General features: G+C 53.5%; 2 protein-coding genes across 2 annotated transcripts; both read left to right on the top strand.

Moving 5' to 3' along the window:
- Positions 1–16,454: 16,454 nt before the first annotated feature.
- On the top strand, positions 16,455–49,834 carry LOC118670292 (transcription elongation regulator 1-like protein). Its single transcript, XM_036337361.1, has 6 exons — positions 16,455–16,769; positions 18,802–18,948; positions 19,762–19,942; positions 39,132–39,317; positions 48,141–48,302; positions 49,599–49,834. Exons 1-6 carry the CDS (start codon positions 16,461–16,463, stop codon positions 49,832–49,834), a joined length of 1,221 nt encoding a protein of 406 aa, XP_036193254.1. The 5' UTR covers positions 16,455–16,460.
- A 34,248-nt stretch (positions 49,835–84,082) lies between these two features.
- Positions 84,083–113,538, top strand: LOC118670253 (transcription elongation regulator 1-like protein). The gene is made up of 8 exons (XM_036337342.1): positions 84,083–84,171; positions 86,812–86,900; positions 91,554–91,708; positions 98,427–98,496; positions 100,723–100,858; positions 109,135–109,224; positions 111,537–111,655; positions 112,742–113,538. Exons 1-8 carry the CDS (start codon positions 84,124–84,126, stop codon positions 112,896–112,898), a joined length of 864 nt encoding a protein of 287 aa, XP_036193235.1. The 5' UTR covers positions 84,083–84,123; the 3' UTR covers positions 112,899–113,538.
- The last annotated feature ends 15,984 nt before the right edge of the window (positions 113,539–129,522 follow it).

Raw genomic sequence — 129,522 nt, 5'->3', positions numbered from 1 at the left:
GAGGCAGAGCTGCCTCAAACAGATTGTCAAACTGCAGCAGGAAGGCCGGGGAGGGTTGCGGGGCAGGAGGTAGGGGGGTAAGAGATCAACTAAAGGACTTGTATGCATGCATAGAAGCATAACCAGTGGACATAAGACATTGGGGGATAGGGGAGGCTAGGGGACTGTCTAGGGCGGGGGGATAAAATGGACACATATGTAATACCCTTTGTAATACTTTAAGCAATAAAAAAAAAAAAAAAAAAAAAGAATTTTGCCAGCAAAGACTGTGAGCAGAGGAATACTGGCTGTTGGGTAGACAACCAGCAAGCTCTGTACTATACTTGGAGTAAAGAAAAAAATACTCCAAAAGTTTAACAGTGATTATCTCTGGGTTATTGTTGAATTAGAGTTGAGTTTCATTTTCTTCTTTATGTGTCTGAATCCTTGCACATATTTTCCATCATGTGTGTTTACTTTAAAGTCTGTGAACCAGTACAAGATAATTTGAAACAAACATTTGCATGAAGAAGTTTGAGTAAGTGTGAGATTTGTGTTCTGTGTCTGGAGTCACTGAAAATGGAAGTTTCCGCATCTGGATGTAGATGAGCTGTGTCCTTGTTACCTACCTTAAGTAATTCGGACAATACTTTTTCTCTTTAATGATTTCCATAGAATGGCAGAATTAACAGGAAGTGGGGTGAGGCACAGATGCCATGACCAATTGCTAAAGTGAGATAAACAAGGAACAAAAGAAAAAAATTATTCACCCAACCGCAATAAAATAAAAAACATAAATACAGAAAACCAGGTTTTAGAGAAAAGTTAAAAATAAAGGCAAGAATATATAAATAAAACATACTGAGAGACAGTGTGCAAAAAACACTGGAGGGCTATGGCTTCAAAATTGAAATATATAATTAGAAAGGATAGTAGATAACTTCAAATAAAAACATTTGAATAAAAGTAGGATATGCTACAGAAAGTAGGAGATGATACAGAAAAGCATAAAATAATTTATATAATTTATATTCCACTTCCATCCCTGACAGATCAGGTGATACAGACCCATCTTTACTCCATTAAGCAGAAAACTGGATAAAATATATAAAACAGAATTTTGGAGTCTTTCATTAATTGGAATCCAAGACCGCAGTCCCTGAGAGACAGGAAACAAATTAGGTGGCCCCGTGACCAGCTCACCCATTCCTCCTGGAGGTATTACCAGACTGTGGCGCAAGGAGTGGGTCCCAGGGGTGCGTGGCAGCCTTGCTGAGCTGAGGACACAGGTCAGAGTTGAGCAAGGTGACGTGGCTGAATTTGCAGGGCAGTTCACCTTAGCAGCAGTTCTCAACCTGTGGGTCGCAACCCTTTTACAGGGGCCGCCTAAGACCATCGGAAAACACATGTATAATTACATATTGTTTTTGTGATGAATCACTATGCTTTAATGATGTTCAATTTGTCACAATGAAATTGGGGTCCCCACAACATGAGGAACTGTGTTAAAGGGTCGTGGCGTTGGGAAGGTTGAGAACCACTGCCTTAGAGGAAGAAGCGAAGCAGAGAAAGGGCTCCAGAGAGTTTCATAGGATCCTCATTGCGCATCTGGCTGAAGATGAAGCTGCACATCCACCATGGGGCACTCCATAGAGCTAGTGAGGGAGTGTTGCTGGTGGCTGTGAAATGAACAATTCCTGTTGCCCACACAGCTGGAAGATGTTTGAATGCTGAGTGGCCAAAGTGGCCTTATTTAACTCCAGACCATTCGTCAAAGTCATAAGGAAGAATAAGAACAATTGTGGAGTTTATAACTTGTAATGGAGTGAAGTGGAAACTGACGTAAACTGTTGTCTGTTTCTTACATTAAGTGTCAAGCTGTATACTATTTGAAAGCTGACTGAGACATTTTAATTATGCCTATTCCCTGTCGCCTCTCACAAAAAACAAACAAAAGAGAAGGTTTTGCTAATAAGCCAGCGGGAGAGAGAAAATGAACACTAGAATTTCTCAATCAACCCCAAGTAATGGTAAAAAACAGGAAAAGTAGAAATAAGGTAAGAAAGAACAGATGGGGAAGAAAAAGAAATGATAAAATGGTGGACTTAAACCTAACCATATCAGTGAGTACATTAAATGTAAATTATCTAAATTGCAACAAAAAGGTAGAGATTATTAGACTGGAAAAATGCAATATAACTCTATGCTGTCTTCATGGTGTATATATATATTTTTATTACTAGAGGCCCAATGCATGAAATTTTTTTTTTCATTCTTTTTTAAAAATTTTTTTTATTGCTTAAAGTATTACAAAGGGTATTACATATGTGCCCTTCCCCCCCCCCGCCCCCCCCCCTCCCCCGTCCTTGACAGTCCCCTAGCCTCCCCTGTCCCCCAGTGTCTTATGTTTATTGGTTATGCTTATACCAATGCATGAAATTTGTGCATGGGTAGAGTCCCTAGGCCTGGCCAGTAATCAGGGCCCATTAGGGCCTCCTTCCCCCAGCTGCCCGCTGCTGGCTGGGGCCTTCCTTTGTTCCGCACTGCCCCCTGGTGGTCAGCGCATGTTATAGTGAGCGATTGAACTCCTGGTCAGTCGAACTCCCAGTTGGTCGAACTCCGAGGGGACAATTTGCATATTAGCCTTTTATTACATAGGATTTTTTAAAATTAAATTTTTACTGTTGAAAGTATTACATATGTCCCCTTTTATATATTTTAAATAGAAAAAGTAGAAAGATGATGAGTTATGTCATAGAACTCTTACTGATACAAGAGCTGGAATGGCTATATAATTACTAGATAAAGATTACAGAAAGAGGAAATATCGTAAGAGATAAACTATCACAAGGATAAATGATAGAATCATTAAGAAGACACAGCAGTTTTAAGTGCATATGCACCCAATAACAAATTCCAAATACTGAAAGAGTAAATACTCAGGATTTAATGGAGAAATAAAGAAACCAACAGGTATAGTTACATATTTCTCAGCTTCTCTCTAAGTTATCCAAGAGCAGGTCGATATAAAATCAGTGAGGACACAGGAGACTTGAACAGTGCTAACAGCCCAGTTGACTTAGTTCTCATTGAATACTCCACCCAACAATAGCAAAACACACATTCTTGCCAAGTACACATAAAACTTTGCCAAAAGATACTGTATATAGGGCCAAAATGAATAAAAATAAATTTAAAAGGATTGAAGTCATACAGGTTATGAGCTCTGAACAAACTCAAATTAAATTAGAAATCAATAAAAACATGTCTAGAAAATCTCAAAATACTTGGAAATTAAAAACATTTTGTACTCAGAGCATATCAAAATTTGCGGGGTACAGATAAAGCTGACAGAGGAATTTAGGGTTTTAAATGCTTATATCAGGGAATAAGAAAGTTTTAAAATTAATCATCAAAGCTTCTACATTAAGAAATGAGAAAAGAAACAATATAAAAACAAAATATGTAAAGGAAATGAAATAATGCAGATGAGAAGAAATAAAAAATGAACAAAAACAGGAAATAAAAGTGATATTTAAAAAACCAATAACATTGATGAGCCTCTACCTAGACTTATTTTTAAGAACAGGAAAAATACAGATATCGGGAGTGAAAGAGGTGACATCACTATAGCTCTTACAGACATTAATAGGGCATTAGTAGGGACAACAGTATTCCAATAATCATAAAAATATAGATGAAACTGGCAAATTCCTTGAAAATGGTAACATACCAAAAATGATACAAAATAAATATATCTTACCTACTAATGTTTTTGGATTTATATTTAAAACCCACTCACAAAGCAGACTGCAGACACGGTGATGTTAATGGTGAATTTTATCAAAAGTTTAGGAAAGACATAATACCAACATTACATAAGCTCCCTCAGAAAATAGAAGATGGAACACTTTCCAACTCATTTATGAAAAGAAAGTTCACATGAAAGCGAGGACCAATATTCCTCATGAATATAGATGTAAAAATTTAGTTACGTATTAGCAATTCAAATCAAGCCATATATAAAAGAATAACATATTATCGAGTGGTGATTATTCTCAGAATGCAATTTAATTTGGCATGTTAAAAGAAACTTTCTTTTTTTAAAAAAGTTGACCTCAATATTATGTGAGAAATGCATTTCATAATGTCAATCAACATCCGAGACTGGAAGGGGACTCCTCGCCTACTGGCGGGCCTGATGCGGACGACTACCCATACTCGCTGACCCAGCTAAATTCATTTAAAGGTCTCAGGCCTTCTTCTTTTCTGAAATTAGTGTGGGTCCTCTAGTTATTTTGAATTTCGTACGACCATGCCATCTGATTCTAAAACTTATGATGAAGCTGCTTAAGAAACTGCAGTTTTCGGGATGGATGAATAGATAAAATAAATGAAATATAAGGTCAAGCTGATTCAGTGGAGAACAAAGACCCTTCTTGGGAGCCTCGTCCTCACTGAGGAGGCCCTCGGAGACCCAGCACTCCGCACGAGCTAGGAGCGCGCTGGGAAGGATGGTCTGCGCCTGGACTCTGTCAGTGAACCTGGGACTGTCACAACCTCAGGAGCATCTGTCCCAGGAGAATGGCCTCTCTCTCCTGGCCCCCACCACCCTCACTGAGCTAGCTTCCCCCTCCGGGCCCTGGGGGAGGCCTCAGTGTCATCCAGGGCACAAGACAAACAGCGCCAGCCGCAGGTGGCCGTGCAGCTGAGTGTGAACGCCGGCCACGTGCCAGGCCCCGCGCGCAGGGGCTGCTCCAGGTCCCAGAGCGAAGGCGAGTCCGAGTCAGGACGCAAGCGCAGGCACACAACCGAGTGCGGAGCGTGGCGTCTCCTCCGAGGGACAGTCTGCGGCCTGTGTGGTCAGACAGACGTGCGCCGTCGCTCACAGGTCCGCGCGGAGGCCATCGGCACCGCACCCTGGGAAGCTGTGCGGATGCGAAGTGTGAACTCTCAGGGGAGGGCCTTCCATGGTCCAGGTTGCTAGTTGTCGTCCAAAACCCTGTTTCTTTCCTATGAAGTAACTGAGGTGTTTTCTGTTAAATGTTTTATTGATTTTTAGAGAGAGGGAGATAGAAACATGGATGAGAGAGAAACATGGGTTGGCTGCTTTCTGCACGGCCCCCACTGGGTCAAGGGCACGTACCTGGGTTGCAGGTTCAACCCCAGGCCCAGTTCCGGGCACGTGGGGGAGGCAACCAAACTATGTGTCTCTCTCACATGGATATTTCTCCTCTCTCTCTCCCTCTCCCTCTCCTTCTCTCCCCCTCTTCCCCACTTCCCCTCTTCCTCTCTCTCTCCCTCTCTCCCTCTCTCCCTTGCTCCCTCCCTTCCACTCTTGTTGAAGGATCAATGGAAAAAATGTCCTCGGTGAGGATGAGCAAACAGAAATGGTGTGGAAAATCGGTATACATACTATTTTTCAGTGTCTTTGGATCCCACCACCGCCCCCATAAATATTCTACGTAACTTCCAGTGGCCCACGTACCAACTCCCCAGTGCTGGGCTCTGCACAGCAACCCCTTCTTGGCCATTGTGAGCAATGAAACTGTGGAGTCGAATGGTAATTAATGCCTCCGGAAAAGTCTGTCCTTGGCATGAAACACGATTCCCTCCCCATCAACACAGGGAGTGTGGGTGCTGCGGCCCTGGCTGTGGGGCTGGGGGTGGGTGGGTGGGTCTCAGGAAGGCCCTTGAACCCTCCCACTTGATGCCCAAGCAGCTGGGAGACCCTTTTTGGTTTTGAAATGGCCTAATGAACACTCTGTATTACTGTTGCAACAGAGCTGGTTTTGGCTTGCTGGGAAGGAATTGGGGTGTAGACTCAGATTAAAGGACGAACAGTGCCGTCCACACTTTGCTGAAGGTGTTTACCTTTTTGTAAAAAGAGCTTTTGCATCTTGTTTATCGATAATTTCTGGGAAGGGCAAGAGTGTGCATTTACAAGCTAGCCATGCATCACAGGAGTTACATTGACAGTATAAAATGGTTTCATTTGTTTTTTTCATTCATTCATTCACTCACTCATTCATTCATTCTCTTGTCACTCATTAATGTGCACAGTGATGGAATGTGCAACATTCCCGGGTCCTGGGGAATTGCAGGCCTTCCCACTTGGGTGGAAAGACCGAGCTGACGGTGTTCCGTGGCCCCCTGCGCCCATGCTCTGTGAAGGAGAAAGAGATGGCGACCAGCTGTCTGGAGGCACCAGGCCCACCCGAAAGCGACATGAGGTGGGCCTTGGAGAGAGGGAGGGTTGATGTGGATGAAGCAGCACGTCCAGGACAGGACCGCCAAGCCCCAGACTGAACCAAGGGCTGTGGGACAAAGAACTCGCCCTCTAGGACGTCCCCCTGTGACTGCCCAGGCGTCACCTGTTTCTCCTGCAACACTTCCCCCCCCTCCTCCCCGGACTTCTCACCCATGGGGCTGGGCCACTCTCTAAAGAGACTCGTTCTCTGCTCGCCTTTTCTGTGGGTCCTGTCTTCACTCACAAAGCTCGTGGGGAGGCGGTCTTGTCCCACGGAAGCATCCAGGAGAGGAGTGGAGGGGCAAGCACAGCGCGGGCTCAAACCCCGTCTTCTCCGGGACTCCCCGGCAGGTTCGCACCCACGTGGGCCTCTCGGGGCCTTCCTGCGGGCTTCTCTCTCCCTCAGGAGCATGTCCCCAAGAGGTGCGGGCTCAGGCCCCTGAGCTGCCCGGCCCCCACCCGATCGGGGCCAGGGTGACTCGGTCCAGGAGCAGCCCTCCTTCCACAGTGAGCTCAGGGCAGCAGGCACAGCTCTGCGGCTGTCCTTGTGCTGGCAAACGTCGTTCCCGTCATTCCCGGGGTGGGAAGGTGCTCAGGCTACCTGTGCCAGGCTCCGCCCTCCTCCCCTCCAGCCGCAGCCAAGCCCAGGGAAGCCATGGCGCTTGGCATCTTTTATTCATCGGATCTCCGTGAGGCAGGCTCCCACGGGGCCGCGGCGGCAGCATGAGTGATGGTGTTTAAAAGCGTCGTGCCACTTGATAGCAGAAGTGGAATTATTCTTGTAGAGCGACTCATCAATCTGTAAATATGGCTTTTTAATGCGTTTTCCTGTGGAAGGTCAAGTTTGAACGGAACAGCAGGAGTGGCGTCCTTGGGGGCTCGTTGCAGGTTTACTGATTGTTCTTCCTTAAGGACTCTGAATGGGACTTGTTGTTGGACGCCATCCAGGAGAGGGTCCTTCTGCCGTGACAGGGCCACCGCCCGGGGTTCCCCGAGTGGAGGAGTCATTCTGCAGGAGCCACCGGAGAGGAAGGACAGGAGCCCCGGGGCCGGGCCCTCCATCGGAGCAGGGTACAGTCGCCAGCGGGGAAGGGTCTTCCCAGGGCAGACGGGAGGCCCGAGCCCAGCCGCCCGGGTCACACCAAGCACAGAAGGTGGGCCTGGACCGGCCTGGTGTGCTACTCAAATGTAGGTCAAAATGAACCATGGACTTAATGTAAAATGTGAACCACAAATCTTTGAAAATGAAAAACAGCACAGGAGAACTTACTTGGTATCCAGGGCTTGGCAAAGAGTCGCTCTTGACCCCAACAGTGTGGCCCAAAGGAGGGGGAAGCGATGCAATGGACACATCGACAGGAAAGTGTTCCGCGCTATGAGAAACCTGTGAGGAGGATGAGAAGGCAAGGGAAACGCCGAGAGAAAATGTTTGCAAATCACCTGTTCCACAAAGAATCGTTGCCTAAATGTATACAAACAGCGCTCAAAACTAGCATTAAAAACACAAACGATCCCATTGGACAGAAGGCAAAGGTACGAAGAGGCATTTAACCAAACAGAATGTACTGACGGCAAAAAAGCTTGTGAACACAGATAGCCTCTCTAAAAACTACGCTCTCCGAGGGCCCGCATCACCACTCCAGAGGCGCCTCCTCAGCCCCAGCACTGCCTTCCGCCAGCCCCCAGGGCGGCCGTGGCTTCCTGCTGACGGCCCCTCGCGAGGCCTCCTTCAGAGCCCGTGGGACCCTCCCTACTTCCAGGAACGGGCCTTCCACCTCTGCCAATTCCGGGAGATGTTTGGCCATTGTCACCCCGAATATCGCCTCTCTCCGCCTTCTTTTCATTCTTTCTTCACTTCCTGGAACTCTCACTGGATATTCGCCTTTTCCCTTAAACCCCATGTTTCTTGGCCTCACGTCGCACCACCCGGTGCGGCCCCTCCGGTGGTGTGTTCCGGGCAGTTCCTCCATCTCTCTCCGTCCACAAAGCACCTCTTCAGCGGGGTCTCATCTGCCTTTCAGTGCACGTGTTGTGTGTTAAACCCCAAACACCGTCTTTCATAGCTAAAAGGTTTATTAAATCGGTTTTAAAAATTCACCTGTTGTTTTTTTATAATCTCTCTTCAGCTGCAACCTGAGTACATTATTTTAAAATATTTTAAAAGAGCGCGCTAAAATATTTAAATTTTATTTGACTGTATCAAGCACATATTTTATATTCCATGTGCTGTGATCCTAACACTTTCCGTCTTTGGGGGTTTGGTTTTTCTGTTATAATTTTTCCTACAAACCTCCGTCAGGATGGCCTCTTTCCTCCGGGCTCTTGGATCCGTCCCTTTGGTCTTCCTCTGTGGCATATGTCAGGGGCCTGGATCGCTGATGTCTGCCTTCAGAGGGTTCCTATTCTTACTGCCAGGGGCCTGGGGCCACCTTGCCTCCGGGACAAACTCACCCACTATTCACGTCCTACAGGGAATGCGAATTCTGACGCCTGCGCCCAGGAGGCCAGCCTGCAGCTGTAATGTTCAGAGGAGGCCTTCTCTTCCCGCCACCTGGGATCCGGTGCCCAGGGCCACAGCGGGGACTTGGGAAGGAGGTGTGTCCTTGGGCTCCCGCCCCACCATCTCTGGGTGGATTTGGGAGCCTCATGGGTGGGGTGCCCCCTCTCCCGCAAAGTCCAGGCCAAGGCAGCATCCAGAGGGCCCTGGGCCCCAGCCTGGCCTGGGTTCTGGGAGGCACGGATCTCACCTGGGCATGTGGAGGGAGCTCCCTGCGGGCAGAGCGGGCTGTGGGAGCCGAGATGCGTCACCTCTGCCCTCTCCCGGGGCTATTTTATTTATATCATTTTCTTGTTTGCCTTTTCCTCTGAATGTGCCCAGGAAGTTGTCCCTTCTGAGGCAGGGGAGGCCCCAGAGGGGTGGCGGAGGGTGGCCTGCAGGTACCTGACAGGGTACCTGCGGGGGGCGGGCCTTCCAGAGTGCCCGGACCGGGTGGGTGAAGCTCTGAGCTGGTCGCTGGCTGGTGCTCTGCCCTCACACCTCAGGGCAGGAGGCCCCTCCAGCAGTGCCGCTCCCGGGGCCCCTGTGCATTTTGTGCGATTTCGGGATGGCGCTCAGCACGCCTTGCGCATGCACGCTGTTCTGGTCTGATGTTCGCGTCTCTCCCCCCAAAGCCATATGTGGAAACCCAGCCCCCAGTGTGTGGTGTGTGGAGGCGAGGCCTTTCGGAGGGGACTAGGGCTGGATGAGGTCGTGAGGGCAGACCCCCCATGACTGGCCTGGCGTCCTTCTAAGGCAGTGGTTCTCAACCTTCCTCATGCTGCGACCCTTTAATTCAGTTCCTCATGTTGTGGTGACCCCCTAACCATAAAATTACTTTCGTTGCTACTTCATTACTGTCATTTTGCTACTGTGATGAATCGTCATGTAAATGTCTGATATGCAGGATGTATTTTCATTGTGACAAATTGAACATAATTAAAGCATAGTGATTCATCACAGAAACAATATATAATTATATATGTGTTTTCCGATGGTCTTAGGTGACCCCTGTGAAAGGGTTGTTCGACCCCCAAAGGGGTCGCGACCCACGGGTTGAGAACCGCTGTTCTAAGGGTCCTGGAGAGCTCACTCTCTCTGCTCTCTGCCATGTGAGGACGTAGCTAGAGCGGCTGACAGGGAACCAGAGAGCAGGTCCTCAGCCGGCTTTCTCTGCCAGCACCGTGGCCTTGGACTGACCGCCTCAGAGCTGTGAGAAGTGAAGGGGTGTGTGTCCCCGTCGGTATTCGTTGGAGCAGCTACAGTGGGGGCTCAGACACAGGATACTCTCTTACTGAGCTACCGTGACCCAGGCCCCGCCCTAGACAGCGGGCACACTGCCGTGACTAAGGAACAGAGAAAGAGGTGAACACGGGACAACTATAGTTCACCCACTTCCAGGACATCCCACCTCTGTGCCCACACAGCCCTGTGCTTCCTCCCTGTGCTCCCGCAGGAGCCTGCTGAGTGGCTGCGACTTACCTCTGGCTTCCTTTTGGGGAAACTGCACCCACAAAGATGACAGGACTTCTCCAAGGTCACAGGTTCCCCCAGGAAAGAGCAGGGCCCAGACTGAGGTCTTGAGGGGCTGCCTTCTGTGTGACAGCCATTGGTTGGGCCAAACCTTTCTCACGAATGGGCACTTGAGGTCCAGTGACATCAGGGACCTGGAGGGACAGCATCCCTATGACCCCCCCATAGGGCTTGGAGGCGGGGCCGTGGGGCATCTGTCCCCCCACCTCCTGTGGGCCCTAGGAAATGGCTGCGTGGAGGGAGGGTCTGCCACTTGGCTGAGTCATCGCCACCTGCCTGGTCTTGGGGCAGCTCAGATGCTCACAGGGCAGGCTTTTCAGCAGTGGGCTGGCCTGGCTGTCCCTCCACCAGTGTCCTCATGAAAAACCCCACTCTTAGGGCCCCGGTTTCATGGTTGCATGTGTGCCTGCACATTTCACCACTTAGCTCCTTAAATAATCACAACTTCCGCCCTGTCTAATTTTGAACATGGAAAAAGGGCAGAAGTCGGGTGCCCCCGAGATTGGTCCCGGAGCCAGTATATTTCCATATGTTTATTAATGAGCGGAGAGTCAGAGGGAAGGTTAAGTGGCAGAATCGCTGAGCGCACAGAATTATCTAAGCTAACAGTTCAGGGAAGAAAACACAGGCTATCTTCTAACACATTCTATTTTTTTTCTCTCACCCTAAGAATATTTTATCAAGGAGAAAAATATTAGGACAATCAATGGTGTATCGTTAGTCATTGCCTTATTTATTTATTTATTTATTTATTTATTTATTTATTTATTTTGCTGTCAAGAAATAATTTACAATCAGGAGTAGGGCATTTGGATGAAAAGGATTCTGATTGCCGAATTCAGAGTCGTCGCCTCGCAGGAGGTGGAGCTGGTCGGTAAAGTCAAAGACTCATGGCCCAGACTCTGAGGAGGAGGAAAGAGGGGGAGCCTGTACGGAGGCCAAGGCTGGACGCGCCCACCTGGCCTGAGCCTCCCTGGCCACTGGGTCTGTCAAAGGACCCACTTCTGCCCTGTGCTTGGCGCACCTGCTCTCGGGCGGGACTCAGATGTCGATGGTCACGTTGCCCAGCGAGCCTGCATGGGGACCTCCATCAGGCGGCTCACATGCTCCACCAGGGGAGGCCTTTGGTGACCGTCTCAGTTGTGGTCAGCTGGGCACAGGCAGGCAGGTGCGAACCGCCAGGATCCCCGCTTCCCAGCCGGCGTCTCCCGCAGATCTGCTCTCCTGGTGCCACTCACCAAGGCGCCTGGAGCTACATCATGAGATCAGACCTTGACCTTTGCAGTTGGTGCTAATTTGAACCTGGTTGGAATCGGGGAGGTGCAGCCAGTGCTGAGCTGCAGAGAGAAATGGATGCCTTCAGTGCTCATTGCCAGGGTCTCGCCTGCTCTGCGGCCGACTCCGCGGGGCTTCCCTCGATCTCCTGTGACATCATCACAGCGAGATGGCGTTGGAACTGCATCCATCACCCCCACCCTCCTCCACGCCAGCCCCAGCCGCCGCTCCTGAATTATTTCCAATTAGCGGATTTGTCATAACACGTGTCCAGCCGTGGCCTCGCTTACATGTCAGCATGTGGCACGGCCACGTGCAATTAGGCTGAGTGACGGCCAACGTGACTCCCCACAGGGACAGGAATGATGGCAATTCCCACCAACGGGCCTCTGCCTCGTCCTTCACTGGGAGCCCAGCCACTGCCCGTGGGGTCGGATTTGACAGCGACCTGACTCTGCTCCACACAACCTCTACACCAGTGGTTCCCAACCTTCTGGCCCTTTAAATACAGTTCCTCATGTGGTGACCCAACCATAAAATTATTTTCGTTGCTACTTCATAACTGTAATGTTGCTACTGTTATGAATCATAATGTAAATATCTGATATGCAGGATGGTCTTAGGCGACCCCTGTGAAAGGGTCGTTCTACCGCCAAAGGGGTCGCGACCCACAGGTTGAGAACCGCTGCTCTACGCATTCCAGCGCGCAGGGCGTTCTGTGTCTGTCTGAGAGAACAGACAGAAAGGTGATGGACAGACAGACACTGTAGACTGTGTGACAGGCTGTGGGGTGGGGTGTCCCCGTGGTCCGTCTGTCCACAGTGGGCTACTGAATTTCCAGTAGAAGCGCATTTGCCTGAACTCCTGCATGTCCCCAGTGAGGTATTATTCTGCCTCTGATAAGGGGGGTCCTCCTAGAAACTTTCAAAATGAGGAGATACCCTCCTGCTATGATATTGAGTGAAAAATAAGATCTAAAGGTCTGCATAGGACAAGCTGGAATTAAAACTATTCATTATAAATGCAATGTTATTAGATAACTAATAACTAATGTCTAATCTATACAACATATTTATCATCTTACATATGGAGAGAGATTAATAGAAAAAAAATACTGTGGATGGGAGGCCCCCGAAGGTCCACACCTGTTTCCCTGCCCGAGTTCGATTCACCGTGCTTCCTGCGCCTTCCAGACACGCTGCCGTAACACGCGGCCAATAAAGTGACAACGCGGCCCTTCATCAGACCAGCGCACTCCCGTCCGTCCACACTGGTGTCGTGGCCACCGCCTGCCTCGCTTTACCTTTCTATGCTCCCATTTCCGGGCCCCATGGATGGCCTCTCCTCTCCCAATCTGTGCTGGCCAGGTGATCTGTCCACACCTGGATTTCCGTGACAGGGGACAGCTGTCCCACTCAATTCTTGTGCTAATTCCAGTTCTGTACCTCCATCCAAGACTGTGCCCTGAGCCCCAGAATGAAGCTTCCACTGTGACCCAGGTGGCCCCGAGCCTTCAGAGTCACCACAACGAGCCTTCCTCTCTTTTCTGCCCCCCCCCCCCCCACCACCAAGGCTCCTCACGCGGGGAGGGGTGCTTGGCTGCGCTTACTCCAAGCTGAGCAGAGCTGTGGGATTCGCTCCCACTCATCTCCTCACTCTGATGAGTCAGGTATCCAACTGCCAACTTGCCTCCTCCCGCGGAGACGCCTCCCGCTTGCCTGCGTGGCTTCCATCCAGGGCTCCTGGTCCCACAGTTGGAGATTTTTCAGGAGTGAAGAACCCAGCAGGGTCAGCATTTGCTCCGAAAGTAGTTCTGGCGGTGTGGGCGGAGCAGGGCACTCCTGAGGTGACCTCTTGACCCCCCCCCCCCCCATTCCCCTGGGTTTATTTTAACTCCGCAGGCCTGAAAAAGCAGCACTTTTATCTCTCTCTCCTTCTGATTCTTATATTTTACTTAAAACAACAGAGTAAAATAATTTGAAAGAAAAACCTACAGGCTGCAAAATCGTGTGTCGCTGATCTCTCCCTAACACCCAACATTATTTCTTCCCCAAAGGTAACAACAATTAGCATGTGTAGCTGTTCACGCATGGATCTACGCTTGCTTAGGTGCTATTCTCACCTCGGCTGGGATTTCTGCTGGTGTCGCCTGAATAATATGGACAGACTTTAGGTTGTTTTCATTGGTTAGGAGAACTTAAGACTCGATTGTGTAGAAAGCTCTTTATAAAGAAAACTTCTCACTGTGATTTATTATCCGAGTGTATGGGGCACCAGCCCGGGCCCTGCCCAGGTCTGACCCGTGGGGGTGCTGGCAGGTCAGTAGACCTGCCAGCCAGCAGCACAGGTCTGCCTGGCACCGAACCTCTGCTCACAGATGGGCTGGCTCCCATCTCTGGTCCTCAGAGGGAGCAGTGCTTCTTGTTCCGAGTCACTAAAATCCCCGTGGGGATGCGTGTCTCCCATCCACGGGGGTGTAGGGCTGTTCCTGGGTGTGTGGTGGTGGGGGGAGGGTCCCTGAGATGAAATGAGAGCCAGAAGCAGGGGAAGAGCCCTTACCCTGGGTGCCCCATCGTCTCACTTCGTCGTGGAAACCGCCCTGCATGTGTCCCTAGAATTAGTGGCAGCAGGTATGGCCAAGAGGCCCAAAGCACTGTGTCAAGTGAATACAGTGAGGCTCGCGGCAGGAAGTGGCAGAGGAGTGTGGCCGCTTTGAGGTTCTCTGAGTGAACGAACAGTCACTCGTCACTTCCAGCTCTGCCTCGGCGCGAGTCAAGCAGCTGCCCAAGGCGCCTTGCGCCCGGGGCACACCCAGGGCAGCCAGGGAGGGAACATGGATCACCGGTTGACAAACGCGGACTTTAGCAAAACCACTCCAAGGACAGAGCTGTGTGGGGATGGGGTGAGACACCCCCGCCAGTGCCTGAGGAAGCTCCCACAGATGGCTGAACCCCGCCTTCCCGGGAGCGTGGGGTCAGTGCGTGTAGCACGCTCTGCAGAGAGCACCATGCAAGCCGGGCTTTGCCATGGTTGGTCCCCAGGCCCAGCTTCCAAACAATGGAGAAGGGTAAATAGCGCTTACTCAAACAGGGGTCCCCATTACCTGCATAAAGATGCCTCCTCAATACCTTAGTCTGGCTGTGCCCATCAAGGTTAAGACACATCACCTTTGTGGGCACTTACAAACATAGGCACATGAATTAAAAGCTTAAGTTGAATAGTAACAGGCTTCAAATCTGCTGAGCTTTCTGATTTTAGGTGAGGGGGGAAAAAAAAACACAACAAAATCTTGCCAGTACTTTTGCATCAAAGAAAGAGAGAAAGTTGCTAATTGAAAAATGGAGAAAAATATGGAGATGCCAGCTATGCAAATTAACATATGCCCAGATCTAAAAGAAATCCCGCCAGAGCAGGAGGAAATTCAGCAAATTAGGGTTATGTGGAAACATCCCTGGAAGAAAATGGAACGGACTCAGGTGGCTTAGTTTGTACCTGGGAGGGCGGTGTGGACCAGGTCAGAGGTGATTAGGAGCACGTGTTTGGAGAGTCCCAGGTGTGTCGGTGGGGGCAGGCAGGTGAATGCATGCTGTCCCGCCCAGGTCAGAGCGGGTTTTTTCTACATGCTCTTGAATGCAAGCCTCATAACACTCCTTCTTCTTGGAGCAGCAGGGAGCCCTTCACCAGGCCTCCCAAGAAGCACCGGGCTTGAGCTGCAGGTAACTGGTTGGGCTTCTCCACTTAGCGACCAGAGGACCTAATTAGCACGCGAAGTCTCCATCCTGCCCCAGCACAAGTCGTCCATGACTGGGCGAGGTTCCCAGAGCTGCTATTGCTGCGAGGATATCACAAGCAAGTGATTGGGCCTCCCAGGGACCCGGTCTGTGGCAGGAGGGAGGTCGCAGGAGCTATTGGAAAGCTCGCCGCCTGGCGGTGATGGCTCTGGATCAGCGCTGAGCCAGGCTGTGGGCCAGCCAGGGTCCGAGGAAGGGTTTGTCCTTGGCCCCAGGCAGCTCACGGTGCACTGCAGGGGCCGCGTGCGGTGGGGAGAGGAGGAGCACAGTTCTGTGCCTGCGGGAACCCACGACTAGTTTACAGTGGGCTTCTCGCGGGAACCAGGGCAAAGGCCTGTGCAAAGGCCCGGAGGCGACCTGCCTGGTGCGTTGCACAGAAGTTAGTGGAGCGTGGGGTAGAGGCCGCGTGGAAAGAGGACCGACCCGCTGGGGGCTTAGGAAAGTGTTTGGCACATTTTCCCAAGAGAAATCTGCTCATCCCCAGCGGCAATCAGCGCCGCCTAGCGTCGGGGTCTGCAAGCAGCACGCCCTCGGGCCCTGCGCCCTTGACCCAAGTAAAGTCAGGCAGAGAGGACCTTGCGCGGTCCCGGAGGCAGGACGTGCCCGGCTTGTGCGCGGCAACCTGGGCCTCGGCTCGCCACCGCGCGTGGATTCCGGCTCCGGGCTCCAGCGCTTTGCGCACCGTTGCGAGGGCCAGCGGCTTCCAGCGGCCGCCCGAGAGCCCGGGGGCGCCATCCGCGGGATCCCGGCCAGGCGCGCCCTCAGCTCCCAGCGCCCCCGCCCGCCCCCCCAGGGGTCCAGAGGCGCGGGCGCGCCGAGCCCGGGAGGGGTGCGGGCGGTCAGGCGGGGGCCGGGAGTCTGGGGGCGCGGGCGGGCGGGGCCCGGGCTGAGGTCCGGGGGGCGGTGGCTGCGCGGCGGCCGCGCTCGGAGGGGAGGACGGTGGGCGGGAGGAGGGGCTCTCCGCGCGGGGCAGGGGCGGAGCGAGCGGCGGCGCCGCGGAACCAAGTGAGTTCGCTCCGGAGCCCGTGCTGTGGCCGGCCGCACCTCCGGCGCCCGCCCGCCGCCCCCGCCGCCGCCGCCCGCGCGGGGATGTAGGATGCTGGTGGGCGCCAGGCTCCAGCGGCGGCGGCGGCAGCCTCTCCTTTGGCCGATGAATGCAGACCCGCCGCCGCCGCCGCCCTGGGTTTGGATGGTCCCCGGCTCGACCGGGCTGCTCCGGCTGGGCGCTGGGGTCGCGCCCCCGCCCGTGCTGCTCGCAGCGGCCCAGCCCCCCGCCGCTCCGCTGCTCCCGGGGCTGCCCGGCTGGCAAGCCCCCGGCGAGCCTCTGCTGCCGCTGGTGCCGCTGCCCTCTGCGCCAGACCACGCCGCCGCCGCCGCGCACTACTACCCGCTGCTCCACGGGCAGGTAACGCGCCCCCGCCCCCGGTCTCGGGTTCTGGTCTCCGAGCGCCCCTGCCCCAGGCGCGGCTCTCGCTGGCCCGGGCGGCCCCGGCCTGGGGCTCGTGCTCTTCCGCCTGGTGGTCCAGGCTCGCCAACCAACAGCACCAGCCTGGCAGCCGTGCATCGGCCACAAAGTTCATGCCTTGCCGCCCCGCTCTGCCCCCCGGCAGTCTTTCAGTCTTTCCCGCGGTCTCCCAGCCAAGCATTTTAGGGACCAGCGCCCCAAGGCCTGAGCTGGGACCGAGGTGGCCACAACTTTCGCGGGGCCGGGGTCGCTGTCCAGAGAGCGGTGCTGAAGTCGCCGCCGTGGGAGCCGGCGTGGCAGCTGCGCAGCGTGGCCGGCTTATCGCAGAGAAGTTAATACTTTTACAGTCTCTGCCAGACTTGAAAAGCAGGCTGGGAATCAATAGCTATTTCTGATGCTGATCTGGTTGGGTTTTTTTTTTCTATGTGAAAATAGACTCAGGACAATGCTGAAGAGAATTCAAACCGATGGAAGCTGCAGGGAAACCCTGCCTTTAATACCGAGAAATGTTACCGGTGATAAACCGCCGCCCCCCACCCCCAAACTAGGTCCACCCGAGCCCGCCTCATTAGCTAGCTAGTGCCATACTGCACTTTGGAATACTTTGGCATTTAAAGCCTGGAATTAAAAAGGAAAAGTGACTCTACCTTTGATTAATGGTGCAACCGAGCAAGGCAGGCTGGTTTTGGCAAGATCCATTGTTTGCTACCTAACTATGCAGATGAATTTAAATCAGGGGAAAACGCATTTTATTCCAAGGATAGTCTTCCTTAGCATATTCAAATAAGCGGTATGTTAGAATCCACCATTTAATTAATTTTATTCCTATGGTATCTTGTGAGCTTTCCTTAAAGATGTTGTTAAACTCCGCCCACACTGATCTTTAGACCTAATGATACATCACATATGCAGTCCTAGATATCTATTTTGATGTGCAATGCAGTTCATATTGGGTTTTATTGAATAAACGGTTGGTAGCTTTTTGGGGCATTTTCAGGGGATTGCTATATCAGAGTGCTACCACTAGAGGTATATAATGCCCAGGAACTACATTTTTTTCTCCCCCCCTATATAGAACACTGCATTTTTGGGGGGTGTAAATTTAAAAATATATTTTAAAAAATCGTCTTCTTCTTTTAAATATTTTTGTGCTCCATGTTTTCTGTTCAGTGACAATATTTAGAACCAGAAGGACATTTTCACATAACAGGAAAATTAAAAAATGCTTCTCTGATCTTAAAAGAAGTCAATGTGGAAGCATTCCATATCACTGAGCCACGATTCTATCAGTTCTCTGCTCGTGGAGATTCAGTTATTTTAACGAGGGAGACTGTCTCCCAGACGGCCTGCCCCTTTCGGTGTTTGCTCGTTGACCCTGTGCTTTGGGATCTTCGGTTATTGATGAGCTACCCTTACGTCTCCTTTGCCTTGGAATCTGTTTGCACTTGTGAGCCGTGGGCAACTTTCAGTCTTAACCCCTAAATGAGTTTTATTTTGAAAATATCATTTGTGTTTGTCTTTTAAAAAGGTAAGTATAATTCATACAAAATGCTATACTGAAAGGACTCTCCTGACATACAGCTCTCTGCTTGCTTATGAAAAGAATTCACGAGTCATACAGGGAATACCCAGCACCTCCCCTTTCCATTGTGGTTCCTTCTATCTCAGGCAGAAACCCACTTCTTACCGGGTTCTCGTGGTTTTGTGCGTAGAAGTTCTTTCTCAGTATTGAAGAGTGCAGTGTGGGTAATGCTTTGTGATGGTTCTGATGGGAAACCTTATGCATTTTAAAAATGTGTGGGTGTTGTTTTTTTTAAACGGGAAAGAGGAGGTTTTTCTCATAATTAAATACATATATTTTAAAATTCCCTTTAAAAAAATTAAAAAGCAGCTGCCCCAGTAGCTTATGGGACAAACTAGAGCTGATTGCTACGGGCTAACACGTATTCCCTTCTCTCTTCTTGGGTTTCAGTGGCTACTTGGTGGCCCTTCTCCGTCAATAGGACTGTCCCCCTCTTCCACTGTGGAGCTGGTGCCCATCTTCCCACATGTCTGCCCACCTGCTCTCCCCACTCCTGTTGGGAAAGGTTGGATAGACAAACAGATACCCAATTGTAAGGTAAAAATGCAAATAGTTTCATTGGATAAGTGGGATTCAGTTATGGAGTCGTTGGGTATTTCCATAACAACAGAAGGGTCTATTTGGAAGATGGGTTTTGTGTGTTTTCTCTTTGCTAATTGCACTAGACTGACCTTCTAGGTCTAAAGAGGAATCTTTTCAGAATAAGATCAGTCTGTTAAACACCAGCAGATTGGGGGGGGGGGGGGGGGGTCGGAAGGGGAATGGTATTTTGTTTTAGCTTGATATATTTGGATTCCCTAGCACAATACAGAATTTTCCATTGTGAATCAGAATCTACTCTTGACAATGTTCAGTTTTCAAATCTGTAACAATGGGTCAACAGATGGCCTCAAACATGATATAATTCAAGTATAAATTTTAAAAGCGAGCTTTTCTTGCAATGATTGCTTTAAGTATTCCTCCTTCTGGTGGTCTATTTTGGCGTTTGAATTCAAATGTACTAATTACACTTTGTTTGAAAACTAAAAAAAGAAAAGAAAAATTACGTGGTGACTTGTCTATGCCACACAACGGACCTCCTTGTGACGGTTCTTTAGTCTGTAAACGGGCTGCTGTGCTGAATTAATCAAGTCAATAGTTGAAGACCAGCGCAGATCATGGTAACTTCATGGTGATCGTTATTAGAGCCCCGTGGATCTTTAGGTTGGAGAAGGATGCTTTTATAGAGTCCTCACTTATAGACTCTCCAATATTTGATCAATGTAAGACAAGACAAATATTTTACAGTAGCCTTTAGTCTTTCTCATGTGCATGGTCTGAAATGCTACACTTGCTTTCTTTTTTGGACAGATCTTTTTAAATAATTCCTTTGCTCTGGACTCAACGTGGATATATCCCGAGGAATCAAGATTGTTCCATGGGTATGAAAAGCCTCATTTGTTGGCAAATCAAGTAGCTGTGTCTCTGTCCAGGCCAGCGCCTGCCTCCAGGCCCCTTCCCACAGTGGTGTTAGCACCTCAGCCTATACCAGGTTGGTGTCCAAATAGCCGCGCCAGTGTGCTTCCCCCCCCCCCCCCCTTTTTGTTCTAGCCGCAAGTGAGTGAGTTCTAGGTCTGAACACTGCATTTGTCATTTTAATGAAACAATTCTCTTAAATTCTTTCAGTAACATATCATTTCTTTCCATTGGCAAGATTCCTTTTGATAACGAAATGGAGTTTGGGGTAACTTCACTGTGTTTGGGGGGCATGGAATTTGACTTAAGATGAAAAGATGGCAGAAGGGATTTTCCAGGACCATATTTTTGGTGCTTTATTTTTAGAATTGGATCACAGCTTCTGCTGGTCGCTCTTCACAGGGGCACCAAATGATCAGGACACTCATTACGAAATGTTTCTTGTGTGGGGTGAGGTGCACGTGTCAAAGCTGCCTGGTCTGCAGGACATGCGAGGTTTCTGTGGCCTCCCCTTGGGGGTGATGTTGGGTATGGTCTATTTGGAAGATGGGTTTTGTTCTGTCTTTGCAGTCTTAGTGACCTGAAAGAACACTTGTCTTGGAATAAACTCCCTTGAAATAATCCCCGCATGAAAGATTGTATAATAAACCCATATAGTAACAGGAGAGTAAAATCGTCTTATGAATTTTTAAATTGATTTTTAAAATCACCTTAACATACGATCATATTATAAAAGCAAATGTTGCCCGTGCCAAAATTACCTTGCAACACCTTCCATTATGGAATATTTTATGACTTCAGAATTACATTAGCTTCCTGTAATTTCCTACCTACCACGCTTGTCTCAATGGGTGTCTCTAAAATTTAGTAATAAGGACATGCCCTGTGGCTAATGTGATGGTCGAGGAGATAGATCTGTGTGCTTCTCTGTTTGCCTACCTTACGTATTCTAATTTGCTATGGATCTTGTTTAGTAATAAGTCACAAAGAACAATTCCATTACTTGTTTTTTTTTTCATGGGTCTTAATGATTCTTGACTGAAACTTGCCTTCTCTCCTTGCCTTGTAAGTAGGCATTACCATGTTATTAAAATCCGCATGAGCAACATCCATACGTGCATTTATAAACATTTTTCACTGAGATGATTATGTTTCCTATTTCATATAATGATGATGAAAGGTGGTTAGGTTGCATGTGTTAACACAAGGATTCGTGGCTGCAGGTGGCTCTTTTGGTATAAGTAAGAAAAATATTTCTGTTTCCTAATGCATCAGCAATAGCTGTCACCCAAATAATTAGAAATTAAGTTTAAAAATAGGTAAGTTAGTTAAACTAGTTAGGCAAAATCTTTGCGGAAACTTTCCATCTCTCAGCTCATCCTGGAGTATCATAGACATTTTGCAGTGTACCTTAATCCTCTTCCTAGAACACTCATACTATGAACACACTAAATATCTCTTTAGTTGAAGAAGCTGTCGTAAGAAACGTCCAAACCTGTAGAGAATTTTTAATAAGGGTTTATTTGAGCGAAACTGATGACAGCTGCCGGGAAGCAAGATCTCAAACACTCCTGAGATAATCGTTTTGCAGCTTCTTTTATGCATTTGAAATTAAGGAGGGAACCCAGGGAAGATTAGAGAAAGCAAGGTGGGGATCGGATTACAGAATAGTTAATAAGATTATGTACTCTTTTGAGGGTGGTAATTACTTTTGTTATTTCGAAGGTGTGCTAAGGTAGGTGCACAAGAACAATGAACAGGGCTGGCTTAAAACCTTTCACTGAAGAAGAGGGCAGCGAGGGGATCAATGATGGCGGAAAGAGATTTGACTTTGGGTGATGAGTTCACAGTGCAGTGGGCAGATGATGTGTTATTGAGTTGTATACTTGAAACCTGTAGGGTTTTATTAACCACTGTCACCCCAAGACATTTAATAAAAAAGAAAAAAGAAGTTAGAGGCCTACAGTGTTACTACCCACCATGACCTACCAGTTAGGAATTTATGGTCAGATCACTGTGTGAGGATACTTTCTGTAGAACCCCTTTACCTCTCACAATTCCCCCTTTCGATTATAAATCAGTCTGAAGGATGCATTGATGACCAACCTTAAGTTGGACAAGGTGGTCTCACAGGGCTAGGAAGGCTCAGTTCTAGGAAGGCTCAGTATTAATGTTGTCTTGTTGAAATGGTGGACCATTGGGGATGGGGCAATGCTATTACCATGAGATGTGAGGCTGAACTTTTCCCCAAAAGGGAAGGGCAGGTAAACCGAAGGCTTTTGGGTCCTATGGCTTTCACTCTGAAGGCCATTGGATCATTTCTGTCTTGTGAACTGTCATGGTTTGAGTTTTGTCTTCTGTCTCATTTTTTTTTTCTGTATTTGGTACCTCGTATGACATTTATATAAGCCATGAAAGAGAGTATTAAGTTATTTTATACATGTTCAGTCATCAGGAACAGTTGAACTATAATGAAAAACCCCCAAAACAAGTATAACTATTATTAGGACTAATGTTCTTAGCAAACTGGTAAAGACAATCAATTGTTTTCTGTGCTAAACATCAATCTGTAGGTATACAGGCCTTGTCGATGTCTTGGGACAGCTGTCTAACTCTGATGTTGGCAGCTTCTCGTCCTCAAGGAGTCTCGGATGACTGTTGTAGGCGGAGGCGCATAGCAGAGACAAGGCTAGATGTTCATTCACAGTTAGGCACCTGATAAGTCCTTCCAATGAAGTTGCAGAGTGTCTTTCATATTTGTCCTTTCCAATAAACAAAATCTCCAGGTAGCAATCAGTGAACTCTAAGTCTGTGTCTCCTGGGAGTTCACTGTGAAAGGAAGTGGCTACCCATTTGACATTTTCTTGAAGTGACTTTATCAAACCTTGATAATAGCTAAGATGGCTCCTTTGAATAATGCCAACTCATAAGTTACTTCACCTAAGTCCATCTTAAAAGAAAATGGGGTTTGCCAGCGAGCCTGGGAAGGACCAAGCAGCTATTTTGGGTTTCCAGTAACCCTGACTATTCATTTAATTGACAACCATTATTCACCCATACAACATACCCTGGTAGTTTTCTATCACTTGTTGTACTATGATTTCCATGTAATTTAACATAAAAAATAAAACTTGGAGGTATTCCAGGGGCTCTTCTAGCTGCAAATTTATTCCTACATATATTGAGATTTTAACCCTAAAATCTCAATGTCCAATGAAAACTAAGAAGTAAACAACTAGCATTCTTTAGCTTGGCAAATTTGTGAAGATATTTTATAACCTCTAGAAGCATATTCCATTGACATCAGAGTCAGTTATTGACATGGACTTATTTTTATAAACTCGGGTGAAATAGAAATATTTAATTAACGATTCAAAAGACATGTCTGTTCTTGAACCAACAAATTTAAAATAGCTTTTATTTAGTAAAAAATCAGTCTAAAGTTGTGAACTTGAAAAGCATTTGAGTTAGTTTCTATATTTCTGAGAATTTTAGAATACCCAATTCTTACCAGTGCTGGCCTTCCCGTTAATTTTAACAATAGCAGCAGAAGTTGAAAATTACCTTACATTTACAACATGCATACGTAGGCACATACAGACAAACAAACAGAAACATGTCTTTTATCCATGAGAAAAACTAACATTAGTTTATGAAAGAACAGTTGGATCCACTTTTTGTATTGGAGGCATTTACAACTTATATCTTTCCTTGACAAGTCAAGTTCCAAATGATCATCCCCTTTTAACATAAGGACAGCCATTTTTAATACCTCAAAGAATTGGGTTGACACCTAACAACATCATTGGTTGATCTATTCATCTAAATCTTTCTCTTAACGCTTCGAGAGACCAATTAAATATGTTTTCCTAATTTTATAGTTTTTTATGGTGCGTACAAAAAGATTAATCTAGAAGTCACTTTAGAATTAATGGAAGGTTGACTGTCATGGGGCTTGTTGGCCTTGAAGGCATGATTTCCCATGTTAATTTTAGTGTGTGGGTTTTTTTTTTTTGAGATCCATAGAGTCTGAACAGACTTCTAGGGAAACCAGCCTTTATGTGCATGTCTCCACATGAGCCAGATGTGGTGGGTATCCCTGTAGGATTGCCTCACCCCCCAGAAGGCAACAGAGATTCTCAGATACCAGGAATACCCAGGGTGAGGGAGAGCTTCCCGGACTCCACCAGAACCATGATGTTTTCCAAGATGGAACTCTCTTTCAAGGGGAACATCCTTTCATGATTTAAAAAAACAAATTGGGTCTGAAAGAAACATACACACCTCAACATAATGAAGGCCATAGATGACAAACCCACAGATGACATCATACTCAGTGGTGAAGGGTTGAAAGCGTTTCCCCTAAAGTCAGGACAAGACACAATGCCCACGCTCAGTACTCCTAGTCAGCATAGTATTGGAAGTCCTAGGTAGCGCAGTCAGGCAAAAATGAAAGACATCCAATCGGAAAGGAAGAAGTGGAGTTGTCTTTATTTGCAGATGACATGATCTTATATACAGAAAATCCTAGAGACGACACCAAAACACAGTTGGAACTAGTCAACAAATTCAATAAAGTTGCAGGATACAGAATCAGTGTTCAGAAATCAGTTGAGTTTCTGTACAGCAACAATGAAATACCTGAAAAAGAAATAAAGAAACCACACCCATTCACAATAGCATCAAGAACAAGAAAATACTCAGGAATACATTTAACCAAGGAAGGAAAAGATCCAAGCAATGAAAACTACAAGATTTTGACAAAAGAAATGGAAGAAAACACAAACAAATGGAAAAATATCCTGTGCTCATCAGTCAGAAGAATTAATATTAAAACGTCCATTCTACCCAAAGCCATCTATAGATTCAATGCAATTCCTGTAAAAATTCCAGTGGCATTTTTCACAGAAATAGAAACAAGAATCCTAAGATATTTATGGAACCATAAATGACCCTGAGGAGCCAAAGCAATTCTGAGAAGTAACCAAGCCAGAGGCATCACACTTCCTTATTCAAACTATAATGCAAAGCTATAGTAATCAAAACAGCATGGTACTGGAATAAAAATAGACACATAGACCAATGGAAAAGAATATAGAGAGCCCAGAAGTAAATTCCTGTATACACAGTCAACTAATATTTGACAAGGGAGCCAAAAGCACTTAATGAGGAAAGGATAGTTTCTTTAATAATGATGTTGGGAAAACTGAATAACCACATGCAGAAAAATGAAATTAGACCCCTATCTTACACCGCTTATAAAAATTAACTTGAAATGAATGAAAGACTTAATCATAAGACCTGAAATCATCAAACCGCTAGAAGAAAACATAAAGAAAATCTCCTTGACACTGGTCTTGGCAACAATTCCTGGATATGGCACCAAAAACATAGGCAATAATAGCAAAAACGAACACGTGGGACTGCATCAAATTAAAAATCTGCACAGCAAAGGAGACAATCAAGAAAATGAAAAGCAACCTAGGAAATTGGAGAAAATATTTTTAAATCATATATTTGATAAGGGGCTATTATCCTATATAATAAAAGCCTAATATGCAAATCGACCGAACAGCAGAACGACCAAGTGGTGGGGGCTGGAGCTGGCGAGTGGGTGGTGCCAGGCCAGCCAAGGTGGGTGCCAGTGGGCAGAGGGAGAAGACAGTGATCGGGGGGTGGTGGCCACTGGTGGTAGTGGAGAGGTGATCAAAAGGGTTGTCCCTGGATCATCCTGCGGGTCACCTCCCACAGAGGTGCGGGCCCAAGCTGTCAGTCGGACCTCCCCCGAGGGCTCCTGGTCTGCGAGAGGGAGCAGGCTGGTCTGAGGGATCCCCTCCCCCCAAGTGCATGAATTTTTGTGCACCAGGCCTCTAGTTCAAAAATATAAAGGTCTCCTACAACTCAATAACAACCCCCTCAAACAAACAAAACAAACAATCTGATTAGAAATTGGGCAGAAAAACAAAACAGATATTTGCCCAAAGAAGACATACAGGTGGCCAACAGGTACAAGAAAAGATTCTCCATTATCACTAGTCATCAAGGCAATGCAAATCAAAGCCACAATGAGACATCACCTCACACCTGCTTGGATAACTATTATAAAAAAGATAAGTGATAACAAGAAGTTGGTGAGGATGTGGAGAAAAGGGAACCCCTGGGCATGATGGCTGGGAGGTACATTGGTTCAGTCATTATGGAAAACAGCATAGAAGTCTAAAAAATTAACAATAGAACCACCATATGATTCAGTGATACCACTTCTGGGCATGTATAGAAAGGAAATGAAAGCAGGATATTGAAGAGGTACCTGCATTTCCATGTTCATTACAGCATTGTTCACAGTAGCCAAGATGTGGGAGACAACATAAGTATCCATCTATAAATGAATGGCTAAAGAAGATATAGTATATGTAATACAGTTGGATATTATTCAGCCGTGAGATAGGAAGAAATCCTACCCTTTGGGACAACATGGATGGACCGTGAGGGCATAATACTAAATGAGAAAAGCCAGGCACAGAAAGACTAATACTGGGAGATCTCACTTATATGTGGAATCTAAAGCCAAATCTAAAAAAGCAGAGACCAGACTGGTGGTTGCCAGGGCTGGGAGAAGCAGACGTCGGTAGATGTTGGTCAAAGGTACAAACTTGCTGTTGGAAGACGAATACGTTCTGGAGCACTAACGCACAGCCCGTGATTATAGTCAACAAGACGGAATCACTTACAACAAAGCTGCCCAGAGACTAGACCTCAGACGCTCTCACAAAAACACAAAACCCCAAACACCTCCAAAAAACAAGACAATTCTCAAATCAACAAGCTAAGCTTCCATCTTTAGAAACTAGAAAAGGGAGAGCTAACCTGTGAGAAGCCGAAGGGAGGAAATAGTGAAGATAAGAGCAGGCATCAAAGAGCCTAAAACTAGAAAAATAAAAAGAAAATCAATGACACCAAAAGTTCTATTTTTTTTTTTTAAAGAATGATCAATACAGTCAACCCCCCCTGGCTACAGAGTATAAGAAAAAAGAGAGACAACACAGATTGCTAAAGTCATGATGAGCAAAAGGCATCACTATAGATTTAGTAATAGAAATTTAATAGGAAAACCATATAGAGTACTCCATAACAATGAATTTAACAGCCTGGAAGAAACAGGCGAATTCTTTGTAAGTCACCCCTACCTGTGCTTACTCAAGAAGGAACAGAAAGCATGGGTAGCACAAAAGCACTGAGCCAGTTCTGTTCTTCCAACAGCGAATACCAGGCCCTGACAGCCCCACTGCAGCCCTACCCAATGTTTAAGGAGGAAAGAAGACCAAGTTTAAATAAACGGCTTCAGAAAATAAAAGCAGGAATAACATTTCGCAAGTTATTATTTTTTTTAGGTCAGCATCCCTCTGATATGAAAACCAAATAGATATTACCAAAAAGACAATTACAGGCCAAAATGCTTCATCAACATAAGTGCAAAAAAATCCTCAACATAATATTAGTAATGTTCACAACTCACAGCGCACCGTGAGCCAGTGGGGCTTTTTCGAGGAATGCGATGCTGGCCCAGCACTAGAAAATCAATGTCATTTACTTTACAGAAACAATGAAGAAGAAAAACAGCAGGATCGTTTCAACAGATGCGGAAAATACATTTGTCAAACTCAAAATCTATTCAGATATTAAAAAAACAAAACAAACCTCTAATTCAACTCAGTATTAAAGGGGACGTCATCAGACTGACAAAGAACATCTATGAAAGACCCATAGCTGCAGTCATATTTCATACCGAATGCCTGATGTTTTCTGAGATGGAGAACAGGACGAGGATTTGTACTCTCAGCACTCCTATGCAAGCCTGTACTGGAAGGCCTGCCCAGTGCAATAAGGAACAAGAAAAAAAAAGAAGAATGAGGAGCATGCATATAGATTGGGGAGGAAGAAACGAAACTGTCTCTATGTGCAGACAAAACGAGGCATGTAGACCACCCCTAAGAGTCTACGGAGAGCGGCTAGTGCCAACAGGTTGTTTATCAAGGTTGCAGGATACAAGGTCAATGTGACTATTCAATTGCAGCCCTGTATTACTGCTGATGAACAATTAGAAATTAAAATAAAATAGCAGTACATTAAAGCACCCAAAACATGAAATGTTTACAGATAAAGCTAACAAAATAGGCACCCAGAAAACTAGAAAACATTGATTAGAGAAATCAGACATTAGTACATGGAGGGATATTTTGTGTTAATGGGCTGGAAGGCTCAATAACGTTAAGATGTCACTTCCTTCCAGGTTGACCTATACGTTCCATGTAATCCTAAATAAAGCCCCAGTTTCTTAGTGGCTTGCAAGCTAATTCTATAGTTGGTATAGGAAGCCACAGGAAGTAGAGTAGCCACAACAGTTTTGAGAAAGAAAACTAAACGTGGAGGAAGCATAAATAGGTGATTTGAATGCTTGTGATAGAGCTAGAAGAATGCGGGCCTTGTGGAATTGGCAAAAGGATAAGACCAAAGATCAATAGGAATAGTAATAGACCTTCCAGAAATAGGCACACACATACGTGGTCAATTGATTTTTGACAAAGGCATAGGGGCGATTCAATAGAGAAAAGCTTGACTTTCCATAAATGGTTTGGGGTCTGGTCTTTAAAACAAAAAACAAACCTTGACCAATACCTTGTATCATATACAAAAATTAACTCGCAGTAGATGATAGGTGTGATTATAAAACCCCAAGCCCTAGAACTTCTGGGAAAAACACCAAACAACCCACACACATAAGAGAGAAATTTGTGATCTTGAATTAGGCAAAGGTTTCTGAGATATGACACCAAAAGCATGAGCCATAAAAGAAAACGCATGGATGGACTAGATTTCATCCATATGAAGTGCTGCCGCGCTTTGAATACTCGAATCGAATGGAAAGAAAAGCCAGATACTAAGAGAAAATGCTTGCAAAGCGTATACCTAATAAATAATTGATATCCAGAATACACAAAGAACTCTCACAAGTCAAGAACAAGAAAACGAACAACCCAACAAAATGGGCAAAATGTGTTACCAGACGCGTCGCCAACAAAGGCGTGTGGACGGCAAATGAGCGCAAAGATGCTCGCTGCCCTCATCAGGGCCAGGCACACTGAGTCCGCCGTGAGGGCCCACACACCTCTCAGAGGGGCTGTAACTTCAACACGCAGGGAGCGGCCGGCCCTTCAGAACCTGCTGGTGGGAATGCAGTCACTTTGGGGTGAGTGTGGGCGTCTCTCACAGGCATACCCACATCTGATACCCAGTAATCTCATGCCTACACAGTCACCCAAGAAAAACAGATATGCCCACCCAGACACCTGTGCCCAGCGGCTTACAGAGGCTTTGTCTGTAAGCAACAAGACCCGGGAACAATGTAAATGTCCGTCACTTGGTGAGGGATGGACGACGACGGAGATACCGAGGCACGGCTTCTGGTATAAGCAGCCGGCGGTTGGACCCCGAAGCCGTGATGCTAGGTGAAACATCCAGAAGCAAACATCCGTGTCATACCTGATGCCCTTTTCATGACTTAAGACCAGACGCAGATCGGTGGTTTCCGGGGTTAGGGTTTGGAGGAAGGTATTGACGATGGGGGGCTCGCGGGGAGAGGGTTAGGGGTTGTGGACAGGTATCTGACTGTGGTGGTGGTTACATGACTGCTTGTGTTTATTGGAATTCGGAGAACTGTGCACCTGAAAAGAGTAACTAGCTGAATGCAAATTTTACGCCAGTGCACCCAGCACTTGCTTTTTTAAAGAGACTTAAGAGACATACCCAGTGCTATGTGTGAAGTTTATCTGACCCTGGTTTGAAAGAAAAAGATGGGAAGACAGCTGGGGAAATCCAGACACCGACTATGTCTTGAATAACATTAAGGAATTATGTTAATCTTACCAATCTGTAGGTGTGACAGGTGTTCTGTGCTTACGATTTTTAAAAGAACTCTTATACTTTAGAGTCGACTACTGCAACGTGAGGATAAGCTCAGTCCATGCCGCGTGTGCTTGAATCCAGGCGTGTGGCTGGGGGACACGCGTGTAATGAGGAAACATGCCCACCGCCAGCTGGTGACCGTGGACGGTGGTGACGCGATCGTGGGGCTCATGGTGCTATTCTCCACTGCATTATTGCTGGAAGTTTCCATAATAGCAAAGGAAAAAAAAAATAACGCCATGAAGCACACTTCAAAAAAATGACAGCGTGATAGTGGGGCTCTCACCTGCCTGCCACAGTGCAGTGGAAGTGAAAATTAAAGATGAACCCTAAAGAGACACCCGGCGGCCTTGAAGTTACAAGACTACCGGAAATAAAGGAACGAAAGCAGTCAAGATGAGAAAACGAGACCTTTTATGTCAGAAGCAAACATGATGTGTGCCTGCTAGGAGTGATGAGCTGTGGGCAGTGGCACTACCGAGCGAATCCAAAGCTCGAAATGATGGTGATGATGATGTGAACTATGGAAGTGTGGGCACCAGCATAAATTCACTTTCAAATCAAGGCAATAGAAGGTTGGAGAAAACTAAGGAAAACCCGAGGAAGCAAAAGATAAGAATAAAGGCAACCATTTATAGTTTTAAACACAAAAATAAATTCAATTGATGAAAAATGCTGTCCGCACTGATGGTTATAAAAGCAGAAATACGTTAACTGGAGACATCTTTTCTCAGTATTAGTCATTTTTAAATGATTAGGTTAGCTATTTCCTGGGAGGTGCTCAACTTGGATCAAGATGGACACCTGCATAAATGCCCATAGGACTCCTGCCTCCTCTGACCAGACTTCTGCTCGGACACCTCCTTCTCCCCTGCCCCTTAGCCCGAGCCCCTCTGAGCCTGACACTTCTCAAGCGTCCCCAGTAAAGTCTCCCAAACTCCAAGGAGAACCCTTTAATAACAGTAGTTTGTTCAGAACATAGAAAATGGTGACATGCTAATATAGATTATAGAAATCATTGACCCATTTTACCAATGTTTTTAGAAAATAGAAAACAAACAGAAACTAGTAAATTATATGGTCAGATTTCAGTTGTAAGGGGAGCTGTAAGAATCCTAAAAGTATTATTGAAAATGTAACAGTCTGGTAACGGTAACACCTGCCAGGACTCAGTGGAGCGTTGCAGAAATTGTATAAAAATAAGAAGAGCATGGCAATGACATCATATATGTGGGTTTAATAAGAAAAAATATGTTCTTTCATTAGGCTACTAGAGGCCCAGTGCATGAAATTCATGCACTGTGTGTGTGTGTGTGTGGGGGGGGGGGGGTGGGGGGAGGGGGTCCCTCAACCCAGCCTGTGCCCTCTCACAGTCCAGGAGCCCTTGCAGGTTGTCTGACTGACGGCTTAGGCCTGCTACTGTTAGTCAGACACCCTCCGTCAGTTGGACATCCTTAGTGCTGTCACGGAGGCGGGAGAGGCTCCCACCACCACCACTGTGCTCACCAGATGTGAGCCCGGCTTCTGGCTGAGTGGCGCTCCCCCTGTGGGAGCACATTGACCACCAGGGGGCAGCTCCTGCATTGAATGTCTGCTCCTTGGTGGTCAGTGCGCATCACAGCAACCCTCATTCTGCCGTTCAGTCAGTTTGCATATTAGCCTTTTATTATATAGGATAGGAAGATATATGACTTGATAAAATGCAATAGCCATTTAGGAAAATCAGAAAACTAAAGACCAAAGTGTAATCCCTCAACATGATACATAAAATGTATCCAAAATCTGCTACATTACATGGCAAACACCATTGGTGTTTCCATGATAATCACTCACTATTTACCTTTTACTTTGATCATTTTTGGCCCATGCAATAGGAAATGAAAGAAAAATAGGAAATGCCACTTGAAGTTTATAACTTTTATATTTTGAAAACTCATGACATTCAACTTTATAACTCTCAGAACTTACAGAACAGTTAGGCAAAATGGATGACAAAATACAAATGTACAAAAGACAGCAGATTTTCTGCATGATAACAGTTACTTAGATGTTGCAATGGGGAGGATACCGTCTTCATATGGGACGGACAATCATAAAGTACCTGGACACAACTGTCAGGGCATGTAGATAAATGGCTCATAACCTTCACTTATGTATGAACCTTAAACAAAGAAACTAAGAATTTGTGGAATTATTTTCAACTAGAGAGACTCACTGTGGACTTGGGTAGGAAAAATGGAACATTGTGAGATATCAATAATTTTCAAATTAAGTTATGGATGTAGTACAATGCTAATTATATTACTTTTTGAAAAAAATTAAAAATCTTGATCATGGAATATACACCTGAGATGAATAAATATAGGGTGCCTCCCAAAATGTATACATACACTCTGAATAATTAGAAAGGAAATATTTATTAAAACACATTTAATTTTCAAAATTGAGCTGTCAGCTGTTAAAGTGTATACATTTTTTTGGGACACCCTGTATATATATATTTTTAAAAATCTGTAAGAGGGATTTAACTTATTCTAAAGTTACATCAGTTTTTAAAATGTGGTACTGATGTACTAATCTACATATAGATTAATGTAATAAGTTTTAAAAGAATTGTTATGGAGGACAATGTTCTAATACCATAATAAAAAAATAGACACAAAGAGATGACTCACAGCATTATTATAAATTATTATTTGTAATTCTGATTATTATGCAAGATGTGGTTTACTCACAGGTAATTCAGGAAATGCAAATTTAAACCAGCAAATATAACATTCTCCTATTAAATTGGCGCAGGTTTTCAAAAACCTTGGCTCTCCTCAGTGTTTGCAGTAGAGAACAGTGTTCATTCTTCCACAACTATTAGAAGTGGTGTGTTTTGAGTCATGCGATTGGACTTTCAGATCCTTTAAGATGTTAATATCATTTCACTCCGTGAATCTATGTATATGGCCGGTTACGGAAAGAGCACGTGACAACTTATAATCCCAAGAAGAACATTAAATCTTCAGTGTCCTTGACTAGGTAATTGCCAAGCGAATTGTGAAACATTGCGATTTAAAATACCTCCAACTTTTAATAAAATCGCATTTGGAAGATAATTTAGACAAAAGCAAATGCTTTTGTCTAAATTATTTTATTTTAGTAAATATTTTATTTTATTTTAGTAAATGTTTAAAAGCAGGGGACAAACCGTTTGAACCGGATGATCCGAATTCTTGGAGCACCAGACACACGCTCGCACTCATGCATGCGCACACTGACAGCACACAGAGGAGACCCATCAAGATGTTAACCGTGGCTATTTCTGGTTGCTGTTTGCCGGGGTGAGGGGTACTTTTATTTCCAACTCTATAATATCTTTTATTTCCTTTGCTGTTGTTGTTAATCCTCACACAGAAGATATTTTCCCATTGACTTTTAGACAGAGTGGAAGGCAGGGGGAGAGACACACAGAGAGAAACATCGATGTGAGAGAGACACATGGATCGGCTGCCTCCTGATGCGCCCCAGCCAGGGCCAGGGATCAAGCCTGCAACCGAGGTACGTGCCCTTGACCAGAATGGAACCTGGGACCCTTCAGTCTTCGGGCCGACACTCTATCCACTGAGCCAAACCGGCAAGGGCTTTTTTCCCATATTTAACGTGCAGGTATTACTTTTATAGTCAGACAAAAGCCCTAGGATACATGGAAGTGCTTCTCTCTTCCTCATGCCATTGAAAATGAGGGTGTTACCTGCTGCTGGGGCTCGTCCGCCCGAGACACCCACCGAGGAGATAATGGAGCCGGCCCACCTGTCCCACAAGGGCCCCGCCCTGCGCGGGTGATGCGGGTGTATCTTTAACCATGTGTCAGGTCAAGGGCAGCGTCCTTGAAGGATCAGCGTCCGGAAGAGCCTGGGGAAGAGGACTCTCACTGCATCCTTGCAAACATGCCCTGTGGATCCATGGTGGCACATGCAGAGGTGGCAGCACACAGCTTCCCAGACAGCGAGCGTCCCCACAGAGCGCCCATCCCGAGTGCAGTGGTCTGTCCCCACCGAAGACTGTGTGTCCGGGTGCTGGTGATGCGGAGAGAATCAGAAGTCAAGTGTCACCGAAGCCAGTCAGTCCTGGTCCGGAACCAGTCGGCTCCCCGGAACCCATCCTGTGACGTCGCCCTCAAACGGGGCGCCTGGTACCCGGAGATCTGGAGTCATAGGCTGCACAGAGAAGTCTTTGGGAACCCCCAACATTGCTTAGCGCATTGGGGGAGACACGCTGCTTGTCTGTGATGGAAAAGCAGACATCTTAGCAGAAGATGCAGCTGTGTCTGAGTCTCAGAGCTGCCGGAGGCCCTCGGGGCCTTTCAGGCTGGTGGGGGTCAGCCTGGGCTCGGCCCTGTGGTCTGTGATATGTCGGCGCTTAATTCCGGTTCCAGAGAAAACTACGGGGGGATCCCAGAGGCGCCGGAAATCGGGCCATCTGGGAGAAGTCAGAAAATGCTGCGCATGGAAAACGCTTACTCAGCCTCCCCCAGAAAGTGGCTTAAAATTCTGCTTTGAGAGAAGGATTTTGATGCCAGTCTGCCTGGGTTCAAAACGGTCCTGCCACTCGCCAGCTGTGTGCTAGCTGTGGGCACTTGAATGCATCACATCAGTGGCATCTTCCGTGCTGGCGGTACCCACCTGCTCTCACAGATAATCCCCACAAGACGCTGCTCCGGACAGGAGGGAGACGGCGACCCTCCCCAGAAGAACCGGGCGAGCAGCTCCCGGTGATGCCTTATATTTTGTCTGTATCACACGTACCTCAAGGCGCCATTTGTATGAAAATTGGTTGTGTCTCCAGACCCAGTGGTAAATTATTCAGGCATCAACTAAAATTGAGAGACTGCCTAGATAATGAAAAACTTAAATGAGGGCTGTGTTTACCAACACAACTTATATCATTTTAAAAAATGAGGAATTTATGGCTGGTGATCTTTTTCCCCCCCTTGAATTTATGGGTGACATTCCACAACGTAATGAATCAATTCCACGCAAGGTGACAGTTCTAAGTCACAGATGTGATACCGATTCTTTATACTAGTGCCGAGATGGGGCCAGGAAATGACAAAGAAGATGTTGGAATTCCATAAAAGCGGACTTAGGATATTAGGGCTATCGCCTCACTTTCATCTCATTGGAAGTTTCCAGATGTTGGAAAGCAGCAGTCTCTAGAGGAGATACGACGTGAACCACATGTAGAATTTAAAATGTTCTGGTACTCATATTTCAAAAGGTATAACAAGCCAGGCTGCCATGGCTCAGTGGTTGAGCATTGACCTATAAACCAGGAGGTCACGGTTCGATTCCAGTCAGGGCACATGCCCAGGTGGCGGGCTTGAATCCCAGTGTGGGGCGTGCAGGAGGCAGCCGATCAATGATTCTCTCTCATCATTGATGTTTCTCTCTCTCTCTCTCTCTCTCTCTCTCTCTCTCTCCCCCCCTTCCTCTCTGAAATCAATAAAAAATATTTTTAAAAAAGACATAACAAAACAGGTGAAATTCATTTTAGTCATTTATTTAGCCCAATATCCAGACCATTATCACTTCACCATGTCATCAATATAAAATTATTAATGAGACATTTACCCTTTCTTTGGTTTTGCTCTTGAAACCCAGTGTGTGTTACACCCAGAGCACATCCCAGTGCCATGAGCCACAGGTCAGGGCTCAGTAGCCACATGTGGCCAATCTCTCCCGGGTGGGACAGGGTAGCACGAGAAGCTAAGTTTATCTGTGGGGCTCTCAACAATCTCTCTGTGAGTGTATTTTAGAGAAACCGCTCAACCAGGAGTTTAAATAAGCATTTCAAAGAAATGTACTCAGTGCCCATTCTGTGAGCACATTGAATTCAAATGTGACCTCTCTCTGGCCAAGGTCTTATAAGAGCCCGCCTGCCCCGCCCCCATCCCCGCCCCTCCGTGTTGCTGAGGCCAGTGGAGGTTTCAGTAAGTGAGCGTGCCAGCCGCTGGCAGAGGCTCCATGCATAGGGCCCAGGTGGGTGCCAAGGCGAGTCCTCCAGATGCCTGGGTGGCCAGGTGTCTCGGCGGGGGTGGTGGTGGTGGGGCCTGCAGGGCCTGGGGTCAGACACAGCGTCCTGGTGCTGGCATGGTCCCAGGGCCTGCCTGGTGCTGGCATGGTCCCCAGGCCTGCCTGAAGTTCCTTAACCCTCCCCGGATTGTTGTCTTTGGCAGCAAACAGGTACGCGTGGCTGTCAGGAGGTTCCTCGGGACAAAATGTGCCGACACAGCTCTTTGCAAGTTTGGCCCTGGAGGAGGGAGATGGTGATGATAAACAAAAGGGCAGTGCAGGCCCAGCGCGGAGCTCGCCTCCCCGGGCCGCCGCCGAGGGAAGCACACGGTTAATCACTGTTTTGCTTAAAACATTGATTTTTTATAAGTAATCCTTATGGGATAGCATCTCTGGCGTATCTGTTAGCTGGCTTAGCAGTTTTCTTATTTTCTCTCTGGCTGGACCCCTCTTATCTCACTGTTATTTACCCAACTCAGGGATTCTCTGCCGTCCTCTGGGGAAAGCGAGTTATGCTAATTATTTATCCTTTGGCACAATTTATTGAGTGCCTGCTCCTCTTCCAAGAGTCAGCTCAAGAGGCTCTGGGGGGTGGGGGTGGGGACGGCTGGCATCCCAGGGTGCCCTTGCGCCTGGGTGGCTCCGTGGGCAGCTCGTACCTGCAGCGTTTATCTGTTTGCATCGCGCTTCCTGCGGCATCATTGTCTTTCTGGCCGAGCCTGTGCAGACGGGTGAGCAGAGGTGCTAGCGAGATGCCTGACTGTGGCGGGGGCGCAGGAAAACACCAGGCCCCCCGTTTCATCTTGCACACCCAGCAGCGGAAGTTCTTCGGCTCCCTCCTCCCAGCGCACACTCTGCCCCCCACCAGGTGCCCGTGTCTGAGCGCAGGGCGCCCCTGTGCTGGCGGTGGGAGCGAGGTTCTGCTCCCCACGGGGACCTGTGCTGATGTCAGCACTCCTCACCCCTGGCTGAGGCCTGGGGCCTCCTCCCAGCTCCCCCCCCCCACCCCCCCATTCAGAAAAGAATGTTGTCGCTATTGGTTATTGATTTTCTGTCTCCACTGATAATAGTCGATTTGGGGAACTCACTGGAGTGAGGTGGTAACCAAATGAATTCAAAACAAGCCCCAAACTATCTTTCCCCGTGTTTGTTTTTAAACAGGCAGATCAGTTTGCTTCCTAATTTTCCTTTTCAGTTGACACATCATTTCTGAGAGCAAAATCGTCACCTGGGAATAGAAAAGTCCCCACACTTCCATTTACAAAGCAGCTTTTGCCTTAGCATCCGTTCCTTCAGAACACGGCGAGTGTGCCCTTCCCGGGTAAACCTCTGTGTGAACAGGAAGGGACGTCATGCCCGGAATCCCTGGGCAGCAGCCCGGAGCCATCGGGTTTGGTGGTTCCCGTTGGGCCACGGCAGCGGACCTGTCCCTGAGCCGGGCAGACATGTGGGTGAATCCCCGGGAAAACACCTGCAGAGGAAGAGCACCCCTGCGGGAGCCGGAGGGCGAGGCAGGTGGGAGCAGACGCGTTTGAGTGGGGCTTTCACAACATCACGGCATCGGCTGACGCACGCGTGCCTCAATGCTGGCGCGGCTGTGCAGGTCACGGTTGCTGATAATGGACGGCACCTAGTGTGGTGGGCTGGTTAGGTGGACGCGGCCAGTTTGTGTGGCGGGTCCCTGGCCCGGGAGACGGGGCTCTGACTCATAGCTGGACCTGGGGAGGCCCTTGGATGAGAAGGGAAGTGTATTTTGTAACACCTCACGGTAAGGGCTTCCCGACAACCCACTGAAAGCTGAAACCCACCTTCCGATTCTCCATCCTCTCTCCCTGCCCCAGTTTCTCCGCGGTGCCAGCGGCCTTCATATAAAGCAAACCGACAAGGAGAGCGTAGCCCGCGTGCGCTCCCCACCGGGCAGGTGTGCTCCTGAAGGCGGGCTTCTGTGGGCTGCGCTCTGTCCCCGGGAGCTAAACGTGCGTGGCATCAAGCCAGCCACGAGGCACCGTTGGCCGAAGGGCAGGCCGTGCGGGCAGAGGTGGTTTTGTGATCTGCTTTGCTCACTGAGCACATCGCAGCCGTCCCTGCTCACCGAGTGTCCTCCCCACACCGCGCCGGCTGCTGCCGTCTCACTGAGTGGACGCACATGCAGCGCTGTGCCTTTCGCTGATATTTCTAGTTTCTCTCTAAAAACCTCTGTCTTAAGGCATCGGGCACGTGGATGAATTACAGGAAGGGAAATGCCAGGTTAAAAGTTGTGAACTGTATTAAGATTTTTTTTTCCATTGCACAATTAATTTTATTGTCCTTGGAGAATGATAGCTCAATTTATTGCTAACAGGTATTATGGAATTTTTATTTATTTATTTATAGTTTAGATCATGCTTTCTTTTCTTTTTTTAAATTTTATTTTTATTGTCTAAAGTTTTACATATATCTCCTTTTTCCCTGCTTGAACCCCCCTGCCCCACCCCGCCAGCCATTCCCACCCCGGGCAAGCCCCCACTGCCCCAATGTCTGTGTCCGTTGATTATGCTAATATGCATGCATACAAGTCCTTTGGTTGAAAACACATTTCCAGATTGCTTTCCAGAGCTGAGCAAACGAGGCTTCCACCATCAATATAAGCTGGTGCCTACAAAGTGTTTTTCAGAAACCAGTTATTCCAGGCACTGAGGGTCCCTTTTTAATTTTTTTTAAGCTTTACAGAGAAAGCAGAGAAGAAGTCGGCTTTCGCATTCTCCTGTGATGCCGAATAATCGAAGCTGGATCTGTATTTGCAGCCCGACCCCTCACAAGGAGCTGCCAGGCCGAGAGGGGCGGGGCCTCCCCACGGTGGTGGCCAGTTGGGTGGCGGCCACGTGCCCAGGGCCCTCTCTACCCCCAGCACAGCTACCCTCTCCATCCCCCCACCCCCCATGCTGCTTGTGCTGGTCCCTGGGCCCCCTCAGCTCCTGCTCCCAGCATCACCTCTGACTTTGCACGGCCCTGCATCCTGGCCCCTTCTCCGAGGAGCTGGTGACGGTCCGCGTGGTGGCTTGCGACCATCGCAGAGCTGTGTGCTCTGTCACCTGGACATCTGAGAACGCATCACGTTAGCTCTGGGGCAGTGGCACAGCGTCCACTCCCAAGAAAGGGGGCTGGCCCACTCTTGTGTTCTGTGCTCCTGTGTTGCATCATGAAATGGCATCTCGCTCCCGTGGCCCTGGTGTCCCCTGCTGACCTCCTGTTCCTCTCCCACAGGTGGTTGCCACAATAGCCTTAAGCCCGTGGGCAGCAGCCCCGCCATCGCCATCGCCGCCGCTGCCGCAGCCATGGTCTCCGTGGACGCTGAGGGACTTGGGGGCCCGTCCCCCTCCAGCGCGCAGCCCTGCCACTTCCTGACGCTGGCACCCATCAAGATACCCCTGCGGACTGTCCCCTTCCCTGGTAAGCGAGAGCACGGCCTTCAGAGCTTTGAGTCGGTTCCAGAATCCACGATAAGGAGCATGAGGTGGGACCAGCCACCCGCAGGTGCCTGGCTCCCTGGGTCCGTGAGCTGTGGGGCAGCCAGGCTGGCCCAGGGGTGGGGCGGGGCAGGCGGTATACAGGTTTGCTCATCACCCGTCTACACAAAGGGACTCGGGTCCATTCAACAAGGGTTTGTTAACTCAACCCGGGCATTTTCTGCCACAGGGCAAAGCTCCCGGTTTCTGTTTGAGAAATGCCACGGCCCTTGCTAACTCGTTAGGGGAGGGGACACGTAGGGGACAGGGCACAGGGCACAGGGCACCGAGAGGTTTGAGATTTTCTTACCAGAACACGAAGGGAAGCAGAGGCAGCGTGCCAGAAGGCAGCCAAGCCTCTCAGTCAACACAACACGAAACGTACTCCGTGGGCCTCGTATGGACTCTCGGCGCCTGGGAGCCCACCTGGCCTGCAGCTGGGCCTGTTCCGAGCACAGGGTTGGGGTCTGCCCACCGCGGCAGGAGCTCTGTGAAGCCCATCGGAGCCTGTGGGCGAGCCTGATGGGCCGGGATGGCCACGCAGGTGTTGAGTCCGGGCGCCGTGGGTGGGGGGGGGGGGGAGGCCGGACCTCTTCTGAAAAGTCTTCAGGTGGCTCAGGGGGCGGGCATCCTGGTGTCCTGCACGGTGCTTGATGCCCGATGCCTACGGGGGGTTCAGGAGGGAAGTGGGAGGCCCGGTCCTGATGGGTGGCGACTCCATTGTCCACACGTGTTCACAGTGTACATGGGCGCCTGTGGACTGTGACCAGATGTCATGTGTCCAAGCCGTCCTGTGAACGCACAGTTAGGTCCCTTCCTTACACGTAGCAAAAGCCACGTCTCCTGGGCGAGTGCTCTTTGATTTTAGCTTTCTGTGTGATTCCATAAGACAAACGGAAATTCTGCAGAGTTCTAATATATTTTTTTAAAATATATTTTATTGATTTTTTACAGAGAGGAAGGGAGAGGGATAGAGAGTTAGAAACATCGATGAGAGAGAAACATCGACCAGCTGCCTCCTGCACACTCCCTACTGGGGATGTGCCCACAACCCAGGTACATGCCCTTGACCGGAATCGAACCTGGGACCCTTCAGTCCGCAGGCCGACGCTCTATCCACTGAGCCAGACCGGCTAGGGCCTGCAGAGTTCTAATATTAATTGTACCCTGGAGATAATGCTAGAATTTTTTAAAAAAATATATATTTTTATTGATTTCAGAGAGGAAGGGAGAAGGAGAGAGAGATAGAAACATCAATGATGAGAGACAATCATGGATTGGCTGCCTTCTGCACACCCCACACTGGGGATCGAGCCCACAACCCAGGCCTGTGCCCTGACTGGGAATCGAACCATGACCACCTGGTTCATAGGTCGATGCTCACCGACTGACCCACACCAGCTGGGCTAGAATTCTAGTACTAGTATCATTAGTTGCTTGGTTATCAGCAATAACAAATATCACTAGATTGTTACCTGTACGAGTTCTAGGTAGAAAGGGAGATAGCCTGGCTGTCTCCAGTGTGGGGAGTGCTGCTTTGCTCACCTGGTTTCTGGTATCTCTAACGTGGCCTTCTCAACACGGGCTCCAGCTTCCATCTTTCTCTGCTGGGTTGATAAGTTAGGTGGTCAGCAGTGTATTGTACTCTCCAGAACAAAATCTTACGTCTGTTTCGGCATGTTACTGAGCATGCATTTGGGGTGTGACGGGGAAATGAGTAAACCACAGAGATAATCTCTTGAGTGGAACATAATTTACAGCCGTGTCAAGATTTTGGTTCAGATCCATCAATCCATTGGCGCTGATTAAGGACGACTTACTGTGTTTCAAGGAAGTTACTCTTAGAACCGAACACCATGGCACCAGGAGCAGCTTCATTCCTGGGCCTCTCACGGGATTTATAAAGCAGGTGCTCATCAGGCATCTCTCCTCGCTGCATTTTGTAAGGCTCTGTAATCACATTTGCCATAATGTGCCTTCGGGAAGAAACCAGACAGGCCTCGGCTTTGTCTCATAGATAACCGCCCAGACGCTGCCAAAGAGATGTGGGGGGGGGGGGGGGGGGGGGGGGCGGGCTCAGGCAGCTTCTAGAATGGCCTTCACAGTATTGGCCTTGGTCTCGTTCCTGGAAACCTGGCTTTACTGAGGAGGCACCTGGGTGAAGCTGAAATGCAGGCTGGAGGCTGGGTCTGGACCAAGGACCCCAGCCAGGGGTTGGTCCCGGGGCTCTGGGGCCCATCCCCAGCATCAGGGGTGACAGGTGCCCTCAGTGAGGGGGTCTTCGGGCGATGTGACTTCCGAATAGTGTTTTCCTGGCTCTCTCCTCCTGGCCTCAGCGGGAGGCGTGCGAGTGAGACTGGCCAGGGTCCCGGTGACCACCTTTACACAACGTCCCCTGAGAGGCAGGGCTTGAGGGCCACGGAGGGACCGAGGGGTGTCTGTCAGGGCTGCTTCGAGCCGTCAGCCGCCCCACAAACGAGGTTCTGTGAGACTGAAGAGCTGGCTCTCCTGGTGAACATTCTCTGTGAGGTCCGGGCGCCTGCTGGGCAATCCCTGCCGCCCTGAACGTAGGTGCCTGGAGGGGAGGAGGAAGCGAGGGCGGCGTTGCTAGCACAGCAGAGCTCATAGACCACGGCTGTGCAGCTCTCTGTGGGGTTTGCTCCGCATTCAAGCTGATCTTATAAAAGAAGGCGAACTTCAATGTCGCTGCGATGAGTAATCCTTTCGCACTTAGACGATCACTCCCATTTTATCAAATGGGCTGGGTTCTCAGCCGGGGTGGGGGTGGGGGTGGGGGTGCTCCACCCGGGGCACATTTGGCAATGGCTGGGGGCATTTGCGGGGGGGTTGCTATTGGGATATAATTCTAGTGGGTAGAGACCAGTGGTTCCGCCTCACATTCTACAACCTCCAGGACAGCCCCCCCCAACACCCCCTCCCCCCAGTGGTGAAGAGCTATCTGGCCCCAAATGTTAGCGGTGCCTGTCGGGACACGGCGGTGTGTATTCTAGAATTCCACGTCGACGGTGGGAACCCGTATTGGGGTGTGGACGGTCTGCCCTCATCGGGAGAGTCAGTGACCCAGTAAGTGAAGGGCTTGGCAGGAAGTAGGCGGGGAGCTGGGAAGGCCAGCCATGTTACGCTAACATTACACGCCTGTAGCGTGACTTAGAGTCCAAAGAGGGCACATGTTGAAAGAACCCATGGCCCGTTCCAGTCTCCCATCAGCGGTGCTTCCTCTGCCCGAGTGGCCGGCACCTGCAGCCAAGTTCGTCCCTGCGGTTGCTCTTCTCAGGGACCGTGCTTTCCTGCTGCCTGCTGGCCTCCTGCTCACCTCAGCCTGTTCACACCTGCCCCCGCCCTGGGCTGCCAGTCATCTGCTGGTGGGCTGCCCCGGGCACCGCTCACACGGTGGCTCCATGCGTGACTCCATGGCAGCTTCTTCCCGGCTCCCGTGACCACTCTCCACTTTGTACATCAGCAGGTTGTGTAACCTATTCGACTTCACAGAATTTCCTTTTTTTTTTTTTTTTAATTCCTCGCCCGAGCATATGTTTTTATTGGTGCTGAGGGAGGCAAAGAGAGAGAGAGAGAGAGAAACATCGATGTGAGAGAGACACATCGATCAGCCAGCTCCTGTACCCACCCAGACTGGGGATAGAACCTGCACCCTGGTGTGTGCCTTGACAGGGACTGACCCCATGACCTTCCAGTACACGGGACAGTGCTCAACCCACTGAGCACACTGGCCAGGGCCACAGAATTTCGAATGCTCCCTCTCACAGGTCTGCTCCTGTCTGAGGGGCGGTAGCAGGAGGCGGGCACAGCAGGGTTACCTGCAGGTGTGGGCAGTGACGGGAGAGCTGGCCGATGGGGGATGGTGGCAGCGGGCACCTCCCCTCCCTTCTCCTCAAGCGGGTCTCAGCGACACAGCCTTCCTCATTTCTGACTGTTCCCTTAAGCCTTAGCACTTCGGTGCAAGCACAAACACTTTCGGGGTGAAACGTATCTGGCACCCTGTGCATTTCCTGGTGTGTAAGGAGGAGGTGAAGTTTACCGAGGGGAGAAAGACAGTCCTGCAGGAGGGTTTGTCGCAGAGCAGGGCCCGCTGTCCCCCTCTCTGGGTGGGTCCTCAGACTCGTCACGTTTTTGTTGTTGTTGTTAATCCTCGCACGAGAATATTTTCCCAATGATTTTTAGGGAGAGTGGAAGGGAGGGGGGAGACAGAGAGAAACATCGATGTGAGAGAGACACGTCGATTGGTTGCCTCTTGTACACACCCCAACCAGGGGTGGGATTGAGCCTGCAGCTGAGGCAGGTGCCCTTGACCATAATGGAACCCAAGACCCTTCAGTCTGCAGGCTGACGCTCTACCCCTTGATTCGCTAGGGCCAGACCCGCGTCTTGAGTGTCCACAGGCGTCCTGGCCCAGGTGCCGGGTGGGCGCCGCCTGCGGGAGGCGATGACGTTGCCGAGGCGAGCCTCCGGGTAAGAGTGACGGTGGTTATTTTTAACCCTCTGCCCACCATTCCGTCAGCGTCCAGGAGAGAAAGGGAGGAGGTGGGGGGAGTGGCGGCCGCCGTGGAGTCATTACCAGGCAGCACAGCACAGCGAGGAGGCAGAGCCATCTGCCCGGGGAGCCGCTCGCCACCTGTCCTCGGCTCCAGGGCGAGTGAGTGGGCGACTGTAACTTCCTGTCCCGCCACTGAGCAGCTGGGCGTGACTGTGCTTCTCCCTCTCAGTAACTCACCCACTGAGCCACCGTGTCAGGAAGGCCCCGTGCCAGGACCCGCGGGCGCAGCGATCCGTGGCTGTTGCCGCCTCGTTGGAGAAACCCGTGGGTGGGCAGCAGGCACCGGGGCTGGCGGATGCAGCCTCTTCCCTTTTTTTTTTTAAATCCAGGAATTGTTTCCTCCTCCACTGCAATGAAGAATGTCATAATACATATTAACATTTCAGAGAGGCTCAGCGACAAAAATAGCACCGCAGCACAATTACTTACACGCCAGAGTGTCGGAGACTCAGCTGGCTTCTGTGGGAGAGACATCTGTGTGTCTAATACAGGGGTTGTGCAGCTCTCGGGAGGAAAAATATTGGATTTAAACAACCTGGGGAAAAAAGACTTCGTCTAGTTTGTTTCCACAAATGAACTCCTGTTAAGGATGCGAGCTCCGCGTGGCCACGCGGGCACTGCCACACTTCTTTGCTCCTCACCGAGGAGGTGTTTTTGTTGATTTCAGAGAGAGAGAGGAAGGGAGGGAGAGAGAGATGCGTGCACCTTAGGCGTGTAAGGTGCAGAGTTTCCTAAACGGGGAGCCCCTGGTTGGAATCCAAAGGGCTTGGCAGGAGGGGAGTCTGCTCTTGCTCACCCACCTCCTCTGCTCGTATCTGCCCACCGGGCTCCATTCCGTGGTATCTGCCCACCGGGCTCCATTCCGTGGTATCTGCCCACCGGGCTCCATTCCGCGGAGGGAACTCCGGGCTCGGCATTAGCCATCTCCCCTGTTAGCTTCCATCCGCTGTTGGAAAGGAACTTGGAAACGCATCACGCACGTTAACAGCATGCACGTGTGTGTGCCACGTGGACAGAATGCTAGACAACAGGCCCGAGACGTCCCGCTGAGCCTAAGGAAGGGGCATTTCCCTGCCCTGATGCAGGGAGCGCCGGCTCCTGCAGGCCAGGGACAGTCGCTCCCTGCGGGTGCCATGACCTCGTGCGCCCAGGTGTGTGCGGCTCTAGCAATCGCTGCAGCTGGGCTTTTCTGCCTTTTGCGTCAGTGTAATCAGAGTTCATGCGTTCTTCTGTGATGGCCTTTTTCCTGCTCAAAACGAGGTGTCTTCGCAAAGCCATTCCCGCCCGTGCTTCCGGCTGTAAGGCCGTCCCCTTCACGTTGGTGTCGCATTTGTTTATACCTGTGCCTCCGCCCAGGACCTGGCCCTCCTGAGAACGGTTCATTCCCTGTGAGAGGTGAACCCAGGATGCGACTAAGCAGTGATGGCGAACCTATGACACGTGTGTCAGAGGTGACACGCGAACTCATTTTTTTGGTTGATTTTTCTTTGTTAAATGGCATTTAAATAGATAAAATAAATATCAAAAATATAAGTCTTTGTGTTACTATGGTTGCAAATATCAAAAAATTTCTATATGGGACACGGCACCAGAGTTAAGTTAGGGTTTTTCAAAATGCTGACACGCCAAGCTCAAAAGGTTCGCCATCACTGGACTACGGGGACCTGCAGAAAGAGAATCTGTCACCCCAACTAAACCCGTGTGCCCGTGGGAGCATGCACATCTGCACACGTGTGCGCTCCCGAGTGTGAGGGTCAGTGCGTGGGCTGGGTGTGTTGTCAGGTGACTGGGCCACGCGGGGCGCTGGTGACAGGTGCTGTGCCGTGGGGGGTCAGAGGGAGGCGGATTGGAGAACCATCGGGAGAAGCGTGAGGGCCCAGCCCGCGGTGGATCAGGATGGATGGCGGGCGGCGTCGGAGAATCAGTGCTGAAACCCGCTGTGGCGTCTGCTGGGGCTTGAGGCCTCGTCTCCGCTCATGTGCATCCCTGTCGCTGGATCTGGTGTCATTTCCGGTTGTGATCGCCTGTGTCACATACACCTGGCCTTGTTTCTATACCGAGGGGCTCACCCGGGCAGGTGTCCTGTTGGTGGTTGAGGTCCTTGAGGGGCGAGAAGCGGATAAACACAGGCCAGGCTGAGTGGGTGCTGCTGCTTCTACACACGTTTCAAAATGTGGTAATCGTGGGCAAGAACGTGCTGATGTTCTTTCCACATGCACAGGCCTCGCTCCCTAGCCCTCACACGCGAGTAGTGGACAGACGTGAGCTCACACGCAAGCCATGCTCACTGGCCTGACAGCTGGGCTTCAGAAACGTGCAACCAGGGGCTTGAAGTAACACTGTGCCCATGGGGCGCAGACCAACCAAAGCACGGGGTGATGCTGACAGGCAGCACCCTCAGTCTGCACACCACCTGCCATGGGGACTCCACCCCCAGGCTTCCCTCTGGGTCCTGGGCAGCGGTCCTGACGCCTCTCGCAGCCCAAGGAGCACAGCCCCCTTCTCACACTGGGAGGGCCCGGGAATGTCTCACCAATTTCACAACATGTACGCATGCACGTGCGCGCACACATGCACATGCACACATGCATACACATGCACACACACGCATGCATACATATGCACACACACACACACACGCACACACTGCATCCCTTCTATCAAGGCTGACCTCAGACCGGCTCTTCACTAGGGCACCAGGTTTAACTATTCGCCAGAATGACTCCCCACGGCCGCCTCAGAAGCCCCACCTCTGGTCGGGCCATTGCCCTTGGAGGCGCGTGTCCTCTGGGCGGAATGGCTGCTGACTTGGAGAGGCGTGATTCCGTGGGGCGAGCACGCACATCAAGGAGGAGGCACCCCCTGCACAGTGAGGTCACAGTGGGTGCTTAGCCGAAGCCAGCGTAAACCTCTCGGTGTTTCCCCAATTTATTATTTTAAGCCTATTAGCAAGCTATGATGTTGGCTGTTATTTCCAAAAATAATTAATCAGAGACGAGTCCAGAGAATTCCGAGGAGGTTAGGCTTGGCAGGACCGCCTGGCGGATTACACACTACAATTAGCACGGCTCCCTCAGCCTCCGTCCTCGCGACCCTTTAATTATGTTTCTCCGACACTCTCTCCCGGACGCGGTGGGGTCGCGGTCCCTGCTCCGCACGCTGGTGGCGGTGATGCCGCCGACGCCCCTGAGAGAGTGTGGGAGGCCGGCCAGCCCTTCCTCAGCGCAGATGTGTTCTGAGAAGTTCGGGTTCTTCCGCGGGGAGGATGGGACTGAAGTCAGGCTCAGTGCCAGGCCTGGGCCCGGCGTGATTGACAGCGATGCCACCACAGGGTGGCCCCGTCTCTGGGGCGGAGCTTGCTGGTTCCAGGTGCCTGAGAACCGGCCCTGGTGGGGTTTCTCTCCACCCCATGCCCACCAGCGGAACCCATCCTGGTCCCTGCAGAACCCGCCTCAGCCTGTGGTCACCCCAGCTCCGCCACGCTGTCGCCCCAAGGCCGGAGTGTCCTTGGGCAGGAAGACAGTGACCCTCCTGTGCTCAGGAGAAGGGAGATGTGCCAGGTTTTGTGATTCCCAGCCTCACCCCGGGGCTGGCATGGAGACCAGTTCAGCAGCCGAGCGGGCGGGGCGGTGGCCATCTGAGCCCCTTAGTCCCTTAGTCTATGAAGTCATGGAGGGAAAGCATGTTCAGATTGTGACATTTTTTTTTTTTTTTAAATATGTTTGTATTGATTTTTAGAGAGAGAAGAAGGGAGATAGAAACATCAATGATGAGAGAGAAACATCATTGACAGGCTGCCTCCTGCACGCCCCCTACTGGGGGTTGAACCCGGCATGTGCCCTGACTGGGAATTGAACCGGCGACCTCTTGGCTCATGGGTCAATGCTCAACCGCTGAGCCACACCGACCGGCGAGATTGTGACATGAATTTAGATGTCATTAATATTAATTAGATTTCATTAATATTGATAAGTGCTGTCCCATGAGAGTCCCAACCTCAGGACCACGCTTGGCACCAGAACCCAGCGGACACCTTCACTCGCCTCATTGTTAACCCTCAGCAGCTGAGGCCAGGGCTTCCTCCCGTCTCCTTTCGGTTGTTCCCAACTCTGTGCTCTTGTGTGTCACCAGGATGTTCTTCAGATTCCTCTCGGCACCTTTCCGTTCAGTTCCTCTTCTCTCCCCCCACCCCAGCCCCCGAGGACCTTCGTTCCTCAAAGCATCCATCTTCCCGAATCATCCCTCCTTCATCCCGGCAGCTGCCATGCGGGCGGCGTCTGCTGGCTGACAGCCACGTCTCGGGGTTCGGCGTCTCCACTCCTATCCCAGCCACACTTGCCTGGAGCATCTGCTACCGTAATGTCCCAATAAAAGGAAATTCCAGTCTCTTTGATGTTTAAAATTCTCATTTGCCTGCAAACTTGACAGATAGGTTGTCAAGTTTACACAATATGGACGTGAGTTGTTTTTCTCTTAAGGAATTGCTCTCCCCGTCTTCTAAAATCGGGACTCGCGGAGGGAAGGGCGCACTCCAGCCCGTGTGAGATCACAGGTGTGTTTTCTTTCTGGAAAGACACTATGGTGAGGGCACCAGGTTTATCTTTGATCTACAGGGATGTTCTGATGGTAGCTACACGTTTAAAAATATTAATTCTGGGGAAAAGTCTGTGGGCCTTTTCAGTACAAAGATTCATTGTTCTCTACTGCTGGGAAATTCTCTTATTCACACACACACTCAGACGTACACACACATGTGCTGTGAGTATAGATTACAGATTGCATTTTATATTGTGCTACACGTTATACTTTGTATTACAACATGTACCCTATAGAGGATAATGTGAATACATGTAGTGTGAGAGAAATTACATGTAAGAGAGTATGATGTATTCACATGACCTTTACATCAATTACAAACATATTGTATGTCATCTCCTCCCCCGTGGGGATGCTGTGTTTCTGGGGTGGCAGCAGGAGGCTGGCAGCCATTGTGGATCGTCCCCCCTCGTGTGTTGTTATTTGCTCTCATCTTTTGTGTCTCTGATTTTCCCCCACATCCTGGGAGGCCTCTGGACCTGTGTTTTCAAAGTGTATTGAGTTGGAAGGGGCCCTTTGCCCCTGAGCATGCCTGTCTGCCCTCGGTCACCATCTGCTCTGCCTGTGGCACCTGGGGCATCTGCTCACCTGTGGATGCAGCATTTGTCCTTTTCCTTTTCGCTTCTCTCTCTGACTCACCTGCCCCCATCCCGGGGCTCCCGGGGCTCCCGGGGATCATCGTAGTCTGTTCTCTGTTGCCCATCTGGCCGGGATGTCATCCTCCATGTTCTGGGAAGGTTCTTGAAGGCCCCGTCCCTTCTGAGGGCAATCAGGAGCCCAACGTCTTTAAAAAAAAAAAATATATATATTTTAATTTCAGAGAGGAAAGGAGAGGGAGAAGTATATAGAAACATCAGTGGGGAGAGAGAATCATTGATTGGCTGCCTCATGCATGCCCCATACTGGGGATGGAGCCTGCAACCCGGCATTGTCCTCTGACCGAGAATCAAACCCTGATCTCCTGGTTCATAGGCTGATGTTCAACCACTGAGCCATACCGGCCGGGCACCCTGGGAGGGTCTTGACTCTGACCTGAGTCTGGTGTGGCATCTGCAGGTGAGAAGGAACTCAGCCTTGTGCAGAAGCTGGGCGTTCAGTCATGTGGCAGGATTTCTGAGCGCCGTCTCTCCCTGGTGTGTGATGTCACGATCGTCCAGGTTACCCCTAAGCCCCGGCAGGTGCTGCCTGCTGCCCTGCCCTCTCCTCTGTCTCCGGGCCTCGCTGGGCAGCGCTGGCGCTTTGGCCACATCCCTGCGGAGGGAAGCCGCAGAGTGTTTGCTGACCGGGTCTGATTATCACCCAACTTGTTTGCGCTGTTCGACCACTTGTCCCAATCTGCAAACAGCTTTCTTTCGAGATAACAAATAAATAAACAGATAACAGAGGGACGTGCTCATTGTCCCATATGCCTTTATTCTTAGGAGATAAGATGAATGTTGACATTTAATTCTCATTTTTATTCTGGGCGTCGCATGAATGCCTCCTCAGCGGGTGTGCTATCGGCAGACCTTCGGTTCCTGTATCAGCAAACAGTTTATGGGCTGTTATTTACTTTTCTGTGTCCAATAAAGGCTGCATTCAAGCGAAGGCGTGAAATTCCATTTCCTCAGGCAGCTGCAGATATGACGTCGGTGAGAGTGACAGGCTGTGTCCACGCCCCGGGCCCCGCTCCGTCCCGGCTTCCTGGGACCCGCAGCCCTAGTGGACTGTCCTTGGTGAGCACACTTGGACTGGAAGGGGCTGTCCTTTGGTCACAGCAGATGAATAAGTACCGGAGGGGTGTTGCTTTTTTATATATTTTTTAATTGATTTCAGAGAGGAAGGGAGAGGGAGAGAAGGACGGCAACATCAGTGATGAGAGAGAGAGAGTCATTGATAGGCTGCCTCCTGCACGCCCCCCACAGGGCATGGAGCCTGCAACCTGGGCATGTGTCCTGACCAGGAATGGAACTGTGAGCTCCTGGCTCATAGGTTGACGCTCAGCCACTGAGCCACGCCGGCCGGGCAAGGAGCATTTGCTTTTAGGTTCCCAGAGTCAAGACTGCGGCAGGCCAGGAGAGTGGGGTGTTCCTGGAGTGTGGTTTGTGCCAGGACACCCTCCTGACCAGGAAGGATGGCTCCCAGGACTGGGGGGCAGAGGCTCCGGGCACCGCGTGCTGAGCCAAAGCTGCAGCCAGGCCTCCCCGCTTCGGCCCAGCCGTGCTGGTGGCCAGAGGGTTGGCCCCTCTGGGGGCAGCTGCCAGGGCCGCTTCCTGAGGTTGTGCGGTGGCAGACTTGCAGGGCAAGGCTGACCGCGGTTGGGGTGGCAGTGGTGGGGGAGAGGTTGAGGCTCGGTGGGGGGGAAGGGGTGGTGGAAGGAAATCGGAATACCCTGACGTCATTAATGGTGCTTTGACTTTCAAAACATGGGAGTATTTTGACGAGAATAAAGCCATTTCCTGTACCCTGCTTGAGTTAGGAAAGCCAGAATTAGGGCTTTCGGGGGGAGAGGGCCACACAAAACACTCTCGCTCCGAATCAATCAGATTCCTAGAGGAGGAGTCTAGGCAGCAGCAGCCCGGGCTCAGGATAGAAGGGCGTGAGCCCTCGCCCTGGGGCCGGGGCGGGCCCTCCGCCTGGGGGAGAAGTGCTTTCGAGGCTGAGCCCAGCATGGGCGTGCTCCTAGCAGCTACTCCAGCCAAGAGGGGCAGAGGCTTCCCGTGCCCGGGGAGGTGGTGAGCTCCCACCGTGGCCACACCCTTCCCCAGGCCTGTGTAGCCGCGGCTTTCCCATCTTGTTAGTGTGGCCCAGGACCTCCATGGCACTGCCCACACCCACCCCCGCCATGCTGTACGCTGTACGGCTGTGCGGGTCTCGGCCCTCCGTGGCCTCACGTCTCCGGATACTCCGTATAGAGACGCGGCAGACACAGGTTTCCGCTCAGAACGTGGCTCAGCCAAGCACCATGTGAGCACTTTTAACGCTCCCTTCATCCAACAGAGATTTACTGCCCGGTGGCTTGGCATCGCACAGAGGGCATTCCGGTCCCTGGCATTGCCAAGCACATAGTTCTGCAAATAATGTCAACCTCCCTCACCACCCCACCCGCTCCCCACACACATACACACCCAGGAGGGTCTGCTTCAGCGATGCCTGAGACATACATCTTTAATGTGGGAAACATTCGCACCGTGTTAAAGTGCTGTGTGAAATGGTGAAGTTTTATGCCAGCCCCTCAAATTACCCATCTTCACCAGGTACCATGCACCTACATATTAAATTAGCAGATGCACTAATTTACCTTCCTTTATTTATTCATTGTCTCATTTCAATAAACATTCCCTAAGCACCTACTGTGTGCAAGGAACTGTTTTTGGCACCTGGCAAACCTTGAGGAACAAAATAAAGATCTCTGTCCTTGAGGGTGTACACTACGGGGAGAAGCAAACCCTAACAAAAGGTGGGGCACATGAGTGAGTGATGTGGGCGGTAGACAGTGATCAGTGGTGGAAAACAGGCCTGGCCGACAACAAAGGCGCTCGGAGGCAAAGGGGCCCGTCACGCTGTGCGTAGCGTGAGGGGGCAGGCTCACTGGGAAGAGACCTTTTGGGCAAAGCTGGGAGCAGGTGAGGGATCCCGCTGGGGGGCTGTCTGGGGACGGGACATTCCAGCAGAGGGAACAGCCTGCGTTGGGGTGAGCTTGACATGAGTATGAGCCATTGGGGAGGCTGAAAACGTGGTGGGAGGGGGTTGGGCAGACGATGGGCAGCGGGGCCACGAGGGATCACAGGAATGTCTTCACAGCAAGTGAACTGGGACTTTTGCAGGGTTTGGAGCGAAAATGCGCCAAAGATGTCTTCTGGTTCGAAAGGGCCGCTGGCTGCTAAGAACAAGCCTTTGGGGCAAACGGTGAAGCAGGTGTCGTGTGTGAGGGGATTTTAAGAACGTCGAGATAATGGATCAGGCGACGTTATTTGCAGCAGCCCCTGGGGACACACAGATGTCCTCACTTCTCTGCCTCAGACTTTCCTGCTCAGAGTACAGGCTCCTGGTGGCGCCTCCTTCCGGACACAGGGCCTCTCTCAGGGTCCGCACTCCTGGGGGGTCAGCTCTGACCCCAGCTCCCCTGGGTCAGCCTGTCCTCAGGCTGGGAACCGCCGCGGTCTCAAAACTTGCCCGGAAAATGGTCTCCTTGTGCTCCACGGGTTTCGTGTTTGTTTCCACGATTTTAACAACTCGGTGCGCTTACGGCCAGTGATAAATTGCAGAACTATCGCCGTCATTCGCCAGGTGGTATTAGGAAAGTTAGCGTATTTTACTACCACGTGGATTTCCAACAGTGTGCGTGACAGGTACACGGTCTGTCAGGTGTGGTGTGGTGGGGGAGGGGGGAGGGGGGAGGGGAATGAGCCGGAAATAATCACAACGAAGACACTGGCGATACGCTTCCAATAATCTTCAAGGAATGAAGTGATTTCTTAAAAGTTTAATGGAAACTAAAATGACAGATTCTCTTTTTAGTGCACTGTATATCCCATTGCTTCAACATTGATGTTTTAATGCGGCTCTAAATGGGTTATAAAATTACATATAAAAACAGCGCTAACAAGGGGAAATATCTGGACAGAAAAACCCAGTAAACTGTAGACAGGAGAGAAAAAAGTCACAGAAAAGACTGGGACATTGGAATGAATACTCTAAATCGTATATGTGTGTTTGCATATATGCATATATAGGCACATATGTCATACACCCACATATATGAACACTAGCTCTTATTTAAAAAATGCAATGCCATGAAGAAAGGGATCCAGAAAGTAGAAATACATGAGCTAATAAAGGTACAGAAAGTGTGTAAGTTTGTTACTAACAAAGAATGCCAATTGTAACAATGAGACCTCAATGGTACTGTGTGACCCCCCTCCCCCCCCCCACCACATTATGTTACATCGTTACCCTGTGTTATAGAGACAGACTCAGGCGCTGCTGTCAGCAGGATAGAGCATCTTTCTGAAGACGAGTGTGCATCCTTCTCCTCCCACATTGATGTCCTCCGACCTACCATCCCCTCTAGGGGAGTTTAGTCTTAGGATGCATGCAGTTTACTCCAGGGAGAGCTATTTGTGACACTTAAAACATTAGCAGCGACTTGCCTCTCCTGTGATACTGTAGGTTAGTTGTTCTGTGAAGTGACTCTTCTCTGTAGCCTGTAGCCTTTTACAAACGCTATTTGCAAAGACCACAGTTTACCGGGAACTGCTGACCACATCTTGTGTTTCAGAGGCAGAGAGAGAGAGACGAGGAGGGTGAGGAGATGTTCATGAGACAGGTCTTGCTCCCACCTTCTTCTCTGGGAGATGGGGGCGCGTCTGTGTGGACACCCCTCATCCTTTGCCCAGCCCACCAGCCACATTCGAGGGCTGGCAGAGCCGTGAGCAGTAGCCAGCCCACCGTGCCCGGGCTTAAGCAGCGAGCTGCACCACATCCCCTAACAAGCCGTCGCCCCACGTGACCGTGGGAGAGTCAGGGATGAATGCTCCAGGGCATGTTGGCAGTTGGCAGGTGAGGGTGGGACGCATAGCACATGAGTGTGCCATGGGCGGCCAAGACTTTTCTCAAAGATCTTGATCTTCTCCGTGAAGGCATTTAGCTTCCTCCCCGATCCATCTACTTGGAAAGAAATAAAAAGTCGGGGTGGAATTCCGAGGGAAGAATGAGCTCCCCGGGCTCTGTCCCTGAGTGTGTGTCGGGCTGGAGAAGTGTGGCCCCAGGTCCAGTCTGGTAACACCCGGGACCCAGGAGTTACACAAGGAGAAGGGACTGGCAGGTCACGGAACGGCACCTCTTCTGGACGCTGGTCCTTAGGGAACAGTCCAGGTGCGTAGATCTGGGCTGCTACAGCCGTGCTCGGGGGCGGGCAGGAGAGGTGGTGGCCTGAGCCGGGAGGAGAGAGTCAGAGTCAGGTCTCAGAGACAGACAGACAGAAACGGGATGACAGCGATGGGAATGACAGGACCCGGAGCCTGAGATACTAATGAGCCAGAAGAAGGGTCTCCAGCCGGCGCTCGATCTGCAGCTGAGCACTGGTGTTAAGGATAATGGTGCTCAATGAAAATGAAAATGTTACGCAGATACCATAAGAGGCCCCCTGTTCTGTGAAAAAATGAGAATGAGGAACGTTCTCCGTCAGTGATCAGTATCTGAATGAATGACCGTAATCTCTGTACTAATTACAGTGCGTAGCTTGGACTTTGTGCTCCGGTCTGTCACCCATTCATCCAGTCGGCCTCCGTGACCGGGGTAGCTGGACAGCCAGCTTGACTGGCGGCTAACCTGCCGCTGGGCAGCAGGACTGGCTGCGCTGGAGGTCGGTGAAGACCACAGGTGTGTGTGACGCAGAGGTTTCCCTGAGTCCCCTCTGAGCTGAGTCGGAGGACCCCAGGAGGTGCTTGCCCGAGGCTGCATTAGGCTGTATGTGTGCTGTGGGGGTTACCCCCCTGCCCGTGCCCAGACAGGAGGGAAGCCGAGGTCGGCCTGGAACCAAGCAAAGCCCAAGGCCACTGTGTGGGGCTGACTCCGTCTACCTCTGCCCACACCCTTCGGCCCCGTAAGTGCACCCTGAAATTCCAGTTTGCAGCTGCGAGCCCAGCCCGGGGGAAGGAGGGAGGGGGTACCTTTCCCAAGGCCACATGCACAGGCATAGAAATGGAGTCCCTACTGGGCCAGGCGCTGGGTTGGGCTGCCACCAGCCATGGCATGTCCGGCCCTGGTGGTGACTCCAGGAAAGCTCCCTTCCCATGGCCGGTGGCCACACTCACAGGAGGTTCTGGAAGGCAGGCCTCTGAATGGGGTGTTGCTTTCTTCTGGGGCCTTGAGGGCAAAGGGCCAGCCCAGTTTGGAGTGTTGCTGTTGTGAGGAGGCCGGTGGCAAGGAACACGCCAGAGAGGGCGGCCAGCCCCTGGGAGAGGGGAGGGCGCACCCCTGCTGCCCGGAGCCCAGAGCCCGGAGCCCACTGGCCGGTGCCGCAGGGGCCGGGCCCAGGCGGGGTGAGAGCCCCGGGTGGGAGAGCCTCCTGCACGCAGGTCTTCGTTTTGCTTCTGTGCTTTTCCTTGAAGCAGGAAAGCCTCCGTCTCTCTGCGTCTCACACAGGCGTTAAAAGACAGCGTTTCACTGTCCCTCTTCCCCCGGCAAGGTCAGGAGTCTTTTTTATTTTTTTTTCCTGAATGAAACGGGTTTTTGTTGCCTGGCGTTTACACTTATAAACCATCATTAGTTTCGATTACACGTATTTGGCAGGTGGCTCATTTATGTGGAATGCCGCGAGCATGAGTCTCTGGCTGCGTTTTTGGGCCAACAGCTGTCCCAGCGACGACGTGTTGCCTCCTCGGCTTGTTGGCCCCAGGAGACCAGCGTTTCAGTTCTCAGGGCTGAGGTGCAGGGCTGACAGGCCGCCCCTCCTCCGATGGAGACGGGAGCCTTCCCGTGATGGCAGCTGTGGTCCATGCGTGGGCTGGCATGTCAGAGCGGGATGAGGGCATGTCAGGGAGCCGCTCCTCCGATGGAGGCGGGCCTTCCCGTGATGGCAGCTGTGGTCCATGCGTGGGCTGGCATGTCAGAGCGGGCTGAGGGCATGTCAGGGAGCCTTCTCCGAACACTGAATTTCGTGCAAAGAAGCCAACGCATTTTTCAGGCCCCGGGCCCATTAGAACGGCACTAATTCACAGAAGGACCCAGCGCCGTTCAACACGTAGCCGTCGATGTCCAAACTCAAGTGCCGTCTGCGGCTGATGTGGAGGCCCGCGTCGGGGGCGGACGCTCAGGGCCCCGACGCCGCGTCGGTAACTCATTGTTTTGATGGACTGTCGCCGCCGCCGCGCTCGCACCGCACGCGCAGAGTAACGGCCACCTTAATGGCCCGGAACCTGTAGGCTGTGTCATATTTATTGCGTCATATGTTACACGGTGGCGCTCCAGACTGAACGAGGCGATTCTCGCACGGGTTTGGGTTATGGATGAATATGGCTTCTTCCGAGGATCGGGAGGGTTTTGTGTGTTTCCACGCTCTCAGAGGAACAGGGCTTGAGGGCACGTGCAGCCAGCTCCCGGAAACAGGTGGGCACGAGGACACGCGTGGCCACACGGCCTCTCCCCTCAGCCGCAGGTGGCGGTGACAGGAGTTGGGTGACCACACAGGGCCTGGTCCGCCGGACCCTGCAAATGTCCCAGAGGCGTGTTGTCTGCAGAAACTCGGCCTCTGCTTCCCGGAGGGTTTGAAGGCGGCAGGACCGCACATCCAGACCGCCCCCTGTGCGGGCAGGACGGGTTCCGACGCGTTCGTGTGTTTAGGGGCCGAACAGCCTTGCGGGGGCTGGGCCGGCTCTGAAAAATGCTCCCAAACCAGTTAATTTTGCGAAGAACTCTAATGTGTTTTTAATGAGTCATAATAACAGATGTAATTTTAACCGATGCGTGGCATAGTTTTAAAATGTATTACTTTCCAATGCTACAGCCCTGTTTTAAGCTTTCGGAAATTTCCCCTTTGGAGACGCGGGCCACGGTGAGGAGACCCTGTCTCTTGCGGGCTGCCCTCCCCTTTCGGGAGGAGGTAGGTTTCCCGGGATCGTGCGCTGATGCGGGAAGGGTCTGCCGGGCCTTCCTCAGGCACCTCCTGGCGGTTTCAGGAGAAGATGGCTTTGAGACGTCCTCGCTCTATCAGTGTGCCTCCTCCCTGCACAGAGTCCCTTCACACGCTTCCACTCCCCGACGAACCACAGCGCATTTCATAGACTAAGAGGAGCTTTGGCCCGGCCAGTGTGGCTCAGCGATTGAGCACCGACCTATGAACCAGGAGGTCACGGTTTGATTCCTGGTCACGACACATGCCCGGGTCACAGGCTCGATCCCCAGTGGGGGGGTGGGGGGTGTAGGAAGCAGCCAATCAGTGATTCTCTCTCATCATTGATGTTTCTCTCTCTCTCCTCCTCTCCCTTCCTCTCTGAAATCAATAAAAATATACTTTAAAAAAAAGGAGCTTTGTGTATAAACTAGACTCGTGTCCCTCAGAAGGGCCAACAGGACTCTCCCATTCCTTGCTTGGATGTCACAGCTGTAGCCCAAGGAACCCCAAAGCAGCCTTTTGTGCTTGTAAATGAGTTAGACTATGCCCAACCCCGCCCACAGGCCTCATCGCCCCTTTACTCAAGGCTCCGCCCACCCCTCAGGGTCTCCCGGGCCGCCTGCACAGCCCTGTGCTCTCCGTGAGGGTGGCAGTTATGGGCACGTTCGGCGGGGGAGTGTGGGGGGTCAGAGCGGGAGGGATGGGGGATCTGGGTAAAGTGAGGACTGAGTTTAGAAGCTGTGCTGCTGGGCGTCTCTGGGGCCCCTTGGCCACGTCCTTTCTCTTTGGGCACCGACTCCTTCCCAGCGCGCGACTGTCCGTGTGCACAGCTGGAATCACCCACCATGTGACATCAGGACGCCGTGCGTCACAGGCCTGTTGCCATCGCTGTGCCCTGTGCCCAGTGCAGGGCTCCTTCCCGTGATGGCTCTGTGGTCCATGCGTGGGCTGGCAGGTCAGAGAGGGCTCGTTTGCCCGGGGCCAGCGGGCAGAGGGAAGACCCCCCTCTCTCTGGAACCCTGTCCTGGACCCACAGACACTGGGGATCACAAAGCTGAGTGCACCCCGTGTTCTCGTCCAGAGCAAACCAGGCAGCACATGAGCAGGACTCCGCGAGGCAGGCGGTGTGTCACGCCCTTAATCATGGACGAGCCAGTGTGCGGGGAGGGAAACGCCGCGGTGTTTTCTGAATGGGCAGCCCTGCCCCCTGCACACGGCCCATCTGGAGACCCGGGCTGTGTCCTCTCCAGTCCCCAAGCGGAGGGCCCCGGGACAATGCTGGCCCGTGTCAGGCTCCTTGTGACCCTACTTGGCTGGCCGCTCCTCTCTCGCTGCCCAGGTTCTGAGAGCAGCAGGCGCCCTGGCAGCGAGGTCCCGGCCTCAGCACTGCATGGTCAGTCACAGGACATATCACCGTGCACCGGCTCTGAGGCTGCAGGAGCCACAGGGCGAGGGGGGGAGCCCGTCCTGGGCTCTGTCCTGCGTCCACAGCCGGGAGCCTGTTACATCCCCATGGGAACCATGTGGAGTGTCGGAGGCCCCTCATTCTTCTTCCATTCACCCCCCAGGGAGCAGACAGCCCGAAGGAACTCTTCTGTTCTAAGCTCTGGGCTGGCCCAGGCTATCGGGGCTCCACGAGCCAGAGTTCCACTCATGTCCCTCCAGAGAGGGGCCGAGGCGGGCAGCGGGGCAGCGTTTCAATGGCAGCAGTTATTGTAACAATGGATCTGATTTTACCTCCCCATCCATCACATGCACTGTTTTCTCTTAGCAACCCTGGTGTAAATTGCTTTTCGAGGAATAAATGGACAATTCTGGTTGATGAGCCTTAGCTCCCGGGGCAGGGAATTCGTCCTTTTATAAAAGCCATCAGGATCTACTTATCCGCCGTGGTCAGCGGCGGTGAAACCCAGCGCCCTGGGTGACGGGCAGGCTGTGTCCCGTTCATCGTCCTGCTGTCCCATTGGAGCCCCTGTGAAGCGGAAGAGAACGTGAAAGGTCAGATAAATGGGTGCTTGCCCCGTCTGTGGCTGGGAAGACTCAGTGTCCTCCTCTCTGATATGAGAACGGCACGATACAACCTGCTTTAGAGTTCCCAAAGCAGGTCGATGTCCATTTCATCCAAGATTCTCACAACAACCCGTGGAAGAGGAAAAACATTGTCAAAGTGAAGGCCTTACTGTCGTGGGCGCGCCGGCAGCTGCAGGCCTGGAGACGGAGTGCTTACGAAGAGGCCCAAGGCTCTGCCAGCTCCACTTGGCCTCAGTCCCCACCCCGCCCTGATGTCTCACCCCCGACCCACTTCTGACTTTATGTGTCTCCTTGGGCTTTGTTCATATGGTTGGGACTGTTTTTGTCCATTTCTTCTTCTTAACCAAGGGGAGGCTGAACAGGAACTGACTCGCCGATGACTCCTGGCTGGATTTTGCCAAAGTCAACTGCTTTACCTTACAGAACTGATGTCCTCCTGTGCGCCTCCACCTGCAAGGCCACGGCAGGGACAGAGCCACCTGCCCGCGCATCCTGCCCTTCCCTGCGGCCTGTGCGGGTCTGTGTCTGTGCAGGGCCAGGCAGCATGGGCTGGGCCGTGGCCGGGTCAGGTCAGGTTTACGGCAGCAGCCATCTGGTGCTGCTCTTCGCACTGTGGGCTGGTCCCTGTGTCTCTTGGGCGGGTAACTTTGCTGTGGGAAGGTTTCTGTGTTTCCCTGCAACCCCGGTTTCTCCATCTCGGTGTGGTTCCTGACCCACGAGAGGTCAGAGGACATGCTTGGCCCCTGACCACGCTCTTCCCAGCCTCAGCGACGTTCTGGACAACCCAGGCCTCACGTCCTTCCCCATCCCCCTCCACGGCCCCTCTGACCACAGCCAGCACTCCCCCGCAGGCTGCACTCCCCGTGGGCCGTGTTCCAGGCGCCCTCCCAGCCTGCGCCTCCGTGGGTGGGTGTCCTCACGAGTGCCTGCCCCCTCGGGCGGGGCCTGCACAGCTGGGGCTCCAGCATCCCCGCTGGTGACCCCTTATCTCCCCAACAAGCAGAGAGCCTCCAGGCGCAGAAGGCCGTGCTTTCCCCAATTACGCCTCTTCCTTTCTAAATTGGAGTTAAAATTTCCATTTATATTTAAATAGACATTTTAAGGTAATTTCCTCTCAGCAGCTCATATGCTTATCTAGTGGTGCGTCCCCCATTTGAAACGCTAGGATGGGCTTCGGTATCATCTGCTCTGATCAGCCGTTCCTTCCTGGCTCCCGAGGGCGAAGTGGGCGGGCGCAACGTGGGAGCCAGGGAAGACTCTGGCCCAGAGGTTTCCGAAGGATCAGAAGTCGTGGGTGGGTCGGGACCGGCATTGGCTTTAAAGGAAGTAGCACCTCTGTTGGCGTCTCCCACTCAGAAACGACACGAGGATGTTGGTTCCAGGGGAGGATGCTGAACGGACCGGGCCTGGCTGGGTCCCACTGCTTGGCCCACCACCTCACGTGTTCGAAATCCTTCTTTAAGCTGACCTGAAGCCTGCTTCTCCCCCCACCCCCCCCATAAGTACGTGGCACTTCTGAGACCCAAAAGCAGTGATAAACTTCGTGGGAAACATTGAAATGACACGATGCCTTTCGCTCCTGACGCTCACTGTTGGGGGATCTGGAAGGTGGTGACCGGGACCGCAGGCCCCTTATTAAATAATACAAAGACTCCAGTTTCCTAAAAGCGGGGCCCGACTCAGGAGGAGGGGGTGCTCCCAAACCAAGAGGCCGGTCCCACGGGGTGAAGGTGTCGTACAGACGTGAGATGAGCTGAGGCGCCTCCAGGTGAAAGCGGATTCGGTGGGGAGGAGAGAGGTGAGTGGTGGCAGCCCCCAGCGCCCCCTGTGAGGTGTGGCCGTCCCATCGAGGCAGGCTGGCTGGGCTGGACCCGAGTCCTGGGTGTGAGGAGGGTGTGTGGTGACGATGGGAGGGACCCTGAGGCTGGATTAGGGGATTAGTTGACTTCACAAGGGAAGCGCAGCCCCTGCCCAGCTGGCCTTGGACTTGAGCCCTGGCTGAGCTCCAGACCCTTGGGCCCCAGCCCTGGGCACAGGTCCCGGGAAGCCAGGTTTCTGCAAGGAGCTGTGAATGCACACAGTGTGCCTGGCTCTGCCGTCAGCAGCTCCTGTTTGGTTTGGTTTTGTATTAAAAACTTGCCCTCATCCCGACACACAGGGGCCTCTACCAGGTTAAGTTGATTCCCTTCCCACTGTCCTCACCGGTGCCTGTGAGAGCTTCTTGGGACCTGGGTAACCTCAGGTCCCCACCATCAGGGGTCCTGTCGGGCAGGGGTCCTGTGGGGCGGGGGTCCTGTTGGGCAGGCATCCTGTGGGGCAGGCGTCCTGTGAGGCGGGGGTCCTGTGGGGCAGGCGTCCTGTGGGGCAGGCGTCCTGTGGGGCAGGGGTCCTGTGGGGCAGGGGTCCTGTGGGGCAGGCGTCCTGTGGGCAGGGGTCCTGTGGGGCAGGCGTCCTGTGGGCAGGGGTCCTGTGGGGCAGGGGTCCTGTGGGGCAGGCGTCCTGTGGGCAGGGGTCCTGTGGGGCAGGTGTCCTGTCGGGCAGGTGTCCTGTGGGGCAGGCGTCCTGTGGGGCAGGCGTCCTGTGGGGCGGGGGTCCTGTGGGGTGGGCGTCCTGTGGGGCAGGGGTCTGCCTTTCTGCCCGATTTGTCCAGCGCAGGAGCAGAGCTAAGCTCATCAGGTGTCGATGTGTGAATTGCTCTCTCCATTAGGCTTTGCCTCGGCAAACAGCAGAGCAAGAGACACAGAATCCCATGTGTTCAGGGCTTCCCTGGGGCCAGGTGCTGCTCCCAGTGCTCTGCATAAGTGCGCTCCTGGGACTGTCCCAGCAGTGCGGGAGCCGGGGGGGTGTGGGCAGCCCCGGTTATTGTCTCCAGGCCCCGGGTAGGGGCCGGGGGGACAGCCCGGCCAGGCCGGCAGGGGCTGGCCCAGCTGAGCTGGAGTCGGAACTGAGGCTGCAGGCTCTCGAGGCCGTCGCTGCTCTCTGCTGTTTTCCTAAGGACCTGAAGAACAGAATTACATTTCAGCACCGCATGGGAGCTCACAACCATCCGACTCCAGTGACAAGTAGTTTTATAACGCGAACTCCCGTTCCGAGTGTGTCTGTTTTCTCTCTTCGAGCTTCTGTACAAATGTCCAACAGGTGGGCGCCTGGATTTCAAGCCCTCCAAGGTCGTGGGAAGGTCATTGCAGGTGCTTATTTTGCTGAGGGTCTGGGTGTTCCTTCTGTCCGCCTTGAAACGTGCCATCTTCCCAGGTGCTGGGCTGCACTGGCCATGACAGGAGCCCACGTGGCCTCTAGGGGGCTGAGGACCAGCCACAGGAAGTTTCCCATCATGCATTTGGCTGGATGGCACACTCTCTCATTGCTGATGCAGCCTCTGATTGAGGCTGATTAGGAAACAGTTTTCTGGGGTGTCTGCCTTGCAAGACAAGAGAAGGGCATTTTCAGGCTGATGAGTGATTAAAGTCTTCAGCTCCAGCGTGCGGCTGTAGGTCACACTCTCCAGCGAGAGGACAGTGTGTGTGGAGCCTTTCTGTAAACAGGGTGTCAGTCGTGTGGCCCAGGCGGGGCACCTCCATCACCTGTTGGAGCACGTGTCATCTCAGGCCTGGACCAACGGCCTGGCTTAAACCATCCTAACTACTCCCGCTCGCCTTAGCTCTCTTCAACTCTCATTGCAAAATGATATTTTATTTGCATCTGTGTTTGCTCACAAACATTTCCTAAGTTAATTAGTTGTGTTATTAGCCAGTGGTAAATAGGCCTAATTTGTTAGCTTCAGGTGTAATTAAGAATCTTGCAATAGCAGACCTTGCAACTCCTGAGAAACCTCAAAGCATCATCTACACGCATTTGTCAAACCACCCGAATCTCCTCGCTTTTATTTACTGTTCCACTTTGGAGTCTAAATGTAATTATGGACTCATTAGGTGAAGTCTAATAATTCTGATCTTACAGATGCCAGATCTAAATTAGTGAAAGTTTCCATCATGCATGTAGCTCGATGCATGAGGTTTCCCATCATGCATTTGGCTGGATGCATGAAGCTTTTCATCATGCAATTAGCCATACGTATGAAGTTTTCATCATGCCTTTAGCTGGATGATTGACATTTCCCATTGTGCCTATGGCTGGATGAATGAAGTTTCCCATCATGTCTTTGGCTAAATGAATGAAGTTTCCCATCATGCCTTTAGCGGGGTGATTGACGTTTTCCATCATCCTTTGGGATACTCTTTACGGCATGAACGTGGACACTGAGAAGGACTTTGAGAGGCCTTTTCACTCAGACCTTGCAGAATGAACTGCACCTTGGCCAGTCTGTGAGTCAGCGGCGAGGGAGGGGACGAGGCAGACACAAGCTTAGCTGAGCCTGCCCACACTTCTGTGCATCACTCGGAGGATCGAGAAAGAGACGGACGGTCTCTCATCCACCGGAGAGATTAGGGTGTCCTGGCCACACTGCACCCTTGAGTCACCCAGTCATGGTTCTGTTTGTCTGTGAGCTTTGCTAGACTGAGGAAGAAACCAAGAGTAGGTTTGGCTGGGAGATTTCAGCAGTGGGTGCGGCTGCCTGCTTCCCGCCTGGGAGTGTAGCTCTCTAAGCTAACTCAGGCCGCTTGGCGGCTTTCTTCCATGGATCTAGGTTTCGTTTGCGAATGTTTTGAATGACCCCACCCAAGAATAATAACAGTCGTCAGAGCAATCCTGGGGGCAGGCCGGGACCCAAATGCTCACCCATCTTGGAAGAGCTACGAATGTTCTCAGCAACAGCAAAAAGACGGTGTAGGTTAAACGCAGAGGGAATTTCGGTCCATTCGGTGGCTTTGGTGTCTTACAGTTCCCACATGGCAGGGCGTGCTTGCCATGGTGTTCGCCAGGGGTCGGAAGCTGGCTCCTGAGTTCCAGGCGCTGGAGCTTGTCATCACCAGGGTCTCCCGTTGGGCGGCACCGCCCACACCCCGGCTCTTGCAAAAGAAACTGTAGCCGAGTCTAGTTCCTTCTTTAACGTTTCCCGGTCTGAATCGAGCCACAGCGTTGCTGTCCCTGCACCGGGGCTCCGCGCGGGGGAGGGCCAGGCTCCGGAACATGGGAGACGGCCCGTGAGACCCTCTGTGCCCCCGTGGCCGTGGGCGCTCTGGTCCCTCCGCGAGGAGCCCTGCTCTTTAGCTTCTCTGACCTGGTGATGCTGAATCGACGGGCCCGGCTGCATCATTAGCAGCTGGCGTGCCTCCAGCAGAGGTTTGCAACTCGTCCAAATGCAGGTGATTGCTGGGGTCTCGGTAGCACTTTGCGTGCCAGCTGATCTCATTCTAAAGCTGTCTCCTTGCTCCTGGCGTGCGAGGCTGTGATGGAGGTCCCTGCCCCCCAGCCTTCTGTTCTTCTCTGATGTATTTGTGTCCACGTGTGAGCTGATGGGGCAGAGAGAGAGGCAGACAGAAAGACAAAGAACAGAGTCAGAGAGAGAGTGTGGGGAGGGGGCGGGGGGAGGGACAGAAATGCAGAGAAACGGAGAAAGAGGCTCGTCTGGGCACAGGGGCCGTGGGAACCTGGCTTTCATGCTCCCCCCCTCACAGCATCCTTGCTGGGTCTTGGCGGAGGGTGGGCGCTTTCTCCCTGGGCACCCCGACCTCAGCCGGCCTGACCCCTAGGCTGAGGGCCTGCCTGTGTCTGTTCCCAGTCGCGTTTTCTTCTTCAGCCCTTGCATCCTCCCCGACCCTGTGGCTCTGTATTCAGTCCAGGGCCATGTGCTGCCCCTGAGAACCACGCTGAGCATGACAGTCACAGGTGGAGGGTGGAGCTCGGGGAGACCGGGGGCTGGGAAAAGCCAGCCCTGGTCGGCGGGAAGTCAGAACCGGCTGGGTGGATCTCTCTCCAGCTCTGGGGATGCCACCCACTACCCAGAGGTCCAGGACACTGTAGCGTGGGTTCAGGGCTCACAGAGGGGAGTCAGGGCAGCAGCCTCACTTCCCACAGTCAGGGCTGGTACTAGAGGCAAGGCATTGGCCCAGAGGCAAGAGGAATGGAACAGAGGGCATTGGGTAGTGTTAGGGCCTGGCAGGTGGTGTATGGCCTAGAAACCATGGTCCAAGAGCCAGGCTCAGAATTAAGCTTTATCCCATAAAAGCTGTCTGATCTTAGGATAGTCACTCAACTTCTCTGTGCCTGTATCTTCACTATAAAATATATATAGACAGTCCTCGGGTTATGTCGGACTCGACGTACGTCGTTTCGTGGTTACATCACCATCTCCCATTTATTTATATATAAAAAAAAAGCTCCGCCATTTTGACGTACATACATATGTGCTTTGTTTTTTATTATTTATTTACCACAAGTAAAGGTCAGGAATTGTCATCTTTCTTTTAATTTTTTTTTTACTGTTTCCCTTCATTACTGCTGTGTGTGTGCTCCGTGTGAGTGACATAGGAGCTTATGTAGGTGGGTTCCGACTTACGGCGAAAATCGTGTTATGTCGCGCCATAGGAACGGATCTCCGACGTAACCCAAGGACCTACTGTATTAAGAATGTGGCTATTTATAGTGCAGAGGGTAGATTGAAGAATTACATGAAATGCTGGATGTAAGGATGCTGAGTTCCAGGCCTTGTGCAGAGTAAGACGCAAAAGTATTAATAGTTGTCATGAGGATGGTGATGGTGGCCACAATGGTGGTGATGGTGGTGGTGGTGATGGTGATAGTGAAGGTGGTGGTGGTGGTGGTGGTGGTGGTGGTGGTGATGGTGGTGGTGGTGGTAGTGGAGGTGGTTGTGACGGTAGTGATGGTGGTGGAGGCAGTGATGGTGATGGTGATGGTGTTGGAGGTGGTTGTGATGGTGGTGGAGGTGGTAATGATGGTGATAGTGATGGTGGAGGTGGTTGTGATGGTAATGATGGTGGTGATGGTGATGGTGGTGGTGGTGATGATGGTTGGTGATGATGGTGGAGGTGGTAGTAATGGTGGTGGAGTTGGTGATGATGGTGATAGTAGTGATGGTGGTGGAGGTGGTGATGATGGTGGTAGTAATTGGTGATATGTAGCAGTGGTGGTAGAAATGTTGTGGTTAAGAGCAGGGCCCCCAGCACAGCATGGGACCAGAATAGTAGGAAGCTCTCCTCTGCCCCCTCCAGGCACGTTGGTGGGTAAGACAGAGCTGTGGTTGCCTGCATATTGAGGTGCCCAGTCTTTCCCCAGGGTCACCAGACACTGTCAGATCTGGGGGATCCGGTCTAATTCTAGTCCTACCTGCTGGGAGCTTAGCATGGCTCCTGGCCCCTCCAGGCCAGCCTGGTTCTTGCATTTGCAGGTGAGGGCTGTGGGGCCTCCAGCAGGAAGGGCCTGGCCATGCTGGGCGGGACTGTGGAGTTCACCCCCCACCCCCCGCCCACACAGCATCCCTGCCTCTCTTCCCCGCCTCCCACGACCCTGTGCCGCCGTCCCCAGAGCTCAGATGCATATGCCGTGGGCACTGCCCAAAACCAAGCACTCAGAAGGTCCCGAAGTGAGTCTGCGTCAGAGAGAGAGATTGAACGGAATGTCTCTGGACATTTTATTTTGATTAAAACATTAAAGTGCACGGCAGCTCTCATGGAAATTGTAAATCTTTACTGGAGGAAAATGAGAAACCAGGACCGACGTGAAATAATGGCTTGCAATGCCTCCTTGATTTTACATGGGAAACTGCGTGCCATCGCTGCCAAATTAATTTTTGGAAAATGAGTTATTGACTGCAGTTATAATTTATTACTAATAACAGAATATGTTTGTAACCTGGGCCTGATGGGGTAGTTAGCAAAGCAGGGAAGAGGAATAATAAGGGGGAGGGGCCCCTAGGAGGGGAGGAAGCCCAGGGCACCCCAGGATAGACCTGACAGGCTCCTGGTGACACGTAACGTAGTCCTGTGACGTAATGTAACCCTGTGACACTCTGAGAGCTGAAGTGCATTCTTCAGGGTCCTTAGTTTACCTTCCGGAGATTTCAGTGATTTGGCAGAGCATCGTTGAGCAGCAGAGCCTGGAGGCCACAGTGTCCATTGCTGCCCAGGTGGCCCTTTCTCCTGTTTGCCCACCAGCATGGCCGTTCGGCTGTCTCCCTGCGGAGGGGGCTGTGCGGGGAGCCTGTGTCAGAGGTGGCTCTGGTCACAGCAGCGACTAAAGCGAGAAGGGGGGCGTGTTCTGGGCTCTGCTTGGGCACCCTGGAGGCTGAGCTGACACTCCCTGCAAAGCTGGGGACCTCGAGAGAGACCTTGACCACAGTCTCCTCATCTGCAGGATGGGCACAGTGACAACTCCTATTTCTTCGGGAAGAGAGAGAGAGAGAGAGAGAGAGGGAGAGAGAGGGAGAGAGAGAGAGAGGAAGGAAGGATATGAATGACTATGGAGATGTTTGGAGATCTACAGAGCTACCCTGAATTTCGGGGTGGGCCTTCTAGTTCCTCCCGGTGGCCCTTATCTCACTGTCGTTCCTCGCTCAGCCAAGCATACGTTTTGAAAACTCAGAAAAGTATCCTCTAGGTTTTAAATCCTCACCTTTGTTGGCCTGACCAGCCCAGTGAGGTCCCGGCGGCTCCAGGCCCAGCCTGACCCGTGAATGCTGCAGCTGTAGGTGTGAAATGTATCTGTAATCTGGCGATTTTGGTTATCTCACCGTTAAGATCCTGGTGTGTGAGACAATAATATTTAGAAAGCATTTATCTTTGACAATTAATGTTAGAACATAAAGTCTTCTTCCAGCTTCAACTGATTTAAATGCTTACCTTTAACCAGACAGTTACGAATGGTTATGTTATAATTTATTTTAATGGGCGTTTAAACAAGGGTAACATGTAGTGATCATGGGTGCTCTTCTGTGGTCGCCGTGGAAGGAGGATGGCTGGGCAGGAGGGGCGGGTGGGGCAGGTGGTCGCCTCAGCCCTGGTCATCAACCACGTCCTGGACTCTGTCCGGGGCTCCCGCTGCCTCTGGCCGACTCGTGCAGGACAGAAACAGTCAGGTCTCCGCCATGCTGGGCCCACAGGACAATGCCCTCAGTGAGGTGGCCCTGGGGGAGCAGCACCCTCCGGGGGGGGGGGCCCTTCTAGGCTCCCATCCGGGCGTGGTCTGCACAGCGAGGCCTCAGAAAGCGGGTCCTGCAGCTGGAGCTGTTTTGTAGGAACTTGTCATTTCCCCCCAAATAACAGTTCAGCCTGGGCGAGTGTCAGGGTGAGGGACAGGCTGCAGGAGGCGGCTCTGCGGGAAGTCCGGGGGGACGAATTCACACCTACCGCGGTTCCCGGGGGAGGCCGCCTCGGAGTCCCGCTCCTCCCCCTTTCCCTCTCACTTTTTGATTTTATTGCCGTTTTTTGACATCAGAAGAAATTGAAACCCTGTTTAGGTTTCATGGCTTCACATTTCAGAAGTCGGTGCTGCAGCCAGGAGCCGGGATGCGTCTAATTTATGCCGCGCGACCTCCCTTCTTAATTCTGCAGCCTTCCACCGAAGGGGTCTGCTGGGACGGAGGCGAAAGTGCTAAGATGTACATTTTCGTTCTCTTTTTATGGGAGCCACTTATCAGGCACAAAAGGCAATAAAACCAGGTGTGATGAGATTGGATTGAGAGGATGGGCCTGGTTAGGGAAGGAGCCATTTGACGTGACTCAGTGGGGCTCTCAGAGGGGCCCCAGGAGGAGCGAAGGGGCAGAGGCCCAGGTCCCGGGTTGGATTCCGACACAGACTGGCTGAACCCTCAGCCCGTGGACGTGACCCTGGGCTTAGAGGCCACAATGTTTCCAACCTGGTCTGGGGATCTCTTCTCCTCCCACCGATACAGTGAGCAAGGAGTGGGGGAGACTGACCCCAATTTCTTCTTGGTATAAAAGACCAAGTAACGGTCTTACATTCGAATATTTCAGTGTTTCCGTCTGTGACTGTTTTCTGTTTAGTTGTGAATCCTCACGTGAGGATATTTCCCCATTGATTTTTAGAGAGAGTGGAAAGGAGGGGAGAGACAGAGGGAAACATTGACAGAGACACATGGACTGGTTGACTCCTGCGTGAGTCCCGCCCAGGGCCGGGGATCCAACCTGTGACCCTTTAGTCCACAGGCCGACGATCTAACCACTGAGCCAAAGGCTCAGGCTGCTGTTTGGTCTTCGTGAGCGTATGTGACTGTGTGTGTCAGGTCCAGGAACAGACTCAGACCCACGGGCACCCCTGGCGATGAGGCAGGCCCTTCGCATTGGGTGAAGGGGTTCGTGGGGCAACGGAGTGGAGGAAGCAGGGAAGCCGCCGGGCGGAGCAACATGAAGGTGTATCCGTACCACGCACCTTCGCCGGGACAGGGTCCGGATGGACATGCGGACACTACATCCTGGAACTTCTAGAGCCAATCGTGGCAGGATAGTGAGGTGCTTTGCAGCGAGGCGGCTTTTATCTGACACAACAACACAAACCCAGAAGCCCCCAAAGAATGGAGCAGTCAGTTTGCCCCCTTACAAATAAAAGCCTGGGGCACGAAGCCATGATCACCACGCAGGTCAGAAGGACAGCAGCGCTTTGCTGGTCTGTCCCAGCCCAGAGAGCCTGCGCACCTGCCAGGCGGAGACAGCCCCCCAGGAGGGACGCGGGCGGAGGCAGGAATGAAAGTCCCGGAGGAGGGGAGACAGCACAGGGGTCTCTTCAACACGGGGGAGGAGGTCGGAGGCCGTCATACTGATTGCCTGTCTCCATCGGAAGTTCCACGGGGCCGGACGTCACCTCTTTGGTTTCCTCATCCTCCCCACACCACCCCCACCCCCGGCCAGGAATAGTGCCTGGCACATAGTAGGTTCTAATAAACATTTGCTGAATGGAGGCACCCAGCTGTGCAGCCTCCAACCCAGCCACTAGCCTGTGGGATTCACCCTCACGTGGACCCCCGGGCTGCTCATGGCCACAAGAACTATAACAGGAAATGGCTAAAACGATCTTTGTGTCCACCCATGGGTCGGTGCAGATGCTGGCCGCCCTGCGATGGATATTGTTAAAAAGGATGATGCATGCTTTACTAACCTGGCTCCCAAAGATATATCACTAGATTCCGGAAAAAGGTGCGCCCTAGCTGGTTTGGCTCAGTGGATAGAGCGTCGGCTCGTAGACGGAAAGGTCCTGGGTTCAGTTCCGCTCCAGAGCATGTACCTTAGCTGCAGACTCCTCCCTGGCCTAGGCCCTGGTCGGGGCTCGTGCAGGAGGCAACCAATCGATGTGTTTCTCTCACATCAATATTTCTCTCTGTCTTTCCCTCTCTCTCCCACTCTCCCTAAAAATCAGTGGAAAAATATCCCCGAGTGAGAATTAAAAAAAAAAAAGGTACAAAGCAAGTATTTATGAAGCTATGTTTGTGTACAGAAAAAAATAGAAAGCATGTGTACTCATCTTTGTCTGCGAATGCATGATTATCGAAGGCAGCTCACCCGGGAGCGTGGGAACATTCATTCATTCTAAGGAGAGATGCGTGTCTGGATTGAGGAGTGCAGGCAGACGGTTCGCGCGTTTACATTTTTTTTGAAATTTGAATAATTAACAGTGGATGCATCACCTGCTAAAATTTACATTGATTGGAAAGGACACGCACAGAGCCACGTCCCGTGTGTGTGTAACTCGCACATGCAGAACATCCAGAGCCAAAACCATTGAGACGTGTGTGAAGCATCTCTGGAGTTTTCTGCGATGATTGTCCTGAATCGATGTAAATTCCGTGCGCATTATGGAGCGCAGAAGTCACCGGAACAGAGAGATGGGGCTTTGTTTCCGCGGTGCTAATTAGATGCCGGCTGCCTGGAGGGAAACTGTCTGTGCATGTCTTTGCTGTTTGGTTCGGAAGCTCATTTGTCTCCGACGCGGCCTGTGTTTCCGAGTGGGTGAAGCGGCTGTGCAGGCGGCAGGAGACTTGTTTCCTTGTGAAACTTCAGAACCCATTTCCCAGTTGCTCTGCGTGAAGCGGGCCAGGCACCCTCGTTTCCACAATGTCCCCTCCTGTCAGAGGGGCTTGGAGTCCCACTATTTCAACTCATAAACGTGCCCATCGATACCACGGCTTGCATCGGAAACAGCCGGGGAACTTCACAAGCGTTCAGAGCTCTTACCTAAGGCCACCGATGAGCCTTCTGGACGGCCACGCCCTGCATCTTCTTGTCAGAAGTCCTGTGCTCCCGGCACTGTCCCCGCCCGAGGCTGGTGATGGCGGTGTCTGCCCGGCTCCTGCTGGGCGTGTGCTGGGGTCAGAGGGGAGGAGAGGCCGCCTTTCAGGACAGCGAGCGCATCCGAGGTGCGGAGCATCCTGTAACTCCCTTCCACAGGGGGCCTGCCATCAGGCGGGCGGCGCGCCGGGGCAGGTGCGGTGACCGTGGGGACCTGGAGCGAGGCCGCGTGGAGCACCTGGTGGCATTCTTCCTCTTCTCCCCTGTCCCCCCGAGTCCCCCGGGCACAGTGTTCTGCAGGGGCAGCTGTAGGGCCTGCCAGACAGCTCCGCAGGAGGACCAGTGGCCCAAACCTCACCACGTAGGGCAGTTTTGTGTTTGAGGGACAGTGGAGGGAGCTGGCTGGAAGCTGGGAAGCTCAAGACGTAAGCGGGCACAGTAGACAGCACTGCCCACCAAGGCAGATGCTCTCAGCCTTCGGTTCCCATCAGTTCAGGACAGAGTGGCTCCGTCCTGCGTGAGGCCATGGGGTTGAGCGCCGGCAGAGCGAGTGCCAGGGGGAGTGCTCTCAGACGCCTCTTGGGTCTGCCTCGTGGAGCCCTGGACAAGGGAGAGTCCAGCACAGGTCAGGATTCGTTTGGACGTAGCCCGAGGTCATGTAGGCCTAGCAAGTAGCTGCTCCTCACTCATCACTCTTTTCTTCATCAGACCCTCCTACACCGGGAGCTTGGTGGGGGTGGAGTGATAGTGAACTTGACCTATGACCCTTGCCATCACTGAGGCCACTGTCTTTGGTATCTTGAGCCTCTGTTCTCTATTTGGCTTTTGGCCTGTGCCTCTCTGTTATCCTTCCTGTGGGCAGGAAGGGGAGGACCCTCGGGGGTAAAGGGCAGCTGGCCACGGGGTGGCAGTGTGTGGTAGGGGTCAGATGGCAAGTGGGTGCACCCTCGGATGAGGTCTCATCCCCAGCTTCCGACTCGGCAAAGCTCCCCCACCCTGTGTTAGTCTCAGTACCTCATTAGTCCAACAGCCGTCTGTGGGGTAAGCAGACACCTCGCGTTATCCCTGGGAGGCTGCTGAGAAAAGCAAAAACCAACCAAAGAGCGGAACAGAAGGTGAGGTGAGTGCAGTGCCCAGGGCAGAGTCCCAGGTGGGATCTAGAACCTTTCATGCCGCAGCCCTTCCACCTGTCCAACCAGATGCCCAACCAGATGCCCAAAGACGAGTGTCTTCAAGGACAAGTGACCATGTTCAGTGCTCAGCTGTCCTCATCCTTCCGTAGGAAGATCGGATTTTCTTTTTCTTCCTGGAACTTTCTAGATTGACATCCCTGCAGAGCCTCTGGCGACAGATTGTACTGAGGTGGGCGGGCTCCCAGCCAAGGAGGGCCTGGCTCTGGAGTGGGAACCCCACCGAGGCCGCAGCTCTTGCCGAGCTTGCCCAGTGTCTTGTTTATTTGCCATTTGGTTCTCTGTGGTTTGATGGCTCTGCATGTGGGAGGGGCCGATTGACAGGCCTGCAATGTCTTCCAGGGGGCGGCTGATCATTCATTGATGTGCACATTTAGCCAGTCATCCAACATTTATTAAGCATCTATTTTGTGTCAATCACACAGTTGGTTTAGAGCAGATTTAAAGATGAGAAGCGTGGCGTCTGCTCTGAGGGAGCTCGCAGACACATAATGAGTCATTAGATGTGTCGTGCTGGAGTGGAAATATGCATAACGCGTTGTGGAGCACAGGCCGACAGTGAGGTCCGCACTCCGTAGTGCTGGGGGCGGGCTTGCAGAGGGCGGGGCGCTGGCCTGCTTCCAGGTGGGAGGGACTGTGGGCAGTCAGAGAGGCAGATACTGGGAACTAGCAATGTCCAGTGCGGAGGTGGGGGGTTGGAAAAGCCCACAGCTCAGCCCAGCCAGGTGCAGAGAGGACTGTCATCCAGGTGGGGAAGTGACTACAGCCCAAGGGGTCAGTGGGTCCCCACTGAGCACCATGGCCGGGTAGGCGCACGGCAGACAAAATGCTGAAGACTCGGTTCCTGCCTTTCAGGAGTTTATCTTCCAAGGAGGAGAGATGCGTCAGCCAGGAATGTAGGGCAATCCTTGCAGCGAGGAGGAGCAGACAGAGTGGAGGGCAGAGCAAGGACAGCGTGGAGAGCCATAAACGGCGTCCCAGAGAGCAGGGGTCCGAGCTCAGTTCGGGGGAGCGGTAGAGAAGTTATTCCAGATGGAGCAAGTGCTAAAGCTGCACCCCAGGCTTGCTCTGGGGAGGGGGTCCCGGCAGTGGAGAATCCTGGGCACTAGATATCGACAGGGAAGGAAGGGGTGAGACTCTAACCTGCAGAGGGTGAGGTGCCACTGAAGGGCACGGGGGTCCAAGGTCGGTGCACAATGGAAGTACTGGCTTAGGCACCAGAAATTCAGACTCTAGTTGACCCATGTGGTCACCGGCCCGACGGAACTGGGGGAAGGACAATCTCAGACAAGAACCTTCATTTGAGTTATTTCCGAAGTAAAGGGTCTCTTTTTACCAGATGCTTTTTGATGAGTGTAGGCTTGGCTTTTAAATTTTTAATGCCCTTTAAAGGAAGTAGTCATGAAAAATGCAGGTTCCTTGGAAAATTCCTAGTGTGCTCTCAGCCTGCGCACGCCCCCACCCTGGGTAGAGTGAGCAGAGCAAACAGAACTCAGGTGCATCGGGTCTCCTGCTCCCCAGCCTTCAACCAGAGGCACCTGCCCTTGCCATGAAAGTCCGCATTTGTGTGCACAACGGGCCAGCGTCTCCTCGCCTCACAGAGGGGTTGCTCTGCCAGGTGAGGGGTGGCTTCCCCGATGCATGCGACACATCCAGGCCCTGGGAGCGCACACACCGCTCTCCCTCCCGGCACGCAGAGCCGCCATCCCAAGCCTGTGTTTGTTCAAGGTTATGTTTGCCTTGAGCTAATTAAAGCCATTTATATCAAATGACTGGAATAACTTCCCTTTTGGAGATAAAAAAAAAAAATAACTGAAAGAAGCTGCTTAAAAAAAAGAAGAAAAAGTCCGAGTTAATTTCAGCAACTGAGAGACGAGCCCTGCACCATCAGTTCTGTGGCAGGAAATGTGGAAGTAAGCCAGCCAGGTGAGGTCTGCGTTCCCATGCGGATCAGCCTGCGGAAGGCAGGGCCGCTCCGCCCGGGCCCTCGGAGAACAGCGGCCGCCTGTGCGGGGCGGCGGCGGGAGGCCTCAAAGGTGCTGTGGGCCAGCGTGTACCTCTGTGCTCGGGCAGACGCGTCAGTCATGCGAATGGGTTAGGGTAGGACGCATTGATCACTAATCGTGATTCATATCTATTTTAAAATAGATGTTTATTCCTCTTGAATGAGATGCCCCTGAGGCCCTCCTGGTGCCAGGCCCAAAGACACTGAGCGAGGCTCCCAGCGGCCCGCAGACTTGACGCCGACATACCCTTCATGGGTGCTTTCCTCTCTTCCGTGCAGCGACAATGCAGGCGCGTTTTGTAAGAGGCGTGTGCACTCACACGGGAGACTCGGGGACCCGTGAAGGGTCTAGACCAGTGGTTCTCAAGCTTCTGGCCCTTTAAATACAGTTCCTCATGTTGTGACCCAACCATAAAATTATTTTCATTGCTACTTCATAACTGTCATGTTGCTGCTGTGATGAATCGTCGTGTAAATATCTGATATGCAGGATGGTCTTAGGTGACCCCTGTGAAAGGGTCCTTTGACCGCCAAAGGGGTCGCGACCCAAAGGTTGAGAACCACTGGTCTAGAATATTCAGTAGGGCGGTTTGATGTAAAACAGGAAACAGACACACATGCGTGTACAGATGCGATTCGATGCACTGCTGCGTCCGATGGAGTGATGAGCGGCGAAGCCGTGGGAGCAATGGATGGTCTTTCCCAAAGTATTTGAAGGAAACTGCCCAGTGTTCCCCATGAAGTTGTCAGGAAAGAATAAATGCAACTGCAGCTCTTCAGAAGACCCAGCTGGATGAGCGGGCCGTGCTGGACAGAAAGAGAGTTGGCCCTGGGGGGCTGCGTTTGCACACTCAGGGAGGAGGGTCACCTTCTGGGCTGGGCCCTCTCTGCTTGCTCAACCACAGGCTCACCCTGCGTAGTGGGTGAGGCTGGTTGAGGATGTTTGTGCCCCAAAACTGCTGGAATCCTGTCCCATGAGCACCCCCACGGCAGACACTGTGTGTGGCACTGTCTGTCCGCAGCCTAATCTCCCCTGTGGCAGTGGACTGAATGTTCCCTACCCCTCGAGTTCCCAGTGGGGTGATCCTTGGAGGTGGGGCCTTTGGGAGGTGATTAGGGTTAGATGAGGTCATGAGGGTGGGGACCCTGTGATGGGATTAGTGTCCTAAGAGGAGACATCTGAGAGCTCTCCCCCTCTGCCATGTGAAGGCACAGGGAGAAGCTGGTGTCTGCACCCCAGAAATGGAGCTCTCACCAGAATCCCACAGTGCCAACACCTTGATCTTGGGGCTTCCAGCCTCCAGAGCTGTGAGGAATAGATGCCTGTTGTTTAAGCCGCCTGTTCCATGGTATTGTGTGATGGCAGCCCAAGGTGCCATATTTCTCTCATTCTGTTGGGAAAATGGAAACTCAGAGGGTAAGCGATTGCTCCCTTGCTTCAAGGTAGTGTGTGGCAGAGCTGAGTGGATTCCCAGGCCTGACTCCCAACCTCGCCTCTGTGCTGAGCTCGACACTCATCTGGTCCCTGAGGGAGAGGTGGCGACTGTCTCCCCCTCCCTGATGCCTGGCCCTCCCAGGCCAGGTCTCTGACCGAACCCCACAGCAGCTCCCTCCTCCCAGGCCGTGCCTCCACAGTGGGGGAGGTCCCAGCCCGTCCAGAGAACTAGAGAGTTGGTCTCCAGCACTCGGACCAGGGACAGCGTAGAGCCTCCAGACTGCGGGGTGCTGGCCCAGTCCCACGGCGGGCAGCGTGTGTGTGAGCAAGCGGGCGCCTGAGCCCTGACGTTCCCTGTCCTGGGAATGCGCCTGACCCAGAGGCCGAGCGGTGAGGCTCCCCTTCAAGGCATCGCTCATAGCAGGCCACACTCCATGGTCGCGACCCCTGTTCCAGAACTCAGCCCTCACAAACCTCACTTTTACACGACAGTGGCTTTAATATTGAATCCCCCTTTTTTCTTTTACAGAAATGTTCCTCTTCTGATAAAATTGGATAATGTCATTTAGGACAGAATATATGTAATCGTGCGTTTCTCGTCCATGTATCAGTGAAGGTTATATAAAAAGGTACTTGGAGAAGGGTTGAAATCCGAAGCTGTGTCTATTCACGCAGAGGTAGCTAAGGTATTAAGTGCGATATCTGAGGCCGCAGCACTTAATTTTAGCATCATCACAATGTGTGTGCCTAAGAATAGCACAGCCCCCCCGAGTCCCTTTCTTCCCTGAAAGAATAGTAACAGCAGAAAGCGGCCTTGAAAACCGTCTTCAGTGTGAAAATAAGATGCAGTCGTTTTGACTGTATGTAAAGACACTGCATAATATGCTACATATATTATGGATGACATTATTTACAGCTAAATTTCATATTTCGTTGTCCTTACAATTTTTCAGCTTCCACTTCTCCTTGCAATGTACAAATGGGGGGTGGGGAGGTTGGGTAGGGAAGAGGGGTGACGGTTCTAACTGAGCCCGACCTGACCTTGGCTCCCCTGCTGGTCCCATCTTCCCTCACTGGCCCAGGCACCTGGGGGTCAGAGTTGGGTCACAGATGACTCCGCTCTGGAACTTGGCACTTACAATTCCTCATCGCCATATGACATCCCTACCCGCTGGTCCCAATCCCTTCCCATCTTTGGGGTCTCCCTTTAATGTCACTGTCCCAGAGTCTCTGTCATCATGGGTATGAGTCACCTGCCCAGCTGCAGAGGGCCTCACCTGGGTGCCCCTGGCCAGACACAGCTCACAGGCCGAGCTGAGAGCAGGGCACATATTTTTGGCCAAAAGATGAAGTGACAGTTATAACCCTTTGTCTTTGGGAAGGACTGATGTTGCCAGGCAAGAGGCGACACCTCTCTGTAGTGGGACCAGAGTGGCTGCCGGGGAACTCAGGGTGTCTGCGCCCCGACCACACAGGGGGCCTCTGCGATTAGTGCCGTGAAAGAGCTGTAGGCTGCCCGCAGCTGTTCCTAGCATGTTCAAGGCTCTACTCACTTGTTACAGATTATAGGTTATAGATTATAGATTATAGATGATTATAGAGTATAGAGTATAGATTAGCAAAATCTTCATTAACCTCAAAATCAAAATAAAAAATCTGTGATCCTTGCTTAACAACTTGGGTTTGAAGGTGGTCGTGTTGGTGGGCGGGACTCCGCCTGAACTTCCCAGGGTCACAAGGCTGGGCCGGCTTGGCCACACCGGCTGCCATAGAGGCTGGAGGGGCCGAGGTGACCGCAGGGGCCGTGGGGGAGGGTGCTCTGTGGGGCACATTCTTTGGACCTCTGTTTAGTGCATTTTCAAATGGAAAGAAAGGTTTGAACACCTACTTAAATGTTACAACTTTTGACGTTTTGGTGTTTATAACGCAGGCCAGCCCCACCTCTGAGCATGGCTTGGCTTCTCACCGTGACCCCAGAAAAGGGACCAGACAGGTTCTCCACCACGGTCACTGCAGGTGCAGCTCCTGCCCAGGTGGCCGGTGCCCCAGCCGCCCGGCTCTGACAGTGGTCTGCTCGCCCCTGCCCTTCAGCACAGACTCGCTTCTTCCCCCCAAGTGGAGGGCGGGGGGTGTTCACAGGAGTCCCCCAGAACCCCCACGCTGTGACATTGACTCTGGTCAGCGGAGGCTGCACGGCTGGGCTGACGTCCGCACAAGAGGGAGCCAGGAGCCCCTCGGTGATGACATAGCAGAGCGTGTCCCCACGGGCGAGCACACCTGAGTCGCTGAGCACTTGAGTCAGGGAGAGGTTAGCGGGCTCTGGGGAGGCGCCTGCTCCTCAGGAAACAGTTCCTGGGGGCTGGTTCTGTTCAGCCTGAGGGACAGCCAGCCGGGTGGACGCGGTGGTCGACCCGGAGCACAGACACCGAGGAGGCCGGGCTCAGGGTGGGTCCAAGGACCTGGGGAACCGAGGTGGGGCGGGAGGCCTCCCAGGGCCCCATAGTGTGACCAGGTGACAGGGGCTGTGGAGACTGCAGGCTCCTGAGGGTGAAGGTCTCCAGGCCAGTCTCCAAGTGCAGGCTCGCACCCCGAGAGCAGGGGTCCTGGGCCGAGAGGGTGAGGAGCCGCCTCTGGAGGAAGGCCGGGGCGCACCTGCAGCCATGACGGCTCTCTCCAGCCCGGGGACCAGCTGTGATGCTCGTGATCGCACTGTCCATGCCCTGGTGGTGGGGACGAGGGCCGCTCAGCGACAGGCCTGCGTCAGCCTTCCCCAGTGTCAGCCTCTCGCCATCGGCTCACTCATTCCTCAGAGCCACTGAGGTCGTTCATGCAGCGGTCTTGCTTTGCATCCATAATCCTGCTCAAGTAAGACAGGTGGCCGCGCCCCCCGGAGACCCCTGGGCTCTGAGGCAGAGTTCTCAGGGGCCAAAGGCAGATTCATGTCCGTGCGCCCACCAGGGTCTGCACCCACCGGGTCTGCACCCACCGGGGTCTGCACCCGCTGGGGTCTGCACCCGCCGGGGTCTGCACCCGCTGGGGTCTGCACCCGCCGGGATCTGCACCCGCCGGGGTCTGCACCCGCTGGGGTCTGCACCCGCCGGGATCTGCACCCGCCGGGGTCTGCACCCGCCGGGGTCTGCACTTGCTGGGGTCTGCGCCCGCCGGGGTCTGCACCCGCTGGGGTCTGCACCCGCCGGGATCTGCACCCGCCGGGGTCTGCACCCGCCGGGGTCTGCACTTGCTGGGGTCTGCACCCGCCGGGGTCTGCACCCGCCGGGGTCTGCGCCCACCGGGGTCTGCGCCCGCCGGGGTCTGCACCCGCTGGGGCAGGGGCCTTGGGGCCTCGAGCTTTGCTGTTTCCCCTCCAACAACTCTAGGCCCCTGTGGAGGCAGAGGTTTGTTAAAGCTCCGAGGAGAACTCGGGGAAGATGAAAAGCCTGGGGGTGAGACTTCATAACTGTCTCACTGAAGAGGCTGGGAGATAAAAGGCAGCGCACCAGGTCTATTGCTAGAAGGAAAAATAGTGGAGACAGACCTTGTTCAAGACCCAGCGAAGCGGCAGTGGGAGAGCACGGTCAGACTCCCGCGGGGACAGGAGGCGTGCAGGCTGGCGTCCCCGGGAACTCTGTCCCTGCTGCGGGGCGGCCACCTCTGTGGCCGTGGCAGACCAGGCACAGCACTCCCCCGCCCCCTGCACGCCCGGGAGGGGTTCGTGCCCGCAGAGCAGGAGACAAGAACGTGCTGTTGGTGGCAGAGGAGGGAGGCGGACCCCCGATCAGGGAACCATACACTTTGGGGCAGTTTCTGTTCCCGTCTCGAGGCAGCCTGGTATGCAGAGGTTTTTACTATAACAGACGACTTATTTTTTATGTCACCTTTAAAAAAGTCGCAATGCTGACATTTTGCTTGTTTGTGTTTTGCATTCATGCGTCAGCTTCTTTTCCGTTCTAACTAAACAGTGGATTTAGAGGAACCCATTTATCTATCGCCTGTAATCGCTACAAACCCATCATCATAATAATGGTCTTGTCTTTGTGCGCGTGTGCGGGAGGCAGGTGCAGATGGAGGGTCCCTGAGCCCCTGGTGCCTGCTTCCATCACAGCCGGCAGCAGGGCCCGGTGTGTGCCCCCAGAACCCCAGGACCCCTCCTCTCAGCCCCTTAGCTGTGCTCCCAGCTGGACTGGACAGTGACCATGTCCAAGGACAGGGGGCCTGGGCTCTGTGCTGGGCTCCCCTCACTGAGCTGCAGCCAGGCCCCCCCTAGCACCCTGTCAATCCCAGCCCCCAGGACCCCCAGGCTTCTCTGGGGCTGGCTGTGTCTCTCTCGCCTCCGTTGGCACCTGGGCCAGCAGCTTGTGCGATTTCCCCCTCGGGCAGCGTGAAGGCCGGGCTCCGGCCGCTTTCCCCAGGACCCCGTCCCCTCAGTGTTTCCGCTCTTGCGGGGCAGGCAGGCTCTGAGAATCAACGCATTCTTCAAGCCTCATTGAGAGCCGCAGACAGTGGGCCTGAGTGTGTCATCTCTATTATCTCCAACATAAATTGCATTTTTCCCTTATTATCACGATTCTCAAAGGAGCCCAGTGCTGCTTAAATGGACAAATAATCATAGCCCTCCCTGGAGGCTCGCTTGTCACCTGGAACACAGCGCACCTCGTCTGTTTTCCTTTTGTGTGAGCGAGGAGGTTGCCCTGCTGGCTGCAGAAATGATTTTCAGGTGGCGCTTATGGGCAGACGCTGGACTAAAATGCCTCCCATTCTTCTCCTTATGGCAGGGGTTCTCAACCTGTGGGTCGCGACCCCTTTGGCGGTCGAACGACCCTTTCACAGGGGTCGCCTAAGACCATCCTGCAGATCAGATATTTACATGACGATTCATAACAGTAGCAACATGACAGTTATGCAGTAGCAACGAAAATAATGTTATGGTTGGGTCACCACATGAGGAACTGTATTTAAAGGGCCAGAAGGCTGAGAACCACTGCCTTACGGCGTCTCTGTAGGTGGGTGTTTGTTATGTGTTCTTGGAGGTGAGAACATATACACACAGAAATGGGGCCCCTGGATTGTGGCCGACAGGAAATGGGCCCCAGTGGCTCCAGGCTTGTCCCCTGCCTCCCCCACATCCCTCCCGGGCTCTCCAAGGATGGAGGTCACCGAGAGTCATCTGCCCCCAGCACGGGTCCCCGACAATGACCTGTTTGCCGAGCTCATCCGAGGGGGCCTTCCTTTGGCTGCGGGCTGAGGCCAGGTGCACAGATGTCGCCGTGGATTTTCTTCATAAACCCTTCCCGGAAGGGCCAGTGGTCTGTGACAACCAGGAACTCCTCATCCCACTGCCCCCTCCGAGCTACGGCACCTCCAGGGCATGTGTGGGCCGGGGATCCTCTCGGTCTAAGGGGATCTCGCTGACACTGGGGAAGGCTGACGCAGGCCTGTCGCTTCCCACAAATTCTTCGGAGAAGGTTGGTTCCAACGGGACAGTCCGTCAGAGGTCGCTTAGCTTTTTAGAACAGGAACAGTGAATCCTCTCTCCTGCCTACTCCTTGGGCTACTCCGTGTCCTTGAGTTGGGAATGAGCCTCCTTCCCCAGCAGGATCTAGAGGAAGCGTGTTCTCGACGGCCCTCCGAGGCCACCGTGTTCGTCTTGTGTTGCTTTGGGGTGTACGCCAGGCAGTTCCCGGTGTCCTGTGGACTTCTGGAATCCCAGAACGGGAAGGGACTCAGGAGACTATTTCATAGATGAGGAAACTGAGACCGGAGATGTCAATGTTATTGAATTAAAATTAGGTTGAATTTCAGAATCACTCTTCGAATTAGGAGATGCTGATATATTTCTCAGGTCTCCTTTTCTTTTCTTTTTTTAAAAAAATATATATATTTATTGATTTCAGAGAGGGAGAGATAGGAACATCAGCGATGAGAGAGAAACATCACTGACCGGCTGCCTCCTGCACACCCCACCCTGGGGATGGAGCTGCAACCTGGGCACGTGCTCTGACTGGGAATCGAACTGTGACAGCCTGTGAGCCACCCCGGCCGGGCATCTTTTTGACAAGTTAGACCGTTTCGACTTGTCTGCAATAGTTCTTTGTTTCAGTCATTTTTAAAAAGCCATTTTTTTGAACGTTTAAACACATCCTAGTGCTTTATTCGACGTGGGTCTCCTTCGCCGCGGCCAGGGCACACAACCACTCCGGGCCCGTCCCCTCCTGTCGCGTCCACGCTGCCCTTGATCTGGGGCCTGACCCCAGGGGATGACAGGTGCCTTTGCATCTTCATTTCTGAGACTCTCAGAGAGCAGGTGCCTTCGACCTGGACTCCTGACCAAGAGGCGACGGCTGGAGAGCTGGCCGTGGAGTCGAGACGCGGGCAAGCCCGCCGCATTCTTCTCTTACGGGAACGAGGTCGATGAATTGCTGAGCCGCGAGAGAGCGCAAAGCTACGTCTTGCCCCAGAGAAGGAGCCCGGCTTTTCTGTCCCCACTTTTCAAGGGGATAAGGTCCTGCCACTGTCACCCCCGCCCCCAAGGGCTCCTTTCCTGCCCTTGGGTCAACCTTGCCAGGTCCTGATGCGTTTTGAGGGAAGAAGCTGATCGCTCCCCACAAACACCCCAGGCTGTTCTGGCTCCCCGTGAGCAGGCAATACATACTCGACAGGTGATCTACGTAGAGATTTCCCATGTGGACCCGGTTCCCCCTCCCCCCAACCCCTCCCAGACTTCCAGGCAACCTTCCCTGTCCGCCTTCCCCAAGGCCAGTCGTGATCAGACCGTTATTTGGCATGGCCGGGCCCCGAGGCGTGCCTCTTGGTTGTGGCCACAGCTGATCAGGATTCTGGGGCCGGTGCCGCCTCTGTGTGAGGACATGGTCTGTTTGCCACCAGCCTGAGCTCCGGGCCCCTTAACAGCCTGAGCCGCCAGCTGGCTGCTGGGGAGAGCCCACGGGGTCTTCAGAGTGACAGCTAGTGGGCAGCAAGCCTCGCTGTGGTTGTAACGTTGCTGTCCACCCATCTATCACGTGTCAGACGCGGGGGCCCGTCGGCTCTGTGTGCTTCGGCCTTTCCAGAGGCAGCAGCCCCGTGGGGACCGGACATCGGTCCAGGCCCAGGGCTGTCCCCCCTGCGCTGCCTGCAGCCACGAGGGTTCCCGGTACAGACGCCTCCAGAGGCATGAGGCTCGGGCCCCACGTGGGGTCCAGCCTACGTGGTCCCTTCCTGCAAACCGCCTCCCCAGAATGGGGGTCAGAGGAGGCCAGAGTGGCCGTGTCTTGAGGAAAATGGGGTGCAGGTGGGATGGGCTCTTTGGCCCTCCCCCCCACCTCTGCCCTCCAGGTGCAGATGCCTGAGTTGGAGGGGACCTCGAGGCCACTTCCCACCACTTCCGTGTGTGCGTGTGCATTTGCAGAGGAACACACGTGTGTAAAGGGGTGCCACTGTCTTCATGTCGTCCCTCCCGCCGGGCCCTCCCTGGACCTTTCTGGGCTGGACAGAGGCTTCCACAGGGTCCTGGCCTGCAGGGCCATGAGGCGCCTCAGGGCTCCTCGGTGGCTGTGGCTGTGAGGTGGGTGGGAGGTTGATGGTTTGGGCTCCTCTCCTAATTCTTGGTATGAACAGGGGTTAATCCCGGCGTTGCTCATGGCACCTCTCTCCCACTCACAAACGTTTAAGGTCTCTGTAGACGTTTTAGAACAAGGTGAAACCTAAATTGTTTTATGTTCAGAATCCAGGTTTTTTGACGTTTCTCCTTCTGTCTCCCAAACAACTACTCTTTGAAGTGCAGGGTTGTCTGGTCCATGGCGAAGCCAGTGGCCACGTTAGCGATGAGCAGACAGGAGTGGTGGCCACGAGCCGTGGAAGCCTAAGAAACCTGGTCCCCATCATCCTCCTGTCCTTGTCAGGGAGCCCGTGTCCCCTCCACCCGTAGCCCACGTGGCCTGGTTGTGAGGTGTGGCCGACAGCGTTGGGGGTGGGGCTGCGAGCAGGCACAGACGGGGTCACCAGAGGAGCTGGGCCTCATTGGAGGGACTTGCCACGAGACCACCGTCCAGGCCACATGTTGCCCTTGTTTAGTTTTCTCCAAATGGACGTGACCAAGGGGATGCTAATGACGACTGTTTTGGTCCAGCAGAGAAAAGCAGGGACCGGGTCCGCACGCCCCGCCCTCCTGCCCTGATGCTGCGCGCGGAGAGGAAGAGCCCGGCCAGGGACGAAGGACACAAGGTCGGTCTTGGGACGTGAAATCCTGGCGGGGGTGGGGGAGGGGCGGTCTGGGCTGCACACCCTTCCCACCGGCTTTCCCACGTGGGGATGCGCACAGATGCTTGGCCAGCCCCTGTGCAGGACGGTTACACCCAGAAATTGCAGCGGACGCCCCGGGAAGGATATGGCGTGGGAGAGGCTGGGGAGAGCAGAGCTCGCTGGGTGTGACCCACGCTCCCGTGTCCTTGTCCCCACATTTCACGGGGAAGCTTGTGCACGCAGAGCAGCCAGGCTGCGGCAGGCACCCCTCGGGCAAGGCGTGTCGGTGCTTGGCAGTGACTTTTCAAGAAAACCCAACACACATTTGTTTTTTAACACGTTCTGGTCTTAGACCTTCTCTGTGCCCAATTGCCAAAGGCATTTTAAAGACCAACCATGAATGCATGGGGCACGTTGCTGTCACGTGAAGAACCCCAGAGACCCGCTGTCGCGGCTGCATTGGAAAATCACAGTTGGGGCTTATTTTGTCCGGATCTGTCAGATGGGCCGAGGCCCCTGGTCCGCCCGGCGCATCGTTCACACTCCCTCTCACTCGGCTTTGCTCGGCAGTCTCTGCCTCGGGCCTGTGACGGCCCCGTTCCCTGGTTTTCCTGCCAGCACGGCAGTCCAGGCACCACTGCGGTGTCCACGGCCTCCTGCCTATCTCAGTGCCCAGCAACTGGTGTGAACGGATCCCGGATGTTAGTGCAAATGAACGTTTTGTTCCTCGGTGGAGGGTTTCGCTCTGAGAGAGCTGAGCCGTACCAGGGTGACATTTATTAATCAGTCTTTCTAGGGCCCTAACTACTTTCTTTATCACTTTGCTCTGCGTGTCTAATTCACTTTTATTACCTCAGCGTGGAAGGGGAGCGTTATGCCTTGATTAGCCATTTTTTATCACCAACAGGAAGCTATCACCTGCGCGGGCCTCGGGACGAGCGAGGGCCTCGGCAATTAGCGGCTCCCAGTCCCAGCGCCGCCGAATTTAAGTGTCCGCCCCTCACAAATCACGGCCCACCGTCCTTCCCCGAGTAATTAGGATCATCTACTACTCCGCAGCCCCTCATTGGGTTGCGCCTGTTCAATTAGCCCCATAATGAAACTTTCCCCTCGTTTTTCTAATTGGATTAGTAATATAAACTCCGGTCTTAATGTATTTTTCAATGCAACCCTTTCAGAATATTCCCTGTCCTGTGAATTATTCTTCTCGGCCTCATTCGATCACAGGAAGCAAAGGCAGTTTCTTCTACCCCAAAGTTCCAAGAGAGATCGCTCTGAAGCTTACAAACCGAGGGGCAACCATATACTTACAAGTCATTTCCGTAGGGTAGTTACTTGTTGCAAAGAACGGAGGGGTGTGGGGAGACCCAGGACAACACCGAGGCGCGAGTGCGTGCGAATGGATGACCCCTCCTTCCTGGGTTGACTCGTCTGTCCGTTAGCAGACACCTCGCCCGGTGTGCCCGTCCGGAGACCACACAGGGACGCTCCCGGGTGAACGTTTCCACCCCAGGGCTGCTCGTCCTTCCTCTCGGACATTTGGTCCCGATGACATTAGCCCTCTCGGTCCTCAACTCACGGGTGGACGGTGTCCACAGGCCGCAGCCTCCCTCTGTCGTCCACGTTGGACAGAGCACGGTCGGTGTATGTGTTGGAGATTTATCTCACCTTACAGACACGTGGGGTTTCCTTTTTCTTTTTAAAAATATATTTTTGTTGGTTTCAGAGAGGAAGGGAGAGGGAGAGAAACATCAATGATGAGAGAGAATCATTAGTTGCTTCTCCTGCACGCCCCCCACTGGGGGTCCAGCCCTCGACCAGGCCTGTGCCCTGACCAGGACTCTCACCGTGACCTCCTGGTTCCTAGGTTCACGCTCATCCACTAAGCCACGCCGGCTGGCTTCTTTTTCTTTTTAAGTTTAGGGAAAATAAATCTCCATTTTCTTCGAGGAGTTCACGGCCTCTTCTTTATTTTATAAATAGAGACACAGAAACACGGTGCTTTTCAAACCCAGCTGTGTACAAACCACCTGCACATAGCACTGCCTCTTGAACTCTGGCCCCAGCTGGGAGCTCCAGGAGGGGGGACGGTCAAGGGCGCAACCAGCCTCTGGAAGGTCGTGGCTCATCGCTCCCTCCTGCTGTCAAGGGACGGGGACGGGCCAGCCCCAGCTGCACCAGGGCCTCTCGCAGCTTTCGGTTTCTCTGCCCCCGACTGTAGTGTTTTGGTGTCACAGTGACTCCAGCCGCTGGGTCACCCTGTTTCCGGAGATGAATCCAGCAGGCTTGTCTGCCGCCAAGAACTTACGGCACCCGGGAGCCACCTCTGGCTGCTCTGCCCGTCTCATGCCTGTGAAAGCAGACGGTGTGGCTCCTTTGGGATAATTAAGGGTGCCTGTGTCTGAGTTACTCCCCACGCTCTGCTGTGCCGCGAATTCCATCTTCTCAGCCTAATTGCCTGGTCCCTTTGGCTGTGCTGTTCAGAGCAGGTCATTATCTCACGGGCACTGTAGGCAGGTCTGTCTGCAGGAGACTTGTTATTCTTTACTTGGTTGCCTGTCATTGAAGACAAGTGTTTAAATAAAAGCATAAAAGGCGCTTTCCTTCTCTTTCTGCTGAAAGGAGCCTCCACCAATCCTCGTGACAGGAGAGGACAGCGCGGCCAAAGGCAGCAGACCCGTGGCCTCCACTCCGGTGCCCGGCTCCCCCTGGTAAGAGGCCCTGAGCCCCGAGAGCAAGGAGCTAGAGCAGGGGTGGGCAAACTTTTTGACTCGAGGGCCACAATGGGTTCTTAAACTGGACCGGAGGGCCGGAACAAAAGCATGGATGGAGTGTTTGTGTGAACTAATATAAATTCAAAGTAAACATCATTACCTAAAAGGGGACGGTCTTTTTTTTCTTTAGTTTTCATTTCAAACGGTCTGGATCCGGCCCGCGGGCTGTAGTTTGCCCACGGCTGACTAGAGCCTTGCCTTGTCACCAGAGAGGGATGCGTGCTCCTCAGGTGAGACGGGGCTTAAACGTTAATTGGCAGCTCATGGCAGGTACAGTTCTGCACGCGCTCACATCCTGCAGGGGAGAAAGCGGCGTTTACGTGATGCGGTTCCGCGCAGGGCATCTGGAACATGTGTTAAAATAAGAATGCCGGTGCGTGTGCGTCAGCGAGCCCGGCGTCTGCAGAAAAGGCGCGTGCGTGCCTCCGGCTCCAGAGGATTCCCTGTGCCCAGGAAGAGTAGCAGGTGGCAGTTCATAGTGACACCAGTGAAAGTAAAATTGCTAAACACACAGAAAAAGGTGAGGACTCCTCCAAGGAGTCACACTGCAAATACCTTTGGGAGCGAGCAGCGTTGGGTTCTTAAATGCCCTTTCAGCATGGAGTGATTTGGAGGCAGAATGAAAAGGTTATTCCAGGAAAAAACAGTTTTAGAACCGGAGCTTAGAGAGCAGGATGCGGTTGTGGGGGCTGTGTGTGTGTGTTGGGGGGGGGGGTTTAGGAGAGGGGGTGGCGCACTGAGAGGGCGGACATCACAGCCACGGTGGGTGCTAGGTGCTGTCTGGGCGGGTGCTAGGTGCCGTCTGCGCCGTCAGCGGGGTGTCCCGGGGAACCCTGTGGGCTGTGTCCTTCCAGCCCTGCTCTTGGCTTATTCTTGTTAGTCTCCAGGCAGCCTCGCTCGAACCCAGAGACAGCCATGGGCCGCACCTGTGTGGGCAGGTGGGCGGGGAAGCCTGCAGTGGGGATCCCCCCGAGATTGGCCGCCCCTGGGGTGCGATGAGCCGGGGCTCTGATGGATGCCACGGCGAAGGAGGTGCACTTTGAATCTCTCTGAGGGCGGACTCTTCTGGAAGCCCTCGCCACCGTCAGATGGAGCCCCGGAAAGCTGTGCTGTGGGGGCAGGCTGGGTCCCGGGCGTCGTTCTGGTGTTGAGCCCACGCCGCCTGAGGGTTTCGCATTTCTCCACAGAGCGGAGCCGCCAGCAGCTGCGGGCCCTGGCGTTTTCCGCTGCTCGTTATTTAAATACGGGACATATGTTTCTGTGCAGCCACAGAGATGGGTAGATACAGTCTTGCAAGAGGCAGCGGAGTTGAAGTGATGGTGGTTGGGCGCACAGACACGGCCCAGGTCTGGTTGAGTCTCTGTGCCATCAGCTGCGCTGCCTTGCGGGTGGGGACGTGAGGACTGTCTGGGCGGCATCGGGTCAGGCTGCCACCCGTGTCTCCATCTGCCCCTCAGCGTGGCACACTTCCCGCAGAAGGAGGGGCTGGAGGAGGTCCCCCCGGGGGAAAACAGCACGTTGAAAGGTGCCCAGGCATTGCTCTCAGCTGTCCTGGATGGTCATGTGGCACCAGCCTGGCCAGCCTTTGGGAGAAATGCGAGCCGCCCGCCCTGGAGCTGAGCGGTGAGCACACGGAGGCTGCGCTTCCCGGCTCAGAGCTGCCTGGCACCCCTCACTGTGCCCGCCTCGCCCTGCTCCCGAGGGGCCAGCAGAACCTCTGGGCCTCGGCTGTGCTCCACTAAGGAAACGCTGTCGGCGGGCGGGCGCTGGAGCTGGGGATGGTGGGGTTGGAGGATGGGCTGGGGAGGGGAGAAAGACACCCCTGCGTGTCTCCTCCGCGCTCGAGACTCCCCTGCAACACGTCACTCCTGACACGGCATGAGCGGGTTTACACGCAGAGCGGTTCTTCCACGCCGGCTGGGTGGCCAGTTTAACCCGGTCGGACACTGTCTCCCTGGAGACAAGTCCAGGTTGTCACCTGGGCTTCTGACCCATCGGCGGTGGATCCAACAGCCCCCTCCTTGGGTTTGATTAATTTGCTGGAATTAATTTGTTCGTTATTTAGATATGAACATATGGGGACATATGTTTCACGAACTCAGAGACGGTTTACTCATAGTTCATTATGAAAGGATGTAACTCAGGACCAGCAGATGGAGAGGGGTGCAGGGCGAGGTCTGGGAAGGGGCACAGAGCTCCCGGGCTCCCTGAGAGAGCCACTCCCCCAAACCCGTATGCTCCCCAACCCAGACACTCTCCGAACCCTGTCTTTTGGGCTTCTATGGCAGGTTCATTACACGGGTGTGATGGATGACATCATCGGCCAGGGGTGATGGGACCCGATCTCCATCCTGTCCCCTCCCCAGAGGTCTGTGGTTCCAACCCTCTCATTACAGGGTGGTTCCCTGGTCGCCACCCAGCCCATCTTCAGGCACTGTCCCACGCCGCCTGTGGTGAGAATAACCACACACCATTTCACCTTCGCCACGCCTGCTCCCTTCCCGAGGGTCTGGGGAGCTCTGTGCCAGAAACAGGACAAAGATCAAGTACATCCATCCTATAATATAATAAAAGCCTAATATGCAAATTGTCCCCTCAACCAGGTGTTCAAACAGGAGTTTGACCAGGAATTCGACCAGAGGGCGGCAGCGGTGGCAGGCAGCTGGGGGAAGGGAGCCCCACACCCACCCCCAGCCGGCAGCTGGCAGCTGCTAGGGGCCCTACCCGTGGATGAATTTCGTGCACTGGGCCTCTAGTTTCATTATAAACCAGGACATCACAGGAAGGAAGGTGGGATGGAGGTTCTACTCTCCCCTCCCTGAATCTTTGTGTCTGCAGATCCCATGGCCCCCTCACCCACCTGCCCTGGGGATCAGCCAGGACTGTTCAACCATGCTGCCAGGTCAGCCCCTCCCTGAGACAAAGGGGTAAGGGGTAGAATGAGGAGAGGAGAAAAGACAGCAAAGGGCATACGGACACTGCCTCTCAATTCTGAGACTCAGCCCTGGGATGTGACCCCGTGAACACCAGGCTCTGGCCTGCGAAGGACACTTCTCCTGGGACTGGACGCACAGGGTGAAACACGGAGAGTGAGAGGGACCCAGCGCGTCTTTGTGCAGGTGGGCAGGGACCAGTTATGCTGCCCCTCCCTCCGGGGCTGAGGTGGGAGCTGGGAGAGAAGCCGACATGTCCCCCACCCGTGGAGCCTGCGCATGCTGGGCTTTGCTACCTGAAGGTGACCGTGCGAATCCTGCTCCCCACGAAGCAGCAGCTCCGTGTTCGATGGCGACATCCGGATTTTACGTGTTAGGGCTGCTACATGTGGGTGCTCCGTACCGGACTTAAACTTGGTGCAGGGCCCAGAGCCTCTGGGCGTGGGAACAGAGAAGAGGGAGCCTGGCTGTCATCCAGGAATTACGCTGTGATTAAGGGAGGGGAACATGCACGTATTACTTAAAACGATACATAAAATTAACTTCGCATGGTACAGCGGGCTCGGTCTAGTGGGAACCAGCTGTGACGAGTCGATGGTCTGTGTCTTCAAGGGAAGCTGCTGCTGTCATTGCCCGCCACCAGCAATCTGGCCCATTCGCACCGCGTCCTGCTGGCCCGGAGCCGGGCTCTCTGTGCCCGGATAGAAATGTACCGAGTTCACTGTCACTCCGCTCCCCCGGGAACAATCCCCTAGTAAGCCCCTGATTCACTGCGTGTTTCCCTTGCTTAGAAGCTCGGTGGTGGAAGGTAGGGAATCCCCCTTTTTGGAGTCCCCCCCAGCCAGGGTGTCCAGGGAGCGTCTCTGGACCCAGCGTCTCTGGGCTCAGAGGTGGTGCATCCCCGATGCAGCAAACATACAAGAGACAGTCTAGGATCGGGAGAGAGTGGGGCCAGATAAATCCCCAACTGTAACGCTTCTTCCTTTTAAAAAAACTTTTTATTATCGTTTTCTTAATCCTCATCAGAGGACATTTTTTTCCCCACTGCTTTTCAGAGAGAGTGGAGGGAGGGAGAAAGGGGGAGAGAAACATCCATGTGAGAGACGCATCGGCTGGTTGCCTCCCATATGCACCCTGACTAGGGGGCAGGGAGCACACCCACAACGCAGGTTCGTGTCCTTGACCGGAAAGCGAACCTGAGATCCTTTGGTGTGCGGGCTGATCTCTGGCCACTGAACATGAGAGCCAAGGCCCGAGCCCCTTTCTTAGTGAAATGGACTTTTCCTAAGTTGACTGGCACCAACAGGGAAAATCCCCCAGGAGCTCAGTGGGAAAATGCGTGTGTCCCCCTGGTAAGGAATGTCGGGATCTCACGGTTGGGGGGGGGGGGCTTTCTGAAAGCCATGCTTCCTGGTGTCTTAGCACCTCCAGTTCTTCAGGGGGAGGGCAGGTGGCAGGGAGGACCTTGGAGGTCGGGCTGGTGGCCTCCATGGAGGCCCTTGGGACAGCCAGGCTCCCTGGACGTGCTCTGGCCGGAGGTGAGGTGGTCTCTTTTCTTTGGAAACCAGACCCCTGGGAGCACGTGGGGTGGGACCCACTGACCCACCGTGTCCTCCGTGAATGTCTGTAACTCAGGTGGGTTTTTCCATTGGAACAGGTGCGTGGTCTGGACGGGCGACGACCGGGTTTTCTTCTTCAACCCCACGATGCAGCTGTCCGTGTGGGAGAAGCCCGTGGACCTGGAGCACCGCGGGGACCTCAACCGGATCCTCGAGGACCCGCCGCACAAGCGCAAGCTGGAGGCCGCGGCCGGTGAGCGCGGGCCGCACGCGGGCCCCCATGCGTGTCCAGGCAGAGCGTTCCCGGGGAGCGGACGGGACGTGTGCTGTCCCTGGTTGTGGGGGACATTGACTTTTAAGGAAGCTTCAGAGTTTAGTAGTTACGTTCTTATGGCGCTTTCTGCCGAAACATCGATCCTCCGGGAGGGTCAGCTCGGGCTTTCTTTCCGTGTCAGTCTTTAACTCAGAGAAGGAAGGCCTTTCCTCCCGCGGCCGCTCCACGTGTCCCTCCCGCCTCGTCGGTAGCCAGCGTGTAATTTTCTCAATGGCTTGTGGACCCCACTGGAGAGACCAGGTGTACACAGATAACACGCTTCCTCCCCGGGGGCGCGAAACCACCTATTGTTTCCTTGGAGGCTCCTGGAACCCCGTGGAGCCATGTGCTTGGCGAGGGGACGGTGCCGGGCAGCGGGCCAGCTGTCCCAGAGCCGGAGAACATTGCGCGTCTTCGGTCCGGGTCTTTCCGATTAGACCGCCCACATTTTTCATTAGCTCTGTGTTGGGCGAGCCCCCACCTCAGTTCGTGGGCCACATTGTGGGGGCACTTGAGGTCAGCTCTGGGCTGACCTGACACACAGGCGCTTGACCCCTTGAAAGAGGGGTTTGGTTTTATTTTGTGGGTGTTTGTTGGGTTTGCAATGACATTTTTATCTCTACTGATCTAGGGCTAACAGATGACAGCGGCCCCCTCTTTTAGTCAAACCCAGAGGCATCTGCCTGGCCTTCAGAAGAGGGGGTTCTACAAGCTTCCTTGATATTTTCACAGCTCTGAGTAGAAGCCACTGCTCCTGGGAAGCCAGTGTTTGTCTCTCAGGATGGAGAGATGACAAGTTTAATATGTTGTTTCTGTTAATATCATAAGGACGTTCTCCAGAGAGCTGGAGCCCGCGGATGCTGGAAAGAGAGGCGTGTTCTGGGTGCCTCTTGACCGAATCTGTAAAGTCTTAGCCGTGTGGGGAGGAGACAATAATTTTCCTCCTGCCTTTCTAAGCTCGGGCTGGGCTAACAAATTAGCATGAGACAGATGAGTAGGAGAGAATGTCCCAAATTTCTTGTGGATGTACGTATGGGGGCCCGTAAGAATGTGGAGCCCAAGGACAAGTCAGGCCGAGGAGGTTTATACGCCATTCATAGCTGGAGAGGAAGGGGGAAGGTTGTGGTTTGAGACTTCAAAGGGCAGGAGGGCCACTCACCTGGGCCTGGGAAAGCCAGTGTTTGGTAACTGAGTGTTTGCTGGGCCCTCAGTAACCACAGGGCCTCGCCGGGTTCCTCTGTCTATGACCCTTAGTTCTTAGTGACTGTGGTTACTGTGACGTAGCTGCCTCCCTGGACAGGGCCTAGGTGTAAATATTAGGGGGAAGGTCAGGAGTTCTTTCTGCATCTTCTGTTCCTTAAAAATAACCAGGTTAAAATATTGCATGTCCTAAAGAGGCACGCGTTGGGGTGACGAACTCTGCTCCCCCTCAGCTGATGGCAGGCACAATAGAAATTGGGTCTGGGATGGTTTTCTCCTTTGATAAGCAGGCATCCGTTTTAAAAAAATGTACATTTTTATTGATTTCAGAAAGAAAGGGAGAGGGATAGATAGGTCAGTGATGAGAGGGAGAGAGATAGAAAGATCAATGATGAGAGAGAATCATTGATTGGCTGCCTCCTGCATGCTCCTTCTTGGGGATTGAGTCCCAAATCAGGGCATGTGCCCTGACCAGGAATTGAACCGTGATCTCCTGGTTCATAGGTTGATGCTCAACCACTGAGCCACACCGTCTGGGCTGGCATCCATATTTGTTTAAAAATATATATATATTTTTATTGATTTCAGAGAGGAAGGGAGAGGGAGAGAGAGAGAAACAACAATGATGAGAGAGAATCATTGATTGGCTACCTCCTGCACGCCCCCGCCCTGGGGATTGAGCCTGCAACCCAGGCATGTGCCCTTGACTGGAATTGGACCTGGGACCCTTCAGTCCGCAGGCTGACGCTCTATCCACGGAGCCAAACCAGCCAGGGCATGGCATCCGTTTTTAAGAGTGATATTTAACATGCTGAACGAGGGCTGGAGCAAGAGCCCCTGATAGAAAGCCACCTCTTGAGATCCATCCCCTGGGATCGAGAACTCGGCACGCTGGGGAATGTCAGGAGACCACGCAGCCCGTGAGAAACCATAGGTGCGTCGTGGCGATGGTTCTGTTTGCTTGGTGGAAGGCGGATCACGCAGGCAGGCTCCTGGCTCCTGGTTCAGCCTGCATTCTTGTAGATAATTGGGTGCTGTTTTTACTTATTTACTTATTTTCCCCAGCCTTGGTCGCCACGAGAAGGCAGCTAGCTCATTAGCAGTCCACGCATAGTTGCTCTCCCGTTTCTCTCATTTGGAATAAACCAGGCCAGGGCCAGCTGAAACTGAACCACATTCACAGACTCCCCCTGAGGCACCTGCCAGTTCAACACTCAGGAGGACCGCAGGAGGGGGAGGGACAGTGGTAAAAGATAAACTGAGGCACGTTACACACTTCCACAGTTTATTTGAGCAAAACTGATTCTAATCAGGGAGCACCAAACCAGAAGTGGTTAGGAGCGCCCCTCCCACAGGGAAGGACTCGTGGTCCAGGGGCAGACGCGAAGAAGGGAAGTTATTGGCTGGCTGTGGTTCAAAGCCCAGCTGGTCCTGGGGAGTGGTTGTTCTTCGTGTTTTGATTGATTCCATAACCACCAGGCAGGCCCTGGCTGAGATTTCTGTTTCTTTGTGGGGGTGCCCTCACATTGAGCCTCCTTGTTTAACGAGCTTCATGACAGGGACCTGAATTATGGGGTCATAGGTCAGTGCTCCATTTCACTCTAGACCACACGTCTCATTGTATATTGAAAAGGGGGGAGAATGGAGCCTCAGACCCCACAAACACAACCAGGAGCAACCAGTGAATTTAGCTTCAGTATATTCAGGTGTTTTTGTCTTCCATCCACTTATTCCGGTGGCCCTAACTCCTCTGCCTAGATAGATGTGTGATGGTACAGTTACACGTCGTTACAAGAGTTTTAACCTTGCTTTCTCTTTTCAACGCGATGCTCTAAAGCCAGTAATTTTTAAAACCCGAATCTTAAAGCTATGCCGGTGACCTCAATTCTCAACTTCCTGCTGCCGGGTAGAACTGCCTGCTATTTGAATGCACAGCTTCTAATTTCCGGAGGCCCACCCACATGGTTCTGCCTGCGGCAGGTTTCGGACAGGAGGTGCTCTGGAGGGTAAGGGGGGATTTCCCGGCAGAGCTGTGACCTTCAGCCGCCAGCCGTGGCATTTTTTCCTGGCCGGTCTCCACTAGGACTCATTAAACCATTTGACCCTAATGAGGATAAGAAGCAGCTCCAGGAGCGATAGTGATTGGTGGAGACTTTGTTAACTGTTATGGATTTGAATGTAGTAATGCCTGTTTCTAGTCTGAGATGGAACAATCAAGCATTCCAGTTGATAGCCACTATTTTTCAAAAGGAAGCAAAAATAAATGAATTCTATAAAACAACTGCCACATTTAGCTGCTATTAGGTTTAGAGGTCTGTGTGCACGCACATGTATCCACGTGTGTGCATGCACGCATGCGTGCACATACGTGTGCATGCACATACATGCATGTGTGCGTGCGCACACCTTGGTGTTTCCTGGGAACGGCAGGCACAGAAGTGGGAGCTGAGAGTGTGTGGCAGCTCGGGGGGCAGCAGGCAGAGCTGCCCGCAGTACTGAGCCGCCCATCTCTCAGCAGGTCAGAAAAGGGCCCCTTTTTCTCTGTGCTGGCAGGGCTGAGAGATTAAGGCGAAGGCCTGAATTATTTTCTAATTATCTTGCAGAGCATCCAGATTTTTTATGGCCCTAGCAGCCGTGCTGTTAGCTGAGAATAAATGCTCGGGAACGAAAGTGAAATGGAAAGTGCCAGCCCTCGCACGCATCCCTGACACGTTGCGGGGTGCTCCGGCTATTACGAGCTTTTCAGCGTAGAGGGGGCAGATGCTCCTCGGCCTATGACGGGGTTCCGTCCCCATAACCCACCGTAAGTCCAAACGATCATAAACCACAGGTGCATCTAATGCCTTGAACCTGCCGAAGGCCCTAGCTCAGCCTCGCCCACCTTAACGGTGCTCAGAGCATCCTGCTAGCCCACAGGTGGGCGATTCTCTTGAATTCCATCTCGAGCCATTGCCTCCTCTTTTTCTCCCCAGAAGCAGGGGACACGGGTGGGTGTTTTGTAGACATGACGGGGTGTGATAACTCAAAACACAACACTGAGAACACACTGGCCACGCTGAGCATCAGAGGGTCACCCTCATCACCCCGCCACCCGGCATCACGAGAGAGTATCCCGCCCCATGGCATATCACTAGCCCAGGAGAGATCAAAATTCGGAATGTGAAGTGCGGTTTCTGCTGAATGCGTGTCACTTTCGCTCACCGTAAAGTTGACAAATCCTAAGTGGAACCACCGTCAGTTGGGGACCAGTGCACTCACTTTTGTTTTCCCAGGGTCAGCTTTCCTCCAACCTGTGGAGAAGCTGCCCCTGTACTTACCTGCAGCCACAGTCACCTGCTCCAGGTGATGGCAGAACCCTCCTGCAGCCCAGCCCCCACACCCCTGCCTTGTGGCCTCAGCTGCTCTGCCTGCCCTGTGCAAGTGGGAAATCCAGGCCCTTCCTCCGGGAGGGGTTGGTGCAGCCTGGGGGGCAGATTGGGGACAGTGACAGTGAGGGGGGCTCATCCTCGGAGAGGGCAGGAGGAGGGAGGGTGAGACAGGCGATGAGCACTGCAGCTCCTGCTTTTCTGTCCCTGCTGGCGCCTCCCAGTGGCTGAGGAGGACAGGAGACCCCGGTGAGGCCTGCCGAGGTAGAGGGACCTCGGGAGGGACAGCGGGGTACACGGATGGCTCCACGCAGCTCCTCGCGGTGGGCGCCTCTGTGTGAGCCTCTGTGGCTGCTGGAACAAGTCATCCCAAACCGAGCAGCTTAAAACAGATGTGTTATCTTACAGCCCTGGAGGTCGGAGCCCAGCAGAAGCCTCTGTGGCCAGGGTGGAGCTGTGTTCTTCCTGGCAGCTCCCAGAGGAACGTGCTCCCGCCTCTTCCAGGTCCCGTGGCTGCAGGGCGGCACCTTCGCAGCGCTCTGGCCCACTCCTCAGAGTCCCCCTCCCACTTAGGGTCCTCGTGATGCCCGGGGGCCTGCCTGGAGGATCCAGGGTTGCCTCTCGTCTCAAGGGCCGCTGTTTGGCAACCTTCATCTCCCTCGGCCTCATAACTAATCCATCCCCAGGCTCCGAGGGTTAGGGCGTGCACGTCTTTGGGGGCCTTATTCTGCAACCCACTGTCGTGATCCCTACTTTACAGGAGAGGGAATGAGAGAGAGGAGGGTAATCACTTGGCCAAGGTTACTCTGCTGTGAAGTGGGGGCTGGGACCTGCACCCTGTGGGTCCAACTCCACAACAGCATGCTGCTCTGAGGCTGTGATTAACACGAGCTCTGGGAGCCTGGGCCCTGTGCCTGCGGCAGGGGCAGCCGGGGACAGCAGCCGCGGGCTTCCACACTGATGGGTCCCAGCCGCCACCGGCTGCACTCGCTCTGTAAACGTTTTAGTCTTTTACATTCAAGACAAACGTACATACACTGTCCCCATGGGCACACACAGCTGTGACACTAAAGGGTGCTTTCCCGAGCTGCGTGTGCCCAGGGACAGTGCACACGGTCTCCAGCCACAGGGCGCCAGGGGCCACGCTCAGCACAATCCGAGACCAGGGTCAATGGAAACGGGGACCCTGCCCCCCAGAACTCCCCCACCCTGCCCTTCGGGAGGAACCCTGACCTTCCCATGGACCCCGTCCCACCTCCGACCCCACCGGTGGCCTGGCCTACGCCTCCTCTTTGCACAATGAGAGAATCAGGCCACTTGTTCCCATAGTTCCGGGTCAGCGCCCACCCTGGCCAGGCTCTGTAAGGCGACCCCTGCACCCGTGCCCACGCGGGGACACGGCGGTGAGAGGTGGCTTCCTGGGGAAACTCACGTAGAGAATGAGGACCAGGGCGCCAGGCCGTGGCGATGCCGGGGAGCGTTGGCAAACTGCTCTGCCGGCCAGGACGGGAGTCACAATGTTCATTTTTCCTCTCTTCCTTCTGGAGACAAATATGAAACATCCAGGCACCGTTTCACTTTTTTCATTCCCAAAGCTCATCAAACATTGACGGAGCCGACCTTCTCGGGATGGGAGGAGGGAACTGTCTTCAAAATCAGTTTGGCTTTTTGAAGCAGCCGCGGAGCCAGCACTGAAGGGCAGGCGGCCTGCGGGAGAAATCTGATCATCCATCGCGGAGGACGAGAGGAGGGGCCCGCTTTGGGGGTTCACGCACAGGGACGCCAGGCAGACGTGGAATGGAAGGGCAGGGCCGAGGGGTGGACGCCCACCTCTGTCTCCCGTCCTCTGGCCCCTCAGAGGGCCTGGCTGCCCAGTGGCAGGACGGGGACACTTGTCCACACTGAGGGAGTGAGGTTTCTCTTTGGCAGCCATGAAAGGACGTGCTCCCAGAGAACGCTGGCCGCAGGGTTGGAGGTCGGTCATGAAGGGACATCTGTTTGCCTGGTTTCCCGATGAGTCTGCAGGGAAGCCGCCTGGTGGTTTGCCAAGCAGAGTGCTGACGCTCCTCCGTCCTAATCCCACTTTCTTCCAGCCGAGCACAGCGACGGGTCGGGCTCCGAAGACGGCCTGGAAGACCCGAACGTGAAAACCAAGAGGAACCGGTAGGTGTCCTGTCCTTCCTCTGGCTCTTCCCTCGGCAGGGGATTAGGTGGCGGAGAAAGAAAAGGACTGTTGGGCTCTGTTGACCGAGCAAAGCAGGGATTCAGGGCTGAACAGAGGCGGGAGGTCTGAGGCTCATCTCAGCGACGGCACGTGGTGGGCAGGCATCTCGGTGGCCCTGGCCTCTGGAGCCTGTAGGAGTGGACAGGGGTGACCAGGGGCTGGGTGGTGCCCTGCGCTGGGTGAGGGGTGGGTTTGGGGTCTGGCAGCTCCGGGTGGGCATTCAAGCTCTGTCCCGCTGGCTTTGGGATTTGAGGCAAAGCAATTCCACCTCCATCTCGGGGTTTTCATTTGTCAAAGGCGACGGCAGACGCTTGAGGTGGCGCCTGCGTGAGCTGACCCCATGTGGCTTCCTGTCGCCCTCGGGGAAGGGTGGCTCAGTGAAACCCTTTCCCCAGGAGAGACCTTTCCCATCCACTCGGCCAGGATGGAGCGGGTACCCAGACAGTGTGGCTGGGGGACACCGCCCTCTCCCTCAGGACAATGATGGCCGGAGCGAGCTTTATGAAAGTATCTGAATTTACTTTAGTCGACGGCACCAAAGTCGTTCAGCCATGAGAATATTAAAAATCTATTTAGCGAGTTTGCATGTGCCTTTGGCCAATTCTGATTGAACCAAGCGCTCGGGCTGCAAGGCGCCCCGAGCTCCTGAACCACGCATTTTGCGGAATGAGCTTGAGTGTGAGATCGGCACCGAGCTCCCGGCTCTCTTATTCATCTCATTTCAAGTTACAACAATACGAGTCTGGTTTCCACGCTTCTATTTTTAACCAATGGAAATCTATTACGAAGAAATCCTAATTATACTCTTCGGATTACACAATTGCAAATCCACTGGTAATTTTCTTTTTTCAAAATTCCACACCATCACCTATGAAGCAAAGCTTGTAAGTTCTCCCGAAATAGTTGGTGTATAAATAAGATTTCCTGATGGGCTGAGCAATCATTTCTTTTCTTTGCACATTTTGCATTAGTAGGATTCATCCCTATTGCAACCCTCGCGGGTGAAAACCCTTGTGAGACACAGAATATGCTTAGCAGGTCCCCCCCCCCTCACCCCCCTCCCCCGCTTGGTCGGATGGATGCTCACAATACCCTGGACAGACAGGGGCAGGAAGGCCACATGCTTGGAGGGTGTCAGGAGGTGGGGACCCGCCTGGTCCTGGCCACTAAGTGACTATATGATCTTGAACGGTCCCGTCTGCAGTCGTGCAGACTGCCCGGCGTCCTGAGAGTCCCCAGATAGGCGCACCGTCCCCGAGGAGGGCTGTCCTGAGCATCGCCGGGCTAGCAGCATCCCTGACCTCCACTCCTGGGAGCTGGGAGCACCTCCCCAGTGTGACCACCACAGATGTCCCTGGACACTGCCCAGTGTCCCGGGAGCAAGTCACCCGGGGAGAGCACTGTGCTAGACGCACGTCAGAAAGTCCGGATGTGTCCTAGCCGGTTTGGCTCAGTGCATAGAGCGTTGGCCCACGGATTGAAGGGTCCCAGGGTCAATCCCAGTCAAGAGCACGTACTTTGGTTGCAGGCTCGATCCCTGGCCCTGGTAGGGCAAATGTGGGAGGCAACCAATGGATGTGTCTCTCTCTGTCTTTCCCCCTCCATTCTACTCTCTCTAAAAAAAAAAAAAAAAAAAAAAAAGAAAGCCCGGATGTGACCGTGTGAGGGACTTTACCCACTGAACCCCCTGAGCCCCAGGGTCCCGGTCTCCCTGTTGTCACTGAAGTCTCGTTTGGGGTTGGAACTCAGGACCACACCTGCCATACCCTGAGGGGTGACAGAGCGGTTTCCCCATCACCGTCCTCCAGGCGTTTGTACGGAACCGAGGCCTCTCCCGGAAAAAACGGGGCCGGGTGTGAACTCCGATGATTTGTGAGACGGCTTCCTTCCCCGTGGGCCCGTGGCTGCCCGGCCCTCCGGTGCCCCCTCCGCCAGCTCCTCATCGGCTGCCCATCAGTTGGGGTTTCGGTCTCAGCTTTCCGCCCGAAATGCAACAAAGCAGTTTGCACGGCAAGAGCTGATGCCTCCACCTCCGCTGGGGTGACTGCACCAGGATTTAAAACGAGTTTCCCGAGAATAAGAGTCTTTGTTGATAAAGAGCTCCTCCGAGGGCTTTGGAGGCTGCGATGGGGTGCGTTTAACTCTCTGTGTCTTGTGCCCCAAAGGACTGAAGGCCTCGTGAGCCCTGGCCCAGAGGAGGCGGAGAGAGAGGACAAGGGCACCAGGACGCCGCCGCCCCAGATCCTCCTGCCGCTGGAGGAGCGGGTGACCCACTTCCGAGACATGCTCCTGGAGAGAGGGGTAAGCACCCGGACCCAGGGCCGGCTCTCGGAGCGAGGGACCGCGCCGCTGTCCCCCAGTCACGGAGGTCACTTCCAGGAAGCTCCTGTCTGTGTTCAGAGTCCAGCTGGCGCCCAGCCAGCTTTCAGGGTCCACCCCTCCCAGAGGGACCCCCCTGGGCTTCCTGACTCAGGCAGGGTCTTCACGGCTCTGGGTTCGTCTGACTGTTTTTCGTTTCCAAGATGTCTCCATTGCAGTTGGCTACGCATCCCATGTTGAACTTAATGGGGGGAAACACGTTATAATCGAATCTCCTCCCGGTGCCTTTTATGTCCTGCTCTGGCCTTTGGGTAGGAAACGCGCTGAAACACGAGGTGAGCCCAGTCAGACTTCTTCAGAAATGAGACTGAGCGCAGAGGCAGCCACGGGGCCCTGTGTGCGAGGTAATCGCAGTGAGCGCGTCGGTGACCTTGGGGATTCCAAAGCAAGTTCCGCACAGTCAGCACCCCGGGGCAGGTGCCGTGGGAACTGGGGTGCGGGGCCATGGGGAAGAGAGCTCCCCCAGAACAGCGGTCTGAGCAGAGCCCCGCAGAGCCGGGCTGGAGCGCGGGCACCAGGAACAGAAGGTCCCCGCTCTCAAGGATCAGAAGGGGGTTCTCACAGCCACTCTCCCCGGAGACCCCCCTCCTTTGCACCGGGACTTTTAATGCCCCCCTTGCTTCCTCTACCGACCGTTCACCTCCAAATAAAACGCAGCCTGGACCACAGGGGACTGGAAAGGAAAGCGGATGTGTGAACTGGAAACCACAGTGCAAGGGGTTTTCCTGAATTAGCACATCACCGAGGCACACACAGGCGCAAGGCAGGGAATGCCAGGGACACGCGCGAGGAGGTCGCTCTTTGTTTTTTCAGGACGTGATTTTAAAACTAGATGTATCTTAAGCTGCAAATCATTTTAGAAAGGGTCCTAGTCCCTTGGACCAGGATGAAAAGAACCGGGGCGAGGGCGGGGCTCAGGGTGCACCTGGCGTCCTGCCCCTTCCTGCTCAGCCATCTGTCCGCCCTTTCTCTGGACGTCCCGGGGGATGTCAGCCGTGCGAGGCCCATGGAGACGGAGACGCCTTCCCTGCCACCCAGTGGAGTTGCTCGTTCTGGGGCCATCGGACTGGCCTCGTGGTCCTGGGGGCTAGTACCCAGCATCACCGCGGGTCACCAGCTGTGGTGGCCGCCCTGCCCACCCCTCCTTCCACTCTCGGCACGGGGTCCCTTTCCTGGCCCTGCCTGCTGCCCCTGCCCCGGCTGCCGTATGATGCTCTGCCCAGCTACCGAGCCAGCCACAGTTCCTGGAGCGTTGGGACCTCCCGACATTTCTTGAGACTTCATCTTATTCAGATCTACATTTTCATCTTTTTGCTTTGGAAACCCACCAGCCCCAATTCACCGTCACCGCATCACACTGACCTGCGTGAGCTCAGGGCTGCCCAAGGGACCCCCCTTCCCTTCCCGGGGACGCTGGCTGGCTGTGTTTATATGGGCTCGTGAATTGATCCCAGTGGCCTTGGTTGAGCGGTTTTCCTAATGAGATTTCCAGAGCATTCCTGCCTCACGGAGGTGGGAGGCTCCATTCGGCCTTAGATCCTCACCCCTGAGCATCGGCCATGGGGAAGGAGACCCCCAGTCGGTGCTGGGTTCCCGGGGAGAGAGGCTGCGGGGGAGCCCGAACCCAGACCGCAGGCCTCCTGAGCAGTTCCCAGGAAGCCACACGCAGCCCCCGGGCAGCAAAGACCGACCGAATGACTGCTGATGGCAGAGAGCAAGGCCACTGTTTATGGCTTTGACTTTATAAAACATGCAGGCAGACTTCATAAGTTACTCGTGCCCATGAGGATGCTGTAGCTGAGCCCATCAGATTTCTAGTCGCTTAACAACGAGGCACAGAAAGGTCACGTTTTCATGAGCTGCGTGATTAATACGATGTTTCATTGCCTTTGTCCAGAAATGCATGTGCTTATGGAGCGAAGAGGCGAGGGCCTGTGGGTTTCCAGTTTAGGAGGGGCACGTTTGAGGTATTCCCGGGCTTGGGGTGGGGGCAGGGCCTTCGGCTTTGTGGTTTGGTAGCAGGTAATTGATGGCTCCGTGGAAGCTTTTGTTTTTATTTTGTTTCCCTGCACAAACCACAATGCAGCCTCCTGGTAAACTTCAGCGTCTAAAGGGGCCGGTGTAATTGAACCTCAGGTTATTCATCTAATCCCGCCTATGTAGGTAAATGAGTTCAGAATGATTTACGGGGACCTTCTTCCTTCTGCAAGGCCTCCCTCGGAAGTAAGCATGGCTTTCCCAGGAGCCGGGAGGGGGAAGGACTCTCGAGAGCCCTCGCTCTTCATTCGGGGACTCGGGGCTGCAGGTGCGTGGGGTCCTCACAGGGCCCCTTCTTTGGGTGACCCTGGGCCCGCTTCCTGGCAGTGGGCAGCCTCTGGGAGGCTCAGTGACCCTGAGGCCACCAACACAGGCCAGCTCCTGGGGTTTGGCTCCGAGTGTTAGAATGAGGACGCCGCAGACGGCACACTCACCCCAGCCCGGTCACCCAGTCTCCACCCGCACTAAGACAGCCACCGACCTGAGGTTGTTGGGGTGAAGTTGGTACAAATGAAGCAGAGGCTCGATATGGGGGGCCTGGGGCTGCCGGGGCAGCTGGCGCCTTCTCCCAAGCAGCAGGAGGGCCCTGCCTGTGAGTGATGGGTAAACGGCGTCGCTCTCCGGGACTGTCATGGCACTTGGGCCAGCACACGTGGTGTAAGGGCTTGCTCGTCCTCATGTGCAGGTCACAGGTGGCGGGGAGGTGGCCCTGGGCGTGAGGGAGAGGAATGATGTGTGACTCGAGTCCTGGGCGCCATGACGTCTGCTCCACAGGGTGCCTCTTGGCTCCTTGGGAAGCTTATCTGCCTCGGGTTCCTATGGCAACGCTTCAATATCTCACAAGACACATAATACCGCTAATAAAGTTATGATATAAAAGAATGCATGCTTATTATAGAAAATGTGCACGATATTAAGAGTATAAATAAGAATTCCCCCGAAATGCCGCCCTAAGAGACAGTCAGTGCATTCATTGGGTGCATTTTCTCCCAGTGTTTTTTTTTAATAACACAGTTTTTAAAAGTATCAAGAATGAACATTTGATCTTACAGTGTAATGAATATTGAACTGTGCTATAGTTAAATGTGGCTGAACATTAATTTTTAAATATATATTAAACATTAATATTTTACCTAGTTTATACACTTGTATCCTATTTCCTCCTTTTAATCATTTAAAAATATTAATATACATATTTGGAAAATGTTTCTTGTTGAGGCAGAAATTGTTGGTTCAAAAATCCTGCATTTCCTTTATTTAGTGCATCTCCCATTTGGCTGTTTTCAATGATGCTCTGATGGCGCACCCCCCCCCCCCCCCCCGCCCGGGCCGATCTTGGTCATTGTGAGGGCGTGTTCCCTGCACCCTGTGAGCCCGTGCCCAGCATCCCCGCTCGTTGCGAAGCAGCCTCCTCGCCCCAGGCCCTCCCGGCAGCGATGCTCGAGGTCCTGAGACCGTGCGGCCAGCTCGCTCCGCCAGCGCCGGGCAGCGAGGAGCTTGGCATTTGCTGTTGATCGTTCGGGAATCTCCTTGTTCTTTCCCTCCGGTTGAGGCTTCCTCCCGGCTTCTCTGCTGTGGGTCCTCTTTCCCGGATGGGCCGCCAGGGCCTTGGGGACGCAGCTCTTCGGACAGTCACCTCTCCGTCAGCACTAGACAGGCTCCGCCCACGAAGACGACCCCGAGTGGGAGAATAGCTCTCAAAGTCAATTAAGTCAGCCAAGCATATGGTGGAATAAGAGTGTACAATTGTATTTATCCGTCAAAATGGAAACAACAACAACCCTGAATTCGTAAAATACTGTGAGCACTGGGAGGTGAGGGGTGGGGTCGGGGTGTCCCAGGCCCCTTGCTTCCCTCTGCTTCACCTGCAGGAACCTGGCTCACCTGGGCTCATGGAACTTTCCACGGGCCGACCACTCCCACCTCTAAATTCAGGATTAAACATCTGCTCAACCCAGCAGGGGTGGGGACCGGGGTGCAACCCCCCACTTCCCTGTCCCTGGGAGACCAATCTCAGGCAGGTTCCGCATGTTCTCCAGGACCCTGCCAGGCCTCCTGTACCGCCCGTGGCTTCTCCTTCCCCGTAAGGGGAACACCTGCCCCGGACTGAAGGGACATCTGTTTGCCCGGTTTCCTGATCACCTCCCAGAAATCTGTGAGCCCGGAATCACCTCCCAGGTGCACTGGCTGCACCCCAGCCCCTGTCTCAGGGCTGCTTCCCAGAAATTCAAAGGATGACACACACTGTCTCTCTGTCAAGGACACACCAAGGGCACAGCCTCCCCCTCCAGCCTGTCCAATTCCTCTGGGTGGTGTCCATCTCCCGCTGCCTGTAACGGTCAGGAGCTCCCGCTCCAGAGACAGAAGACGCGGGCCAGTGTTGCAGGAAATTGGCTAAAGAGGGTAATGGTGTGAGTGCTAATTGCAAAGAACAGTATTTGTTGTCAGCCTGAGCAGCAGACGGGAGGGAGGGCTGGAAGGGAGGGCCAAGGGTGGACAGGCGGCTCCTCAAGAATGGAATTGGCAGCATTGGGGCTCATGGGGGCAGCCGTGGGGTGCTCAGGCCAAAGGGACGTTTATGCACCTTCTTCAGGGGCCACTGGGTCTCCTGTGTGGTTAAGTGACTGTCACGTCCGCCTGCCCCCAGTGGCCTTGGTGCCCCTCAGGTCGCGGCACCAGCTTCCCCACCTCCCTCCACCAGGTGAGAAAGGCCCTGCCCCTCCTGCCCGAGGCCTGTGGTCCATCCCCCCGAGAGCAGGGGAGACCGGAGTAGGCAGGAGGGAGAGAGCCCGTGGTCCGTGGGTCACCCTACCAACACAGCATGTGTGTGTGATCATAAAATTTGCTAAAAAACATTAGCGTCCGAAGGAACTGGATTTTTGTTTGAGATGGAGATTGGCCCCTTACGGAGCCCTGGGCACCCCAGTGCCATGGCCTGGAGCTGAGGCAACAGCAGCTCCGCTGGGCCCCAATACAGTCAGGCAGGCGGCAACAAGGATGAGGAGGGCGGTGCGGACAGACAGTCACCCAGATGCACACGGAGCCAGGACGGGGTTCCCAGCTGCTCAGAGGGGAGCCCCTGCCTCAGCCTTAACTGAGTGAGCCAGACAGCACTGACCCCCACCTTCCCCCCTCTGAGGCAGACGATTGATCCTGTGATTCAGAACTTGGCAGAGCTGTCCTTGGCCATCTTCCTGCCCGTCCTCCAGCCTTTAGGTCCCAGCCTCTTCTGGGATCCAGGGATTGACAGAGACTCAAAATAGCCTTTGGCTTTGAAGATCAAAGCAGCGTCTGCTGCCCGCAGGCGCCCTGCCTGCTGAGGTCTGGTCTAGAGACGGAGGGACTGTCGCCGGCATCGGGCGCTAAGAGACTTACGTGATCTCACCTTTTAGCCCGAGCTGAACTCTCAGACACTTTACTTAAACAGGATCCATTTTCCTCCAAAACGCAATCTCCCCATCGGCCACAGCGGCCCTTTGCTCGGTGCTCGGACGGGCTCTGGTGATGCTGGGACTGAGGCAGAGCTGTCTCATCCTTTGTGCTCAAGACTCTGCACCCCCGTCCTGCCCCCCGTGGCCTGCTGACCCCCGGGGGGCTTTGGTGAGGGCCACCCTCGAACTCTGTCCTCTGGGTGGGACAGCTCAGTGCTCAGCTGGTCAAGAGGCAGACAATGGAGCTGTTTGTTCTGATAAAACACATCGTTGGGGTTTCCAAACGAGACATTTTCACAAAGAGGCATTGAAACAGCTGTAGAAGGAAGGGCCGGTCCCAAGGGCTGCAGACAGGGCACCAGCTTTGACCTTGAGCTGCAGCTTCCCTCCGCCTGCCCTCCCTCCAGCCGTGGCATCTGCAGGTGCAGATGGTGCCGCACAGGGACGCCGTGCCAGCCAGCCACCACGGTGACCTCTGACCCTGCCCGATGTGGCCACTTTATGGCGGTGGCATCTGTCGGGTGGGAAGTGGGCCCTGCCGCTCCTCCTGGGCCCGCGCTGTAGACGCCAGCTCTGGTGTCTCTGCTGGAGAAATGGCAGGGGACAGACAGCCATTCAACATAGTAATGTCAGAGGACCTTCGCCGAGAGGCTGGCTGCTGCAGGGGCAAGGACATGCCGGCCAGCGCAGCCCCCAGTGGGGGAGGCCACACCCCACAACTGCCCAGGCAGAGGACAGCTCCAATCCCGGGTGAAATGAAGACTGTGCGTAAATGCGAGAGGCCAGCGGCTCTGTCCACCACGGTGACAACAGACGCGCTCCTGCCAAGACAGGCGGCTCCCCCTTCACGGACAGCGCCGGCCACCGGTGGGCAAATGCTGGATGCCCAGATGTTTCTGGAAGGACAGCTGCTGGTTGTCCAGTGCTGACACGACGAGTGGGGAACATGGTTCCGGAAGGACATGGAGTCAGCCTCACAGTCAGGCTGCCGTGGGAGGCTGGACGTCACAGGGAGGATGTGAACTGCCTGAAGGGTCCCGTTGTTCAAGGACCAAACGCCGCAGAATCCAGGGAGCATGAGGTGCGATGGGTAGAGATCAGTGTTGGAGATGAAGGGAAGTTTGGGAGAGAACGGCACTGGTCTGGGGGACCTGTGTGTGGGCAGAGTTCTACAGAAGCCCCAAGACCGCACCCCTGGGTGCATGATCCAGAACAGTGTGGGCGGGGCCTGTGGACAGGGTGGGGGTCACCAGGACAACATCACACTGTGAAGGGTGCTGTGGAGAAGAGGGTGCCCTACTATGGGGGGAAACCCCGGGGCTCCTCAGGGCTGAGAACAGCTCCAGGGGACGCTCAGCCTGCCCCATAGGGGGGGACTTTCCATCCAACCTGTGGGGACACAGGCCTGGGGGACTGGGCATTTATCAGAGGCGATCACAGGGCTGATTGTAACGAGTCATCGAGAGTCCCTGTTCTGGAACAGCTGTGTCCACCTGCAGGCAGCGAGGGCCCTGTGTCATGCGCATGCTGCCTGGCTCCCGCCTCCATCCTGGGCCCCACGCCCCGGCCACCCTCTCTCGACTGCTCAGGCCCTGCAGGAGGTTAGCATGGCTGCCTGGAGATACGCCGCCGCCTGTTTTATCGCCGTGAATTACAGTCGCTGTCGACGTGGCTCATCTCAAGTATTCACAGATTGTAGATTTGGTCAAAGGCAAGGATGATATACTGTTAATTTTTTAAAAATGTATTTTATTATGCATCTACACCTCTGAAGAGTGTCAGCAAACTGGTGGAGTGAGTTATGTGACACCGAGTCCCTGGCAGGGCCCACAGGAGACATGAGACTAAGTGTCACGTGGTTCGTAGGTCGGAGCCTGGGCAGGAAGGGAGAACTAGGTGGACACTAAAGGCCTCTGAGTGCAGGGTGGGCTTTGTGGGATGGTCGTGTGGAAGAATCGAGAGAATGTGGAGATGTTGACAATATGGAAATCTAGGTGTGGGGTACATGCCAACTTTGCAATATGCTTGTGACTTCTCCGTAAACCTTAAACTATTGCCAAATAAAATAGTTTTAAAAAATAAATCCCACCTCAAAAAGGGTTAAGTGTGGATTCAAAATCAACTAAGCCCAGCCGGTATGGCTCAGCGGTTGAGCATCAACCCAGGAACCAAGAGGTCACTAGTTTGGTTCCCAGTCAAGGCACATGCCCAGGTTGCAGGCTCGATCTCCAGCAGGGGATGTGCAGGAGGCAGCCTATTGATGTTTCTCTCTTGTTGATGTTTCTATCTCTCTATCCCTCTGCCTTCCTCTCTCTCTAAAAATCAATAAAGGAAAAAGAAATTAAAAATCAACTAAAATGTTGCTCCACTCAGATTATTTGCAGGGCGTGGCGTCTCCCTGGGCTGCGCGCTGAAGTTTTCGGTGCCCTTTCTTCCTTCAAGCTGTGACAGCCCAGCGTGTCACAGCTCCCAGGATGTACGGGGCTTTGGGTCAGAGACGCATGGCCCCAAAAGACGCCCCAGGAAGAAATAGGGTCACGAGAGTAGACGTGAAATGTCCTAGCCCTCTCAGCAGGGACGTCTTAGAAGCATGACGTGTCGAACACTTTTCGGCAGCCCTGCATCCCGCCCTGGCGTCCTGAAGGCTGTCCTCAGCCCGTGACCTTGTCAGGGGCTGCAGGCTCAGCACAGGTGCTAAAAACAACTGTTCCCCCCCCCCCCCCCTTGCAGGTGTCAGCGTTTTCTACGTGGGAGAAAGAATTGCATAAGGTCGTGTTTGATCCCCGCTACCTCCTGCTGAACTCTGAGGAACGGAAACAGGTACGGGTGGCAAGGCCTGGGGACGCGCCATCGGGATGACCCACCTGGGAGCACGGCTGGCGGACAGATGCTGCCGTCTGGGGGATGTGTGGACGGGTGCTCCGGCCCTGGAGTTGGTGGTTAGTGTGTGGCGGGTCTGGAGGAAAGGTGTCCTGTCACCTGCTTGATGAGCTCGCCCTGGATGACCATGTTAGGGAGATGAAGGTCTGTTGTAGGAACAGGGAGATGGGGGAGGCCCCAGGGAACTGTGTCCCTAAGTAAAGGGTGGACGTCCCCACAAAGGACAGGGCTGGATCACGGGTAGCCTGCCTGGAGCATGTTTCAAAGGGAGGTCTGGCCGATGGGCGCTTGGTCCCGAGGCCGAGGAGGAAGGGAAGGAGCCGGTGGCTGATGCACTGGGCACGAGCGTCCTCAGAGGGTGGACGCCAGCGTTCAGGAGAATCCGCCCCACCCCGGGGAGAGGCGGCAGTCTAGGAGGTGTGGAACCGAGGCTGACCTGATGGGGGGACGATAGCTGGGCCCCATTCAAAACACAGCCCTGTTTACGAATGGAAGCATCCATCCCACTCGGAGCCTGTGAGGGCCTCCCGTCAGCAGCGTGGTCATGGCGAACCCTGAGGCTCCTGGGGCGGCGGAGGGGAAGCGAGTGAGCCTAGACAGGGAGCGGGGTCCAGGGCCTGCAATCAGACCCGTTTCTATGGTAACGCGTGGTGTTTCATCTCGTTACACTAGAACATGCCATCCTGGGACGAGAGCCAGCAGGGTCTCTGTGGGAAAGCCAGACCCCACTCTGAATAAAACGGGTCCAGTTTGCTAAAGAGGGACAAGCCCTGCGGCATGAAGTGATGCTGCGTAAATAACGCGGCAGAGAGAGCAAAGGGGGAGGAAAGAGGGGCATCTGATCAGGTGGATAAATGGCTTTGGGCAGAGAGAGGGCCGGGCTCGCTCTCCAGATTTAAAATGAATAGAGCAGGACTCCCACCAACAGCAGAGCCGCACGCTCCTCTTTGGGTAATAACCCCGCGTTCACCTTCCCGATGAGTTAAAATACCAGGCAACCGGGGAGCTGACATCACCGCCTGCCGTGAAGGGGGAATCAGCCGGTCACATCCCGACTTAGTACCTGTGTGCGCGTTGTCCCTCTAAGTCCCTGCGTGGATGTCTCTGCTGCTGCGTCTTCAGGGGGTGCCCAGCATTCCGTGTGTCTAGTCCCAGAGGCTTGTGACGGATGGAATCCAGAGCCAGAGACAAGCCGCAGCGTCCGTCAGCCCATCCTGTCCCCTCCACCCTGTCCTGTCCCGGTCCTCTCGGCAGGAAGGCGAGGCTTCCCGGGCACCCACGTCGAAGCCGCCCTCCGCCAGGGCCACTGGTCGGAATGGCACAGAATTGCTCGTTATTGGCCTGATAGGATCCCATGTGGGGTTTTCATTCATCTTTTTATTTGTGTTCGCACACACCTTCCACGGGTCTGCAGCTGATGTTCTCCTTCATGTTCCTGAGGCTTGGAGGGCACGGGCAGCCAACAGCCCTGCTCTGCCCACCGTGACTTTAGCATCTGGAAGGACCCTTTTCCTGACGTTAGAACAATAAGCCACCTTAACCTACCAGAGGGAGGGCCACCCCAGGGCCCCAGAGAAACCGTCCTGGTCCTGAGGGATTTGCCTTCCCGGCGTCCACGCCCTTCCCAGTGCGGGGCAGGGCTCCCTGCAGACACACGTCTTGTCAACCTCGGGCAGCCAGTGTCCAGGCCAGGTCTCCTCTTGGTCTTTTCTGCTTTGATGACCCACCCGGTGACCTGGAGGCTCCGTGACACCCCCGGGAGAGGGTGTCCCTGAGCCCACACTCAAGGAGGGTCTTTCTGGAGGCCAGAGTGTGCGGAATCAGGTGCTGCACTGACTCAAAGCCAATTATGTTGCCATAAGAATTGACTAGAACAGAGTACGTCCTCTGCGTGTTGCTGGCTGTGATGTGAGAGTTGGCGGAACGGGACTGCAGGCTGCTCTCTGAGACCCAAGAGGAGACTCACAGGGGCCTCAGGGCTGGGCGTCCGGACTGCCAGCTCTTCACAGCCAGCCACTCCCCAGCGATTTGGTGTCGGAGGGATGGTGCCTGCAGGGGCCGCACGCTGGCCTCCCGGGGGGAACCCAGGCGGAGTCCTGGGCAGTGACCCCTCCAAGGGCCGTGGCTTGCAGCTGCAGCCCCTGGAGGAGAAAGGCTCGCCTCCGCTCCCGCTGTCCCCTGTAGTGTCTAAAACACAAGGTTGCATGTCTGACACGCAGCCCCTACAACTTTCCTCTTGTGTATGTTTTCAGATATTTGAACAGTTTGTCAAGACGAGGATAAAAGAGGAATACAAGGAAAAGAAAAGCAAATTGCTGCTAGCCAAAGAAGAATTCAGAAAACTTCTGGAGGAGTCGAAGGTGTCGCCCAGGTATGGAGAGAGATACACCAGGAATGGGGGTGGGGGGTAGAGGTGCCCCCTGGACCAAGGCTGAGCTTTCCCCTGCTCCCTAGGTGCCCTAGCCGCTCAGCCCCCCCCCCCCCCCCCCCCCCGCCTGGCCAGGCTCCGAGGGAGGCAGGTCTGAACACCTGCACGCGGCCCCTGGGCCTCAGCCGCTCTGTAGCTGTCACAGCTCCTGAGCTTCAGGTCCAGACCTGGAAGGAGCGAAAGCCCTGAGGACCCCGCGCTGGCAAAGGTTCCATGACCCCTCTCCAGTGACCTCACAGGGACTCCCTGGCCTGGCAGTTACGGATCCAGTCCGCCAATATCTGGCAGTTACGGATCCAGTCCGCCAATATCTGGGTGCTCACTACACCCGGCCGCAGGGCCAGACCTTCAGGATGTCCAATGGGAACAAAGCCGATACTGGCGTTCCCACTCCCGTGAGGGAGGAGCCAGTAAAGCTGCGCTATGGAGGCTTATGGAGGTCGTATCCTTGATGAAGGTCATGCCTGAGCCATGCACAGGTCTCTGGCCCCCCAGATAGGGAGCATATTCTCGAGGAAAATATGGTCGGCCTGATGCTTAATGATGAGTGGGCTTTAAATGATGAGTGAATAAAGGAAGGGTGTGCCAGGCAAGGGAACAGCATATGCCAAGACCCGTGGCAGGTGGGTGATTGGTAAGAGCAAGAGACGGAAGAAGACCTGTGTGGCCGAAACAATGATGGGGGGCAGGTGGGCAGCAGCGGGCTCAGAGAGAGGAGGCTGGAGAGGCAGGGAGGCCTGACTCATTTCTAGAGGCTATCGGATGTGCTGATGGGGGGTCTGCAAGTGACAATGGGTCAGGACCCTGCCAGCCCCAGTGGGAGTAGCCCAGTGTGGGGAGCAGGTAGGTCAGTTGTTGGAGACCCAGAGCTACTCCCTATAGCCCGTTGATTCCCCCAAACTCCCTGCTCCCCTGGCCCTGGGAAAGGGGCGCCCCGCCCCCCCCTCTTCGGGCACACTGGCGGGCACGGTTCCGGAACACCAGGACTCGGCTCAGGGGAGGGCTTAGCAGGACCCTCTTGCTTTTCAGGACCACATTCAAGGAGTTTGCCGAGAAGTATGGCCGGGACCAGAGATTTCGACTTGTTCAAAAAAGGAAGGACCAAGAGCACTTTTTCAACCAATTCATCCTTACGCTTAAGAAACGGGACAAGGAAAACAGACTCAGGCTGCGGAAAATGAGATGAGTGTGTGGAAAATGCAATAAGACTGAGCTTCGCGGGAAAGGGGTGGGCGGTGGGGGCGGCCCAGGCTGCGCAGTGGGGTGCCTCCCGGGCCGGCTCAGTTCTCAGAGGATTACTGTTTCATATTGAAGCTTTTTGTACAATGTGCAGAGTTCGATGCATTTCTAATTGCCATGCCATGTGGATCCCTTGGTTGTTTTAATTCTGCAAATGACTTGTAATATATACAGATGCTAAACCCACTGCAGGTTGGTAACTCGGCAGAAGCGGGCACCACCTGAAACCATCTCGAGGCGTTTTCCCGAGTTGAGCCGACTCCCTGCAGCTTCCCTGCCAACCTCTGTGAGTCCCTGCGGGCCCCCAGGAGTTCCCGGAGCCGGGGCGCTCCTCACTCAAGTGTCCTCACGTCTCCGTCTCGTTTTCTGCGTCGTAGCAATAGGGTACTTTATCATTCGTCATAGTGACATCTGTGAACACCAGGGCACAGGGACGGGGGGGGAGGGCACTCCCAGGTGTAGTAAGGTAATCACCTCATACCCCCGGGACACCCCGGCCCGGAGAGGGGGCTGCACTGCCTGTCGGAGGTCCCACCGAAAAAGAATTATTTTGTACAAAACCATCCAATGACATTTGAGTTATTTTTATTGTATGCCCAGAGTGTGCATGGGACTTTTCTCATCATCTTTGTATAGAAAAAAATTTAAAATTTTTAAATTAATAAATATTTTAAACCAATGTGTTTTTGTGGCGAAGTCGTCCGACACAACCGTAAGCAGCAAAGCTGTGTGATAACTGAAGATACTCTACTTTGAAACATTCACAAAAACATTGATGATGGCCCAGATGGGCTCTCTACATCCTACTCAAACAAAACTCCTCCTTTTCAATGTACAATGATGTGGGATAAAACCCCGGATAATGAATCGCGTTCTTTGAGTGATGGAGCACCCACCTACTCACTCCCAGGTGCAGGGAGTGTCTGTTCAGAGACGCTGCCCCTGCCCCTGGCCCACAGTGGCACCACCTCCCCGCCTGCCTCTCAGTCAGTCCCACACATATGAGGACACACCTGGGCACGTGGGTTCTCTCTCTCGGGCTGTGCCCTGGTCTTCATGCCGGTGCTGTTCACAGGCCACTCTCTGTGCGGTGCTGGGCCGTGGCTCGGGGGAAGGCCGTGGCCCAGCGGGGTGTCTTCTAGGCCATCACTGGGAATTGAACCTTGACCTCCTGGTTTGTAGGAGGCTGCTCCTGGGGAAACCAATCCCACTCCCATCAGCCAGGGTCTCATCGGGAACCAGAAACCACCTTGTGATCTGAGCAGGGCCGTTTCAGGGGAAGAAGACTAACGGTGATGGATTCGTGTTAAGGCCAGCAAGGACAGAGACGGTGGCGGACAGAGGGATAGCTGACCTAAGAAGCAGCCATAACCCCCAGGGCTCGGAGAAGCCTCTACAGAAAGTGCCTCCCCGCCCGGCAGGTGTGGCGTTGACCTATGAACCAGGAGGCCAGTGTTCAATTCCTGGTCAGGGCACATGCCCGGTTGAGGCTCGATCCCCAGTCGGGGGCGTGCAAGAGACATCTGATCAATGATTCTCTCTCTTCATTGATGTTTCTCTCTCCTTTCCTCTCTGAAATCAGTATATTAGAAAAAAGGCAGAGGTTCCGCCCTCGCTGGAGAAGGCACATCTGCCCAGCAAGTGGCAGGGATGTCACTGCTGCTCCTGTGCTGGAACCCCCTCTGGGCCCAGAGAGCCCCCCTGTGTCCTCAGCTGCTGGCCACCCAGGCCTCAGAGGAGGGGTGCAGGGCAGCTGCAGTGACCCCCGTGACGTAGTCATCCACAGGACGGGGCTCACTGGGGACAGGCCCTGGCCAACCAGACATTTTCTTCCATATTCTGTCTTCTGTCCCGTAACAGGAGTCCGACCCCATCCCCTGCCATGGCAGCAGGACCGGGTGTCCAGGGAGCAAGGTGAGGTCGAGCTGGCCGGTGGCAGTGAGCAGACATTCGAAATGTTTTCATTTTTGGGGAGGGGGGCAGATATGTTGGATTATCAAGAGAAACATCCCCTCGGGATGCCTGAGCGTGGAGTTCCCAGAACCGAATGGGGGCAGAGCGAAATGGCGATGAGCCGGCAGCCATGTGTGTGTGTTGTGCACACGTGTGTGTGGTGTGTGCACACGTGCATGAAACAGCCCATGGTGGAACCTGGTGCTCAAGTGTGGCTCCCAATAGTCCCCTCTCTACACCTTCTGTCATCACCCCCTGCTCACAGTCCCTCCCGGGGAGTGTCCGAATGCCTGCATTTCCCCGTGCCCCTCGCTGGTGCTGGTCGTGTCTGTTTTCTGAGCCCTTTGTCATCAAGTCGCCTTCCTGGGCCCTGTCTCAGCCCCATGGGGACCGTCCTTTGGGCGGTGACCTGCAGCTCTAGGAGACAGAAGTCAGGGCCATGAAGAGGAACAGGCTGCAGCTCACAGGAGAGGACAGAACCCCTCTGCCCTTGCAGCACGGGCGGGGCACCGGCCTCAGTGGGCGGTGCTGCTGCTCATCTCCGCATCCACCCGAGATGGTGTGTCCACTGTAGGCCCCTGATCTGCCTGTGAGGTCTTGGGATGGGGGCATCCCACGTGCTCCTTACCATAAGGCACCTTCCGCAAAGCGTGCGGAGGAATGAATGATTTTCACCCTCCTCCCAACTTCCTCACCTTGGCAACACACGCAGTTAACACAAGGCCCGAATGTGTGGTTCGGACTGGCCCAGGTGAGGGGCTCTCTGGATCCACACGTGTTTGCACCCTCACCTTATCTTCCCACAGCGCCCTGCCTGCAGGGATGTGGAACGAGGGATCCTGATCCAATCGGGCCTCCGAATACAGAATCAACGTGTACATGAAGCGGCCATTTCCCGGCTTTGGGGAGCTGTTCCTTGCACGTCCGATGGTCTCGGTCAGAGCGGGGTCCCCTCAGGACAGCGGTGGTGGAGTGCGCTGACAGGGAGCGTGTCACTGTAGCTCATATTCACCGCCACTAAATTTTGGCTAAACCACTGGACCGGGGCCGTAATGGGAAGACATAAAAGGGGCCCACAAAACATTCAGGATTTTTCGGTTTTATTTAGGATATAAAAGCAATATTTATTACAGTCCTACACACGATAAATATTTCTTGCCACAGGCATCATCACTTTGCAACTGACGCCATATTTTAGAAATGGAATGGCCCATAAAGGCCCAATGATCCGACTGCGTCCACGCCGTCCGCGTCCGCTCCGCCTGCTGGTGGCCTCAGTGGGGTGGCTGGCAGGGAGCTGTTCCCGGAGCTGATTTCCGAGGTTGGCCTGACCTTGGTGGCCACGAGACCTGGACAGCAAAGCCTGGGTTACTGATGCGGGGCGTCCTTTGTCCAGCGGGGTCACTGCTGCTGAGTCCCCTGCCAATGCCCCTCGTCTCTAGTTGGGTCGGGTTGGAGGGGGGCAGAAAACCAGGGTCGCATGTGGCGATTGGCCACAGCAGCCACTGAGCCCCAGCAAGGCCACAGCCCGGTTTGTTCCAGGGGCAGAAATGGAGTCAGCCCTGCCCTTCGGGAGCGAGTGCGGAGAAGGCAGAGTGGCGAAGTGGACCGTGCTGGCCTGGGGTGCAATGGCCCTAAGGCGACAATGACACTCAGATGTCCTCAACTCGGACCTCTGCCAGACATTTCCCTGCTTCCTGCTTCCACGGGCTGCTAACTCCTGTGATCCTCGCAGGAACCCACAAGCAGTCAAGATTGCCCCATTTTACAGACGGGCAGACTGAGTCAGAGAGGCAGTGAGCGATTGGGCTGGAGTGCAGGCAATTGGCCTCGGGGCCCTGGTGTCTCACCACTGCTCAGCAAGACCCCACACAGTCACGCTGGGAGGTTAAGCCAGGACCGGCTCTGAGCTCAGTGTTCCCTGTACCCCCTTATCTCTTCCAGGGCACGTGGGCCCTCAGGAGTCCCGGTCCTATGCCTTCCAGGAAGCAGAAGTCACCTGCCCAGGCCCACGGAGCTAGCACACCTGTCCCCGTTTCTCTCCAGGGCTGGGCAACGCTCTCCTGGGCAACGCTGTTTAAAAGAGAGAAGTGGGGTCAGAGATTCCGGCACCCGCGGCTGAGCCTGGGGCTGGTCTTTAGACTAAAGATCGGATTCCGCTCTTTCCAAATAGCCCTCCCCATCCTGGGGGCTGAGGGTGAGCAGGGCCAGGTGAGCCACTGAGCAGGCTTGATCGATGCCACGTGCGCCATACCCTTATCCCAGAGAGAGCGTCTTGGTCCGGCCGGGCTGCCCCAGGAGTGACCGGTGCCTGGGCCTGTGGGGCCGAAGGGGGGGGGGGTGGGGAGGTCAGGAGATGGCAGGTAGGGGAGGGAGAGGCCCCCAGGCAGCTGGAGCTGGGAGGAGGCCGGCCTTGCCCCAATTGCTGTGCTTAATCACCCGATGGAGGTATTATTATCCCATCTTCTTATGACTCAGGCTGAGATAGGGGAGTGAATATACAGCCTGATTATGCACCATATAATGTATTAAGCCAGGAAGGTCTTAAAATTAAAACATTTAAGAAGAACTATCTGGGGAGGTAGTTAAAATCCATTTAAATCCTTATCAAATAATGAAAATATCTCGGGGAGGGGTGGGGGGTCAGCCTCTTAGCTGTGTTCACTTTCACGAGTTTAGCATAAGACAGATTTCCATGAAAATGTTTAGGATTTAGAAGTCCCTTTCGGCCAAGGGCTGAGAACACAGGACAGGGTGAGCTCCATGAGGGGTTCCTACCGCTAACGGGGAGGCTGTCCTTGTCACAGACCCACTGGCTCCCCCTGGGGGTGCTGGCAGCTGCTTGGGCTCCTTCCTTCAGCTTCTCTGCCCCTGGGCCAGGCACTGCGGGTGCACAGCACACCTGTGTGGTCCAGGTTGGAGGCCTGGAGTGGAGAGACGGCCATCCCCCAGGTCCTGCTGGTCCCGTCCCCCTGCAGGCCCAGCCCCTGTGCCCTGTCAGCCTCAGGGCCTGCGGCTGGGCTGAGCCCTGACTCATACACCTGTCCCAGGTGTTAGCCATCCCCTGTGTCGGAGGGGACAGCAGTGGGACAGAACTGGTTTCTTCTGCTCAGAAAGCTCCGAGCCCAGGCCACCGTGACCGGTCATTTACGGGGTCACCCTGTGTCGCTCCCCAGCCCTGTAGGCAGCCGGGCCATCCCTTACTGCTTCTCCAGGATGGGGCGGCACAGAGGCTGGACCCACCTGTCTGCCACCAGGTCCCTAAAGCTGGGTCCCTACAGCTCGGAAGGAGCCCTGGATCTGTCTCAGCCCCTGAGGCCTCACCCAGGCCGCCAGCCCCCCGCTCCCATTAGGAGGCACCCTCCCTCACGGGTTTTTGCCTGAGTCCTCACCCTGGCTCTGGAGAGGAAGCCCAGAGAGGGGGTGACGGTCAGGACAGAGTCGGGGTGCAGCAGGGCCCCCACTGCTGTGGCTCCTCCCCACCTGGAGCTCCTCATTGGAGGGCTTTGGAAAGGGTGTAGGGGCATCGCTCCATCAGTGGCCTGGCCCCTGGTGGCCATGTGGGGGTCTGTGCGGTGGCGGCTGCTCCTGGGAGGGAACGAGGTCCCGGGCGGCCTTGCTGAGAGCTTCATGCATATTTCATACATTCATCTCCTTCTCAGCAGTCCTGGCACCAGGCAGACAGCGGTGTTGGAAAGCACAGACAGAGAGGCGAGGGGCCCGGATCAGCCTGGTGACTTGGGAGGTTGCTTTGCCAACAGACTCGGAGGAGCTCTTAACGGGGAACCCATGAGCTCGGAGAAGGAGCCAGCCCGTGACGGGTCGGTGAGTAATGGCCCCTGCCTGGCCGTGGGCCGACCTGGTGGAGATCCATGACCGAGCCCCAATATGGGGAGACTGGACCCAGGGGGTGCGAGCGCCCAGGACGGGGTGCAGCTGATGCGGCACCGGGGTAGCAGGTGTCACCCTGGCGGGCAGGCAAGGTGGCTGAGACGCCACACGTTCTGAGCCTTTGTCCCTCCTTGTTTGAGAAGGAGGCTGCCCTGTGCTCAAACGAGATGAGGATCTGGGAGGAACTAGGCCTTTAAGAGGTTTGATGATGGAATTTTCCAAAAGCATAGACGTGGGGAGAGAATAATGGCCCCAGGCACCCTCGTGGCACAGCAGGAACCAGGCCCTAGCGCTGGGTCCCTTGGGTGTCCTCCCCGCTCCAGCCCCCGACGTCAGACCCCGCAGGAGTGGGCACCTGGGCTGATGCTGGCAGAGGAGGCCCAGCCCTCCCTTCCCCACCCCACCGCAACCCCCGGCAGGTCGGCTCACACCTGGGCATCCCCTGCGTCTCGGGCACCTGGATTCTCGCTCCTGCCAGGGGTGTCAGAGCGAGGGTGCCCCTGTCCCAGTGGCTGTGACATAAGGAGAGAAAGGTCTGGCCCTGGCTCTGTCGGTTGGGTTTCGTCCCGGATCCCGAAAGGTTGCGGGTTGGATTCCCAGTCAGGGCACATGCCCAGGTTGTGGGCTTGATCCCTGGTGGGGGCCGTGCAGGAGGCAGAGGATCGATGTTGTGCTCTCCCATCCATTTTTCTCTCCCTCCCTCCCCCTCTCCCTCCCCCTCTCCCTCTCCCTCTCCCTCCATCTCTCTCTATAAATTAATAAATTATTCTTTTTTAAAAAATCAACACTAGAAGTAAGAGAGAGAGAGAGAGAGAGAGAAAGGTCTGGCTGGGGGCACCCAACCCCCCCCCCCGGGGGCACCTAACCCCCCCCCCCCCCCGGCCCGGGCCGCCATGGGCCCGAGGAGCTCCTCTGGGAGCCGGCTGGGTGCCGAGGGCGAGAGCCCAGACTGCGTCTTTAGGTCGAGTCGCTGATGAGCTTTCTGGGAAGAGATGCCAGGTGCTACCCAGCCCGAGCTGCCTCCTGCAGGCAGCTCAGACCCCACGCACCTGCAGCTGGTTCCACGTTTCTGATTGTTTCTGATTTAATCCTCATTGGTTGTTTAGGTTGCCACGGTGAGGGGTAGACCTGTTTCCATGGAGATAAAACCTGGGTGTGGGCCCACAGCTGGGTTCACCGGGGAAGACAAGGTTCAGCACTGCGACCAGGGCACTCGCTGCCTTCACGGGTTCAGCTGCGTCCTGGGTCGTCCGGGGCCCGACCCCGCTGCTCCGGGCCAGCGGCCTCCGGTCCTGTTCTGGGCTCAGGACCTTGAAACATAAATTTGTGATGAAGGCCCAGTCACGAGAGGAGGACAAAAGAGTTTGCATCTTTAGAAACGCTTGTTGATAGTCTCAGCAGAGATGTGTAAAATTTTGATTCATGGAAAGACTATTTTTCTGCAAGAGGAACACAGTGAGAACTCGCGGTCAGCCTGAAGTTAGGGTGCGGGTGAAGGCTGCAGCCCCACAGCCCTGGACCGGAGCTTGGGTTTCCGGTGGACAGTGAGGGTGAACTGTTCGGCAGTCAGGCCTTGCTGAGCTCCCCCTTCATGACCTTCAGGGGGACACAGGCCTCCCACCTGCTCCTGGGGGATGGGGGTCACAGCCCGAGGTCAGGGTTGTGTTTGCCTGTTGCTGGGGGTGGAGGGAGAGGGCTGGTGATGGGTGTCTGGCTCCGGCCTCCGGGAGCCACCCGGCTGGTGGTGGATGGAGGACCTGCTCTGCCTGTGACAGGTCTGTAGGAAGAAGTGCTGGGGAGGCGTCACCACAGGACAGGGCGGGCTGTGGGATTCTGGAGAAAAGAGCTGGGCATTGGCAGGAAGCTGGAGGGCATGGTCTGAAGGTCAGGGTCACATGGCCGTGCAGGCCCTGCCCCTTGAAGCTGCCTGACCCCATGCACAGCACGCCAAGGGGCCGGCCACCGTGGGAATGTGTGTCCTTGGGCTCTTCATTCCCTTTCTAGATGGCTCAGGTGCCAGCCCTCCGGGGCAACAGAGGTCCCTTTGGCTTCGCAGGACACATGCCACCCTTCCCTCCACCAGCACCCTGGGGGCTGAGACCGCGGCCAGAGCACCTGCTCAGCAGGGACCTAAGTCAGCTTCCCGGGGAGCGTCCACACGGGTCTCTCCTACAGGGTCAGAGCCGTTCTCTCCGCGGTCACCTGTCACTCTGGGGCCTTGTTGCCCTAGGTCAGTGGTCGGCAAACTGCGGCCCCTTGAGTGTGGCTCTTCCACAAAATACCACGTGTGGGCGTGCAAGTACAGTGCAATTGAAACTTCGTGGCCACACTCAAGGGGCCAAAGAGCCTCATGTGGCTTGCGAGTCGCAGTTTGCCGACCACTGGCCTAGGTCACCAACCCAGCGATTTGATTCTGCTGTTCTCCATTACCTGGACAGCACTCAGTGAGGAGTGGGACCTGGGCAGGTCGGCAGCAGAGGCCGGGCCAGGCTGGGGGGAGGGGAGGGCTGGACCGGAGATGGCCCAGTGTGGGCCATCAGGACCCAAGACCACAGCCCCACTGGAACCACGGACGTGGGACATGCTTTGAGCTCTCACAGAGAGCAGGGATGCTGGGTGGTCTGAGCCATGTGGGTTAAATGTGCCCCTTACAGTGAGAAACACTTGGGAGTAAGGGCGCATGTGTGTGCATGTGTGCATGCGTGTGCATGCGTGTGCATGAAAAGGAAGATGAAGTGTGGCTCGTGGCGGGCGATCTGTCCACAGGGGACTCAGGAGTGGGTTGCAGGCCGTGGCACTGCAGGACCCCTGAGAGGTCCACCCAGCAGGAGGCCCGTGTGTCCCGTTTCTACAGTTGCTGGAAAATGCCAGTGCTAGACAATTTGGGCACAGAAATTATTAAATGCATAATCTCCTTTTGAAATATTCATTTTATTTTGCTATAAACATTTTTGTAATGAGCACATAAACATCGTGTGTCATGGAGCTGGTGTACAACGCAAGCTGAGTGAGTGGATTCGTGCCCAACAATATTACAAGCATATTTTAGGGATTGTGGCTTAGGGAAGGGGCATGTCCCCTGAGGAACTCTGATTGGACACTGAAGAAGGAGCACACAGCCAGGGGCGGAAGGGCTTGCCCAGGGGGGTCTTGGGGGGGACGGGGTGCCCAGGTTCACGGGCGCTCTCCCTCTCCAGCCTCAGAGTCACCCATTTCTCCAAGGAAACCTGATTCCTTTCAATGGGCAGATAGAGGAGGTTATATACCAAACATATACATACATACATTCATTACACTAGAGCAGCATACGTTCATTACACTAGAGCAGTGGTCGGCAAACTGCGGCTCACGAGCCACATGCGGCTCACAAGCCACATGCGGCTCTTTGGCCCCTTGAGTGTGGCTCTTCCACAAAATACCACGTGCAGGCGCGCACGTACAGTGCGATTGAAACTTCGTGGCCCATGCGCAGAAGTCAGTATTTTGTGGAAGAGCCACACTCAAGGGGCCAAAGAGCTGCATGTGACTCGCGAGCCGCAGTTTGCCGACCACTGGACTAGAAAAGAAGGATTGCTACATCTTAATTAAATACTTCATCTTTGCAATCATGGGTCTGTGGTGATGGCACGAACTCAAAGCCAGCATCACAGGTGTCCCCACACCGCCTGCCTTTCCGCTTTCCCCCTCCCCCTCCCCCAGGGAGCGCCACCTCCCAATGTCGTCCACTCTGTCATGCTCATCTGCTCGCTCCTGCGACACGCGATTTCACTCTCGCTGCGCCATCAGCCCTTCCAACAAACCCAGTTAGAGCCCCAGTTCTCCTGCTGTTCTGAGTATGTATATCCCAGGAAGGGTGGACACTGAACGTATGCTATTTACACGGTATCTGAATTGTGTGATTTTCATCATAAATTTGCTGTACGCTTGGGTCCATGGAGTTCTGTTTGGATTCGACTCGATGGCTTGTCCTTTTATTCCTTTGCTTTTGTTTTATGCAAATGTAAGCTATGGACGTGGTTGAATAGAAAGTTACCGGTCACCCTTTGTCTGCTTCTATTTGGACGTAAGGGATCGTGTTCTATGTTCACTCTTTTGCACTTTTTTGTTTTTCCACTTAAAAAATCAAACAGGCCATCCCTCATGTCAGCACAGAGCCCCCATCATCTCTCCAGCCTCCTGGCCATGGGACCCTCTGCCCTGCGGCCTTCCCATATTTCCTATGTAAGATGATGGAATCATTAAATGTTTGCCAATGTTGGTTCATATTTCGGGGCATTGGTCTTTGAGGGAAACTCCTAGGCAGGTGGCACTAGGCCATGGTGTGTGCTCATGCCGTTTCCTGAGGTGTGAGTCCCCCTCCGTGGGACAGTGACTCCCTCTACACTCACCAGCATTGTTGGGGTGCCCATCTTGTCAAGCTTATAAACTGTGTTAATCTGAAAGGGGATAAATGGGATCAACATGCAATTTTAACATGTTATTCTCCATGGTGAATACAGTTGTAAATAGTTTCTCACAGGGTGCTGTTTATCTTGAATTCATTTATAGTGATTTGTGCCCTCTAATTTTAAAAGTATGCCATTCTGCTTATCAATCTTTCATGTGATTGCTTCCAAATTTGAGTTCCAAATGGAAAAGCGCTTCCCATTTCCGGGTTACACCACTCCTGCTTCCTCTGATATTCGCACATTTCTATTTTTGCCTCCAGATCCAGTTGAAATGCGTTGGGGTCAATGCTGTGAGCGGGGGGGGGGGGGGGGGGGGGGGGGGGTCCACTTTTCCAAGTGGCGGCCATGTTTCCAACACCACCAAAACATGCGTTTATATTTTCCCCGCGGATTTGAGAGATGCTCTCTTTAGTATGTGTTCAGTACCCACATGTAATTGGGTTTATTTATGGATTTCTATTTTCTTCTATTGATCTGTGGCTTCTTCTATTCATCTGTTTATCATATTTTTAATATCTAGTAAGCCTCCCTTAAGTGCTCAAAATATCTGTTAAGCTATTTTGCAGTAGTTTCCATATGAGGTGTAGAATCTGCTTGTTTGGTTTCAGAAAAAGGTAGATTCATTAGCCTTTGTATTGGTATCACAGGAAATGTATACATTAACCTGAGGAAACTGGCCTCTATCAATTTGAATATTACTACCCAAGAGCAGGAGATGCCTCTCCATTCAGGCAAGTCTAATTTTAGTTTTAAAAGGGGTATTTTGGCATTTTTCTCATATAAGTTCATAGTTTTTCCAAGTTTATGTATTTCTTATTGCTAGTTAAATGCTCTGTTCTTGTCCACTGTCTCTTCTGTTAGGTCATTATTGTGCAAAGGCTATTTATTACTATGTTCATTTTATACCATGATACTTCACTGAATTCTTTAATTTGTTTTGCTTTGTAGGTTTAGTTTTAGTTTAATAACTTTATTTTAATTCTGATTTTCTTGGGGTTTGGGAGATACTCACATATCACAGGAAACAGAAAGGGTTTTCTTCCTGCCCCGCTATTATTTTTTCCTGTCTGATTGCATTGGCTAATGTCTCCTCTACAATGGCCCACAGGTATGGAGATGTTTTCTGATGAGGTATGGGCTTGGCTTTGGTACTAAGGAATATTTATCATGTCAAGGATATGTCCCTCAATTCCTACTTAATTGAGCATGTTTGCTGTTTCAATCTGGATCTTTAAGATTTTGTCTTCTGTTTTCTGGCAAAGCTGCTGAAGGAATAGTAGGTTATTTACAAGGAAAGTATTGATAAACACAAACATGATCCAAATCTGTGGTGATTAGGGAGAACCAATTCACCGAAATGGTGAGATATTCATTACTTACTGACTAGAAAAGTTTAAAAATAAGGACAGTAGTCATTGCCCATTAAGGAAGAGAGCAGTGAGCCTGCTTCTGCTACTTAAGGATTAGCTATTGCAGACTTTTCCCACTTATATAATTTGATTCAGTGATTCCTTTTCTTAGTAACTATTCCCAGGAAACAGTCATAATGACCATCAAAGACTCCCCCGAAAAGGTGCTCATCACAATATTAGCCATAATAGTGGAAAAATGCAAAAATCTCACGTCCAACGATCGGGGAATAATTAAATGGTGCTGGATCGTACAACAGCTAAATTACAGAACCATTCAACGACTTCTTGAAAATTGTCAACAACTGGCAAAAAAAATTGACTATACACTATTCAGTAAAAAAAACCAGGATATAAAATTGCATGTGCCGTGTAAGCTCAATTATGTAAATATGTGTGCATAACACTCGCAGAGAATGCAAATGCCTCTCCCTGCGCTCACCCCGGGTTACAGTGGGCAGGTCTTTACAATGTGTTTCTCCTTTGCATTTCTTATGAGCATGTATCACTTTCCAAAAATAATAATAATGACAGAAAAGCAACAGGCGGACTCTCCATAAAGAGGGGCCCCGGGGCCCCCCAGGCTGAGCTGGGGGGTGGTTTCCGAGCCCGGATCGCCTAGCCTCCTCCTCCAGAGCCGCAGCCTTCCTGAGCCTCCTGGAAAATCAGATATTTCTATTCTGCTCTCTATTGACTAACGGAGCACCTCATCACACATCATTACACATTTATAGATCTTCATTTTCCAGTCTGTTTTCCTCTCCTCTTGGTTTATTGTTATTCGGTTTGTTTTATGTGTATGATTGAAATACAGTTTTGGTTTCTTTATTTCCCCCTTAGAAGTTAAGTGTTATCTGCCGGGGGGTTAGGTGTGGCTCATGGAGTCTTGCTAAGGGCAGTTCCAGAGGGAGGGGGCCTCGCTCCTGTCCCACTAGGGACTTCCACCCTGGTCCTCTGCTGGGCATCGCTGTCCTTTCCAGAGAGCCCAGGGCCGTGGCAGTGTTTTGTAACCTCTGATGTGCTGCTGCCGGCCGGCCAGGCTGGCTCCATTGGTTCAGCATCATCCTGGGCCCTGAAAGGCTGCGGGTTCGGTTCCCGGTCAGGGCACATGGCTGCATGGCAGGTTTGATCCCCACTCGGGGAGCATATGGAAGGCAACCGATGGTGTTTCTCTCTCACATCAACATCTCTTTCTCCCTCTCTAAGCAAGTCCTTGGGTGAGAATAATAATAATAATAATAATGAAAGATGCTGTTGCCGGGGTACCAGATGATGGCCTGTGATTCCAGTGCAGAACAGAATGAGGCTACTCTGTGGTTTGTCCTGGAAAACAACACATGTGCCCGAGGGAGAGAGGGCCCCAGCTCTGCCTGCCCCACGCCGGGCACCGGGTCTCCGGGCCCGGAAACCCCGGCAGGAAACCTGGAGAGAGACTTCTCTCAGTAAAAGGCCCTGGACGGTGGCCTCTGCAAGGGCTACTGCTTGTCCTCAGGCCAGCTGGACGCTGCAGCAGGCCCTTCGAAGGCCTGGGGAGGGGGGGACCATGAGGGGGACCCGGCCAGCTACCTCTCAGAAAGGTCAGAAACTAACTCCCCAGGGCCTAGCCCTGCTTCTGAACCCCGTCGGCTGGCCCTCCCTGCGCACCCTTCTCCTGTCCTGATGCTTGGAAGCCCTCTGGCCCCTGGTCTGTTTTAGCAGAAGAGCTGATGGTCAGGAAAAGGCGGAGACACCCACCGTGGCCCGGGAGCAGGGCGTCCTGGCCTGGTTGGGCTAATGGGCCTTCCCTACCACGGCGCCTCCAGCGGCTGGGCATTCGTCACCGTCCGCAGCCTGGGCGGCTCTGTCGCGGCTGGCACGGATGCGCTGTGTTTGGGCCTGTGGTCGGGACAGCATCCTCCAGCCGCACTTCCTTCCTCCTCTCAACGTAAGGAATGTCCAAACCTGCAGGGAACTTGTATGAGTTTATTTGAGCCCAACTGACGACAATTGCCGGGAAGCGGAATCTCAACAGACCGAGAAAATGCTCCGGCAAATGGCAGTTTTGTACCTTATTTTACACATGACAATCAGAAGAGAAGACGTAAGTGGGTCACGTGAACTCCATTGTGATAGATTAGGGAGGCGGGAGAAAGCCAAGCAGGGAAACCTCTGGGATTGGATGGAAGGTAAAATGATGGACACGTGCTTCTTTGACACAGACGGGGGGAGCAGGGTCGTTAACATCCGCAGTTAACACGACAACAGTGAGGGGTGGTGGTCTCTGCTCTGGTGCCTGTGCTTTGAGGGGCCCAGAGAAGAGGAAAGCCCTTCGCTGTGGCCAAGGCGTGTTTCCAGGTACGTGGTCCTGGGTGCAAAAAGACAAGGGGCATCTCAATGAAGGAGAAGATGGACCTTTGTTGGGAAAAATACCACCCTCGGACAAGACTCCCGCCACGAACTGCTGTAAGCTAAACGGTTTTGACTTCAGACCGTCCTAGCTGGTTACTTCTGGTCTCTGAGTTTGTAAGGCTGCCGCGCAGGCCTCCCCTGAGCTTGTCGGGGGTTAGTTTGTGGCCCCCTTCCTTCCTCCCTCGAATACCCCAAGACAGTGGTTCTCAACCTTGGCTGCACAGTAGAGTCACCTGGGAATCTTTTTAAAATACTGATTTCTGGGCCTCATCCTCCGGAAATTCTGTGTCTTTGTTACTAATGTGGTGGCCCCACCCCAAAACAAAGAAACAGAATTTCCGGAGGATGAGGCCCAGAAATCGGGATTTTAAAAAGATTCCCAGGTGATCCTACTGTGCAGGCAAGGTTGAGAACCACTGCCCCAAGACCTTCCTGTGCAGCAGCAGCCAGGCCTCACGGGGAGGCCCTCAGCCGCAGGCCCTCGTTTAGATCCTCGCCCGGAAGCCCGGTGAATCCACAGTGAGAGGCAGGCCTTGGCCTTCAGGGACGCTCTCTGGGGTCGCGAGGGTGTGAGCCGAGTCCCTGGAAACGGCGAGGAGGACAGGCAGGCGACGGGAAACCGGGAAGAGCTTTGTAAGTGGGACTGTGTTTGTGCCGGGTCTTGAGGTTCCGTGGGGGTTTCTCAGGTGGACGGGAGTGGGCCAGAGCGTCCCGGCAGAGGAAGAGCGGGGGCCGACTGTGGGAGCCCAGACCTCAGAAAGAGGCCCCTGAGGCCGAGAAGGGGGGCTCCGTGGGCTGGGATGGGGTGGGAGGAGAGCCGCAGGGGCAGACCAAGCACCAGCCCTTTGCTCCATCGGGAAGCCGTGCACTTCCTGCCGGCGTCTCCCTGCCCCCCAGCCCCTGCCCTGCCCTCCCTGCTGGAGGTGTCCCCAAGCCCCTGAAGCTCTCTCTTTGGGCGGGGCCAGAGGTGGGCTGTCCAGGATGGGCACAGCCTGGGGTGTGTGTGTGTGTGTGTGTGTGTGGCTGGGGCTCCCAGGAAAGCGTCCTTGTGATGAGCAGTGGGCATCTAGCCGGGTCCCTGCAAGAACATAACCCGTGCATGCCCTCTAGTGGACGGGCAAGTGGAGGTGCTGACATGGGAGCTGGAACGTGGTGTTTCTAGGCCCAGCCCTTCTTGTTTTAAGGCCCAGACGCCAAGGAAATGGTGCGGAGGCATTTTCTGAACTGAGTTCCGCTCACTCCTAACCCCTCCCCCCGCAATCCAAACACCCAGGGAGCCAAGCTGTGCTATTGCTTAATGAGCGAGAGAGGAGGCTTCTCGCTATTCGGGAACGGCCATCTCGGCTCATTAGCCCCGGGGAGACCTTAGGGGTCATTCCTTCCGCCCCTCATTTCACAGCTGAGGAGACCAAGGCCCTTCCTCACACACTCCGGGAGGGCATCACCCAGAATAAAAGCTTTCCCGTCTTGATAGTTGGGTTATTTTTAAACAGTGACCAATGCCAATGTCCTGGAGACCTGAGCGCGCGGGCGAGGGACCGTGAGGGGATGCGGGCAGCGGGCCGGGTGACACTGCGGCCTCAAGCGGCCTGGGCTGGGTGTGTGAGTTTGCTCCGACCCCACACAGGCACCTCTGTTTTGTGAGGGCCGCAGTGCTTGGTCATTGTTCTTTTCTTTAATGCATGTTATTTAAACGATTGAAAAGGAGCACTGCAAATAATTCCTCTTGGGAAATTTGATAATCTATACCAGGGGTCCTCAAACTTTTTAAACAGGGGGCCAGTTCACTGTCCTCCCTCAGACCATTGGAGGGCCGGACTGTAGTTTAAAAAGAAACTATGAACAAATTCCTATGCACACTGCACATATCTTATTTTTTTAAAAAAATATATTTTATTGATTTTTTACAGAGAGGAAGGGAGAGAGGGATAGAGAGTTAGAAACATCGATGGGAGAGAAACATCGATCAGCCACCTCCTGCACATCTACTGGGGATGTGCCCGCAACCGAGGTACATGCCCTTGACCGGAATAGAACCTGGGACCTTTCAGTCCGCAGGCCGATGCTCTATCCACTGAGCCAAACCGGTTTCGGCCACATATCTTATTTTGAAGTAAAAAAACAAAACGGGAACAAATACAATATTTGTATTTGCATGTGGCCCATGGGCCATAGTTTGAGGACCCCTGGTCTATAATAATAAAAAAAGCATAATATGCTAATTAGACCAGACAGCCGAACGGCCTTCTGGATGTCATTCCGGACATCCTTCTTGATGAAGCCGTGGTAGCAGGGGCCGAGGCCGAGGCAGTTAGGGGCAATCAGGCAGGCAAGTGAGCAGTTAGGGGAGATCAGGCAGGCAGGCAGAGTGGTTAGGGGCCATCAGGCAGGCAGGCAAAGGGTTGGGGCAATCAGACAGGCAGGCAGAGGGTTAGGGGCGATCAGGCAGGCAGGCAGAGTGGGCTAGGGGCCATCAGGCAGG

Source organism: Myotis myotis, unplaced genomic scaffold, assembly GCF_014108235.1.
Source record: "Myotis myotis isolate mMyoMyo1 unplaced genomic scaffold, mMyoMyo1.p scaffold_m19_p_15, whole genome shotgun sequence".
Taxonomy (NCBI): domain Eukaryota; kingdom Metazoa; phylum Chordata; class Mammalia; order Chiroptera; family Vespertilionidae; genus Myotis; species Myotis myotis.
Note: the sequence above shows the minus strand (reverse complement) of the source record. Positions and strands in the feature narration are given on the sequence as shown.

What these genes read in the sequence shown, in the direction of transcription:
- LOC118670292 (XM_036337361.1), top strand. Translation starts at nt 16,461, where the DNA reads ATGCTGGTGGGCGCCAGGCTCCAGCGGCGGCGGCGGCAGCCTCTCCTT. An exon ending in AGCACCTCAGCCTATACCAG is followed by an intron (nt 19,943 to 39,131) that starts GTTGGTGTCCAA and finishes CCTCTCCCACAG; the next exon opens with GTGGTTGCCACAATAGCCTT. An exon ending in GCGGACTGTCCCCTTCCCTG is followed by an intron (nt 39,318 to 48,140) that starts GTAAGCGAGAGC and finishes CCCCCACCCCAG; the next exon opens with CCCCCGAGGACCTTCGTTCC.
- LOC118670253 (XM_036337342.1), top strand. Translation starts at nt 84,124, where the DNA reads ATGCTGCGCGCGGAGAGGAAGAGCCCGGCCAGGGACGAAGGACACAAG. An exon ending in CCGGTGCCCGGCTCCCCCTG is followed by an intron (nt 86,901 to 91,553) that starts GTAAGAGGCCCT and finishes CCATTGGAACAG; the next exon opens with GTGCGTGGTCTGGACGGGCG. An exon ending in ACATGCTCCTGGAGAGAGGG is followed by an intron (nt 100,859 to 109,134) that starts GTAAGCACCCGG and finishes CCCCCCTTGCAG; the next exon opens with GTGTCAGCGTTTTCTACGTG.